The sequence below is a fragment of the Homalodisca vitripennis genome, chromosome 8, assembly GCF_021130785.1.
Source record: "Homalodisca vitripennis isolate AUS2020 chromosome 8, UT_GWSS_2.1, whole genome shotgun sequence".
NCBI classification, from domain to species: Eukaryota; Metazoa; Arthropoda; class Insecta; order Hemiptera; family Cicadellidae; genus Homalodisca; species Homalodisca vitripennis.
In genome coordinates, this window is record NC_060214.1 from 57,088,455 (window position 1) to 57,231,951 (window position 143,497).

The following is a 143,497-nucleotide window of genomic DNA, read 5'->3' on the forward strand; positions in this document are numbered from 1 at the left end:
ATAATAGTCTAATTAGTTTTTAGTATAAATAAATACCTTCACTGCCGGTTGTTCATAAAGTGAAAAATTAAAATTTTCACTATTCTGTTAAGAAAAATGTGATAACATTCCAAATTCCAAGAAGTTAAACTATCAACACAAATTTCTACAACTTTTATTAATAATTCCTCACTGTCATTGTTCCTTATCACGATCAGAAACATTTAGTAGGGTTCTGTTATTAAAGTATCTATGTATACTTTTACCCTGAGATACCAGAGAGAAAGTCAAATGGAACGACGTGGCTCCGAGCAGATTGAATGTTGGACTGTTTGATTGTAACCAAACCACCATTATTAATACACCCACTATTATTAATGTGTTAATTGGTCATCTCATTTGACCTTTGTGATAACTCCTAAGGCCAATGTAAAAGTCCATTTCATTACTATAGGTAAACCGCTAACAAAAAAACCTTGGTTGATTTTAGTTCACGCAGGGTGGGGTAAATACCCCTCCGCCGCCCCTCCAAGTATCCCCACCACTGCTCGGTGCTCACTCTATTTGATCAGCTGACTAATCCGACTCAGTCGGTATCGTTCACTGCTGTGACCCGTTCAGTTGAACCGGTCAGTACAGAGTACTGAGCCTTCCCGCTAGAGCGTATTATACCGGTCATCGTGTTGACTGAACAAAATGAACGACTGGATGTAATGACCGAGTGAACGAAAGGATATGCTAGTAAAAAGGTATTCGAATAGAGGAAGAAGCAGCATATGGTACAGTGAATGGATAGATATATAACAATAATTGTATTATTTAAGGAATCTATTAAATTCAAATATATCTATTAAAACTTATTTAAAAAATGTAATTGTAAGTTACCATATACATTGCTAAATATTTTATAAGTTAATACTTATAATCAATGTACTTGGTTGATTGATATGCCTTTGATTTATCATAAGTAAGGTTATTCCCTACAAATGGGGAGACTCCCTAGTCCCCCTGTACAGTTATACGTTTACGGTTTTATTCTTAATCGGTTAGCAGTGAACGAAAGTAACGACTGAACAATTTTGAGGACCTAGTGTAACCTAACTCTATATTTTTATAGTTATTTCCATATGATGTTAAGCTATTTTTCGTGGATAAGAGTTTTTAAATAAACTTAATAATAATATTACAAATTTTAACGATCATTAAAAATAACAAAAAACAAGTAAGTATTTGATCTGGCTTGAAAACAATATCAAATTTATTTAGTTGGCAGGAAAAAGTGAACGAAACTTTCTAGGTGAACGGGTCTTTTGAAACACTCTGATCTGGATTACTTGTTCACTTGACTGACCCGTTCGAATTGAACGACAAATATGTTACGCTTATACTGCGACACTTGTATACTCGTATACCTGCAAAAAATATATATACAGTTATAGAACAGGTAAACTAGCTGCAGTGGAAACAAAACTGTAAGAGCGAGACGATCTACACAGCTGATAAAAATATACAAGAAGGTGCTGCTCCCACTCCCCACCCCCAACTCCCCGACGGAGGGGGCCCCTCCTGCGCGGTACTGCTCAGAAATTTGCTTCTGCGCAGGTTTCTTTAATAGCGGTTGACCTATAGTCTCAAAATTGACCAATTTCGGGGCGATTTTGCACTTACATGCGTGGCAAAGCCGAGCGTGAAAAATATTATCAAGCTACATAACTTTCGATACCAATATTGAACGATACTTTTTACCACATCGCAAATAGCAGACGAAATATTTTTCAAGATTTTGTGACATTTAAAATGCTATAAATTATTCTTCTAAAAGGAAACATAAACCTATTTTATACTTCATTTTGGTGTTCAAAGCAGCTGTTTCAACTTAGGATTGTATACAAAAATATTTTCAGTAGTTTAAACAGGGAAAGATGTGTTCAAATAATGAAAGTAATGTTTTGGAAATGGAAACGATGACTTCCTCGGATTTCAGTTGTATTGGAAAGTAGACCATTATCATACAGATTAGTCCCATAGAGTGTTACGCACAATAAATGAAATCAGTATTTTATATATGAAACTTACTGCAAAGTAAGTCTATAGGTCAGTTGATTTTTGAGATGTCGTGTGAACAGACAGATATGTATAAAGAAAATTTTAATGTTTCTATCTCATATAGAGTGCTATGTTTCGCTAACGCCTCAGCTAATGATGTTGGGATGCCTTTACTTTAATATCCAGATTATATCATATAAAACAACAACATTTGAACTAAGTTTCTCTTATTACTACTGTATATTAGACCATTCCATCAAGGAAATGCAGACTCTGTTCCCTGATTTAATTTCTTAATTGTTTCCTAGGAAAATTGAAAATATCCTAATTGAAAGGAAGCAATGCTATAAATTCAATCCAATCGCACATATCAAAAGTGGTAGATTCTGATTCACGACCCTTCCGCCCAAAGGGTGTGCAGGGAGGGGGAGGGGGATTAATCAGCAATCACAGGCGGCGTTAGCATATCGGTCACGTGATTGATGCCGAGGTCGTCAGTGATAAGGGTGTCTTCCGACCCATTTGTTTGGAAGGCGAGGGAGTTTATCTGATAATTATGTGACCAGAGACTCGCCAGAAGTACAACGCCTAAGCTGGAGAAAGACTTCTGGAATTTCTTGAAACGTAAAGATCGCACACGTGTATTGTAATTTCAAAATCTGAATAGGCCGAAATGTAATATATAGTATGAATAGTATGAAAAACGGGGAAGTCTTTCTTTCTTGTAAATAAAGAATTAGTTATACGTAATAAAGTTATATATTTAATAACATATGTTAAAATATGTCCTTCTTTCTATATGTCTTTTAAATAAAAAATAAGAAATACTTAAAAAAGTTACATATTTAATAACATATGTTAAAATAACATTTGGATTGCAAATTGTAACTCATTGATTTGATTTAAAATGTATAGTTCATTTTTACACGTTTCTGCATTGTGCACAGTAACTGAGTAAATGAGGTTAAAAATGGCAGAAACGTCTACCACTGTCAATAAAATAATATTTTATTTTGTTAGAAAATCTCTCGATTTGCAATAAAAAGTATCAAAATACGTAAAAGGTACGCAGTCACAATATTATAAAAATATTTGTATTTATTCTTAAAACCAAATATAACATGGAAGATTGAAACAATAAAGATTAGATAATATTGTGAAGTTTTGCGCAAGGAATTTGTTTTATTTCTCATTCTTAATAGAAAGCTTTCCTAATACTCGGAGCCGTGAAAATTACAATGTTTTAAAACAAGGTATGAGTACCTTGTTACAACACAGGCTTCTAGGAGGCAGCGTGCAACATTTCTGTAGTCTATAATAGCTACATGTGCTGCTACATAACATATTAAACTTCCATATGATTATAATCAGTTTTTTTAAGATTTTATTCGTAAATTTATCTTTGGCTTCAAGGTTAACCAATAAACAAATGTAAAATTGTTCGCTGTCGCTAAGCCAACCACATTCCATAGTGACTTGCACCATTATCAAACTCGATGTTGTTTATATAGAAATGAATCTTGTTGTTGAATTTCAAACCTGTTTGGTTCGTTCTCAAGATATACGGACAGCAGACAGACTTAAATGAGATTTTTTATCCTCTCCAGTAATAGGCTTCGCTGACGCTCAGCCAATTTCCTTTTAATTCTTTAAATGTTCTGCAAATTAATAACTCCAACGTCTTACATAGCATGTTTAAAATACCATTCTAATCTTAAAGAACGGTGCAGTATAGTTTTCAAATTCATAGAAATATGTACAGTTTTTGGTATGAAAAAACTACGAAGTTCTTGCTGGTACATGTCTACAAAAAAAAGAACGTCTGAGGTTGGCAAATTAGTAATACGTACTCTTAATTTGTCCATATATTATGAATTGTGAAAGCAATTTGTCAAAACATTCATCAAATAACTCATATAAAATAAATGTATTTATCATATCCTCACATTTACAATGAGTTAATTGTAGAAGCTCATATTCAATTAATTCAGTTCATTTAAGACATATTATGAAAACTCCATAATAAGTATTAAGTTTTTATTTTTGCTTTTTCAGTAGAAGATCAATCTATGAATATAGCTTTTACTTAAGGTAAAGCATTTATGAAAATTTAAACAAAGTGTCTGAGTAATGTACATTTACTGTCAGCTGCTTATTTACAAAACGGTCATTTCTTTTCGGGGTTAAAACAGACTTAGAAATGCATTACGCAGCGGACATAAACAAGGAGTATAAAAGTAACCGCGTACTTTCTCCAAATAAATAATTCATGGTGGTTTTGAATAATGTATACATCACACAAAGAAGTAAGAAAATGATATATCACCTGCTTAAGGACGAATTTCTTTTAAGAAAATTACGAGTGGTTACAATTATTGTCTAGTAGTAGTCATCCGCGGTATACCATGCAATTTTGTAGGCTTTGCATGTTTATGATCATTTCCGGTTCGAAAGAATTATATTTCTGCCAATTTTGAGTTTGCCTTGTTGCCACGATCAAGAAAATTTATAAACATTCCCAAGTCTGTGTAACAGATAACTATAATGGGTTTCATAACAGTATTTACATTTATAGAAAAAGTTAGATAAAACATTGTCTTTTATATCTGCATTACATTAATGGACAAGCACTGCATACTTATTTGCTAAAATGTACATTTATAGGCATATTTTTACTGAAACCTTTAATTTTCTTATCTGGATATTCTCTTACTCTGTGCTCAACAGCAGTTGCAGAAAAGACTTAAAAAAGAAGTTTGGTTTCTATCAAACATGCACTATGATGTTAAAGCTATACATGTAAGCAATTTGAATATAGTGATTAAATTAATTAAACATATTTTTTTGATGACATAAAACAATGTTAAGAGGCTATTTCAGTTAATAATATTCGTTTGATATAATTCAACTTTATAAACTAGTGAGGCGTAGCCCGGAGGGATATTCAAAATAAAATTTGTCCCGTATGTTTTACGTGATTGAGTAAAACACACACACACACTCATGCACATACGCCCACGAAACACACACACACATAGGAGCGCGCACTAACATACACTTAGACATCTTTATATGTTTATAAAATATTACAGGTATCGTAATATTGTTCTATATTGTTTCTTCTTAATTCATATTCAGAAAGTATTTTCAATTTTTCAAATGATAATGCTCACTACGTAAACTCTACACAAATGGATTTGAAAATGCCCAGTTGTTCCCATATTTCAAATATTACTTACCTGTATGCATGAAATATCCCTCTGTTTTGCTGAGCGATATGGGGTTAATCGTTAGTGAAGCGGCTAAAACTCTGATGAAAAATTTGTTTCTGTGGAAATGTGCGTTAGTTCAACATTTTTCGAGAGGACAGTTTCAAAATTTAGTGAGCATATTTACACTATTAGGGAGATCAACAATTTGAAATCCTCTTGCTCGTCAGAAGTGTCTATGATAAACTTAAATTCAGACAAAGTTTACACTTCTTAATAAGGTATTTAAATTGAAATTTTGATTTCTCTACAAAAAGTCCGAACTATTCCAAGTTTCTGTTTTTTTTTATGTCTTTCTTAAGTTACAGGTACTTAGGACATGAATATAGGAAACCCCTCACTTTACTTACTCCTAAAAATACCTTATTGGTTACTCTCGGAGAGACTGGATACAATAGGGATGGTTAGGGGTTGGGATCACATTTGTCGAGATCCCATGCTATTACACCTTGCAAATATAAATGCGTACGATCTTAGTAATGTCGCCTTGGAAGAAGGAAAGCCAGCTCTGTTCTAGCCTCTGGGACATGTGGGCATACCGTAATACTTCATCGTTTTTAGGCTTGCATCATCCTTTAACAATAAAGGGAGCCACACCCACTATAGCAATCATCCTTCGCAGTAAACTACGGCTATTTACAATAATCCTTATATTTACGGGTAGTGACGTGTCCTCGACATTCATTAGAGTGCTCTTATGTCTGAAATAGGTGTTTGCTAGACACTTTTCTACTGCCAAGTACAGTCTGACTCTTTGTAAGTCATAGTTAGTTGTAAGCCTGGTAAACAATATTATCTCTTACATTGTGCGGTAGTATGCCAGTATTGTGTAGGAACGAATTATACTACATTTGTAATCAAAAATAAATTGTGGAATATAAAAATATTATTAAGCCTACAAGGTACTGTAAGATCATTACTATTCGTATAATTCCTGCCATATGGGCGGAGCGATTTCTTGCCCACTTACAACGCCTGCAGCCCTGGGACGCAACCCCTGATTACGGCTCATTCTGCTGCCCAGAGCGCGTTCCAGTAGTATAATTCGTTGTGTAGTGCATGGTGTGTAACGCTCCTTACACTTACAAACCACACCTATGGTTTTTTTTGCTACCAACTTTTTCTGTTGTCAGTTTTTTTTTACTTTGTCCATTTCATAGGCATATATATATATATATATATATATATATATATATATATATATATATATATATATATATATATATATATCAACTCTTTCTATTTTCTTTTTTAAAACTTAATAAAAAAGATATATTCTAATCCTCGAAATACATTGTACTATTATTGTAACACGTGGTAACATGTGAAGCTTTTTGAAAAAGTTTTTCAGTTCGTTCTCGACACTATAAAGACAGGCATACGTAATTTTGTTCCAGCCCCTTCGCTTACACTCAGCCAATATTCGTATACGACGTATATATCAATTGTTGAATGCAACTCCTATAACAAAAGAAATGAAAACTTATTTATGTATGAAAAAGTTAATTCCGATGATGACATAGAATTATAATGATATTGCCCATTTGCACACTAATTGCACTTTCAACCAGAAACGTTAAACGTTATTGAATATTACAAAACACATGTGCCCGCTCATTAACATGCAACGTTTGACACCATAATCAGTACGTGGAAATTGATTATCTTAATGATCTATACATCTGCTGAATTTGATGAGCAGAAATACGAAGTGCATGGTTTTCAAATTATGCAGTGTCAGTTGTAAATGTTTGGTCCGATTTATTTATAAATTTTTACATCGATATTGATTCATTTTTATTTGATTGTCATCTTAATCTGTGTGAGTGATTTAAATTTTTCGGGTAAAAATTTGCAGTTTTCCCACATGATTTGGATTACGTATCACTTTCTTAACATTTCAGTTCGTTATATATAAATATTACTTACTTACTTAAGGCATTCGAACTTGCCAAATCATGTAAAGCAAACTTGACGTTATTCTCAATTATTTTGTGTCTTTCCCCCCATATTTCTGCATTTTCTGTCTGTGAATTCTCCTTCTTTCTTACGTGCACTTAGTCCAGGTCTTTTTATAGTTCATAATCTCTTTCCACTTTAAAATGATTCTTCTATGTAAGTCCTCATTTTCAATTTTCTGCAATAATTATCTTACCTGCACTTTGGCAGATCTGTTCTCACTTGCATTATACAAGTGGTTGCCCTGGCGTTCTGTAAGTGAGTGAAGACGTTTGCCATCACATAAATACAAGGTAGGAGTACACCACATCATGCGTCGCGTAACACGTTAAGGTTGAATAAATCTATAGCTCGTTTTATTCTCAAGATTTCTTGTGGATTGGAATAACGTACTGAAAACATTTTACATCCACACCGACAGGAACATTTATCCACTTTATAAGCCAACATTTCCACCATAGTACTTAATTATTTTACTTGCACTAGTTTGCACCTTGTATAAACTGTTATTGATCAGAGAAATATATGCCTCGACCAGATAAAAAAGACGTATTAAACAATGGCTATAAATCAAGACAGGGAGGATTGTACTCCAGGACGTGACCCGAAGAGGAACATGTGTCCAAGAATTGATTGCCGAAGACAACAAGTCCCCAGATATGAGCAGTTTGGAAGTGTCCGTCACAGCTGGTCAGGACGTGTCGGCTGAGGGGGTGGGGGTGTGGGTGAGTGGTGTTTGGGAGGAGGGGAGGGTTTCTTACACTACTCACTTAAGTCAATTCTGTAAGTCATCTTCATCATAAAATATACCGTTATTTCTTCACTAATCATAGGTGTTGAACCGTCCTACCCACTATTTATGTAATGATCCTCTTTACTAATTACGACACTAGTATGGAAATGTTTTCATTTGATCAATTAAAGGTTAATGTGGCTGGGTAGTGACCAGAGATTTTCAGGAATAATATTCTAGATGCTGAGTCAATTTTTACCGTGTAAGTACCACAACCTTATTTTTCTTGCAATCAATAGCCTATATGACTTTTCCTAAGGAAGAAACTGACAATTAGATGCGCTAATTTGGTGAAGGTCGAAATGGAAAGGTATCGAAAATAAATGTTTTACTAGAATTATATTTCCCTAACTTTATACACTTAAACCCTGAACGGTCAGACCCACATATATAAGTTATATCGCCGTCAGACAACCAGATATGGAGCTGAAAGTTGCCACTTTAAGTATCTGTATATGGTTATCTAGGCTGTTTTATATCATTTACGTGGATGACGGTTATTTGAAGTGCTAAAGTAATACTGTAATTTTATTACAAAATTAAAACCACAAAATAATTCCCCCCCACTCCAGCTACCGTTAAGACTAACGCGGTAAGCGATCGATTTACTTTTAGGAAAAATTTCTATATCGATAACAAGAAAAATGAAGTTTGACTATATAGAATCTTACTATTAAAATATTCAAAATTATTTATAACCTAATGTGTTCACAGAGAAGTTAGTCAAACATTACACTTTTAACTATGTATTGTTCAACACATAAGCTAATACTTACTTGGCTGGTCCAGCTTAAGCCTTTATAATAAATAACTAAGAGATTATCTAAATTTTGGAAGATTCTATAAAAAGAAATGGAAAATAATATACATAAAACTCTAGGTTAAATCGTTAAAATCGCTTGTAAAATTAGAATCTATTTCTAATATACAAGTTAGGAGTACACATCACTTGCCAGGTAGCAGGCTGAATTTGTATGCAAAGTTTCAGTCTTTTGCTCATTTCATTACACTAAATGTGTTACTATGTCACATCATTGTACTCAGCGTCCTTACGAATTTATTTACTCTGTGATTTTCTTGTCCTCATCATCGTTACGCGCCGATTTCAAAATATTCAACATCGTTCAGCGAAATCCCATGGAGTCAAATAGATAATCATCGAACCTGATATTGCTAATATAGAATTGAAGATTTATGTAATATATCAAGTCTACAGATTAGTTCGTTTTCAAGATAACGTGCATACAAACAGATTGAAATTAAGCAGTAAAACCATTTAAACTTTAATAATTAGCTACCACTTTTGATAGAGTAACATCAGAGACCTATAGTGTCTTCCACTCTTCTTCTTTTTATAATACCTTTAAAATTATGTGTCACTTCTAGGTGTTCCTCTTACATAATTTTTACTTATCTCCAAGCTACCAAAATTTGGGGGTAGCGGATCAAAACCTTTCATACATAAAAAACACCTCAGTTGGTCGTATAAACATTCCCAAAACTTAAATCACTTAATCTCTATTCATAAGAAAGTTAAAGTGGGGGAGGGAACTTTTAAGACACCCTGTATATGAAAACATTTTGGGGGTGGGAGATCAAAACCTTTCATACATAAAAAAAACTCTTCAGTTGGTCGTATAAACATGTCCAAAATTATATCATTTTATCTCTATTCATAAGAAAGTTAATGAGGGGGGGGGGACTTAGACAACCGGTATAGCAATATAAAACATTATTATCAGCTCAAACAACATAAGTTTAAGTCCTGAAATTTGGGGCTTAAGCAAATATTACTATTATATAACATATATTACTCATATTAATGATACGTATTGAACACAATATCCTTTATATATAAAATAGCATCTAAATAGTTCAATATTAATTACACAGGTTATAAAAGGCTTTTTTAGTTTTGCTTTTAAAACTCAATCCAGCGCAATCTCGTGACCATAAAAACTACTAAAGAGGGGATGACTGTCAGGGGATGCGAGCAGGAGTTAATCCCCCGGGGGACCAATATACAAGGGTCGTGCGATATGCAAATTGGGCCACTAACCAACCCCCCCTCTCCTCCCACCAAACGGGCCAGAGAGCATTTTCTAAAATAATTGCACAGGAGATCACTAAACTACTTCGCTGCCGGACTGACGTCAATTCCAGCTGACCTGGCACTTCCAGGGGTAAGATGAGCCTAGCAGAATACAAGCATGATGCCGCTCTGCCATATGTTAGTGCTGTATCGTTGTAGTATTGTTGTGGGAGGTTGATTGATAAGGATCAATGAATTTTCAATCTGAATCGTTTAAAACAATCTTCATATTTTAGCACAAGGTCGACCTTATAAACGCCGCGTTTGGCGAAATAGTCTACTCTGAAGTTTCATGCAAAATTCACTGTCCTGAGGACAGATTTATATATGCAGGATTCTATTGGTCTATTAAGTGATAAGCTTCAATGGCGCTCAGACAAATTCCATTGTTTGACATGCACCACCAGAATTAATTTTTGTCTATGTAGAAATATAGTTCCGTTCAAAATTTCCCTGGATGAAATCTTTCTCCATATATCTTGTTACATGATACATTCACATTTTTTTATCAAATTAAGTTTTAGATCGGTCTTTAAATATTGAAAGTGAACTCACCAAGTTGCCATAAAATTACATATATCATATGTTGAAATTCATATGAGCGACTCAATTTGTTAAGAAATTTATTTATTCTGCTAACAAAAAAAATCGTTTACGCTCAGCTAAATCCAATGGAGTAACACACACTGTCATCGAAATCAGTGTTTCTCATAAAATGAAGCTTCATAAACAATTTTAAGTTCGGTAGTCAGGTAATTTTCAAGATACCGTACAGACAGATGAGGACAGATAGGCAGAAAGAACATAGTCAGAAATGGAAACTTACGAACCCCTAGAGTTTCATTATCAATCAAATCAAAAACTATTTGTTTGTTTTTAGTTTATAATGTAATTTATACTATGCACTCAAATTATCTTAATTTGGCAACAAAACTGATACCTCTCTACGGTGACAAGTTTGGCGCTCCCGGGTAGTCGAAGCGTATCTTTAAAGTGGTAGTTCTCATTTATGCGTTGATGGATTTCGTTGGAAAAAGTACTGTTGGAATTGTAACAAAATTGTATACATTGGCAATCTTACCTTGTATGGTGAAATTATATCAAGTAACGCAAAGTCGAGAGATGCTTTTTGCGAGAACCCCTAGCTCTCAGTTACCTAATCTTTTGTACCGGGTTGCAAGCTCTTTTAAGTAATAGGATAGCCTACTTGGATGATTTCCCAAAGCACGTCTCAATCTATATGGGTATTAGGTATATTTGGACAGTGATATAAACTCAAGGACCCCAAAATTAGCAATAAATTCTTTTATCACTACAGAGGAATGTTTTCTCCATACGAGTTGCTAGAGGATAAGTATATAGACATCCTTATATTGAAATAAATCATAGTCGTTAGGGGTATCACTACATCCGGCCTTTTTTCTTTCTCCTTACACCGGATCTTTTACCACAAACGGTCCTAAAATCATTTATGGCCATTCTAATTAGTAATTAAAACATTTACAGTAAAAGAGCGCAGTGTAGTGGTGTACAACGGTTATTGCAAGATACCCGGATAAAGCAACGACGAGTGTGGCTGCTGCTTGGATGGGTGACCGCTGAGCGATCCTGTCCTTGCAAGCAGACTGCCTACCCGGGCGTTGGGGGTAGTTCGCAAGTCACCTTTAACCTGTTGGTCCCCAGGTTGTTTTAGAGATGGCTTCTTAGCCTTTGTCTGGTAAAATAAGATATCTTTACTTTATTTTACAGTCCATTGCCGAACCTTGCTGGAATCTCCTTAGCCTCCTCCAATTGAAACGTTATCTGTATCCCCTTTTGATAACTACTCTTTCCAAGAAGCTCTAGAGTCAGATATGTTACTGGATAAATTAAAAAAGCATTCCCTAAAATACTTTAAACACCGGTATTGGATTTGTTGCCTTAAGGGTTTTAAATTATAGCTTTTTGGTTGTTTACATACACAACACACGTTGACTGTAAACAAAAATTGGTATGTACATCATTGTTTATGGAGTTTTGGATTAAATTGGAATCATAAAATAAACACGTTAAGTCTCATTCATTATTCAAATATAAACACTTTCGCGTTTTTATTATTCATTATTATCTCATTGGGTTGCCAAATAACTGATTGAGCCGATAAAAAATAATAGCTTGTTTGTATGCAATGAGAATTAATTCGTTTAAAATTAATTAAATTTGTTTGACCTGCTTTATAGTACATTAATAAAATATTTTTCCCATCTCTAAGATAAAGTTTCGTCGAAACCAGTAAAAACCATTCATTTTCTATGTATAAATTATTTTAAATTTTAAATAGCCTGCACTTAACCGACTTAAAAGAGAAACCCAACATAAAATATATTTGTTGAATATCTTGTGTAATAGAAGCTTAGGATTGCTTTGACGTTACTCTCACGTTGGTGCCGTGTGGCAGATGTAATCATAAAGCTTGCAAGATTGCATACGCAGATATATGAACCTCTCTCATATCCTTTGTTGTGTAATGACATACTATAGGGAAGTGCCATTAAGGAACCTATCATTAGTCCTATCCTCTCGGCGTGTAACAGCCTATTGTGCCCCGGTAATATCTTCTACAGTTATCAGTGAGTCATAAAGGACCTAGTAACCTGTATTGAAGGGCTCTGAACTCATTATCAGCTATTCTTCACTTGAGTGTTTGTAATAATTAGGTAAATTTTGAATTAATCGTATAAAACGAATTTGTAAGTCAAAATAATATTGTATAGGCAAAATTTTTTATGAATAAAATACAAAGCAAATATTTAAAAAAATGACAACTTCAAAGTTTAAAAACTTTAATTAGTTAAGTAATATATCTAAGATTTCAGATGAACATCCTAAAAATATGAGAAACATTAATTTCTTTCTTTTTATACCAGGTCGAAAATTTGCTTACACGGTTTCATTTATGGAAATATGTTGGCCTCACTGTAGAGAATATTCTTATATATAATATATATACACTTTCCACATTTATTCTGCTTTAGAAACAAACATATCTAACAAAAGCACAAAAAACAAAAAACCAGCTTTACAATTTGTATAATTTAAACTTAAAAATAAATAACATTAAAAGCAATGTAATTTGTTGCTATAATTAGTTAAGTTGTTATATTTGCATCTCCTGTTGCGTAAAATGTAAAATCAATATATATATATATATAAACATGTATACATATAAAGTACAACAAATAAACTTTGTGTAAAATTAACTTTCGATCTTCTGTATTTACATGCATATTTATAAATAGTAAATATGGTAATAGTAGCAAAAAAATAAAATAATTAACAAAAATAATTTGAATGTTTGCAAATTTTGAGACTTTGTTCGACAGGTATATTTTCCACGTAGTAATATAATGTTATGTAAAAAAGAAGAAAAAATAAATAAATAAATAAATAAAATCGAAATAAATTTCATAGAAACTAAAAATTAAATTCATTGACGAGCTCCCACCTATACTTCCAAGCTAATTTCATGTATTTCCCTAAACTTTGCCAATCCATTCCGTTTAAATAGCAGTCATATTCATGTTTTTACATTTTCCGAGATAATATTTTCTAATATGCGATAAAATCGGGCAGACCGCAACGTAGTGAAACACGTTCTTATTTTCATGCATGTTGCACAATGAACAAGAAAAGTTTCCTTCCTGCAACCATGGCTTGTAATTGAGATCAACAAGTTCTGCTCTAGCCTTTATTGCCCAAGATATAATACTGATATCTGTGTTATCAGTGAGGAAAGATCTGTCGCCAAGGTCGATATTGAGGGTCAGGTACTGTGAGTGGTACAGAGAGGTCCTCGCTCTGCCTACACAGTCATCGCGCCACGCGGTTCGCGTGATATAAATCGAGACTCTGTTGACTGAAGATATCTCTCCACAGTGAGGTCGAAGTATTTCAAGAAGAAAATGTTATTGAGTTAGCAATATTTCTCACCCCGTTTTGAACCAGACGAATTTGATATAGTAATGACACCGGCCACGTAAAAGCTATGATTATTGTATAATCTACAGTAAAATTAGCTAATGGTAATCAGTAAGAACAATTAACGTCTTCCTTCCTAGGTAGCATGAGTGAGATAAGTCCCTATTCATACACATGACGTAGCTATGGTAGGAAGGGTTGAATGAATTTGAATTTTGAAATTGGCCTCAGCCTACCTTCCTTTTTATTGCAGCGTTTCTTATCTGACGCTGTTTCAGACTTGACTCCTGAAATCTGGAGTCATGTTCTCTGAAGAAAAAAGATGGCGGTGACAAAGAAGCTTAAAACGAACCTTTACATCGTTTATACATCAGAGACACCAATAAATATGTGAATTAGCAGTTTCATTGTCTCATCAGGTGCTCCAGAGATTCCAGGAGTGATGTCTGGGACAGTGTCAGATAAAAAAGGTGTACTAAACCAAATTCAACACTCCTACTCATGATGGCTGTACTATAGCATTTCTCCAGAAGACGGTTCCAATCCTCACCTTTAACCATGCTAAATATCCTGTCAATCAGATCTTTTTTTAAATCTTGCTTTTGAACATGAAAAAATTGTGAAGTATACAGGATTTGTTTATCAACCGAATACCTTATAATATTAAGTGTATAAGAGGATTTCTCAGTCCCTTACCCTATTGAAATATCTTACTTTAGTCAATATTAAACTCATTGAGCATTTTCCCCATTTCCATTCAGTATGCCATTTCCACGTAGCATGGAAACATTTATTATACTGTATGCGTATTGGTACTTTTTCTTTTTTGTTTACATACAATTTCGTCTGAATAATTAAAAAACTATACTCATACTATACAATTGTGAAACGAGCTTTGAGTATGCTTTGGGAAAATACTTGATGGAAAAGTAGACAAAACCATAAGATATAAAAGAAAATTTTTTTCCCATTTTTAATAAATTCAAACTTTACAATATTTTTTTTGTAATTTATTTACGAATGTTTAGTGACAATTTATATGTTTACCAGAATAGCAGCAGTTTCAGAATAATCGTTTTGTTGTGGGAACTATGTTCAGAGAAGGTGAGAAGTAGTCAATCTGTGGGATTAGCTGATACTGCACTAGGCTATATCAGTATCTGATAAGGGCAATCAAAGGCCGCACATAGGGTCTGTCACCAGCCCTGTTATCACTGCAGTAGGAGTTGAAGGGTGTGATGTCACACTACATCCCTGCAACCACCCCCATCCCCACCCCCCAACATGAGTAGGGGACAATAATTAATTGTAGTTTCGTCCCTGCATCACAATCGTGAATTTGACAGGACTATAGTTCAAATTCTAGACCAGCCTGTGCATAATTTAGCTTGCGTTCCTTATTTCTGGTCTCTTATGTTTATTCATTTGCTTTTAGTTATACTATCCGCACCTCTCGCATACACAAGTACAAAAAGGCAAGATAATCACTATAAACTGAACAATGGCTTAAAGGCGTTTATTTATTTATTTATTTCCAACGGCAGCAGCCAATTTACAAACACAAGCATAGATGGTAGAATACAGCGGAAAATAAAATTAATACAATCAGATGAAAAATCTACATAAAGTAACAAAATAGGTATACAAAAATTTGATAATAAATAATAAGTATCCAAAGATATAACAAGTTATAAATATCCAAAACATAACAAAAAATAAAAATAAAGATTAACAAACAACAATAATTACTCAAGTATGGAAACAACTCAGAAAATTGATTTAAATAAATTGTACTTTACATAAAAAACAATAAAAAACAACTAAAGTATAGGTAGATGTCAACAAATGTAGAATAATAAATAATTACGTAAAGGAAAAAAACATTTATAAAAACATACCAAATTTAAAACCATAAATTTTAAAACAATATAAATGGTATTTATTCTAAATTTATATTTACTCGAGTAAACTTATATTTTCCTTAGTCTTCAACTAACTGATATTGACACTACTGTGCTGACGTGACCAAAACCCATCTAATATCAGTACATTAATGTGAGACATTGATAAAGTTTGAGTTCCTCACATAAGGAATGAGATGCTCTTCTCTGTCCGATTCATCAAATTTATAGTGATAATTATCAATACAATAACCTGTTTTACAGAATTTAGACCTTTTAATTTTATTTAACTTAAAATAATAGCACTTCTGCACATCTGGAATCAATTTCGACCAAACAGTGAGCTAAGTAGGTCGTACCTATCGTATACTACGTATGTCTGTTTCTCTTGCATAATATTATTCATGATCTGTCAACAGTAAAAAATGATTGAGTCCCCGTATTTTGAATAAGTGGCTCGGAATAAAACGGTATGCCTTGAAATCCCCGCCTTAAGTTTTCCCCACTCTTGGATTTATAACTCTGGGATATTGGAAAACATTTGAGTTATACGACGATAAACGATTTTCACATTTGTGTTCCTCGTGGAAGATTTCAACATTTTCTATCAATTTTAACACAAGGACTGTTTGAATTCATTTTCCTCAACTAACTCTATTCGCACCTACGGTCCGTATTTTTACTACAGAAAGCTTTTTATCATAGATATTACATTGGACTTTCCAGATATTCAACTATGGTCGTGAGCTTTTATTCCAGTAAGAACATTTTAAAATGTTTCTCACGATTATTTATAGTAATGGGCTACTCTCAAATACAGCTGAGATCTGCGAAAGTTATAGTTTCTTCCGTAGCTAGGTCAGCTGATTTTTCCCTTCTTTAACATTACTTTTCCTATGTAAACATATATTTCCTTGTTAAACAATTGCTGCTGTTCCGTAATTTGTATTCCTATATAATATATGCTATATATATGCCATGCTCATTGAAGTAAATCGCTACCAGGCGGCACTGCAAAGATAAAGTTTTCAAATCGCCTGCACACTATAAACTGCAATTACGAGACAGTTTCGTGTAACAATAGCCAAACAATATTTGAAGGCGCTAAGTTGTAATGTATATTTGTCTTTAAATACATTTCTGGTTGAACTTAACGCTTAAGTGTTAGACCAACTTTTTATAAAATACAAGTACGTGTACAATGGCCATAAACATACACTTTTTTCTTGATCGTGGCAACAAGGTAAACTCTACATCGGCGTTGGAAATATAATTAAATTGGACCAGAAGTGCTCAGACACGGGCAAAGCTTACAAAGAGCGTATGAAGACGCGGGAAACAGGTAATGAATTATAAAATACTGTTTTGTTTCCTCATGGCAAAACAATTACTATGCTATGAAATGTTAGACAATCTTTCTAAAGATATGGAAATTTATTTGACGGGCTACTGGTAACAGAGGCATAGGCAATTCAAAAAAGTTAGAACATATTACTACAACTGGATCAATCAGAAGATTTCCCTATAACATACCCTATAATTATATTTCACTTACAACCAGCTGTGCAATCTATATTCGTTGTTTCATTCATAAATAATTTTTCATAAAGTCCTACTCGCATTGAAAGTAAAGCCATGCATTGGCTTCGTCGGTGAAAATTTTTAATGAGAATTTCGTATGTTATATTCAATACACAATGGTGAAGGTTTAATAATATCATTATTTACTCCAAAGTAAGTATGAGTTTTTTTACTAAAATGTTAAAATATATTTTTAATATTTTGACGAAGAGTATCTACGTGAATGATAATCATTAGAAAAATAGATAGAAGTTAATAGTATTGTTACATTCTTAAATATTTTATAAATTAATGTTTAAGTCAGCCTTCTATTTTTAAATAATTTTCTCAGTTGGCAAGTACGCATTTTTTAAATAGTTAAACTCCAGTCTATATCTATTTATGCAAATTATCTTTTTATATAAAAAGGAGAGGTCGATCTCCTTTTCAGCTTTATTCTGTCTTTATTTCATCTCTATAATCCACTGGCCTGAGCGACGATCTTAACGAACTGAATAAGGAAGAGAGTCAGTACAGCACAAGGTCAACGGCACTGATATAAAGGTAAAGCTCGCAGACAGGATACAAACCTGTGTTAACTCTAACTCAGACTCAGAATGAGACGTATTGACTGCTGGGACATCGGCTCTTCATCTATACCTGTATATTAAGTTATGCTAAAACCACAATATTGACTTCACATACAAAACACACACACACACAAAACACACACACACACACACACACACACACACTTATTAAATTTACCAATTGAAATGTAATAATTTCGAATTGTAGATGTCAAAATCGTCACAAATTCACTAACAGAGAAAAACACGTTGGATGTTTTAAACTGATTTCGGTTGTTGAAATGTTTGATACTATCTGGGAGATTATGATATGGTTTTAGTTGACAACAACTTATGAAAAGACAAGTTGTGGAAGATAAAGACCTCCTTTGGTTTCATACTACTGAATGTTCCTTCACAAACCAAAGCACATTTTGATCTTCAGTACATGATCACTTCGTCACCTCAAAGCACAAGGATATCTGACAGGACTATTCAGCAAAACCTTTAAATAAACAATAACATATATATATATATATATATATATATATATATATATATATATATATATATGTATGTATGTATATATATATATATATATATATATATATATATATATATATTAACAAGGAAAAATATAATAAACAATGGTTTGCATCTAATAATGATTCAGAGAGTTAAGAATTCTAGGGGCTGGGATTCCAAAACCCAGAGGTGGTAAGTTGTGTGATCACCTTACTGAATTTGTGTAGGTTGTTGTAATTAAAGTCAACTAATCCCGAAAGGGTATTCCAAGACAAATTAGACGAGGAAGTGGGCTGTTTTCTTATAGAATTTGTGGGATAAGCTTTTCTAATAAATATTTCAGTAGATCTTGTTGACCCAGGTATAGAAAAATCGATGATCTGCAGAAGTTCAGGACAGTTGAAAATTCCACGAATCAAATGGGGCATCTGCTACAGCTCACCGATGTTCTATTGATTGAAACTTTAAGTTCATTTCCACTTGATCAACAGACACATTCCAGAATTTCACGCCCTTACTTCCTGTCTGAGGGAAGGTAAAATACAAAAAAGTTAGTTTATCATTTCCTGAGGCGTGGTAGGCATTTGAAGTATAATAATTGTACTTAATAAGGACATCTTATAATCAGAAAAAACTGTTGAAATAAAAAAAAGGCAAGGATAAGAATTTTTACAACAAGAACATAAAACTTATTGTAGTAAATGTCACGTTTTTTTATAAAACAATAATTTTCTTAAGGCATAAATCATTTAAAAGACTCTCTGAAGCAATAACTCATGGACATATTGTAAAAATCACAATTTTATCTTCAACAGTTTTTTTTTTTGTACGGTTTTGAAATTTTATAAATTGCTTATTTTAAACCTCTGTTATTAAAGGCCCATAATTATCCAAAACTTCTTGAAACAGAAGTTCGAATTTCTCATGATATAGAAGATGTACAAATAATATAAATTTTTTAAATACTACCATCACTAAAATCCATCACCGATACCATTTACTGAAACTTACTGTTAATGCGAACATCAGTAACATAGGCACGTTTTAGTTTATCGGACTAGTTATAAAATCAGAAATATAATATACCCAGGATAGATCCCTGGGGGACACCATCATTATTTGGTATTTCGTCGCGTTGATCTTGATCCTTGAAGTAAAAAGTGAGCTGTAATATCTCGTGTCCCATTTTCAGACAATGCTTAATGACTAACTACTGCTCTAACTTTTTATATTACTAGTTCTGTTATTATAAAAACTCCGTTTTGACTCCAAAATGAAGGATTGAAGGATGAATTGTACAGTTCGTTTCTGTTCTATAGAATGCGCTTGAATGTAGCGAAGGAATTTCGAAATTTTATTTTCATGTGACATAGCCAAAACCGAGTTAACCATGCGTTCTAGTGACAAAGAGTGATAGTGGATTTATAGCATTAGATAGCTCACAGTTCACTATGTCTTTGTAGTCACGTAGGTCAGTATTAGATCACAATGGTTTGATCTAGTGGCATACAGGCTCTACTACCTGCGGGATATTCTGTGTACCAGATGTTATGCGCACAATTAATGGTCATCTATTGTTCCGAAAGTCTATTTATACGATGTAGGAATGTAAAATTGAGCTGAAAACTCTGAATTAAAGGAATTAAATGTTATACAACTTTCTCTACCGTTTTAAAGATTTTATTCAAATAGGACACGAAGCTAGTTTTCAAATTATAGGTTTTAAGATAAGCCTACCAAGCAAAATATCGAAATAAATAGAATTTTTAAATTAAAAAATAAAATGCTTATCCTAAATACTACGGCAATTCAACTTAACAACGGGGGAATTTTGTGTTACTGTTCGAGAGAAATCGAATTTCACTTCCTCAACATGTTTCCCAAATTTTTTACACAGCATTAAATCAACAGACGATAGTCACACAATCTCTCAAAATACACGTAATATTTCAGTTATTACTTACGTATAACGTTCGTCAGAATAGTCTGTATAGTTTGTGTAAGATTCCTTAATTTTAACATTTTACAAACTTATAAATCACGCACTTTCTTTCGAACTTGTAGAAACTCTTGGTTGTTTCACATCTTTGTTAGATAGATCTATCAAATCTTCTATATGCATATGGACGACTTTTTGGTTGCAAATAAAAATTTCCAAAACACGTATTCATTAGTAGTGATAATCCCCATATTTCCTCTCCAAAACGTGTTCACATATTCTTGTGCCAATTTTTTAGTTTTAACCGTAATAAGGGAGTTGTAACTCTTTCTTTGGAATGAATACACAATATCCGTATTAATACATATTCAGAATTAAAATTTTGAAGGTGCGTTAACATCAATAGTATAGCTTCGCACAAAGTTTTATAAAAAGAATTTAAATTGCAGAAGTATTATAAAAAGCATAATTGCTTATTTTTAATACCCAACAAAATATTTTACCCCCCCCCCCCCCCACCCCCCCCCCCCCCCACCCCCCCCCCCCCCCACCCCCCCCCCCCCCCACCCCCCCCCCCCCCCACCCCCCCCCCCCCCCACCACCCGGAACTCGTATTTTTGTTTTACTGTTTTTTTTTTTTTATTATTTTTTATTTTTAATTTTAAAATATATAATTTTTATATATAATAATATTTTATTTTTTATTAAATTTGATAAAATATAAAATTTTATATTTTTTTATATTATTTAAATATTTTTATTTTTAATTTTTTTAGTTAATTATACATAAAAAGTTATTTTTTCAAAAGACGCTGATCGATTTCACACCACAATACGAAAATAATAAATTTTACATAATATTCTACTATTCCGAATTCGTACTTTGTTTATGATTTGATAAAAAAAAAAACTTTCCTTTTTTTAAATGGGGTTTTTTATTTGTTTTTTGTTATTTTTGGGGCCTTTTAGCATAATATTGGGAAGCAAAATTATAGGGTTATCTAAAATGAAGAAAAGGAGAAAATTAACTTTACTTCTTTTTTTTCGTATTAAAATAAATTAGGTTTTTCAAACTAGTATAAAAACGAGTTCATTTTTACAAAATGTTTTTTCCCTTTTTTAAAATGTTTCTGAGCGGTTTTTATGTTACAAACCCTCCTTTTTTAAATATAACGATCTCTTAGCTAACGACAAATGCAACTTCAGGGTCACGGGGGAAAGAAGGAATTATCAAAAATATGTCCGCTGTAAGATGTGTAGTTTTAATTTAATTTCTGAGCTTTAGTATTTTTTTTAGCATCAATTCGTCTGAAAATTATAATGACATTTTTATTAACTTATTTTAGTTGTAACGTCAAATAAAAGGAAGTTTAAAGCACAAAATAAGTCACGTGTTAAAAAAAATATACACAGTAGCATCCCCAGCAGTACGTATCACCCAAGAAAGACGTAACCTGGGAAGGAAAATCAAATGTAAATGCTTGCGCCAAAAATGAGTGGGAAATCTGTTGTGTATACTGTGTATTTTATTTGTTGAGTGTACAACTTGTGAAGGCCGACCCGGGTAATTGACCACAATTTTCCCTTTTAAAAAACGCGGAAAAGTATTAAATTCTGTTAATTTTCGTTTTTAAGTACGCCATTTTCCTCAAAGATTTCGTCTCTTCTCCCAAAAGGCCCGTTTTTGGTACAGACCCAGCCGTGTAGAACGGGTGGTTTACGCATGCGCACGAGTTACCTTCCCCTCCAAAATTTTAACGAAAGGAAGTGGTACAGCAAGCCAAAAGTTGTATGTAAAACCCGGGGGGGGTGGCTTTTTATCTATAATGGGGTTGGATTTTTGGGGCGGGCTGTATCGGTCGAGCCGCGAGAGGGGTGGGCTTTTGGGGAGGTGGGGGGCCGTGTCAACTTCCCCCCGCCGCGTTCTTGCCCCAAAGGTTGGTCTGTAGGTTCATCATTTTGGGTGATAGCCAGCAAAAAAAAGTGACGGAAGTCAAGATCGACGGGCATGGATTCCCGCCCTGTGTTTACTGGAATGTGCCTTTGTTTGTGTGGGGAAAGCACCTTTATTTACTTGGGCTGTTTACATTAAAATTGTTTCCCGCGCCGGTTATGCGACGAAACTATGCTGTATATTACTTGTGGTAAACCCCCTAAAAACGAACGTACTTGCCGAAGCGGGGGAATTTTATCTTGTTTGGGTCGTTTTGTCATTGTTGTGTATCAGCAACCCGTCGCAAGCCAGGAGTTTTCTGTATTTGAATAAGTTCCGCATTTACAAGAGACGTACGTGCCCCAAGCGGTGATTTCTCTGTTGGGTTTGTTGTTATTGTTTGCCGTATCGCAACCTCCGAAACCCCGGGGCTATGCGCATTTTAATAAGTTTCCCCACTGACAACGAAAGTTTTGGGGGCCGGAGCGGTGATTTCTCTTGTGGTTTTTGGGGATTGTTTTTTTTTTTTTTTTGGGGGGGGCTTTTTTTCCCCTTTTTCCTTTGGGGGGGTTTTTTTTTTTAAAAATTTTTTTTTTTTTTTTTTTAAAAAAGGCCCCTTTTTTAAAGGGGGGGTTTTTAAAAGGGGGGGGGGGGGTTTTTTTAAAATTTTTTTTTTTCCCCCCAAAAAAGGGGGGGGCCCCCTTTAAAAAAATTTTTTTTTTCCCTTTTTTTTTAAAATTTTTTTGGAGGGGGTTTTTGGGGGGGGGCCCCCCCCCGGGGGGGGATTTTAAGGGAAAAATTTTTTTTTCCCCCCCCCCGGGGCAAAAATTTTTTTTTTTTTTTTTGGGGGAACCCAGTTTTTTGGGGAAACCTTAAATTTTTGGGGTTTTGGGGGGGGGGGGGCCCCCCGGGGGGGGGGGAAAAAAATTTCCCGGGGGGGTTTTTCCCTTTGGTTTTTTTTTTTTTTTTTGGGGGGGGTTTTTTTTTGGGGGGCCCATTTTTTTTTGGGGGGGGGGGGGAAAAAGGAAATTTTTTTTTTTTTTTTTTTTTTTTTTAAAAGCTTTTTTTTTTTTTTAAAACAAAAAAAAGGGTTTGGGGGGGGGGGCCCCCCCCCCCCCCCCCCCCCCCCCCCCGGGGGCCCCCCCCCCCCCCCCCCCCCCCCCCCCCCCCCGGGGGGTTTTTTGGGGGGGTTTTTGGGGGCCCCCGGGGGAAAAGGGAAGGGGGGCCTTTAAAAAAGGGGGCCCCAAAACCCCAAAACCCCCCCGGGGGGGGTTTTTTTTCCACCCCAAAAACCCGGTTTTTGGGGGGTTTTTTAAAAAACCTTTTTTTTTTTTTTTTTTTTTTTTTTTTTTTTTTGGGGGGGTGGGGGGGGGGGGAAAAAAATTTTTTTTTGGGGGGGGGGTTTTTTTTTTTTAAAAATTTTTTTTTTGGGGGGGGGGAAAAAAATTTTTTTTTTTTTTAAAAAGGGGGGGGGGGGGGGGGGGGGGGGGGAAAAAAAAATTTTTAAAAGGGGGGGGGGGGGGGTTTTTTTTTTTTTTTTTTTTTGGGGGGGGGGGGGGGTTTTTTTTTAAAATTTTTTTTTTTTTTTTTTTTTTTTTTTGGGCTTTTTTAAAGAAATTTTAAAAAGGGGGGTTTTTTTTGGGGTTTTTGGGGGGGGGGGGGGGGGTTTTTAAAAAGGGGGGGGTTTTTGGGGGGTTTTTTTGGGGTGTTTTTTTTGGGAAAGGTTTTTTTGGGTTTTTTTTAAAAGGGGGGGGGGTTGGGGCGGGGGGGGGGGGGGTTTTTTCCCCCCCAAAAAAAGGGAGACCCCCCGGGGGGGGTTTTTTAATTAAAATTTTTGGGTTAACTAAAAAAAAGGGAAAGGGGGGGAAAATTTTTTTTTTTAAAAAAAAATTTTTAAAAAAAAGGGGGGTTCGGGGGGGGGGGTTTTTTTTTGGGGGTTTTTTTTTTTTTTGGGGTTTTTTGGGGGGAAATTTTTAAGTTTTTTTTGGGGTTTGGGGGGGGGGGGGGAAAATTTTTTGGGGGGGGGGGTTTTTTGGGGGGGGGGGGGGGTTTTTTTTTTTTGGGGGGGGCAAAAAACCTTTTTGGGGCCCCTTTTTTTTAAAAAAAAGGGGGGGGGGGAACCCCGGGGGGGGGGCCCCCCTTTTAATTTTTTTTTTTTAAAAAAAAAGGGTTTTTTTGGGGGGGGAATAAAAAAAAATTTTTTTTGGGGAAAAATTTTTGGCCCTTTTTGGGGGGGGGGGGGGGGTTTTTTTTTAAAAAGGGTTTTTGGTTTTTTTTTTGGGGGGGGGGGGGGGGGAAAAAAAGGGGGGGGGGTTTTTTTTGGGGGGGGGGGGTTTTGGTTTTTTTTTTTGGTTTTTTGGGGGGTTTTGGGGGGTTTCCCAAAAAAAGGGGGGGGGGGTTTGGGGGGGGGGTTTTTAAAAAAATTTTTTTTTTTTTTTTTTCCCCTTTTTGGGGGGGAAATTGGGGCCCAAAAAAAAAAAATTTTTTTCCCCCGGGGGGGGGGGGGGTTTTTTTTTTTCCCCATACCCCTTTTAAATTTTTAATTATTGTTTTAAGGGTTTTAAAAAGGGGGTTTAAAAAGGGGGGGGAAAATTTTTTGGGGGGGGTTTTTTAAAATTTTTTTTTTAAAAAGGGTTTTTAAAATTTTAAAAAATTTGTAAAACCCCCCCTTTTTTTTAAAAAAAAATTTTTTTTTAAAAATTTTTTTAAAAAATTTTTTTTTTTTTTTTGGGCGGGGGGGGAAATTTTTTTTTTGGGGGGTTTGGGCCCCTTTTTTTGGGGTTTTTTTTAAAATTTTTTTGGGTTTTTTTTTTCCCAAAAATTTGTTTTTTTAAAAATTTTTTTTTTTTTTTTTGGGGGGGGGGGGGGTTTTTTTTTTTTTTTTTTTTTTTTTTTTTTGGGGGTTTTTTTTTTTTTTTTTTTAAAATTTTTTTTTAAAATTTTTTAAAATTTTTTTGGGGGTTTTTTTTGGGGGGGAAAAAAAATTTTAAATTTTTTTTTAAAATTTTAAAAAAAAAAGGATTTTTTTTTGGGGGGGGGGTTTTTCCCGGGGGGGGGGAAATTTAAATTTTTTAAAAAAACCCCTTTTTTTTAATTTTTGGGGGGCCCCCCCCCCTTTTTTTTTTAAAATTCTTTTTTTTTAAAAATTTTTTTTTTAAAAAAAGAAAAAAATTTTTTTTTTTGGGGGGGGTTTTTTAAAAAAACCCCCCAAAAACCTTTTTTTTTTTTTCCTTTGGGTTTTTTTAAAAGGGTTTTTTTTTTTTTTAAATTTAAAATTTTTTTTTTTAAAAAAATTTTTTTTTTTTTTTTTTTAAAAAAAAAAAGGGGTTTTTTTAAAAAAAGGGGAAAGGAAAAAAAATTTTTTAAAATTTTTAAAGTTTTTTTTTTTAAGGTTTTTTTCCCTTTTTGAAAAAAAACCCCTTTTTTTTTAAGGGGGGTTTTTAAAGGGGGGGTTTTTAAAGAAAAAATTTTTTTTTAAAAAATTTTTTTTAAAAAAAACAAAAAAAAAAATTTTTCCCCTTTTTGGGGGGGAAAAATTTTCAAAAAAATTTTCCCTTTCCCCCCGGGGGGGTTTTTTAAAATTAAAATTAAATTTTTTCCCCCCAAATTTTAAATTTTTGGGAAATTTTTTTTTTTTTTTTTTAAAAAAAAAAAAAAAAATTTTTTTTTTTTAAAAAAAAAAAAAAAAATTTTTTTTTTTTGGTCAAAAGGGGGGGGGCCCCTTTTTTCCCCAAACCCCCCCCCCAAAAAAAAAAAAAAAATTTTTTTTTAAAAAAAAGGGGTTTTTTTTTTCCCCCGGGGGGGAAAAAACCCCCCCCCCCCCCCCCCCCTTTTTTTTTTTTTTCCCCAAAACCCCTTTCCCTTTGTTTTTCCCCCCGGGGAAAAAACCCCCCCCCCAAAAAAAACCCCCTTTTTTTTCCCCCCCCCCCAAAAAAAAAAATTTTTCCAAAAACCCCCAAATCCAAAAAAAAAGGAAAATTTTTCCCCCCTTTTTTAAAACCCAAAAATTTTTTTTTTTAAAAAAAATTTAAATTTAAAAAAAAAGGGGGTTTAAAAAAAAAAAAATTTTTTAAAAAAAAAAAAAAATCCCCTTTTTTTTTTTTTTTTTTTCCCCCTTTTAAAAAAAAAAAATTTTTTTTTTAAAAAGGATTTTTTTTTTAAAAAAGGGGATTTTCCCCGGGGGGGGAAAAAATTTTTCCCCTTTTAAAAAAAAAAAATTTTTTTTAAAATTTTTTTGAACAAAATTTCCCTTTGGGGCCCCCCAAATTTCCCCAAACCCCCCCAAAAAAAAAACCCCAAAAAAAATTTTTTTTTTTTTTTTAAACCCTTTTTTTTTAAAAAAAATTAAAAAATTTTTTCCCCCGGGGGGAAAAAATTTTTTTAAAAAATTTTCCCCCAAAAAAGGGGTTTTTCCTTTCCCCCAAATTATTTTTTCCCCTTTTTCAAAAACCCAAAAAAAAAAATTTTTTTTGGGGAAAAAATTTTAATTTTAAAAAAGGGCCCCCAAAAACCAAAAAATTTAAAAAAAAAAAAAAAAAAGGGAATGAAAAAAAATAATTTTGGGGGGGAAAAATTTTTTTTGGGGGGCCCCCGGGGTTTAAAAAAATTTTTATTAACCATGAAAAATTTTTTAAAAATTTTTTTTGGGGGGGGGGGTTTTTTTTCCCCCCCAAATTTTAAAATTTTTTAAAAAAAAAAAAGGGGGAAAAGTAATTTTTTTTCCCCCCCTTTTTTTAAATAAAGGTTTTTTCCCCCCCAGGGTTTTTTTTTTAAAAAAAAAAAAAAAATTTTTTTTTTGGGTTTTTAAAATTCCTTTTTTTTAAGGGCCAAAAAAAAAAAACCCCCCTTTAAAAAATTTTTCCCCAAAAAAATTTTTGTGGGAATGTTTTTGGGGCCCTTCCCCCAACTCCCTTGGGGGGGTTTTTTTAAAAATTTTTCCCAAAGGGGAAAACCCCTTTAAAAAAAAAATTTTTTTTTTTTTTCCCCCCCCCCCCTTTTTTTCCCTTTTTTTTTAAAAAAAAAAAAAATTTTGAAGAAATTCAAATTTTTTTAAAAAAAAAAGGTTTTTTTTCCCCAAAAAAAAAAAAAATTTTTTTTGGTCTTTTTTTTTTTGGGGGAAAAAACCAAAAATTTTGGGGGGGGGGCCCCCCCCCCCAAAATTTTTTAAAAGGGGGGAAAAAAAAAAAATTAAGGGCCCCCCCCCCCAAAAAAAAAAAATTTTTAAAAAAAAAAAGGGGGGGGTTTTTTTTTAAAAATTTTTTTTGGGGGGTTTTAAAAAATTTTTAACCCCTTTTAAAAAATTTTAATTTAAGGGGGTTTTTAAGGGGGGGTTTTTTTTAAATTTGTTTTCCCTTTTTTGGGAATTTTAAAAAAATTTTTTAAAAAAAAAAATTTTTTCGGGGAAAGGTTTTTTTTAAAAATTTCTTTTTTTTTTTTTTTTTTTAAAAAAAAAAAGGTTTTTTTAAAAATTTTTTTTTTTAAAAAAAAATTCGGGGGGGTTTTTTAAATTTTAACCCGGGTTTTTGGGAAAAAAAGGGGGTTTTTTTCCAAAATTTTTCGGGTTTTAAATTGGGGGAAAAGGGGGGGTTTTTTTTTTGGGGGGGAAAATTTAATTTTTTTTAAAAGGGGTTAAACTAAAACAAAAAAGGGGTTTTTTTTTTTAATTAAATTTTTTTTTAAAAGGGGCCCCGGGGGGAAAAAAAAATTTCCCAAAAAAATTTAATTTTTTTAAATTTAAAAAAATTTTTTTAAAAAAAAAAAAAAAAAAACCCTTTAAAAAATTTTTTTTTTTTGGGGGGGGGGTTTTTTAAATTTTTTTGGGGGGGGGGTTTTTGGGGGGGGGGGGGGGGGGGTTTTTTAAATTTTTTTTTTTTAAAAAAATTTTTTCCCCTTTTTTTTTGGAAAAAATTTTTTTTTTTTTGGGGGGGAAAAAACCCAAAAAGGGGGGTTTTTTTTCCCCCCCCCCCCCCTTTTTTCCCCGCCCCCTTTTTTTTTTAAAAATTTTTTTCCCCAAAACCTTTGGTTTTTAAAAATTTTTTCTTTTAAAAAAAAAATTTTTTTTCCCAATTTTTTTTTAATTTTTTTTAAAAACCCCTTTTTTAAAATTTTTTTTTTTTAAAAAAAAAAAAAAAAAAAAAAAAAAATTTTTTAAAAAATTTTTAAAAAAAAAAAGGGGAAAAAATTTTTCCCTTTTTTTTTTTAAAAAAATTTAAAAACCCAAACCTTTTTTTTTTTAAAAAATTTTTTTTTTGGGGGAAAAGGTTTTTTTTTTTTCCCCCCGGCCCCCCCCCCCCCTTTTTTCCCCCCCCTTCCAAAAAGGTTTTTTAAATTTCCAAAAATTTTTTTAAAAAAAATTTAAAAAAAAAATTTTTTTAAAACCCCAAAAAGGGTTTTTAAAAAAAAAAATTTTTTTTCCCCTTTTTTTTTAAAAATTTTTAAAAATTAAAAGTTTTTTTTTTTCCCGGGAAAAAACCTTTTTTTTGGGGCCAGGGGAAAAAAGGGGGGGGGGAAAAATTTGAAATTTGGTTTTTAAAATTTTTTTAAATTGGGAAATTTTTTTTTTTAAAAAAAATTTTTTTTTTTTAAAAACCCCTTTTTCCCCCCCCTTTTTTAAAAAAAAATTTTGGGAAAAGGGGGTTTTTGGGGGAAAAAAAAATTTTTTTTTAAAAAAAGGGGTTTTTTTTGGTTCCCCCCCCGGGGGCCCCCCCCAAATTTTTTAAAAAAAGGTTTTTTTTTTTAAGGTTTTTTTTAAAAGGGAAAAAAAAAAGGGGCCCCCCCCGCCCCCCGGAAAAACCGGGGGGGGGTTTTTTTTTTTTTTTTTTCCCCCCGGGCCAAAAAAAAAAAGGGGGGGGGTTTTTTTTTTAAAACCAAAAAAAATTTTTTTTTTTTTTTCCCCCCAAAAAAAAAAAAAAAGGGGGGGGGGGGGGTTTTTTTCCCCCCCATTTTTAAAAAAAATTTTGGGGGAAAAAAATTTTTTTTTTTTAAAAAAAAAAAAATTTTTTTTTAAAAAACCCCCCCCCTTTTTTTTCCCCCCCAAAAAAAAAAAAAAAAATTTTTGGAAATTTTTTTTTGGGCCAAAAAAATTTTTTTTTTTGGGGGGGGTTCCCCCCCCCCTTTTTTTTTTCCTTTTTTTTCCCAGCCCCTTTTTTTGGGTTTTTAATTGAATATATGACAATTGTAAAATAATGAATTTCCACTATTTTGACTAACTGCCCTAAAAATCCGTTTTTCCAGAGTTGTAATGGACATTTTCATTACCTTAATACTGAAGGCGCCTCTATTTTAGACCCCTGGTGACATGTAAGTGAACCGCCATAAAGTGTTTGTGCGCCAACAAATGTTTGTCGGGAAGATAAGAGTTCATATACCTACTAGAGTGATAAACTGTGGATGTAAACAGCTCTCGTTGTGACCTTGAGTGTGATGATGCAGGGCCTCTCGACAGCCAGAATTTATGCAGATGAACACTTCACAATGAATGAAGATGAATTGTTTGTTAGCGCTGCGTTCTGGTAGTGTCCCTTTAATCCAAGTTGTTGGGAGTAAAACGTTGATATATACTTCGGATGTACTGTTCTTGTCTGGGACAGAAAATGGTGGCAATTATTAAAAGTTTGATCTACTTATTTTAATTTAATAAAGTTCTCTAAAAACAAAGAAAGGTTTTGGTGTTAAACATTTTTTTGTTCTCAGATTTATATTCTTCCAAGGTCACAATGGAGGTTTCATTAAAAAACCCACCTTGTATAGTAAAGTACAGCCCTGGTCTCTTCTCTGACCAATTCGCAACTCGTCTTTATCCTCGTTTCTCCGCCTTTGGCACTACAAAGTACCGGTTGTTACATTCGTAAGTGCTTGTAAGGAACAATTATTTTGAAGTGAACCATTTGGGACAACAACATTAAAGCGCAATACATCAATTTCATACCAAAGTCAGTGACTAAACTAAGAAATTGAAGTTGCTAGAAAACGGTGGTTGTAGTAAATATTTTCTATTTGTATATTAAGTTAGAAATTATTTTTTAAAAACGATTTTTAAAACTAATTACCTCACATTTCGTTGATTAGAATTACAGTGCATACGATTTTAAACAATTCTTTTGATTTAATCGCCATTAAATCAACATTTGTATAAACTGTAGCTTTAACCTTTTTCTTGACAATTGCCATAATTCTTGGTGGAAGTGTGGACAATCGTCAGCCAATTCTAATTGTGTTCTCTAGACAAGGCCTAGTAACCACAAGGGTTCACCAGCTTTCTGTTAAATAATTGTGAACCTTTTTCCATGCAAAGCTCTTCGTATATATTGTCGCATTCCTCTGATCTGATTAAAAAAAAATATATATCTAATTTGGAGTATTCATGAAGTCATAAATGGTTTTATGGCAAATAATTAAAAAAAAAGCATTTTGAGGATTTTTACGGGTGTTTTCACTAGATATGTTTTACTTATTTCCAAAGATATACACTACAAAATGCAGTTTTCTTAAACGGAAATATCAAGTAAATGAGTGAATTTGGTACAGAATTTCATATGAGCCATGTTCTAAAACGCACTAAAAACAATTATTAACAAATCGGTAACAAAATATATAGTAATAACAATATAATCGCACCATAGCAGCACAACAACAAGGATGGTAAATTATTAATAGTAACAGCATAGTGGCAATATGACTAATAGCAAGAACATTACTGATTTTGAGATAAATACTAACAAACGTTTATCCTAATAAAAAATTATAAATGTGAAAGTGCCTTTGTTTGTTTGTTTTGTTTTCACACGCAAACTACTCAACCGATTGTACTAAAATTTTTATATGAACATTCTTACGGTTCATGTGATAAATATAGGCCTATTCTTATTTTGAAAATTCCTCCGGGCTATGCCTCGCTGGTCTTTTAAGAGTAACGACAAATCCCATCTTGGTCTCTAAAGTTGTGTAATATTAATTGAATGAGTCTGTCAAATGTAATCAACACTGTTCTGTGTAAACATTGTTTTTTATTTTCAGTTTGATTACATGTATAGTGAGTAAATTTTCTAATAAGCAGCCAAGTTTTAACACCGATTTAGATTTTAGCAATTAGCTAAGTACTTATCTACCTCAGAAAATTTCCTAAAAACATAAGAAGGTCTGAATTTTACTCCGAAGAATCGAAGAATTTTACTTGAAGCAGACGACGCAAAACTACGCTAGATGAAATTTCGCTGAACTGTTCTTTTGAAACTAATGTACCACCAATTCCAGGTCTAAATGTTCTAAAATATTTAAAACTATTTTTACCATAAATTTAAAGACTGTTATGAAACCTATCTCAAATTTTTTTTGTTTTTTACAAAATTAGGCTTTTCAGAGCTGTGTCTGTCTGTATATATATATATATATATATATATATATATTCTTGATCGGGAGAGGTAAAATCAGTTTTGCATACTGAGAACAGAGTAGATTAAAATGACCTTAAATATACACTTTTTTACATATTTTCTTGATCATGGGAAGAAGCTAAACTCAACATTGGCGTCGGAAATTTAACTCACTCGAACCAGAAGTGCCCATACAGGTGCAGGCGCGGGTAACTGCTAGTTGGGATAATAAATGATTGCAAGTGGCCGACAATGGGAATGTTGTATGTAGCTCCATTTTTTTTCAACTTCCGCTTTGTCAGCAGCGAATATCACCGGATACTATCACAGACCTGATTCCTGGAATCAGTCATAACAAACAATATTAGTGGTTATGAAATAGTTATTATAATAATAAACTCACCATAGTGACAATTTTGGATATGTTATACTCTCAAATTAGAGATATTACTACATTTCAGAGGATCTAAAAATTCCAAGATCCCTTTCTTGAAGAGAATTATGAAAAAAGGTAGTGTCCTCACGTAGGTAGTTTTCATTTCGCAAAATCCACATTACAGTTTTGAACTGAAAAGGGTGGGGATGAAAACGCTTTCCAGAGAGATGTCTTTGGCCAATGTGCTTTGTTGAAATATTTTCACTGTCTCTTTCTGTCGAAACATCTATTCACTTCTAGCTCAGACCTAAAAATTTGCTGTTCTAGTAGTTATTGTTGTTTTTAGTTAAAGAGAACAAATGTCCACTATTAATAATCCAAACTTTTAACATTTTTATCCTTGAAAGTCTTTTCTTTATTGCATTACATAGAAGCTGTTTTATCGGTCTTCGAACTTTGCGACCGTTTTCCTCTGCGTAAAATAGGAAAAATCACCATATCTCATGTTTTTTACATAACTCTTTTATGGCTCAATACTAGTCTATAGTGAATATATTGTGTTATTTTTTGCCAGAATAACAGTTTTGTGTAATTCAGCTGTTTTAATGTACAAAGTCCTTTGCGTTTGAGCATCCCTTTGATAAGCTTTTTATTTGCCATCTCGTTTACTGCTCCTAAACCGATATTACGTTCTTTAACGTATTATCTCTGCGTTATTTATGACAATCAGTATGCTAATGTGTCATTAAAATGGCTTTAGTGAAACGACCTCGAGGTTTATTCCCAGAAGAACAATGTTAAACTGCATACAACTTATACGCCCGCGTGGTAGATGTCTCACTTTGCATATCTTATTTATACGCATCAAAAATGCTTCATAGTTTTTAAATTTTGTAGACTTTTAATGTTTTAAATGATGAAGTGCAACGTAATTGGGATTTCTTATCTGAACAACCAATAAAAAAAATATCAAAAAAGGGGGGGATCGTTTGGATAGGTAGTATATATATTTAAAATTTTGTATCTCTCATAATGCTAAAACTAAAAATAAAGTCGTTAAATTGCACGAAGTTTAAAGTTGTTCTCTTTGGGTTAAAATAAAGATGGTCGCTATTATAGTTGGCTCCTAAGAATCTCGCTCGCCATCCCAGCAGTTATGTGCATCACAAATACAAACACTGTACAAAGAAACCTACTTGAAAGGTGGTAAAACGCAAAGTTAACCTCTAAAACCGTGAGATGTATAAAACCAAGTTTCCGATTGGTTATATTAGGTAGTTTAAGCGAGAAAAAGTGATTCAGAGGTTATAAATTGAGAGAATGAAATTTCCCTCCACCTCTAGTTTCACAATACTGAACAATTTTAAATTTTGGACACACATCGTTAGTTAAAGAAAGGGGGAAAGTGTTACGATGATTTTAAATGCCTTTGATGCTGCAATAAATTAAATAGCATGCTCAAATAAAAGTCTATTAAGTTCCTCGAAAATAGGTTTTTGGGACTCAGTTTTGATTGTGTACATAAGATTCCTTGCGTTATCGCTGGGTTGCACTGAGTAACTGAAATAAGTGTATTTGTGAGCTCAAGGAGGGGAGTGTCGGAACACTCTAATAGCCAGCTAATTGTTTGTTTCCTTGTCACATGTCACCAGTGGTGATAACACACTCTGTGGCTTATTGGGTTCATTTTCTATTTCGATACATATTACCTTCTAGCGTTTCTGGAAGCCATTCAGAAAGAAGTAAAATCAATCTATAGCTGTGATTAGTAAAGTATTCGGACAAAAATAAAACATACCAGATCTGGTCAAACCAGTTAAAAATGTAAAAATTAGTGAAAAAGAACTTGTTAATTTTTTGCGAGCATCACTTAACATCTTCAACACAAAACTCGTAACAGTATGCATAGTTTTAGTGTAGCAGAAATGTTTTAAACGAATAGTAAAATTATAAAACTGTACAAAAATTGAACACTACATTTCGAAGAAATGTAATCTGGTCTCATCGTTAGGTGTCGTTTTCAGTAATTTTCACAATTTATTCATCAGCATTCAAAATGACCAAAAAGTTCGTAATCATTATTATTATTATATATACTCGTGTATTGTGTGTGTGTGTGTGTGTGTGTGTGTGTGTGTGTGTGTGTGAGTGTGTGTGGTGTGTGTGTTTTGTGTGCGTGTGTGTAGTGTGTGTGTGTGTGTGGGGGGGGGGAGTGCGTGCGTGAGTGATTTAGTGTAAAAACAATCTTGTAAATGTGTTTTACTGTTTTTTGCAGAATGCTTTAAACTTAAAAAAAATAAAATAATAATTCCTGCTCCTGTACTTTTTAACAAGTTGATTGAATATATTTTCTAGATTTTCCTAAGTATCACAATACAGACTATATTACAGCTTTCAGAAAAATCTTGTATGAAATGAAAAGAGTAATGCCAAAATTTGGCTCAAACTTTACTTATCAGATGTTGGATTTTCCCATGATTCGTTCGTTATCAGAATATGTGGGTGTCCTACGTCAAGGCACTGGTTGGATCCAGATTGTTTATTATACTTTAGTCCCAAATCAAAATTGGATACTTTTTTATTCATTTTTGACTTGTAACTATGTTTAATGCCGTGGAGCATAAATAGGAACGCATAAATTTAGGATTTTTTAAATATTAGTAAACTCGCGTGGCATATCTGTCACAGTAGCAAAAGTTGTTTATTGAACACTATTGTTCATAATTTCGAACGATAAATTTAGATACTTACAATATATTCGTCAATTTGTAAGCTTATACTGGGCTTTATTTAATAAATATTTTTGCACTGCCTCTTAAGTGAGTTTGTGTACAATTTTAGTTTCAACAATAAAATATAAACGTAATTACATATTTACTGTATAGAAATAACAAATATATAACGTATTTTGGACGTTTAATTTTGCCCAGGTACCATATTTATTCAAAAGGGTTGTAAGTGAGACACTTGTGGTGTGTAGATTTATCACTCATGAATAAGGTACATATTCAAGGAAGCACTGACATCAGACGTGTAGACATGATATACTCGTAACCTGTAGGATTAGTGAGCGATAAGACAGAGAGCACTATGATGCAATCTCCTCAGTCGATTCATATACAAAACAATGACTGTGCAATAACTATGGATACTATCTCGAGTAAGCATAGCAGCATAAATTAGTCAACTGTGACAGCAGAAATGTTTATTGTTACTTTATTGAATTATTGACCGAATTGGCGACGAAACACAGTCATTTCTTAGGTGTTGTCTTATCACGTTTGCAAAGCAGTAGCACCTTTATTAATTTACCACCAATACTGTCATTTTCTACTTTCCACTTTAAACCATTTGTAGTTCACTACAAAGCCATGACACGTTTTTAATTGGCCTAAATTCCCATACAATATATATATATATATATATATATATATATATATATATATATATATTTAACATAATATGTTAAATTACAACTGTGTCATTTAAATTTAACATGTGTTTAAACGGTCCACGTGTGTATATTTAACTGTTTATTATTTTTCTATTTAGAGGTTAATATACACTGATGATAGTTAAAAACCGAAACACGTGTATGTCAATAAAAATATTTTTAAAAGGGTTTTAGTTACTTTTCATTACATTAATATATATATATATATATTATATATATATATATATATATATATATATATATAGATAACCCTATAAGTGGAGTTAATAACATTACAGTATATAATATACATAGACTAAAACTAACTTAAAAAAGTAGAAAATGTATTTAAACATTGTTGTTTGGTGTAATTTTGTGTAAATAGTCATGTTTTAGTAAAATATTGTAGATATAATTGCATACGTTTTGTGTAATAATCGAATATATCAAACATCATTAATGAATTAAAAACAGTACTTTGAATAAAATTAGATTTCTAAATTGTTGACAGAATTTATGAATCTTCATGAAATACAACATTCAATTTAGTCTAAATGTTCACTTAACAGTTTTACAAAATCTCCTAAATTTGTATCATTGAATGCATAGGAGTATGGGTTAAACGTTTAAAAGATGAGGTAGCTTTGACATTTTTTTAAATAAATTGAAAATGTTGTGGAAAATTGCCAAAGTTGGTTTATATTCTGAATAGATGACGAATCTAATTATATTTGCCGTTACTATGATTATATCTAGTATAGCTTCAGCAAATTTATCAAAAACTGCGCTTAGGACAATTATTGAAGAGTAATCTACTACTTTTAACAAAGTTGTAGTTTTTATTTACGATTTAGCGGTTGTTTCTATTGTTTTAAAAGTACAAAACAACCGCACCGTATCATTACCATCACTACCATATTTTAATTGCAATATTAGTCAGAAGAATCGTTTTAGACATTGAGTTATTTTGTAAATTATAAATAAGTGTGAGAAATGCTAGCGTGTATTGTAATAAAAGGCGTATTTTATCACCACTGCCGTGATTAATGCCGACAATATCCTTATGTTCCACGTTCAGACATGGGCGTCGAAGTGTTAAATATACGGACATAAATTACTACTACATCCACTGAATTACTCTTTAATTTCAGTTATTAACGTGTTTTATATAACCTCTTGTCTCAGTTATGTAATTTGCCACAATGCCTGTGTAATCATCACTCAGTGTATTATCATTGTGGAAAAGATAGCAAGTTATTTAGAGACTCATTAGTGAAACCACTTAAAACTAAGTATGAATATGATAGTGTTTTTTGTTGTTGTTGTAGAATGTCATTGTTTGGTTTGGCGGAAATAGGTACAGTAGCAAATGCTTTGTTTTGGCATTCAGAAACATATTGCTAACAGAGTTTGTTTCAAACCTTTTCACCAGCACGGTGTAAAATTAAACCTTTTTTAGCTCATAGAATAAGTCCTGATCACTTCTAAAGGTTCTAAGATTTTAAGAGGTGAGATGACTAGATATGATTGTCACTGTGAAGTAGGTAGCTTCGGAAGTCGGAAAGCTTTATTCTTACAATCATTATCCGTTGTAAATATTACAACTGTTCACTATTATTGAGTTTGTTTTATGAAATATTACAGTTATCGCATGTTCCTATTCAACTTCTTCATTAACCACCCGCCTATCCATCTGTTTCTTGACTAACGGACGTATACAACGAAACAGAGTTAGTTATCGTCTTACATTTTCAATGACAAATTAAATGGTGTCTTGTCCTCTGATCGATGATTATGGTCAAAACATCCGATAAAATCCACTGATTGTCAGATCTGTATTGTTATTAAGTTGCACTATCAATTTTATGACTTCAAATGTTCTCGGCTTCGTAGTGGAATCTTTGGCTCTCTTTTGCGGCCCTCGGTGGATTTGCTTCAGCTGGGCAACCGCTTCCACCGGGTAAACTGTTTCAACAGGCTGGACTGCTTCCCCCGACGGACTGCTCCACCGGACGGACCGCTCCACCGGACGAACCGACGGACGACTTCAACCGGCTGGATTACTTCACCGGATGGACTGCCACACCCGACGGTCTGCTTCAACCAATTTCCGATGGTCCGGTGTAAAGCTAACGCGTGCAGTTCAAAACAAAGAAGAGGATTGAGAGAAATACTCAATAAAGTCACATCACTATACAACTATAACACTATAGCAGCATGAAACAAGATGATGATCGTTACAATGTGAGTGTAGCAACTGTGAGTTCCAGACTTAGAGATGCAGGTATGAAATCATTTTACGCTATCCGCAAACCTTTGTTAAATGACAAGGCCAAAAAGACACGCCAAGTTTGGTGCAAGGCTCGATTAGGGTGGACAAAAGAAGCTTGGCGGCGTGTTTTGTTTTCTGATGAAAAGCCGTTTTGAACTATTTCCAAGGCGCAGAGTTAGGGTACGACGTACCAATACTGAAAAAATTTCTACCAGCATGTGTAGCGCCTGCAGTTCAGGCCGGTGGCGAAGCAGTAATGATATGGGGTTGCATTTCAAGTGAGGGTCCTGGGGAGCTTCAGTTCGTTGAAGGCACAATGAACAGTATTAAATATTGTCAAACTCTAGAAGAATTCATGTTACCATCTGCCAATAAATTGCTTGGTGAAAATTACATCTTTCAACAAGACAATGCACCGTGCCACAAATCAAGACACACACAAGAATGGTTCAGTAATCATGATGTTGAGGTTCTGAAGTGGCCACCACGAAGCCCGGATCTTAATCCGATAGAAAATTTATGGAATACCATGGCCAGTCGTCTAGCGAAGAACAAACCCAAGAACAAAGCTGAACTGAAGTTCATGTTGGCCACAGATATGGCGGAGTATCAAGAAGGAAGACTGTCTGACACTCATTGATTCGATGCCAAAACGGATCAAAAGAATGTTATAAAGCTAATGGAGGACCTATTGATTACTGATTTGTATGTATTCATGTCCATTTTACTATTTTGTATAATTTAAATATTTGTTTCCATTAAAAACAAACTTTTGTCAGAAATTTGTGTTTTTTTTTAAGCCTGTCCCTAAACTTTTTAGCGACACTGTACTATTTAACTAATTGAAATTCATCTCGATGGCTGAATGTTAGCGTAGGGGTTTCAAAAACTTATTTTCTATCTTCTGTCTTCTACACGATATCTCGAGAACAAACTGACCTATAGACATGACATTCTGCGCGAAGTTTCGTTTCAGTGGGATTTCTGTATAGAAAACATCGAGTTTTATGATGGGGTATGCACTCCATGAAATTTTCCTGAGCGTTAGCGAAGACTCTTACATTTGTCTAAACTGAGCCTATGCATATGGCGTTTTAATATGTGACATAGTAACACGTGTATCCTATCAAAATGAAATGATGTGTAAACTTGATATTTTGCAAACCCCCGGGTTGCTTGACAAGTGACCTGGCATACTCCTGTCTCGTACATAGATTGATGGCGAGCTTTTAGTAGTTCGATGTTACCACTTTGAAAGTGACAGTGGACACTAAAAATACTGTGGTGTCATGACAGCTGTCACGGCAGGCTCTTCCGCTGAGGGTTGTTTAGCAATTGCGTGATTACTAGTGGAATATGGATTGGAATCGGGACTGTAAAATAAATTTTGTAGTATTCACTGTTATTTAAATATAAAATCCATAGAAATTGAAGTGGCTCTTTTTCAGACGTGCCACGTACTTTCCGGTGTTTACTGTTCTTGATTCTGTTGTTGTAACTCAGAATTACCTTAAACTTTATCGGCAAACAAAGCTTCCGAAACAGCCGTCGGAATTACCTACTGACTCGACGTTTTCTCGACCTGTCGTAATGATGTAATGAGGAAAAAAAGATCACTGATGATTTATCAGAAGATCGCTTTCATTATCCATATCTTTCCTGGTTCGTGGCTTTAAGATTTCCAGTGGTACCACAAGCGGCCTTCATGGATGACACAATGGAGGAAGTCCATTCAAGACAATTCCTAGGAATAAATATTGATTAAAGGGTTAACCTGGGGTGTCCACATCAATTGTGTGTGGTAAAAATTGTCCTCAGGCATTTTTAGGACATTTATCCTCAGGTACTAGCGAGGTTGTTGAGCGCAGGAACCGAGGTTCTTGGAGCTCCCCGGCTTCAAAATTCGAGCAATTTCTAATTTGGGACACTGAGAGTCGTGCAGACCAACGTTCAAAAAGTTGTAATTGTTAACTTGCCTCTATGTTTTGCAGACAACACTTTTCTGTGTCTCTGAAGGTGGTCCCACAAGGGGCGTGGCCTTTACGAATAAGAAACCAGAGGCAGGGACAACTGTTGTAGTAACAGGACAGTAGTTATGAACACCTGCCTTGATTGCCGTTGGAGAAGGGAATTGTTCTCCAAGAGTTTTTTCGAATTCTATTAAAATGCTCCATCGCCCTAAACGGTCAAAGCTTGACTGAAATGCTTTTTAGCTTCCTAAGAATTTTATAGAGCTAACGAGTTTTTTGTTTTGTTTTACCTGTTAAACCGTGGAACTGGAAACAGAGGGATGCTTGGGATGGGATGGGTTATGTCTTTGTACGTTTCAATGTGATATTGCAAATGAACGTGTAATACCATGCATCACAGTGTAAGCTATTGATATAATAGAATTGGATTGATTGATTGACAATTGAGATGAATGTGTAAGTGATCTTGAGGAAATTACTTTTTAACAATCTTCATATCATCAAAAAAGATTTGTTATATTTTTTCTTATTCTTAAAAACTAATACATTATTTAAGTACATTGAACTTCAAAGCCTTAAGTTTTTTATATTGGTTCATGTAATTGAATATTGTAGTTTTTATATGATTACAAAATAAAGAGTGTATAGAATAAAATATTAATTTAGTATTTTCCAAACCCATCAGTTATGCTTAATAATGTATTGTCCAATACAAAATGCTATATGGGAGCACTAAATGGTACAAGCCGGCTAGAAACGTGAAACGTGAACTGTGTTTGTGGAGTTGGTTAGTAAGATGTGGTTAACCAGGCTTTGGCTAAGTAATAGTAACTCTCTGTTTGCCTTGGCATGATTGATGCAATCGCGCCATTTCTTCCAGGAACGCTTACTCAGTGTATACTTGTACTAGCAAACGTGCCCAGCTCTTGAACTTTTTAAAGGGAAAGTCAGTCTGGGGGATTGTAACCTTTAAATTTGTCATTTTGAAATTGAACAATTCTAAACAATAAAAACTGACTAAGCTTGTGAAGAATTTATCTTTTTTTGGATTTTATTTTGAAAATGATTGGAGGACCATTTTTTAATTAACTGTGTACAACGAAGAACCTTTATTTGAATACCGTTAAAAAGTTTTCCACTGTTTACTATTTTACCATATTAACCATACATCTAGTCTGTTATTCATATTATATTCTTTTTTTAATAAGTTGACAGGACTGAGATTTAATTCAAATATTTCCCCAAAATATTTCAAATACACTGCATTACATACAACAATAACTTGTATTCAGATATTGTTGCAGCAGTGTTGCCAACTCTCGATTTTCAATAAATTAAAAGCATTTGAATTTATGATGTTTTGTACTGTACATGTTTTATAACTATTTACTTGAATAGTAAAAAAATCATCATTCCACGTTCATTTAATAAATATATATATTACATTTTCTATCTTGTTTTTTCGTGTGTTGATTTAATTACATATTAATTTTTTTAAACTTTGTGTTTGTTTATTATTAGCTTATTTTACATTATTCTCTTCGGAATTAAATTCTCTAACATTTTTAGTTAAAAAGTTTGCGTGTTTATTACCCGTTAAATGAATTTAATATACGTTAATATACTTGCTATAAATCTTTTTATAGTTTGTTGTCACTAAAAGAACCAGATTTTATATGGCTGATTATACATTATAACTCATAAAACTCCAAGGGATAATAGTTGTACACGTATATCATGATTCTTATTTTATAATTACTCAATTAGACAATTGTAACATTCAGAGAATTCATTTTTATTTTTCATTTTCTCTTAAATTTAAAATTATTATGATGTGCATGAAAGATTTATATCAATGAAATGTTAATCAAATGCATAACACCAAAACAGCGATAGAAGATATAGACAATTTTTCAAACATATTTCATCAGTTAGTTGTTACTGTTCAGAAAGATGTTTTGTCATGTTTGTAGAAAAAGTAATAATTTTTGAAAACCAAAGTAAAATTGTATGTTTTGATTTGGTTATTCTATTGAGTGTGTACTTTTTGGAACCAAAACGTCCAAAACCACTAAACTGCTCTATATATGGCATTGCCAGTAAATCATCCTTGTCTCCTTATATAAAACCAGATGTGAGTTAAAGGGTTAGTTATTTCGCTGCACCAAGGTTTTGAACAGTTTTATATTGTAAAAATATTTCAAACCCTCTCACATACAATGTAAATGTTACATGTTTCCGAGCATATGAAGTGAAATCTGAGGAATATTATTGCATTTTCTCGGAAACTAATTTCAGTCTGAATGTTATTGAAGTGCAACATTAAGCCTCATTAATTCAACTTTAACATTTAACAATAAACATTACTCCCGTTCTCTGTATTAATCAAGACTTTGATATGTTTCAGACTTCTTGTCACTAAAGCTGATGCAGACCTGTATTGCCAAGCTGGTGGGATGTATGTGCCCGGTACCAGGACAATGCCGAACTCTCCTCCCTCCCCCCGCCTCATCCTCACCCACCCACCTCCTCCTGTGCTGTCAAGAACTCCCGGAGGTCCATGGAAGACAGGCATGTTGTCATCCACGACTTCCATACCCTCTTCAACATCAAGGTCAGTAGAAGTTTTCTCAGGGAGTGGGGTAGTTTGAGGATACCTAAGTACTTGAGAACTTGGAAAAAGTTGGGGATCTTTAAAAATTTGAAGGTGTTAGAAAATAGTAGAATCATTCTAGAAAATTTGTAGAAAATGATATTATTTCGCTCCTTCACTGTGGCAAATTATTATCCAGTAAGAAAATTGCACTACCAAACTAAGGGTAATCTGTACTGCCTGAGATTGAATTAATCAAATTTATTGTAAAAATGTGTTAGATTTTAGAAATTACATTTCTCAAAGTACAGGAACGCAACTACAGAACTTCCGTTTTAATTTTCATTGCAGGGAATTCTCAGCACTTCTCTTGTAATGTTGTTAACTCCTCCCGCATTTTTAATTTTATAAATTGAGTAAAATCATTGCTATTTCAATGATGTGTTCATTTATGGTAAAATCTGGCAAGTTCTATGACTTGGAGTAGTATTTACGTTGTTTTTAAGTTATACCTGTTGTGCATGAGCAAAATGAAAAAAATATATTTAACAAGCTATCCACTTCCCACTTTACAACAACTGTTCTTACAACCTGGCATGTCGGGAGTTTCAAGACATTGTAAATAGTTAATTGTGTTACCTTGTGAATGTATTTGATGAATTTATTTCACAGCGTAATTCAGTTATTTTACACATTATTATACCTGATCTGTGAATAGACAATTAATATTAACCTTTTCAAAGAGTTCAAACAGTAGTCATATACACTACTATAGTTTCAACTTCTAGTAAGACATCTTTTGGTATCAGGTATTAAAAGCAAGGAGGTATTTATATATCTGAGTTATCATACGTTAAAATTTACAAACGCAGCACTGAACCTAACGATTAAATAAACAAAATAATTAAACACATAACACTTGCTAGACCTACACAAATGCTGTCTACAGTGTGCCTCTCCCCCAGGGGCTCATAACTGTTATGAGTACGTGGACGGCGACCACGGGGTTACCCGAGCTGAGTATGTCATTACTTCTACTTACTTGTGGCATTCTCTTATTCTTATTCTCTTATTCTTCTTATTCTTCTTATTTCTTATTCTGGCATACCTTGGCCACCCTCTTCTACTTCTGACACTGGACATCTCCAGTAGTCTGTTTTCCTCTTCTTCATTCCTATATCTTCCCGTCTTGTTCGACCGTTCCAGTACATGGCCCGCTGGGAGTGCTTAAGCCGGCGCTGGTAGCCCAATCTGGCGTCGGTAAGAGCTGATGTGAGCTAGTCTCTGCCGAGGCGTAAGTCATGTACTGGTTCAGAAGCCAGCCACTTCGATGTCCTTGGTCAGGAAGTGTTCAGTAGGCAGGGGTGTCGGAGCCCCTGCTGCCACGTGCGAGTCCAAGTTGTGCGCGTATACCCAGCTTGGTAAACGATAAAAACCGGGCCCCAGGGAACTGGGGTAGGGTTGTCCCACAAGCTACGGTTTGAGAGACGCCCGAGGGCATGCCCGTTCCCGGTCAATCGGCCCGCACTACTCAACACGATGCGCTGGTATACAACTTTATGGCTACATCAAACCCCCCCGCAGGGCAAACTAGAGTTGTAGAAAGAGACCTTTACGATCCGGACAGAAAGCGCGGTCACGCTAGCGATTCTGACGAAACGTCGACAGAAGTTGAAACCAAGCAACGGAAAACAGAAGAACCTCACAGTGAAGAACTTGACAATGCCATCCCCACACCCATTATTCCTAATAATAAGCCACAAGGAAGAAGGCAAGTCTTTGAGCAAGATCAGTCCCCTTCATTATAAATAAGGCCCTTGTCAACACAGCAGGACAACCAAAGTCAATCAGAAAGTTGAGAAACGGAACAATTTTGGTGGAGGCTGCGAATTGCGGTCAAGCCAAGAAGCTCCTGCAAATGCAACGTTTCTTTGACCAGGTCGAGATCAATCTCAAACCACATCCTTCTCTAAACTCCTCTAAGGGAATTGTTTTTTTAGCCGTGATCTCATCGATTGCAGTGAAGATGAGCTCAGAGAAGAGTTGCATTATTCGATGGTAACGGACGTGGTTAGGATATTTAGGACTGAGAACGGTCAAAAAGTTCCCACAGCTGGATTGATATTGACTTTTGCTATGCCTCAGCCCCCGTCTACTATAAAGGCCGGATACCTGTCCTTGGCAGTAAGACCTTATTTTAAAAACCCTCAGAGGTGCTTTAGGTGCCAAAGGTTTGGGCATTCTAGCAAGGTGTGCACCAATTCAGAGACTTGCTCTCGTTGCGCCACAGAGGGCCATAACGAGGAAGGCTGTAAAAACGACATCCAGTGTGTAAACTGCAAAGGGAAACACCTATCATCCTCTAGAGAATGCAAAGTATATTTAGAGGAAAAAGAAATTCTTAAGATAGTGACCCTCGATAAACTTTCCTTCAACGAGGCTCGCAGGGAGTATAGGAGAAGGGTTGCCCCTACTCCCAAAAAGGGAGTATCCTACTCTGAAGCCGCTGCTGCCCCGGTCCATCCTACCCAATGTTCATCCTGCTCAGTTTTGGAGGGTATGCTCCGAACTCTAACCGAGCAGGTTGCCACTCTTGTGCAACAGCTTGCTGCCGTTGGAGGAGGGCATTCTTTATCGTCGCCAACAATATCCACTCAAAAGGCCCTTACAACCGGCTCAAAGCAGAATCAGCCCCAAACATATTCAGCAGTCGCATCACATTCCAAAGACAGATCGCAACAGAACATAAAACCACAGTTATCCTTGGAAGAAAAAAGACAGATTTCGTCCAAGCTCAAAGCGTCGATTCAGAAAAAAGTAGACAATAGGACGAAGGTGCCGGTAAGAAATTCACCCTCATCTAAATCCTCTCTACAGTCAATTCCTGACGAAGATATGATCGATGACCCTTTGCAGTTGCAGTCGGAGTTCCAGACAGTTCAGGGAACCTTCCGCCCAACTGCAAACCATAAAAAGAAAATAATTACTTATAAATAAAAATACGATTGAATATAAAAACAAATCATGTTGCTACAATGGAATATTAACGGTTTGAGAAGTCACCTAGAAGACCTAAAGATCCTTATAAACACGAAAAGGCCCAAAGTAATATGCCTACAAGAAACCAAATTAGCTCCACACATACATTTTAATCAAAAGGACTACAACACTTTTCGTCGCGACTACTACCAAGCCATTGCTTGTGGAGGTGTTGCGATACTAACTGATCCCTCCTTAAATGCCAGAGAGATAAACCTCAATACCAATCTCCAAGCAATTGCAGTAACAGTATCACTCCCTATTACAGTAACTATATGCTCCCTGTATCTACCACCAGCCCCTCTGGTTGTGGCTCGCGATGATCTGAGTGATCTCATTGCTCAGCTTCCAGTTCCCTTTCTGATTGTTGGCGACTTCAACGCTCATCACCTTTCTTGGGGTTCCGGCCATTGCGGTCAGCGAGGTAACATGGTTGCCGGGTTGTGCGACGGATTACAACTTGTGATCCTCAACGATGGGTCGGCCACCTATATGTGCCCCAGAACTGGCGCGTGGTCTGCTATTGACTTGTCGATCTGTAGTCCTGCCTTATCCACCAGAGTCCATTGGTCTGTCCTATCCGACCTGTCGGGAAGCGACCATGCCCCGATTGCTGTGGCTATTGAATCCCTTACCCAGCCGTTGACCAAGACTCCGAGATGGATAATTAACAAAGCCAATTGGGATGAATTCAAAAAGAGCATAAGTTCTCAAACCGAAAACATTCAAAACACTGATATAAACGCAGCAACATCGTTATTCACATCATCACTGGTTTTTAGCGGCCGAAAAGAGCATTCCCAAAACTTCGGGGAAACCAAAGAGGCACAATGTGCCGTGGTGGTCCGATGAATGCTCAAAAGCCCTAAAAGACCGAAGAAAATGTTTAAAAATATTTAATAAATTTCCGACTGAGCCAAATCTTGAGCGGTTCAGGAGATCAAGAGCGAAGGCTCGACAAGTATTCAGACTGAGTCGGCGCCAATCTTGGCTAAACTTTACCGACCACATTACTCGAACTACTCCTGTGTCAGACGTTTGGAGAAAACTGCGCTCTGTGTGCAATAATCACTCCCCACCCCCCATCTTAGGTTTAAAACATGGAAATGATTTTGTTACCGAGCCCAAGGCGATCGCAAATAGGTTTGCCTCCTACTTTGCGGGAATCTCCAAAACATCGTCCTACGACCGCGAGTTTAAAAATCTCAAAGCCATACAAGAATCTCTCCCCCTTAATCTGAATTTACACGACGACTCTCCTCTCAATCATCCTTTCACTCTCCACGAACTAAACTCTTCACTAAAGGCCACCTCCAACTCCGCTCCAGGTCCCGATAGCATACATTATGCAATGCTGCGAAACCTACCAGCTGGTATTAAACATGATTTACTCCTTCTGTACAATAGAATATTTATAGAAAACAAATTCCCTGTGTCTTGGCGTCGATCACATGTTATCGCATTGCACAAAATGGGCCAGGATAGCACTTCTCCTGGGAGCTATCGACCTATCTCACTAACGAGCAGTCTTTGCAAGACCCTCGAACGCATGGTCAATCGGAGACTCGTCTGGTTTTTGGAGAAAAATAATCTCCTATCTGCCCCACAGTGTGGCTTTCGTCAGGGGAGATCGTCTACTGACCATTTGATAACAATGGAAACGGCCATACTGAATGCTTTCATCCAAAGAAGGCAAATGACTGCCGTTTTCTTTGACTTAATGAAAGCATATGACACTGCTTGGAGAAGAGGTATCATAAATACACTGGTATCTTGGGGAATTGGAAACCACATGCTGGCGTTCATTAACGGTTTTATGATGGATAGATCTATTCAAGTGAGGCTAGGAAAAACTCTTTCTGACCCTTTCATTCAAGAGAATGGAATTCCGCAAGGAAGCGTCCTGAGCTGTACTCTGTTCGCTATTGCCATCAATGATATCGCCTCTTGTGTCGCCCCTCCGGTACATTGTTCTCTCTTCGTTGACGACTTCGCCATCTTTGTTACTGCAAAAAGGCTTTCTACAACGGAGCGTGCTCTTCAGCTCACTATTAATCGCCTTGTTAAGTGGTGCGGTAGAACTGGTTTCACCTTTTCTCTGCCAAAAACGAGGTGCATGGTGTTCTCTAGGTTGCGCTCTGTCGATGAACCAACACTTTTTTTAAAGGGTCAGAGAATAACGCCTTGTGAAGAAATTAAATTCTTAGGCCTAACCTTCGATCGCCGCCTTACCTGGATTTCACACCTTAAAAATCTTAAGTCTAAATGCCTTAAGCGGCTAAACCTTATCAGAGCTCTGAGTGGGACGAATTGGGGGGCAGACAGGACCTGCATGCTCAGGTTCTATAAAGCCTTTATACGCTCCTGCTTGGACTATGGATGTCAGGTTTATGGATCAGCGAGACCTAATGCACTCAAGATGCTAGACTCAATCCACAACTCTTCTCTAAGACTGGCCACGGGAGCATTGCGATCTAGCCCTGTGATTAGTATATATGCCGAAACAGGAGAGCCTCCGCTTAGTCATAGAAGAGTTCAACTTTCATTGAATTACGTCCACACACTCATGTCCAAACCTCAAAATCCCGCCTACGACTGGGTCCTAAACAATTCACTACACGATCAGTTCATTACTAAACCGAGGCACCCTGCACCAATTGGTGTAAGAGCTATATCATACAATTCTCAGATAGGTCTAACCGATTACGAGGTCAGGGAGTTGCATCAGTGCGATGTCCCGCCTTGGTCCGTAACTCCACCAGAAATAATCTTGAGCCTCTCCACCTTTAAAAAACATACGACACCGGACACCATATATCATCAAGAATTCCGTCAAATCTTACAACAACTCTCTCCGTGCGATGTGATATACACAGATGGATCAAAGGATGGTCCGAGGACAGGTTGCGCTTTTGTTACTGCGGGTAGACGATACGGTTTCCGACTCCCCAGCGACTCCTCTGTTTACACGGCTGAACTGACAGCTATACAGAAGACCCTGAACATTACGTGGTCTAGAACTGGTAAGTTGGTAATCTGCAGTGACTCTCTTAGTAGTCTGCAAGCAATTGGCGACATGTACTCTAAGAACATCTTGGTTCGAAGTATCTGGTCCTCACTACACAAGCTACAGTCGGAGGGAGTGGTTGTTATTTTTGTCTGGGTTCCCGGACACGTAGGCATCCATGGCAACGAGCTGGCAGACAGAGGAGCAAAAGAAGCTTTGGAGCTCCAACCATTCACCTTACGGATGGTGGCATCAGACATCACTCCTGTGGTGAAAGCCAAGCTAAAAGCTATGTGGAGTTCCGAATGGCAGGCGGTCTACAACAACAAGCTAAGAATCATCAAAGACTGCACAAGACCTTGGGGTACAGCTCATCGCCGGAGTCGGCGTGAGGAGGTGGTGTTGTGTCGCCTTCGTCTTGGCCACACACTGCTCTCTCACGGCTTCCTTATGAATCGAGGGGACCCACCGATTTGCGCCACATGCGACACTGTTATTACAGTGAAGCATGTGCTGGTCGACTGCCCTTGCTACTCAAGGTGCCGTCGAGCTATCAATCTGCCAGCTTCGTTAAGGGATGTGCTAGGTGATGACGAAACTGTTGTGAGGAGGCTCTTCGCCTTTTTAACAGCATCCTCCCTAGTAAGCAAGATTTAATTTTAATTATTTATTCCTCCATACTTTGATACCTACGTTGTTTTGTTCCCAGGTTTATGCTTGTTATTTAGTATTTAATAGATTTATTACTCTTGTTGCCTAGATCCTAAGCTATTAGAATCAGGATGGCCCACCTACAGCCATGCTCCACCATGTTCTTGTTTTGTTATAAAATTATTCAGTATCTATTTCCCTATTATTTCGTTTTTAATTGTTGTCATAGTGGCCCATTTACAGCCACTCTGACAATAACATTGATTGTTGAGTTTGTTGCATTGTTATTTAGTATATAGTATATACTTTGTTATTGCTTAGACTTAAACTAATTTATTTAATGTTCTCACGACCTTATACGTACTACCAACAAATGACAACGCCACAACATGAGCTGTTGTCTTGAATCTAGAGGCCATTGATAACCTCTTGTGTTTTATGGCCCTAATAAAAAAAAAAAAAAAAAAAAAAAAAAAAAACAGTGTGCCTCACCTTCATGAGTACTTGGCCAAGAGACAGCACATGGAATGGTTGTGTACAGGATTATAGGCCTCCCAGCTACTATGGAGTGTTTTTATGGTCACAATGGTATCTATGCTGCTGTCTATAGTGTCTCTCACCTCCACCAGTACTTGGCAGAGAGCCAACACTATCCCAGCCAACCTCTGTTGGCCGTCCGCGAGATGTTTATATCAGGATAGACAAATGTCAATTGTGTTTCAACAATAATTTCATGAAATACTTTTGTACAGGATTATGGGCCAGCCAGTTACTACGGAGTGTTTGATGGTCACAATGGTATCGATGCTGCTGTCTACAGCGTGTCTCACCTCCACCAGTACTTGGCCGAGAGCCAACACTATACCGGCCAACCTTTGTTGGCCGTGCGCGAGGTGTTAGTATCAGGATAGACAAATGTCAATTGGGTTTCAACAATAATTTCATGGAATACTTTTGTACAGGATTATGGGCCAGCCAGCTACTATGGAGTGTTTGATGGTCACAATGGTATCGATGCTGCTGTCTACAGTGTGTCTCACCTCCACCAGTACTTGGCTGAAAGCCAGCACTATCCCAGCCAACCTCTGTTGGCCATGCGGGAGGCCTGCATCAGGACTGACGATCTCTTCACCAGCAAGGCCGATAAAGAGGTGGGTGTCATCAGTAGTTATAGGATCAACTGTTGTAGCAAATTTAGTAATGCAGGAGTTTGTGAAAGTAAATTGTATTTAAAATATTTCCTAAAACATTCATTTTACAGGCATTATTCAATTTTTGCTTAGTTAGTGCACCAACAATATTACGGAAGAATGAGGAGTTCCTGTGATTGTACTATCTCTATGTTAAAGTACATGCACACTGGCGAAGTTGGCAGTAGTTGCCTGCATGCTTACTGTGAGCATTTGTTCTTTTCTTCATACAATCACTCTGTGGTTTGTCACTGGATCACAATTTATAGTTTTAAACCATCCTTCCATTGTCCGTAACTGTTTTAGTCAACAATTCGGAAAGTTGTAACTCAAATAGTTAAAATCATCTTTGAGGTAGCTATCTAAAAGTGTCTTCAAAATAAACACTTATACAGTATATGAGCCAACATTTACAAAATTATATTAAATATTTTTAGTATCAGAACACAATAATGACACATTTATAAAGAATTATACCATGACCAAATATAATTATACCATACTCATATCACATACTGTCTGTTAAGATTTAAAGTAAAACAAAAGTCTGAGAAAAGTACATGGATTACTAGGGAATCTTTTATCAAGACAAAATTTAAAATTGTATCATTCAATTTATAAAAAATCTGTCAGTGGAAATTTCAAAACCTTTTACGGAAATTACAAAGTGTGGCTAGAAAATAACCTGACTGAGGCTGAAAATAATTTGTACTTACAGATACTTACAATTTGATGTTATCACCTTCAATGTATCCCCCTCCTCAATCTCTACACTGCTCCATGCAAATTTTTCACTGTGTATAAGTAATAAAGCTGCAGATAATTTTCCATAACCCTGTCCATGACTTCCGTCGCTTTTTTCTTTTAGTGCTTCAAAGAGTTTCAAATCTCATTTCTTTCAAAGCTGACAACGTTATGGAACAAAAAAGTCAAAGTAGGTCGTCAGATGAGTAGCATAGATAAAGATGTTGTTTTGGCCGAAAATGTTTTCACTGACAATCTTTGTGAGTGAGCATTGTCCTGGCGGAGGATCCATGACTTTTTTCTCCACAGATTGTTCCGTTTTCTCTTTACACACTCATGTAGGGTAGTAAGTACGCTAATGTAGTAACTCTGATTCAATGTCTTCCCTTCTGTTACATTGAATTTTGATTTTGATATTTGTGTTTTTTTGCCGTGGAGAAGCTGGGGATTTCCACTATTTAATTAACTACCTATAACTGGTACTATGATATTCAGCCTTATTGCATTTGTTCTGTGGCTCTGCCAATACTATTCCGGTTATTATCTAGTGTCAATACTAATCCGGTTATTATCTTGCCACACCTCATATAAAAGAATTCACAACAAAGCCATAAAAGTAACCATATTCAGTCCAAGTTAAAAATATTGAAATATTTTTCTAAACTACTTGGGCCATAATTATTAACATTAAAATATCCAAACATATCCAAAACTAGGAGATTTATTGATGAACATTCAATGTAAATGAGACCAATTGAGATGATAGAGGCATTTAACCTATTTTGCTTCTGTTACAACTCTTGCTTTTGCTTTTCAAGGTCCATAGACCTTTTGCATTCTCGTGCAGCCCTGTGACATTCATGGAATTGGCTCCAGTAACTGATCTTGGGCTTTAAACCAAAGATATCAAATATCGTCATGGCCTTTCGATATGGTTCATCAAACATTGCTGCAAATATTTTGAAACCACTAATTCAATTAATCAATTATTCCTTTAAAACAGGGATTTCCTTCCAGATGCAAAGACCTCAAGCATCAGGCCAACCTTGGAAAAAGGAAATCCTTCTTTTGTAAGCAATTAACACCCAATTTCAGTCCTCCATGTTGTTAGTAAAAGTTTCTCTTGACAGGCTCATGCATTTTATTGAATGTTTTGATTTACTGTATTCCGAACAGTTAGGCTTTATAAAAAAGAAATCAACAGTTGATGTCATAAACAAGATAATAGACATGGTGATTGGGGTCTGAGAGAGGTGTGGGTATGCTCTAGGTGTATTTTTAGACCTAGCTAAGTGATTTAATCGCTTCCATTAGGCTATGTTAATGGATTACATAAAGAGGAATAGGATACGTGGACTGCTATTCAAGTGGATCAAGTTGTACATTAGTGTCTGACATCAGTGCATGCAAATCGAGAAGAATTTGTCTACAAAAGTTCAAATTGGTTATATATGTATTGTACAGTATTTGTATGAAACATCTCTCTGTGTTAAAAGGAAAATCGAGAATCGATTTGGATATCCAAACACTCACAAAGCTCAATTTTTATTCTTGCATCAAGTTCTTCCGGGGAAAAGATCTCTCAACAATCAGTCTCAAATCCAACTTCAACAGTTTCTGTTTGACATGCATGACATGCCAATTTCAGTCTGCTGTTATGATGTATGATACCCTATCAGAAGAGGCTGAATCCACAAAATTCAGCTCTGTCAATGTAATTTAACAAAGGTATTATCCTCATCCCTTAATGATCATGTTGATGGGCTTTATCCAAAATTACAGTTCAATATAACTTAAGGGCAGAATTTTGCTCACTTAAGTTTCTGAAAATGGTCTACTTTGGGCTAGTCCATTTACATATTTTCTTGTAACTCGTTTGTGAGGTGGCTGCTTGTACAGCAGTATGTGCTTGCTGTGGAAAGTGGTATGTAACCAACTATTTGTGCAGTAATACTTATAAGGTGATGTGTTCCAGAATCTTCATGGAGGTACAACAGCTGTGTATGCTCTGCTGAGGCCCAAGGAACAGAAGTTGTATGTGGGATGGCTGGGCGACTCCCTGGCAGTGCTGGTGCGACGAGGTGTTCCCTACCAAATTGTCCAAGCGCATAAACCCGACAGATCGGTTAGTCCTATGTAAAGTCCTATCAGATATATATAGACATTATGGATTTGTTAGATCAATATAAAAGCTTCTCAAAATTAAGTGTAAAAAGCTTTTTGCAAATTTATATACATTTACGGTCATAAAGCTTCACCCATATCAAGTTTAGGCACACATGCCTGGTCAGAAGATTAAGGATACTTGTGAATGTACATAAGAGCCTTATCCAGAGAGTAACAAATGTTTGAGTGTAGCTTAGCAGTAAGCAAGATTAGCGCTGCTGTCGGGATAAAAAGATTCCTATATGTTATGTTTGGCAAACTTGTTCATCACGAACGTTTCCCCAGTATTGACACAGCTGGATACAGCCTCTGGACAGCCCTCATATTTTAGGATTCTTGTTTTTAAACAAATATGAAACTATCATACCCAGTTATATCTATAGCACTGTTAAAAATTACCTTTAAGTATTACTATATTTAAAAGCATTGATGGATCAAATTCAGCTACATAAAATAAATAATTGATCATTTCAAGAGCAGTTATTTTGTCAAGGAAACCTGTAATTTGGTATGTAACTTGTCTATGTAGAGAGTGTATATTCAATCGTTATAAGATTAATGAACAAGTTTTAATTTCAAATGCTAGTATGATCGGGATAACCAGGTTATATAATACATGAGACTTAATAAAAATGACAATTCTGATTGGTAATTTGGATGGAATCATCATTTTAAATCTTCTCAGATATGTTGTTGATTTTCGACTTTAAGCATTAAATCAGGACCATTTAGTTATACAATTTCATACTATGATTATACTTTTAATACAATGTATATACTTTGAATTTTGAGTCCAACTCTATTTCACCTTCCGCCTTGTGCAGCATCTGAAATCTAATGCTGTCACTAGCTTGACTCCTGGAAACTGGAGTCCACGTCCATCTGAGGAGATAAAAAAAAGTCGGTGATAAAGAAGCTAAAAACCAACTCTTCTCATCGTGTCGATATCAGAGACACCTAGACTACAAAACAATGTAATCTAAATGAAGTGGTTGTCTCATCAAGTGCACAATTAAGTGCACTACAATGTTTTAGATACTATCCCAAAGCATGCTGGAGTTGCTTAAGCAGAAGTTGTAATGGAGGTCAACTCAAAATTAAAAGTGAATAGACCCTTTCCACCATACCTTTGGTACTCTATATAAATGTATAAAGATGTTTTTGATAAGAATACCTTTTGTTCCGAAGTAAAAAAAATTGTTAAAATACGTAAAATGTAAAAAATTTAAAAAATTAAAATTTTAAAATATATATAAAGAAACTAATTTTTATATAAGCAATCTACGCTGTATTTGCAAATACTGTGTGTCTTTCAAATCATTTAAAACCAAACAAACTTATGTCGGGCGTTTTGCACCGAAATCTTAGAAATGCATAGTAATTATTGAGAATTACTGTACCGTGATTCAGACAATGTGATAATGCAATTCCTCTAGATTTACTTATTATTTATGATTTCTTTTAAAGTATATGTATAATACATTTTTGCAATCTGTTTGGATTTCATTCTGTAATAAATTTAATTCTCTTCCAACATATATGTTTGGTGAGTAACTGAAATTTTTTTGTTCAATAACAATTATTTCAAGTACTACCAATACAATAAATTCACGAAATTAGAAGCTAGGTTTTTGTGATTTTATATTTAGTAATATTTACAAGTTGAATAATCAAAATAAATTCCATCTTAAAGATTAACAAAACTACCAAACCTATCTTAAAATTAACAAAATTAAGATTTTTTATAAATATCTCTGCAAATTTGACTGTTTTTAGTTGGTATTTATTACAAATACTTTAATTTAGCCTTACATTTTTGATAAAGAGCCAAGAAAAGTATGGGTTTCAAAGAGTTATGCGTTAAAATGGCATGTTTTTGTTGACAGGATGAGAGAGATCGGATAGAAAAGCTGGGTGGCACAATTCTCTACTGGGGAGCTTGGCGTGTCAACGGTCAACTGGCAGTCTCGAGAGCTATAGGTAAGCATTGCGCCAACTAGGGACAACTTAGAGAACAGGTAGCAAGAGAAACAGTGAATCTCTCTCACTGCACTAAAATTCTGTCTGACTTGGTTGTACGGTCACCTTAATAGGCAGTTGTAGTAAAATACCTTGTGCTTTTTTCTCATAAGAGCAATGTTAAACCTAGTGCAGTTTTATGGCCTTATTATTGATCATATTGCTATGGGAGATGTCTTGTTAAAGATATAATTAATATGCATCCGTATGATTTTTAGGTTTTTTTGTAAATTATATACTTTTTGAATATTTAAACTGTGAAGTACATCAAATTTTTTAGATTTTTTTTCTGAATAACCCATAAAAACATTTTAAAAAACTAAAAACTGTTTGGATGCGTATACAACTACGCATCCAACAACAATCAACTACGTGCATACTGCACTTGACAATATGTATTTGCTACAATGTATTGTAAAAATAAAGATTTTTGAACTGTGAACTAAAAATAAGGGCTTAAAACAGCATGAGGTATAACATTGTTCTTATTGAGAAAACTTAATATAATTTTACTATAGCTGGCTCTTAATCCTGGGAATGTTATATCATTACGTACATTATAATCAGTCAGTAGCGTAACAAAAGGGGGGATTAGGGGGATAGAACCTCTCCAAGAGCCCTAAAAATGAATGGAAATATTTGTTGTAAATATATAAGTCCAACTTTTCTGAAATGCAGCAGGTAAATGTTTTACCTTGAATTAGGCCTATCTAATTAATACATATGTATTCATATTCTACCCAGTGTGATGTGCTCTTCAATTAGTTTCGTTCCCCAAGAGCCATCATAGATACACCAATGTCTGTGGTATTTCATGTTTTCTCCAAAGCTTACTCCATAATGGATATAGTTGTTAGTTGTTTATGCATTTTCTTTTTCTCTATCCTTTCTAAATAATAATTAATTTTTTCCAAGTGCCACAAGGCTTTAAACTTCACATTACATCAATTACTGGCTGTATAAGATTTTTACTTTTTTTAAACCTAACCTCAGTTGTCGCTCAATTCGGCTGCTTTGAGTTTTAAATTTTAGCAGTGCTGTAATATTCCACCTACCAGGTGAAACTTCCTTAACTGGTAATTTTTTTATGTTTTTTTAAGAATTGGAAAGCGGTGAAGAAAAATATCTTTTGTCAATGGAGAAGCTTCAATAAAAAATGCTCAACTAGAATCACAAGGTATCAAGGATAAAATGCAAAATATTGAAACTCAAACAGAATTTCAACATAAACTGAATATCAACCTCACATTTTTTATCTTTAGAAATGCGGTTTGTAAGGAAAATTTAAGAAAATGAAAGATTTATTGAAGATAGAGGCAAAGTTAACCAACACACAAGTCTGCACTAAAAACAAAGTGGAGATATAACCAGCAGCTACATTCCACATAAAAAACCTCAGAAGAAAACTCTGAGAGCAAACAAAACTATCAAGAAATTAGTGGGTTTTCTTGGAGCTCGGTGCAGTGAATTTTAATGGAAAATTTTGGGAATGAAAAGGGTTGCTACTAAGGTTGTTTTTCGAGTTCTGACTGACAATCAAAAGGAACATCAGGAAAAGGAACGTATTTAGCTAAAAATGGCATGGTTCCGATGCCCCACGTACCTTACTTGCCTGACCTGGCACAGTGCGACTTTTTTTATTTCCACTCATGAAAAGGGGCATGAAAGGACACCGATTCAACAACATTGAAGAGATCAAGAAAAAAACAAGGGAGGAACTAAAAGATTAGTACAAAAAATGTTTCGACCAATGGACCAATGGAAACACCGGTGGAAGAAATGTATTAGTTGTAATGGATAGTATTTTTAAGAAGATGAGGTTTTTTTGGTAAAAAAAATGAAAATATATAGCTTTTAAAAAATTATTTTGGTTTCTTTTGGGTACCCTCTTGTACACTCAAGAAGTTTCAAACAAACGAAACAGACTTCAACACAGTTGAAAAGGTTAAACCAAGTAGGATCTTCCCACCATGGCTATGTTATGTAAAGTTAAACCGAATGTACTATTTCTGATAGAACATTGTCTCAAACAAAACCAATTAAAGAATACAGTTGTAATCACAGATTATTGTCTCATGGCCCATTTCTGTTGGAACACTTGAAGAAGTTGTAGTCAAAATTATATATAAAGGCAGTCTTACACATTCTGGGGATGTATAGGCCACCTGACAATGACATTAACCCTAGAACTGGCAATGGTGTCACTCTGTACTGGCGGCTCTATTTTAACAGCCTCGCAGACGTTTCTTATAATGTATCACATTTCATAACTGTTAGTCTAAATATAAACTATTATATGTCAATGTACTCACAACTATATGGAGAGCATTATAATAACAATATCTTATTGTTTCCATGGAAAAATTTTTTTTTTCTTTTACAAAATGTAAGAAAACATTTTTTTGGACATTATTTTTGTAAATATTCCGTTGTGTAACTGCTTAGCAATAAGCTTTACATCAAAACTGTAAATGTATAACTTATTCAAAATGTTGTCCTGATTCAAAAAATATATAATTATTGTAACTTTTACCTCAAAACGTATGTGTTACAGGGCTTTGTATGAAACATCACGCGTATTTACTTATTTTCAAAAGTGCGTAGATTTCTAAATAAATTATTTTTTGTGGGTAAACATAATCTCATGACTGCATTTTTACTTATATACAGTAAGTATGACAAATAAAACAAAAATAAAATAAAATAATAAATTTTAATCTTACCTTATTTACATAATATGTACAATATATACAAAGTTTCATTTTTCACTCAGCGTCACTAGATTTATCGGTCTCTAAAGTTTTCACCCATACTAAAACTATAACCTAAGAAAGCTAAAAAAGAAAGCTTTCGGGCCTTTGGCGACGAAAATTCGTTTCATACCAGCTCGAGGGTTAATGCTGCATTAGATATTCTATCAGACATAATCACCAGCAAATATTAGAAAACCATCCAATAGTAAAATCACCTTCTTGTGGAACGTTAATTCTGACATTCTAAATCCTGACAGAAAGAGTATTCTGGAAGATGAGACTTTGGCTTCTCATAATATCAAGACTACAACTTCCGGTAAATAGAATCACCTCTCTTAACCAAATCCTCCATAGACTGTATATGCACTAATGTAAATATTGAGAAACTCATTCCAGAAGTTATCTTTGCTGGCCTCTTAGATCATACTGCCCAGAGTTGTAGTGTCAGCTTCTCAGAAATTCTGAGTAATCCACCCAGAATTGGCCACTATCTCAAAAGGAAAAATCTACAAGAGCTCAAATACTCTACTTGGTGAAGAAAATTGGTTAAACATCATACAAATTGAAGATGATGTAGCTTACATAAGATTGAGCTTTATAGTAAGACTCACCTTAGATGTAGCCCACAGAGGAATATTAGAAATCATTGACACTGAGACTGACAGATTAAAAGAGATGACAGTAACTGTAAACAATAAAGAAACTTCAATAAGATGCAAGAATAACTATGATCTACAGGGCAGCGCAAAAAAGAATACATGGATTTGAGTAGTGTAGTATCAGTAGAGGGGAGCTGTCAATGACTGCTCAGTGAAGCTATTTTGTAGGTTAGAGTGTCCAGTTTTAGTAGTATTGGTGCAGTGGATCATGCAACATTGATTTTGATCAACAAAGAATTTTTTGTGAGAAAATGCTTGATAATGTTGCAAATGACATTGCTGTTTTAATTATATGCAATGAAGCGCATTCCATTGAATGGATCTGTAAACAAGTAGAATTGTCGCTGTTGAGCAGCTAACAACCCACAAGAAATGCATAAATAACATCTACAGTCTTAAAGTTACAATGTAGTGAGGAGTATCGAAAATTGGTATCATTGGACTTCATTTCCGAAGACGGAGCAACTGTTAGAGTCAATTCTCAATGTTATATCGAAATGCTGCACATTCTTTCAGACACAACCTGCTACTCTGGCATAAATACGGTTTTAACAGGATGGAGCTACAACCCACACAATTGGGAGTTATTAGCCCATCTATTAACCCATCTATGGAAGTTATTAGAGATATGCTTCCTGATCATGCGATTTCACATTTCAGCGATCTTCAATGGCCTACATGTTCGCCTGATCTATCGCTGTGCGACTTTCAGGTCACTTGAATTTCAAAAGTTATTGTCATAAACCTTATTTACTCGAAGATTTGGAGGCTGCAATACATGAGGAAATTGCTAGTGTATCACAGGACACTTTTGACAAAAGCTATAGAAAACTTTGAGGAGTCTTTAAATGAAAACTAACGAAGAAGGACACCATCTATCTAATGTTATTTACAAAAATAATTAAATCCTTTGGAATTCTTAATGCCCAATTCTCAAATTGGGTTGTTTGCTAATAGTTTTGGTGTTAATTAAGTATGTGTGTGATTGAAACAAACTTACTTATAGCATGTTTAAATACATGCTTTCTTTTTACGGCACCCTGTATGTTTTAAACTCCTGAGAAAAATAGGAGTTTCACACAATATCACCCATGTTGACAGTAAATCCAAAACTATGTGGTATGTTATGAATACAACTTGGTGAAGAAAAGAAACTTTAGTTTAAAAAATAAAGCTTTAAGTCGATGGAAAAATAAATGATAGCTCAACAAAAGATTAAAATTGCTCTACCACCATACACTCAATAGCACAGTAACTAACATACCTCAGAGAAACTGATGAAAGTGAAGTCAAAACCATCGTTAGTAATCTGAAACCAAAAAACTCCTCAATATTGGATGAGGTGTCATTGAAAATCCTACAATATTTGCTCTGAAGAACTTGCATTAACTCTTTTGGTCATATACTTATAAGTCTTTCAAAGATTCGGCTTTGAAATCAACAAAAATGTATCCAAAACACAAAAATATAAGCTTTTAAGCTAGCAATATTACAGACCTATCTCTCTCATATCCACATTTTCTAAAATTTGTGAAAGGATGGTTCTCAGAAGAATACTGGATTACTGCGCATAATATAATGTACTGGCAAATTGTCAACCCTGGTGTTCAGTCTAACTTCAATCCTGTTATCACATTACACATATCTTTCAATATGGTATACCATTACTGTCACAAGAATGACTTAGACATGTACTACAGGTTGTGATATATGACGAAGTAAAGTTTTTAGGCATTACACTTAACAAGAAACTTTCCTGGACACCTCACATGGATAAGCTGTGTAAGAAGCTGAGCTCCAGTCTCTATGCAAGTCAAATCATCAAAGCTATTATCTTATGACAGCATGACAATATGTTTAATTGATTTAACCACTATTTTCACTTTGTTTACATTTATTAAGTGAAACCATAACAAAAGTAACAATACTTCTTATTTCAACATCATGACAACAAGTTAAACCATTTAAATTATTCTGGAGTTTACTTACTGAACAAAATTGAGAATGTTTACATGTAAGGTATTGAATTTAGTTCCCTTAAACATTGTGGGATAGTATATTTACAGAAGCTGAAGGAACAAAAGCAGAGGGACTGGGCATTTCGATGATTCAGCAAACCATTCGCTCCGTGACTACAGTTTGAGGAAACAGGCGTCCGCAGTGAGTCCATGATCGTATCAAGTGGAATCACAAAGAATTACATGAGACACTAAATGAAATTTTTATGACAGAAAATCGTTAAGGGGACATTGTATTCATTTCTCACTGATAAGGTTTAGTTTTATTGCAGTGTCGCTATTCTTTGTACCTTGTACATATTATGAAATAAAGTAGTTTGACTATGACTAAGGTATTATGATTTATTAGGTGTATAAATACTGATAATTCCTAGACTTGAGCAAGGAAATAGTATGATATAGCGAACATGGATTGGAAAGTAAGAATATGATACTTTACTGTATCATGTATCATCTTTACATATAGGTGGCAATTGTTGATTGTTGATTTTAGTTTTTAATTTTCAATAATAATACCAACTGAATATCCATATAATTTAGAAAACTTTACTGTTTAGAATCCAACCTCGTTACAAAGTTATATACAGGACTATATACATTGATTCTCAGGGCTAAATAACAAACTCCAATTTTGTGTGAGAAATATAATTAATTTGAACTAGAAGTAACCTGAAATAAGAATTACTTGCGAATTTTCTTAATCTGTAGTACTCTTAATCATGAACACTGAAAATGGGTGCGTAATGCGTGATATGTGACTAATTCAATTTTTAAAATATAGGACCATATTGTATTACATCACAAGTGCCTTCACTAAGAAAGCTATGAACTTTGAGTTTGGATTTCCTCTAGATTTGTCTAAAATAAATTTTGTTACTTAAATCATGGAAGCTATTCAATGAAATATAGGGTGTCATATAAATAGCAGGCGAAGCCACGGGTATGTGCTAGTATTGTACATGTGACTGGTGCATAGCACGTGAGGGAAGGGGTCTGCAGGATAAATCTATTCATCCTCAGATCCGTATGCAATCGCCACCTTCTCTCATGTTCAGTGTAAACCGACATTGAACATGTCGAGACAACCCCACAGGCCGATACAGTGGTTTAGGCCCCATCATATTAGACACTAAGTCCAAGAAGACCAGGGCATCAGCTCTTTCATTACCAGAGTCATAGTCATAATACTTTATTTACATATTCGTCAAGAACAGTAATTGCGTCAAGTTACACATAGGTTAAAATATTTTAATACAAGATGTAAAATCAAATAATTGAAATTAACACAAGTATATAAAATTGTATTTTATTCAGTTTACGCTTGAGTTCCTCTCCAATTGAAGAATTCTGCCAGTGTGTAGAACGGTCGGTCCTGAAGCCATGTTTTTACTCACTGAGCAAACTATCTCATGTTAATCCTATTCAGGTCTTCTGGCAGGTTGTTCCACATTTTCACCCCCATGAAATGAAAAATGTCTTTATTGAATACAACGTAAAACATACTCAATTGGCGAGGTTAGGACTATTAAGTCCTCTCTTACACCTAACCATAAATTAATAACCTATACTATTACTGTGAAACAAGAGCCACAATACAACTTACATTACTATTTTACATTCAAAAATTATAATATATATTTATATAAAGTAATAAAATGAAATGAAGGTTCTCTATGAAACTAAAAATAAATAAATAGAATAAAACTTACAAGGAAATTAACAGGCATTTGCCTATCACCATTCATACAAAGCCATCGTCCCATACCTTATTCCACGATATCGTCAACCTGATGAGGCCCGAAACAGATGGTACCTAAGCACCCCCCGAAACCATTCCCGACTATGAATACCTCTGATATGATCCGGGAGATTATTCCTGAGTCGACAAGCAGAGACTGTGAATGATTTACTGTAAATAGAGGATCTATGAACAGGAATAGATAACAGAGAGGCTCCACGTCGAGTATTCCAGTTGCTTGTTTCAGAAATGAAAGAAAAGCGTGACAGATAAGAAGGGGAATAATCATTATACAAAATGAATGTAATATGCTAAGAATGTGGAAGTGACCGAGTAGATTCAACTTTAACAGATGTAACTGATTGATGAAGGGTGTTATATGGTCATATCGTCTAAGGTTGAAGATAAAGGGAACACAATAATTTTGAGCACGTTGTAATCTGTCCGAAAGCTCAACCGTCATGTCATTTATAACTTATAAATCCCATGTAGCATGGTCTCTTTTCAGTTGCACTGAGGGTGTGTGCAGGAAGGCAGTAATTGGTTGCATGTTGTGTATTATAGTCTTGTATCTGGGCATTCGTTCAGATTTTTTCTGGAGCCATTGCATAGATGTACTTAATGACTTCGAAAATGTAAAGGTTTTCTATTGTTAGGATATTTAGCTTCCTGAAGGTCTCCCTACAAGATTATCTGTGCTGGAGGTTTCCTTGGTTTCTTATTGCTTTTTTCTGAAGAATAAGGACTCTTTGTATGTTTCCAGCTGTAGTACCTCCCCATACTACAATTCCATAGCGGAGGTGTGACTCAAATAGCGCATAGTAGGGGGTCTTAGATGTTTCCATGTTGCTTATGTTCTTCAGTCTCCATATTACATAAAGTCTACTTTAAATACTACAGAAAATCAAAATAGAACCCCAATTAAATTTCGTATCAAACCAATAAAAGAATTGGAACTGAATAAAATTATTACTTCTTTTAAAAACAAGTATTCAACTGGTTTCATGCCAATCATTAAAAGAGCTAAAACTAATCTAATTAAACCGTTAACTCACCTTATTAACTCCTCATTTATAACTGGTATATTCCCCGATAAATTAAAAATTTCAAGAGTAAAATCTGTTTTTAAGAAAGGAAATACCACTGATCCAAATAATTATAGACCTTTATCTATTTTGCCTATATTTTCAAAAATATATGAAAAAGCTATGTATATAAGACTAATGGAGTTCCTTGAATCTAATAATTTATTTGATAGTGAACAACATGGTTTTAGACAAAATAAATCTGTTATTACTGCTGGTATTGATTTTATTGAAGCAATTGTTGATGCAGTGGACAGAGGAGAATATGTCACAGGTATTTTCATGGATCTGTGCAAGGCGTTTGACAGTGTTTCTCATGATAATCTCATTAGTACCCTTAGTAATTTGGGTATTGTTGGAACTCCGCTAAATTGGATACAGTCTTACCTAAACAATCGAAAACAATTTGTAGAAACAGCTTTTAAAAATGAATTCAATCAATTAATAAGTGTAAACTCAAATCTAAGAACTGTAATTAATGGTGTCCCCCAAGGATCTATTCTTGGGCCTATATTATTCTTATGTTATATTACTGGATTACCGAAGACTGTTGCTGGTAAAATGTGCCTATATGCGGATGACTCGAATCTTATAATTTCAAATAAGTCTCTAAATGAAATAGAAACCCAATCCAAAAGTAATTTAACATCAGTTAAAAACTACTTTTCAAAAAAAAATTTGCTACTTAATCTTGAAAAAACTAATTATATTTTATTTAATACAAGGCAAAACAGATGCTCAAGCGATCTTGATATAGAAATTTCTCAAGTAAAACTGACACAATTAGACAATGTAAAATTTTTAGGAATGACATTAGACAAAAATTTAACTTGGAACGAACATGTAAATAAAATTTTGAATAAAATAGCTTCTGGTTTATATGCGTTGAGGAGTATATCCAAATTCTGTACATTGGACGTTTTGAAAGTAGTGTATTTTGCTCACATACACTCCCATATAAATTTTGGTATTGTACTATATGGTGCAACTAACGATCAAAATTTGCAAAGTATTCTTCTTCTTCAAAAAAAAGCTATACGGATCATTCTCAATTTAGATCTACGTCAGTCAGTAAAACAATATTTTTCTGAATTGGGTATCCTAACGGTGTACAGTATGTATATTTTAGAAACGGCAGTTGCAGTTAAGGAAGCTGGAGACAGATTACCTGTTTTGGGTTCGTCTCATAGCTACTTGACCCGAAATCGAAACCAGTTTGCAATTCCAAAAGTAAACTTAGAATTTAGAAAAAAAAACCCATTAGTAGCAGGTATAAAATTTTTCAATAGTCTTCCACAAAATATTAGAAATATTAATGACATTAAAAGTTTTAAACTCAAACTTAAAAATTATTTATTACATAAAACAATTTATTCTTTTGATGAGTTTTTTTCTGAATGACAATACGATGTAATTTATTAAGTATATTTAAGTGTATATTATGCTTCATACCATTATTATTTAGTGATCATTTAGATACCATTATTTTAATAAGCTTCTCAATTGTAATTTTGACGCCATTTTGTATTTGTATATTGTATAATGTATGATGTACAAATTGTAAATAAAGATTGTTTTGAATTGAATTGAATTGAATTGAGTCCTGAGCTGAGATGACGACACAAGGAATCAATATGGGGTGTCCATGTAAGACCATCATCAACTGTTACACCAAGGTATTTAGCTGAGGCAACCTCCTCCAGACCAGGTATTCTTCCTGTGGTGTCTCTTTGTCGTTATAAAATCAGCTGCTTGGTTTTCTTTTCATTCACAACCAGATCGCTGCCGTGACAATACTGAATTGCCATGTGTGAGATCCCCTCATGACCAGGAACTCAACACACAGTCACTTTGTTGATCCTGTCAAGGAAAGAAACAATTTGATAGCAATCCCAGACAAGTTTGTTTGGAATTGAAGACACAACAGTATAACGCATTCAGTGCTGCCTGGCTATCTGTAAATACTAATCGTCTAACTCCTATACTGCAAACAAAGATTCTCAAACACATTCTTTAATGGCTGTGACTTCTGCCTGATAAAAACTCCTCACCTTGCTGTTACCATCCAATAGATGTAAACCAACGGGAACTGAGTGAGGAACTCGTTTGTCTTGCAGTATTGTCTCTCTATCCATTTGGTGAAGCTGGCTATCGTGTTCTCAGCTACTGATGATTACGAGCCAAATTTAAATCTATAGTGGCATTTGTCACAGCTTACCAAATAATTTTATCTGCATACTCATTCCTTTATCTGTTGCTTAGTTTTCAAAGCTCTTCCTTGCCGTTAAATACAAACTTTTACTCTTGCTCCTACATATCAATGGGCATTGAGGACTCAGTAAACTAGACGTACAGTTCTAGATGTACAGGAAAAAGAACTCTACTGAGGTCGACCAGAAGAAAAAGCTGAAACACAAGCTAGAAAGAAGGACTACGACCTAAAGCTAAAAAGCCTAAGGAATGAGAAAACATCTTACTTCATAAGCAGAGCTGACAATAAGTCAAAAGCACTCTGGCAAGTCATAAACAAAGAGAGAAGATCAAAACATGAAACTGATCACCAATGTTTGGCAGCTTGTGACAAACAATGGAACTATGGAAGATCCTACAAAAATAGCAAATCACTTCAATAACTTCTTTGTTAATATTGCTGAAAAAAAACCCTTCAAGACAACGGCATTAACCCAGACACATGCGACTAGGAAATACTCCTCTCAACTGAAATGCTAAGTTTCACTTTGAACATGCTACACAAGAAGAGATAGAAAAGACAATAGATACGTTGAAACCAAAAACATCATCAGGCTTTGATGAAATATCAGCTAAACTTGTCAAATTCTGTAAAAAAGAACTGAGTAAGCCATTGGAAAATATAATTAACAAATCACTAAGCCAAGGAATTTTACCATCACTGCTCAAGCTTTCTAAAGTCTACCCAAAACATAAAAAAGGCCCAACAACAGACACAAGTAGTTTCAGACTAATTTCTCTAAAAGTTTTTGAACAAATTGTCCTCAACAGACTCCTATCCCACCTACAGCAACATTACCTTCTTACTTCCCACCAGCACAGCTTCTGAAAAGGAAAGTCAACCACAACGGCACTGATCCAACTTACAGAACACGTAATTGACCAACTCAAAAACGGATGCCTAGTCACCAGCTTCTTTCTTGACTTTAGTAGGGCATTTGACTGCCTTAGTCACAGCCGCCTACTTAATAAACTACACGGTCTGGGTATTGGCGGAATGGAGGCGTAATGGTTCCACAGTTACCTCAATGACAGACAACTAATCGTTGAGCTAAGCTATACTAATAATAACGTACTGAACATAATACTCTCAGAGACAGCCAAAATAGCAAGGGGCGTTCCTCGGGATCGGTACTTGGTCCTGTACTCTTCCTCCTGCTGACAAATGATCTACCATTCCTACTAGTTGACCATTGCCAGACTATCATGTATGCTGATGACACAGTCATCACATTGGCAAATAAGTCAGCAGAGGCACTGCTCCTTCAAGCGAACACAACTATAAACAAAGCCAAGGAATATTGTGGAAACAATCAATTGGTCCTTAACAAAACCAAAACAGTCCAATTAAATTTTAGAACAAAAAAACAGAATATAAATATCCCTATTGACAGAATTGACACACTGAGACTAAATACCTTGGCATAACAATGGACTCAAAACTCCCATGGAAGCAGCACACCAACCAGCTCTGCAAGAAGCTCTGCTCTGGCACTTATTTTATAGGAAGAATACTACAAGCAAGCAACCTTGAGACAGCAAAAAACGGCATACTACACATTGTTTGAATCGCACCTCAGGTACGGTATAGCAGTATGGGGAGGATCATCTAACAATAACCTACAAAGAGTCCTCATTCACCAGAAAAGAACGGTGAGATGTTTTGCAAACCTCGGATTCCAAGGCAGCTGTAGGGAACCATTCAGAGAGCTGAAAATCCTTACAATAATATCCCTCTATATCCGAGAAGTAATCACACATGCCGTCCTCAGTCACAAGACCAGACATCAAGACCTGCATGGACACAACACAAGGAACGCTGCCGACTTTGCCCTCCCGATACACCACCTCATCCTGTTGGAAAAAAACCAACAAACAAACAAAGGGGCCCTCTTCTACAACCACCTACCAGACCACCTAAAGAAGGACCTATCAAGACCTTCAGGACAGCTCTCACAAAATGGCTGCTGAATCGCTCGTACTACAAAGAAAGGGAGTTCCTTGAGGATCAACCCATCTAGCAACATGGACTCTCAAATTACGTTTGCACTTGTTTTCTGACGATGTACTACTCCAAGAATATGTAATAAAGAATATTTATTGATTGATTGAGTTCAGAGACTGTTTTGTAAGCTCAGGGCTGGTCTTATGTGAGCAAATTCTATTTACTTCTAACATTTTTGTGTATGAAGAATGTGAGGCCAAACCTCACATTCATAGAGTAGCATGGAGTAAGTAATCATTTTGTAGGTTTTCGTCTTTGTTGGTATTTTTTCTATGAATTCTTCTGAGAATCGAAATAGCTAAATGAGAGATTTGCCATTCAAACATAAAACTGTAGAGTTCTGTTGACAAGTTCAATGAATGTGTAAAGCAATAGCAATGTTAATCAGCTGGTTTTTATTTGTCTAGCTACTTCTTCTTATTTCAACAGTTTTTGATTACATATAGAAATCCTTTTCTAGAAAAACATTTCTTTTTCATGTCCTAAAACGTTGTCCAACACTACTTTAGTTCTCCACATCACATCGAAAATACGTCTGATAAAATCAAAACTATTTGTTCTAACTGGTAAGAACCTCTATGTAGCTAAACCTAAGAGATATTCTATGCTACTTTTAGTGGAACAGAGTGCTCAGAAGCCTTTGGCTCTGGTGGAGAGCCACCCACTATAACCATCGTCCTTCACGTTGATCTTGATTCAAGCATTGCAATATGTGCCACCCATACGGTTTACCTGATTTATTACTCTAAAAACTGATAGCCAATTTACATTGTATTAGTACAAAACCTAGTTTATTCCTGAAGTCAATAGACGAATTTCACTTAAGAAAGAAATCAGTTAAGATAGTTTTGGTTGGGGTTCAAATAAAATGTTATTAAAAGGGTTCAAAACATTAAACAACAAATTTTACCCACATCATTTTTTTTAACTATGACACAATTAATATGAAATGTTAGATTTTCACATGAAACTTAAATCAGCGTAAGCCAACCATATGAAAACAATTTAACCAAAAATTGTGCCTCTTTTTTCGTCTTCATTTGGTCAGTGTTGGTCCGTTTATTTGATCCTGGCTGATGCTTACAAACGGATGCATACCATTGGGCAAAAATTTTGATAAATGACTAATCTTTTTAATCGGAAAGTTTCACAATTAATATCTCATGTGAAGAGTCAGCATCACATCTAGCAGTTGCCTGAAGATTTGCACACAATTTCATGTTGAATAACAGGGATGTGGTAGACACGTGATTTTTATGTGTCATTCCAAACAACCATACATTTTCAGTGATGTTCACCAGAAGACATCCTATATCTATTTTAAAATATATAGTGTAAGTTTGAAGAGCAAAGTTTTGGGGCCCTGAAGGCAGAGAGTGAAACACTTTTTATAAGCACCACTGATAAAAACGCAAATTTTTAAACAACAGTACAGACATTTATCAATTTGTTCATTAAACTGAATTATATAACAAAATTTAACTAAAAAACCAGAAGAACAGCTTTAGATACTAAAAGGACAATTACAAATTAACCATAATTTTGCTGTTACCTTTGGTAGTTTTAATAAATCAGCTGTTTTAAATTAAAGAAAAATATTCTTAAAGATTAACATTGGTAATTTGGAAGTCTGTGGGGCAGTGCCTTATAGTTGGATGTACTTCAAATTCACAGCGCTTTCAATTTATACCAAATATGTTCATAATACAGCTGTGGGAAAAGATCAAGGAATTCTTCAATGATATAGATAACCGTATAATCTGAAAAAAGTAAAAAAATTTCATAAATATTTTTTTCATTTAAAGAAAGTATAAAATAGCAGTGTTTACATGCCCCATTGCCTCCTGGTATTAGGCGGTGAGTTTAATTCAATAATCTGTCTACAAACGACAGTTAGGTACTGGATGGATTTCCCGGATCAGCATACAATGGCACAGAAGTGAGAAGTGGGCAAGTCAGTGAAGACATTACTGGGTAATAAATGACAGAACAATGGTGACAGACGAAATCTGCTGTTACATGGGACTCTAATCTCTCTGTCAATTGGCTATTGTGCTTGCAGACCTGTGACTGTTGATATGATTGTACAATATCCACTCGCTGTAGCCGTCAGTTGGAGCTTTCATACAGATCCACGAAGCCATTCCTAATTTTTTATTTGTTTGCTAAACCCTTTAGATTGCAGGATTGTTTCATCCGTGTTTGCTAGAATCCCAGTCCCTGTCATTGCATAACTGCCTTTCTCAGCCATATTTTTTTAAAGTCGTTGTTGACTAAAAATTGTATTTATTTTTATTTATTAATATGAAATTATAATTGTTTTAAAAGTTATTTTGTGAAGACTACTCTATTAATTAGGTAAATTCAATTAAAACTTTTATCAAGTAAAAATATGTTTCATTACAAAAATGCAGTTTTTTAAATTTTGGACTTTTAGTGGTTGAAAGTAGACAAAAAAATGGTGTGGTCCAAAACCTCATTTTTTCTTTGTATGTTTAAATATGAATTTAGAGACCAGTTTTTTATGAGATATATGTACCAGTTAACCTTCAACTACCCTGTGCTTTTCAGTCCACAGTTTTTAAGATGTTTAAATTCATTAAATAACCGATTGTTTCATTTTAAGCCATGTTTTCTGAATGATCCAACATCATGAAAAATAGTGGTGGGATTTCCAGGAAATAAACAAAAAGTGACTAGGATCAATATTAACTTGAATACATAATTTTAACAAACATCTAAATATAACATGTTATTTTAATGATTTCCAAATTTTAATCATATAATATATAATCTTATTATATTTATTATATTAATCCTTGCTGCAGATCTCAAGATCCCTTAAATCTGTCTCCCATATTTCAGGAGATGAGGAGTAGAAAACAGTAATTGAGCACTGCACCCCCTCATCCTTATTGTAGATCTGAAGATACTGAAAACTCTTCTGCTATGTTACAGTAGATGGATAGTACAAATCCTACTTGAGTGCTCTGCTTGTATTCCTACTTGAGATCTGAAGATCCTGAAAATGCTTTTTCATGTTACAGGAGATGTAGGTTCTAACTGTATGTGAGCACTCTGTCCCTATCCATATTAGATATCTGATGATCTGTAAAATTTTGTACTATGTTACAGTAGATGTAGAGTACAAACTGTAAATAAGCCCCATGCCCCATCCTTACTGGAAATCGGAAGATCCTGTAAATTCTTCTTGTATGTTACAGGAGATGTAGAGTACAAACCGTACGTAAGTGCTAAGCCCGATGTGGAGGAAATAACCTTGGATGGGACTGAAGACTTCCTGATCGTGGGCTGTGATGGTCTCTGGGACTTTGTGACGGAGCAGGAGGCAACAAATCTTGTCTACAATCATCTTCAGGAGAATGCAGGTCAGTGTTAGTATCCTAGTTTTCTGTTTTGGTATTTTTTTTATTTATTTTTTTTTATTTAATATCTTTATTTATATTTTGCACATGAGTACAATAAATAGCGTCACTAAAAATAAGTTACTATAATAGTTATGAGTAAAATCATAATATTGTATAAAATTCTTCAAATGAATAAAATGCCTTTTGAATTAAATACTTTTTCAAACATAAACTGTAGAGTTCTGTTGACAAGTTCAATGAATGTGTAAAGCAATAGCAATGTTAATCAGCTGGTTTTTATTTGTCCAGCTACTTCTTCTTATTTCAACAGTTTTTGATTACATATAGAAATCCTTTCTAGAAAAACATTTCTTTTTCATGTCCTACAACGTTGTCCAACACTACTTTAGTTCTCCACATCACATCGAAAATACGTCTGATAAAATCAAAACTATTTGTTCTAACTGGTAAGAACCTCTATGTAGGTACAATCAGATTTATCGTTGATAGAGTTTTTAGGTGTGATGTCTTATAAATACACTTAAAAATTAATAAATATGTACTCATAACGTATGAAAGTGGGTAGATTGCAGTTATACGTTTTTATAATCTCCAATTTTTTCTTTTAAATCATGGTATCTAAAACAATTCTCGGATCTAGATTAGTCTTTCTTTTTCTACCTCTCAAACTCACCTGTCAGCTCGTTGCTCTATTGTATTGAAATTTTAGCTTGCATTAGGATTTATGTCAGAGCAGTAATCTTCTTTAGCCATGATCAGCCTGCCAAAGCTTAGTATTTTTTTAAGATTTTGGGTAATAATCTCTCCTGCTTATTTGTAAACAGTTTCAGATACAAAAAATAAGCTTGATGGTGTTTCTAGGTCAGTAGTGCCTACTTTTTAATGTGTAAACAATTCTTTTGCCCAAGACACTTTTTTGAGACGAGGGTCAGCAAGAATTTTCGACTCAAAAGAGAAACTTTAAGATCCCCCCTAAAAATCTTCCTGAAGTTTTTGAGAACGTGTTAGTAGAGAATTCACGGTGTGTAACTTTTGACATCTATTTGAGAAAAGTTCTCTCTGGGTGGTTTTAAAAGTTTATCCTGTATATTTTTGTTGTAAAGCAGGGGCTTCACAGCAATATTTTTTTTTAGTATCTAAATGGTATGTATGAATGGCTTTAATTTTAACTTTGATCTAAAATATCTCAAAAACAAAAAGGATATCAATGATTGTTTGTACCATAATTCCCCACAAAAAATTGGGTTTTTTTTGTTTGCTTTTTTTGCCAGGAAGGAATTGTAGGATCTTTCAAGAAGGCAGGTGAACTAGTCAGGATACATCTTGGACAAGGAACAAGACGGATATTGACAAATAATTTTAAATTGAATACAAACGTTTAATAAAATAATACAGATTATTACAATAATCAACACCTGGCACAACAGAAGTGAAATATCAGTGGATTCAGTTTTAATTCCCTTGTGTTACAAAATATTGATAGAAAGAATTCATCGCCTTAAATTCGTCTTCTTAAAATCATGTCATTCTCCACATCTGTGAAATCACGCGTGATAGAAAGGTCTCTTTTTGTTATATAGTTCATTTTAGTTGTTATATTATGATGTAGAGTCAAAAAGTTATTGGAATTAGTTTATATATATTTATTGAACAAAGTTAAAAATTTACAGATCTATTTTCCCTCAAAATACTCTCTCCTGCAACAACACACTTGCTCCAACATTCGTACAGCTGTTCAAAACAGTTTTGGAAATCATCATTTGAAAGTTCTTTTATTGTTTGCTTTACCATTTCCTTGACAACTTTAGCATCTGCAAATCATTTTCCCTTCAACAAAGTTTAATCTGGCTGATACAGCACCTAATAATACATCAATAATTAAGTACAATAATAAAACACAATTTTTGTAATGTCTGAGAAAATTTCATATCTCAATTATTAAAAGAAATTACAATAAACTTACATAAAAATCAATAAGTTATGTAATGCCGTTGTAATGCTAAAATAATATGAGGATATTTTTCCTAGCTAAACACTATAATGATCATCCACTAAATAGTTACTGACTTGTCATTCCTGTTATATTATTGCTGCACAGTAAAAGTGATTTATTACAACACTTTAATAGCAGAAATAATATGCTTTTATCTTCTTTTGTCTTTTGCAATTCCCACACTTGTTTTCATTTATGTCTGCTTCAGCATTTCCGCCATCCTTTAAGTTGATTAATTTGCTAATGTTCCATGTTATGCTAAAACTGTTATGGTTTTTATAGGGAACTTAATCAGCTGGAATGCAAACAATGCTTAGTGTTTAGAGAAATATAGCAATGGAAGATAAGAAGAAGATATCCTCTGTAGTCTAATACTTTTACCATTGAATTCCATTGATGAGTTTTCTAAACCAATATTGAATTTGCATGGGATTTTATGTACAGTGTAGGTCAGCATGTAGTTTAATGAAAATTGCAAGATCTTTATCTCATTTTGGAATTTAGAAAAACAATTTCTTTTATTGTTTGGTGTATGATGTTGAAAGAAAAGATGTTTGTTTGTGCCAGTAGAGGTTTTACGCTTTGTTGGGGTTTTTTTAGTTTTTTCAGTTCCCGTCTTCTAAGATGTTGGGTATTCTTAGATGTATTAGTTACACAAGTAGTTGGAGATAACTCATCCAATAATACAAATAGTATGAGTATAAGCAATATAATCAATGTCAGTTAGAGTACATTTAATAAAAAATGTTGTTTTTTCCCAAAATCATATTTTTTTTACATTAAAGTACAAATCAACTGATCTGGATGTTTTTCAATCTCACTTGCAGGAAAAAATTTTATTGAAATATAAATTTATGTTTGCAAAGCTTAGCACAGCTACACATACAGACTGCAAATAGTCTTGTTTAAATGGGGATTACAAATAAATATTTTTACTAAAAACTAAAATAAAGATTTCTATTATCACAATATTCTTTTTTTTATTTTAATATTTACTAAAGAGAAAGTCAGAAGAAAAGAAAGTATCATCAACAATAGTCAAGGTTCCAGTTCAGGTTCAGTACCAGAGAGAGCAGCTATTATCTCACTTGGATTTGATAGCAATGAGTTTTTTATGACAGTTAACAGCTCTTCTAAAACAGAGACATGAAAATAACCCGTTATCTCCTGATCATTGTCTGGTGAGACAACACAACAACATTACCCAACAACACAGCATTACATCAACAACATCCAACATTACAACAACATGAACATTACATTCAACATTATCCTCAGGCAGTAGTCAAGAAGAGGTTACTTTGGTCAAGGGCTTACTCTAATTATTTTATCGTAACTTATGTATGTCTAAAGTTCTATTTTGGAAATTTCCAAAGGGAACAACTTACAAGGGAAGTTGGAAGACAAAAGGGATTCTAATGTTTCTATTTGTGCAAGAAGAACGCCTTTAGATGAGTACTGCGTAAGTAATTGGATAATAGTGATCTTCACTTGTTTTCTTCTGGTTTCTCCTAAACAGCAATCATAGGGTTTACCCTGAACCTTCACTGCCGGGGTTGTATTAAAAATATACTGTTATAATGAGATTCACCGCTCTCTCTGATATAGATTACTTATAATAACAAACATCATTTCCGCTATTCCCTTCAGCACTTCATTAAAGCGTGAAGAGAGATTATTGCACGTTATTTTTTAACTCTTAGCAGACCATTGCCAATAAAATTTTAAGTTTTTTATAATGCAACACTCAAGTGTCCAGTGCTTCTGTAAGAGTTGCATATTTCAGATATAGAACTAACATCATATAACCCTCTGAAGATTGTTGATGATGTTAATACCTATCCATAACATTCTGTGCTATATGAGCTTGCCGTAATAACAACATATTGTTGTTGGGAAATTGGATTTATAAGCTTAATGCCTGACAACTGCATCAATGAGGTGTAGAGAATTCAACATTCTTTACTACAAGGTTTAAATACTCTAAACCATGTGTTGTATATAGGCCTCTCTGAAGTTGTGTATAAAATTCCAAGTCCATAGCACGTTTCATTTTTGACATGTCCTGCGGAAAGGTATACAATCATAAAGAAGTCCCAAGGGTGGGCTTGCACCAACATACAACTCATTCTTGAATTTGAAGAATCGAACTTTCATTCCAAATATAAATTCTTATATGAAATCTTTCTCAGGGTACATTGCAGTTGGTTAGGCTACATGTGTTACTATGTCACATGTTAAAATGTCATATGATTAAAGAGCTCAAAATGATTTTTTATCTTTTTCAAATTACCAAAAGAATATTCTAAAATAAAACATAAACATTCATCGCTACAAAGATCAACTACAAAATTATTCATTGTTTCTTTAAAATTTAATAATGGCAGAGAATTTTACCAGAAACAAAATAATTTTTATTTGTAAAAACAATGGACAAACATCATATTGCATCACCATCTTACGTAATAGAAGTCAACACTAAAAAAGTAGAAATGTAAATAAATACATTGTTACTTTACCTATTAACTTTATATTTATATTGTTTATTAATGCATTATACCACAAGTTTTTTAAACCCTGTTTGGTGAGGATTGTGGTTCCAATGGAACTGGACTCACAATTCTGTGAATTGGAGGTGTCACAATGCACTTATTCAAGTACACTTTCTCGTAGTTGAAATCCAAGTATCCATGAATCATGCCATATGCCAGGATGTCACCAAAGTGTTCGGCAAGGATTACTTCACTTGGTGATGGAGGATTACCCAGAAGTGGATTGTTGGTGTTAATCATCACTGCTACCCACAGCTGTTTAGGAACACGAAGGCACCACTTGTCCACACTTCCGTAAATCTGTCCTCTCTGGTCGACATAGTAGGAGAAATTCGTAGACGCATCTGCGATGGCTAAGTAAGTGTCGATGAATTTCAAGCAGGAATTAGTATCAAGACAATTCTCGTATTCCACTTGAAGTGGTTGGAAGTAGACAACTTTTATTGTATTTAGTGGAAATTCTAGGCAAATACGAGTCATGAAAGGTATGAAAATATACCAATCCTGAGAAGTGAAGTCCCAGGAAAGCATTTCATTGCTGTGGGCAATGGAATGTGTCGGAGCATCATTCGGTGTTTGGATCGTCACAGTAACCGTACTGCTGCTTTTATTATTCTGGGAGTTTTTTTGGATTTCCTTCTGCAGTGTGAGGTAATTGATCGTCAATGATAAGGTGAGAAACACTACGATAATTTTGGCCCAGAACGAGAAGTTCCAGCACTGCCACCAGAGGTTGTAGATACTCTTGAATTTTGTTTTGAAAGTCCCATCTGGTTTTCCACACAAGGGCTGTTGTATCAGTCCATCGAGCGATGACTTTTTCTGTATTATTTCATCATACAATGGTGGAGTAGGGATCGGCAAACTCTCGTAAAGGTTTTCTTCGCTTCCTTTCTCTTCGCCGTAGATGCAGTACAGGGAAGACGGGTTGAGGAACAGCTCCTCATTCGGTTGGGTCTTCTCGCTTGAATGATCCATGGTAGCAACTGATGGAAACTGTGGAGAAGGTTATCATTAGCTTATCAGTTCTGTGTGCTATCGCCATTAAAACTACATGTGACACGTTGTCAAACTTGAGTGGAAGTCAATGGGAATTTGCTTAGATTAGCTTCACCGGAGAATTTGTGTGGCGATTTAATATTAGTTTGAAGTTCAGCTGATTCTTTAGGCTCATTTAAATAAGTATTAAGAATAGTAATTGTGAACTAGCCTCATGCTTTTGCCATAGTTACACTGGTTCCATATTACCATATAGTACTTAAAAGTTAAAAGTTTTTATTTCATAATCTGGGTCTCCATAGTATCAAATAAGGTTGTAAATGAAGTTGTAAAGCATTTTAAAGCAGAGAGGTTTGCTTAGAACATATTTTTATTTACTAAATACAATTTACAATTTATTTGCACAACAGTTTTTTTTTATTTTTTATTTATTTATTTATTTATTTTATTTATAAACAGTTGTTTTACATAGTCTTGGCCTCACCAAGTTCAACAAAACTTGTCGGTGAGGACCACTTGAAAAAGTATATAGAATACATTGATACAAATATTCAACTTTTAACTTTCTTTTAATTTACTAAACTATAAACTCAAATTCGGCGGTTTAGGGCAGGCACTAGCTTAGATATCTTGGTATGTGTGGTAAATTTGATCGAAACAGTACATTTAAAAAAAATAATACTTAATAGTAATAGTTAAAATCAAACGCACATTTGAGTCCCTAAAAATCCTAATTAATTCTTCCCTCAGCAGCGATGAATGGCAACCCTGTTATCAGGAAATCTGACAACGCCGGCTACCGGAATTCCCAAATCTCCTTATCTCTAAACAAATAAGCAAATAAAACCTGCCCTCAGTCAAATCCCAATATGTTTCTAGAGTGGACAGTGCGGTACTCAATCCGCTACTCGCTTTAACATGACTGAGGAGGTACGGGAACTCCGGCGCGCGATACTGTGTGTGTGCTCCCCTTGTAGTGTTCTCGGTGTCGGTGTTTGTGTGCGTTAGTTATAGTGTGTGTCAATACTAGTGTGTTTAAATTATCCAATTAGGTTAAATACGTGTGTGCGCAACACCGTGCTGTTGTGCTCCCTGTGAGGTTTATAGCCATTCATCACCACTAACAACGGAGAGAGAAACAGAAACCATAAATAACATTCTTAAAAAACTAATAACAATATGAAAACTAAAATGTAATTAATTTATTTTTAAAGCTAGAGTATCAACGGTACAACAAAATCTAACACCAAGCATAAAATACAGATAAACCACTAATTAACGATTTACAATAGATATTTAACATATAAATAACAATGTCAGAATAACTTATTTACTTCCAAAACTGTGCTCTCAAAGCTTTAAATATCAGTGATTAACACTATGATATAATTCAAATAGCCAACAATATAATCTATAAATAGATAACGAGTAACAATAAATTATCAGAGAAAATAACAATGTTAACTACTAATTAACGATTTACAATAAATATTTAACATATAAATAACAATGTCCGAATAACTTATTTACTTCCAAAACTGTGCTCTCAAAGCTGTAAATATCAGTGATTAACATTATGATATAATTCAAATAGCCAACAATATAATCTATAAATAGGTAACGAGTAACAATAAATTATCAGAGAAAATAACAATGTTAACCACTAATTAACGATTTACAATAAATATTTAACATATACAGCAAGTAACAATGTCAGAATAACTTATTTACTTCTTAAACTGTGCCCTCAAAGCTTTAAATAACAGTGATTAACATTATGATACAATTCAAATAGCCAACAATATAATATATAAATAGATAACGAGTAACAATAAATTATCAGCGAAAATAACAATGTTACAATTAATATAACAATCCGTTTAACTGCAGGCCCACGATACGCAGTGTTCAGTGTTTGTGTCACTTGTCACGTCATTCAGTGCACCAGAGTGATGTCCACTGTGTATATATGCATATGGTATATATCCAATGTGTGTCAGTGAACCAGTATTTCACAGTGATCCAAAGCAAGTTGTCGGTGTTTAATCACTATTACGCCATTGTGGTTTTCTTTTTTTCAGGTAAATCTCAGTTTAATTACATTTCTAAGTTTAATAGCCATAGTTCAATACATTTTTTGTAAGTCTTTAAGTGTGATATATTCTCAATTTCATCCGGCAATGCATTAAATAACTTTGGGACTATATAATTCGGCAATCTCTGCCCGTACACGGTGTTGGGAATAGGTGTGACATATTTAATAACATTCCTTATGTTAAATTTCCTTCTATACTTTTTTTTAAATTCCATATTGCCATAATACTTTGTCATGATATTTAACGTGTACAAACCCTTTGGCGTTAGTTGTCCTGCATAACTGTACATATATTCTCTTATACCTAGGTTTTGATCAAAGCCGTTACCAAACAGTGCCCTTAAACATTTTTTTTGAAGACCAGCTATTATATTTAAATGGCTTACTGCTGCTGTTCCCCACACAGATACACCATATCTTATATGTGACTCAATCAATGCTTTGTATACTGCTAGTTTTGCATTCTCACTAAGTTTATTTCTAAGTTTATGCATCATGGCAGTGCCGGGACATAGCTTTCTGTGCAATCTACTCACATGATCACTCCACGTTAATTTATTATCCACAATCAGACCTAGATATGATGTACTCTGAACCATGGCTATATTCTCACATTCGCACAAGCTCTGCTCATGCAGGCACTTACAGCTATGATATTTAATACTTATATTAATATTAATTTTCATGTTCTTAGGACATATATGCATGATGCTAGTCTTTTCTTTGTTAATAATAAGTCCTTTGTCATGACTCCACTTAGTGAACTTCTTAAATTCCTCCTGTAAAATATCTTGTACTCTCTGTAAGTTTTTATGCTGTGTCACCAATACCACATCATCAGCGTATGCAAAAATCTCACACATTGTAATTTTATTCAATATTTCGTTTAGATAAATATTAAACAGAGCTGGTCCGATCTGGCTTCCCTGAGGCACCCCATATTTTGTATTCTTCTCTTCACTCAGCACGCCTACTGCTTTAACGACAAAGGTTCTGTCCTTAAGATAGCTTGTGAACCAACTGAGGTAGGGACCCCTTACACCTATTTTGTACAGAGAAGCTACGATATGACTGCATTCTATAGTTTCGAAGGCCTTAGAAAAATCTATAAATAAGCATAAGCTATGAAGTCTGTTATCCATTCCATAATTCAACACGTTTACAAACTCCTCCAATGCTTGAACAGTACTGCGCTTTTTCCGGAAACCAAATTGCCTATCATTTAGTATATTATTCTCTGATATATATTTATTCAAGCCATCTAGGACATATTTCTCCAGTATCTTCTCTATAGAGGGCAGTATAGCGATAGGTCGATAATTTCTAAACTCATTCTTGGATTTATTCTTATAGATCGGTCGGATTACAGATTTTTTTAGGCAGTTTGGAAAATCACCTTGTGAAATTGAAGTGTTAATAAGCGTTGCTAAGGGTTTAGCTATTTTCCCCATTACTATTTTCAAATCTTTCATTCGTATGTTGTCTATACCTGGGGATTTGTCAGGGTTCATATTTTTAATTAAAGCCATGATCTTTTCAGGTGTAGCTTTTGGTATATAAAAATTATGTCTTAGCTCTTCGTTGGTCTCATTTCTAGTGGAAATATTTTCTACATCTACATACCCACAGGAATGCTTTAGATTATCCACTCCTTCAACATAGTATTGAGCAAAACCATTTACAATCTCAGTTATACTCAAAGTTTTACACATGCCTATTTCAATAGCTTTATCTACATTCCCTTTTTTGTTTCTGCCGAGTAAAAGGTTAATATTTTCCCATACTTTCCTTGTGTTATTTTTGTTTCTTTCAAATATATTTTTATATATTTTTTTTCTTTTTTAATCATATTGTTCAATCTATTTCTTAATCGTTTATATAAATCTCTATGTCTTTGGTTTGAGGGGTCCCCTTTCCATAATCTAAATATTCGATCTCTTTCCTTTAGTAAATTTAGGAGTTCTTGATTCATCCAATGTTTAATAGGCCATTTACTACGAGCTTGACTCCGTTCTCTGTCCCTCCCACTTTTCCTGTCTATTGTAATCGTGCTTTCCTCATAAATCTTTGCAAATTTCTTAATAAGTTTATCAAATCCTTCATTCACAGTATTATACCCGTCCACTGTCCATTGTTCCTCCTCCAGCCTTATCCTTACTTGTCTATCATTTAGCCTTATAATTTTTTCATTCTCTGTGTCTCCCTCTCTTCCTCCAGATAGTTCTATCCTGGCCACTACCGGGTAATGATCAGAGATCTTTACTTTTACTACGCCCGTATATATTCTTTCCACAGGTCTTTCCAGCGAGTAATAAATAGGATCGATGCATGATCTGACTAAACTTCCTACCCTTATTTCTTCCCTTGTATAGTCCCATATGCCTCTGTCTAGGCCTAGGTCTGCTAGTACCGCTTCATATTCTAAGGTATTTAAATCATTGCTAGTCATTGTAGTATTGACATTTACATCTCCTATCAGAATCATATTTTTATGAATTTTAATAGCAGTCAGGGCCATATTAAACTCTTGTGTGGCCAGCTGGAGGGAAAAACCGCTAGATGATGTGGGTGGTCTATAAACTGCGTGTAGTGCTACTTTGTAGTTATCTCTCGACCCTATCAGCTCCAAATCGACTGTGATATGTTCATAAGTGCTAATGTTATCCAGTGTAATGAGTGAAAAGTTAAGAGTGCTTGCATTGATAAACATTGCCAGCCCCCCTCCCCCCTTGTTCTCTCTTAATTTACTCACTCTAGTATAACCTGGGATATTGAATAGGGCTAGCTCGTGTTCGTCGCAAGAAACCTCTGCCAATACTAGCACGTCAAACTTTATTTTACCTGTCACCAAATGCAAAATTAAAGTATCCCAGTGCTTTATTAATGACCTAATGTTTAGGTAGACTATGTCAAGACTGTGAACTTTCCTATTTACTGTGGTATACCACTCATCAAAATTGTTATAACTATTGAATAGTAAACGTTCATCAGTTAAATCCACATCGATGAAAGATTTGAGCAAACAACAATAAAAATAACAGAATAAATATATAACACAGTAGCCCACACAACAATAAACAACAAGACTCAAAATTATAACACCCTAACTGTAATAGACAATGAAAAATCTCAACCAAAACATAACAAAGGCTATATATACCATATGTAGGATTGTCCCCATGACTCTGATCAGCCAAACAATACCCAACAACAAACAATAACAAATTCAAAACTATGAACACAGAAACACAAACAATTAAAGCAATTAATACCTGCAAAAAAACTAATATTTGATGAGAATAAAAGGAACATAAAACAATAAATTAAGACGTACTGTACCATTACCGGCAAAAAAAGTGTAATTTCAAATATTACTATAGGCCTAGCAACACTGATGCTAGGCCTACACAATCTTGCTGAGGTCATTCCAAGATTTTATAACCAATACATCTTTGTCATTTTCCCCTTTTTTTGCCAGTATTCGCCCGCCACTAAACCAGACAAACCTAAAATTATGCGTCTTAGCTCTAAGTTTAGCCTCTCGAAGTAATTGTCTGTACTGGGGGCATAGGTTCTCATTAAAGTACACATCACTTATCTTGGCCCTTCTTCCATTCTTCAGCCAGAATTTATACAGAATACAAATAATTTTAAGATAAAAATACTTTAGAATATTAATCTGCTACATCCATATGTGTGACATTTGGTCAAAACAGCTTTGTTTAGTCACAACTGAAGCTTAAACATCCATGTGTGGTCGATATGTCAAAAACTCTTCCAACCCATCATTTTACTATGCTAGTCCAAAAATAATATTTTCTTATGAAAAATAATGTTATATTATACAACTATCTCCTATGCATCATATCTAAGGGAAATAATTAAGTAATAAAAATAGTGTTAATAGTTGATTAATGCCTGCCAAGTTTACTAAACTTAAAATTTGTTTTCTAGTCTACAATACAATAAGTTGTACAATTAAAATTTCTGTTTGAAGTTTTGTTTTCTATTGTTCTTTTTCAAGCTGAATCTTCAGTAGAACTTTAAAATTTAAAATCCAGCTAAAGAACGTATAGAGAGAAGAGGATTATTGAATTAATATAAAAAACTCTATTGGCTTTTTTGTTAACTACAATCCTAATGTTGTATTTCTAAAATTTAATAGAACAAGCTAAACAATTTAACTTACGTTTAATTTTTACTGTAATATATTGTTTTAATGAAGGGTTTTAAAAATATGTCATTTATTTATTTAGTTTTATACTATTGGATAAGGACAGCTAAACTATTGACACATATATAAATCTTAAAAATATTATGTGATCTAAAACCCTAATTTTACGACAGCAAATTCAAAACCTGCCCCTTAAAATTAAATTTGATGTCATTCTTGCTGGATTTAAATTACTCCAGAATTTTAGTTGATTTTTAATTTATTATTTTATAATCTACGTATTTGATTATGTGGGTCAAAATCGCGACTTAAAAAATGTGAGAAGAGTGCCTGAATATTTGCGATACCTGTCACCCAGTACCTATATAAGACCAATATTGCAGTTACAAAACTGAAGGCGCTGAAATAAATCTTTATACTACATATCGTTTTGAATGCCTTTCATGCAAGGGTTTTTTCAGTTTTAGAAAGTAATTACAAATTTATTTGGATGAAAATAATAACTTTTAAATTTTAAATATACAAGTACTTACACTTGTATTTGCTACATATACTGCTGAGTAACGTAGGTTTTATTTTATCACGTGATTATATAAAGATGCCAAGTGGATCTACATATGAACATTGTATAGCTTCAATATTAAGGAACAGAAAAAATCTTGTAGCTCAGTTTTAGGCTCTTATTAATGTTGTTTATATTATATATCACGAAATTAATTTTTATTAAGACTAATATGTAGAAAAATAAAATTGAAAAAGGCCATTAATTTCGTAAAATATGCGGTGGACAAAAGGCTATTATTTTGTGATTGGGTGTGGATGCATCGTCTAGCAGACCATAGCAGGAAGCTGTAGGAGAGAGAGCCCCAGACAGTTTCTGGGAGGAAGCGATAATTCATGTGGCGACAGTAAGATGCGGTGAGCAGTGGTGTAAGTTATATCCACTGTTGTTACAATGGGTGTACAGCAATTGGTGTCGCCGGCCACGGAGGTGTGTGTCTAGAGGAGGCTATTACTTTGTGATTGGGTGTAGGTGCATCGTCTAGCAGACCATAGCAGGAAGCTGTAGAAGAGAGAGTCCCAGACAGTTTCTGGGAGGAAGCGATAAGTCATGTGGGGACAGTAAGATGCGGTGGGCAGTGGTGTAAGTTATATCCACTGTTGTTATAATGAGTGTACAGCAATTAGTGTCACCAGGCCAGGGAGGTGTGTACCTAGAGGAGGCTATAACTTGTGATTGGGTGTAGGTGCATCATCTAGCAGACCATAGCAGGAAGCTGTAGAAGAGAGAGTCCCAGACCGTTTCTGGGAGGAAGCGATAAGTCATGTGGGGACAGTAAGATGCGGTGAGCAGTGGTGTAAGTTATATCCACTGTTGTTACAATGGGTGTACAGCAATTAGTGTCACCAGGCCAGGGAGGTGTGTACCTAGAGGAGGCTATTACTTTGTGATTGGGTGTGGATGCATCATCTAGCATACCATAGCAGGAAGCTGTAGAAGAGAGAGTCCCAGACAGTTTCTGGGAGGAAGCGATAAGTCATGTGGGGACAGTAAGATGCGGTGGGCAGCTGTGTAAGTTATATCCACTGTTGTTATAATGGGTGTACAGCAATTAGTGTCACCAGGCCAGGGAGGTGTGTACCTAGTGGAGGCTATTACTTTGTGATTGGGTGTGGATGCATCATCTAGCAGACCATATCAGGAAGCTGTAGAAGAGAGAGTCCCAGACAGTTTCTGGGAGGAAGCGATAAGTCATGTGGGGACAGTAAGATGCGGTGGGCAGCTGTGTAAGTTATATCCACTGTTGTTATAATGGGTGTACAGCAATTAGTGTCACCAGGCCAGGGAGGTGTGTACCTAGAGGAGGTTATTAGTTTGTGATTGGGTGTAGGTGCATCGTCTAGCAGACCATAGCAGGAAGCTGTAGAAGAGAGAGTCCCAGACAGTTTCTGGGAGGAAGCGATAAGTCATGTGGGGACAGTAAGATGCGGTGGGCAGCTGTGTAAGTTATATCCACTGTTGTTATAATGGGTGTACAGCAATTAGTGTCGCCGGCCACGGAGGTGTGTGTCTAGAGGAGCCTATTACTTTGTGATTGGGCGTGGGTGAAGACCATAACAGAAAACAATGCTCAGTTTTCTAATACAGGATCTTCTATAACCACCCCCCCCCCCCCCCACCCCCCCCCCCCCCCACCCCCCCCCCCCCCCACCCCCCCCCCCCCCCACCCCCCCCCCCCCCCACCCCCCCCCCCCCCCACATATAACTAGGTATAACATTTGGTATTACAGAAGTAATCAAATATAAAGTAAATTTAACAAAACATGCAATGTGAACTATAAAAACAAATGTGGTATCTTGTAATAAAAAGAAGCCACATTGCTCGTTGATTGCCTACGCTAAAACCAACCACGTTACAGATCCGCCTCTTCAAATCGGACTCTTTGATAAGTGATTATTATATATACCGTGTATTATTTAAATTTAAAAAGCATAAAACAAAATTAAAAAAATTTTAGGCCCTTATTGTATTTAAACGTCTATGAAACTACTTATAATTTGAAAATTACTAAAAAGTCAATAAGTAAATCTGTAAATTAAAAAACACAAGGTTTTTTATGAAAAGGGCTTTAGTAAGAGTTCGGCCTGGCTTAAAAGAAGACGTTATTGAAGGCTGGCTATAAATCACGACGGGAAGGATTGAATCCAAGGACGTGACCTGGGGAGGAACATGTGTCCAAGGATTGATCGCTGAAGACAGGTCCCCAGATATTGTAAGGCGCAGTTTGAAAGTGTCCGGCGCAGCTGGTTTGTACGTGTTGGTCATGGGGAGGGGAGGGTTGAGACGATTTGAAACTCGGAAGTTTCTTCTCAATGTGACATATTTCTTTCAATTAGTAAAGCATTATTTCTTCTATTACAGCTAGCACTGTTGTGACATTCTTGGGTCATCAATAGTTTTAACTATTAATGAGGTCCGAAATGATCACCGTGACTTTGAACGTACCAATAGTATTATACTGATTTATATATAAACTTTTAGGTCTTGTGAGTTCCTAATGTGATGTTGAGATTAGCGTTAGAACAACAACATACATTTTAATCGTTGTATATAGCATTTCGAAGATTGGAATCTATCCTCCTTTTCAGGTATCAAAATTCTCTAATTTATAACCCTGCACAAATAACTTAAAAACTAAAAAGTGAGTACATATTCCTTGAGTATATAAAATTTTTCTGATGAAGTAGGCTGGACCGTACAACATGCCTTGGCAAAAACGATAAGTGGACGGAAAATTTCAATTTCCTACTAAATTACTTTTCTCGTAATATTTGTATAACGATTCCCTTCATATATACGGTTTCTTCAAAAAGCATTTTACCTACTTAAAATATTAATAAAGTGAAAATTTTACTTGCTTTATGACCCTCTAACTCTATAACGTTTCGGGCAAGGACAGAATAAGGGCAAGTGAAAACAGACACAGACTCTGAGTTATGAAAGATTATATTCATTTTCCCTCACACTTCCCATAAACTAAGACAAATGGGCTAATATATAACATTAAAGTAGGTGAGCTGAAATAAATGGGGCTTATTGCGATTTATTGGCTCTTGGCTAGTGGTATTGGCCCCATCGACTATCCAATTATTGAATCCTTCATGTTTCTTCACACATTTTAATAGTATGGCCTTTAAAAATCTACTTTTTGCCAGTTTCATAGCAAGATATGTTTCTTACTCGGCTCACATATTTGATATTGATGAATAAGTTTCAAATGCATGTTTTAAACGATTTTAATGTTGCTAAAACGTTGATTAACACGAGAGCTGAATAAATTTCGTCATCCTAGACAATATACGATATTTGTTTTCGTTCTATACTTAAATAATACCTGATAAATTTGAAATATAAATTTCATAATGTATCATTTCTATCTTTTAAAAACTAAAAAAACTTTAAAAATTGTATCGTGTTTTAAAGAGAAGAACTCCAATTTTTATTTTTAACCTACCGCTAATGCAATTTAAAATTTTTTGGTTATGTACATTAGTATATATCTCATAAATAAACATATAATTTAATTAAATAGTGCAAAATTGGAGTAATCACGTTCCCAAATTCCAATTACGTCGGCAATGAAATATAAAACTTGGTGGATGAAATTGAATCAGTATTGTAATTTCATTTTCTTCAATTTGGCTACATTCCTTTTGATCTATTTCTACACTTTATGCTACTGAAAACAATTAACACCTTGTTGAAATTATATAAACTCTTCTCGCCTTTTTAGTGATAAACCAGACTATTATTTGCCATACATTACTCTTAGAAAAGATTCATCAACTTAAATCTGTTTATAATGTTTTAAAATTATATAAAAATTAAAATAAAGAATAATTTTAATCTGCATAGTAACATATATTACCTTACAAAGAAAATATTTTTTCAAACCCATTCATTCACTCAGTCATCCATTCCGCTCGCTTACGCCCACGCCCACGGCATCGGTCTCGGCAGCCGCGGTCATCCGATCCAAGAAGAGTTCTTTCAAAGCTGAATTGAACCGTGCCCAGCTTTCCAGTTCTTTAATGATATCGGAAGGGAAACTCCAAACTCTGCATACGGCAACAATGAAGGGTTTATTAAATATGTTTAATACGCTGTTCTGCAGCGTAGACGATCCAACACACGATAACCTGTGAGTTCAATAATTAATAATATTAACACACCAACCAGTATACAAGACGTATTGGATTGTTACATGGTTGTTTCATAGATTATCCTAATGCAATGGTTTAATTTTAAGCAACTGACGAACGCAGGCCTTCGTTTGGCAAGTTACGTGATCATAGAGTGTATACCTAGTGTTAGATATTTTAAAACGTATTAATAAATTAAAGAAATTAAAAATTGTATGTAAAAGTTAAAACAGCTTTAAATTTGAGTGAGTTTCCGCGAAGTTTGTTCTGTGGGTGAGGTGCAGCCCCTAGCAGTTCTACATCTTCCCACCAGTAGCAGCACTAAGCAGATGGTTTTTTCACAACCTGGCGCTGCGTTCTGTAACTTATTATCATATTATGAAAAGCCTGGACTAGATTCTAAGTGCTATGACGTCCCATGTGCAATGCATCATTCACTCAGATTTAAATTGCCTACCAGTAATTCCTTTTGCAGATTGTTTGTGTCGATAGAAGTAAGCAAAGTTAAAAATGTACTTAAAATAAAATGCAAAACCGTTTCTCAGGGTTAACCTGCTTACAACGTTCTTTATGACCGATTTATTTAACTACTTCTTTGTTCTGTATGATAAAAATGTCACACTTTCCTCTTAGTTTATTATAAACGAGAATACAGAAAGATGAAACTGGGATAATATGTCTTATTAAATTTAATTTAATATTTTGTGTACTTAAATCGAAATGTACTAAGAAAGAGGGTACAACTCATACTTAAAGGCAAAAAAATTACATTGTGATACTTAAATAACAATTGAAAAAAACAAGTATTTTATACTGGAGGGCGTTATTCGATGTTTTGGATATGTATTGTTTCAGTATAGGCCTTTTTTAAAATATAAGTGCCATTAAAAATAGTGGAAAAAGGTGTACTATAAACAAAGATAAGGATTTCCGCTAAAACGCTTGTCTTTTCAGTTTCAACAATATATAACCTCTCTATAACAGACACCTCACAAAGATTATAATCTGACACAAGTGTCATTGGCTTTAATTATTTTCATGTTGCAAAAAACAAGGTAGGAGTACGCCACCAACCAATCTATGGTTCCGTTACTTTGTTACTATGTCAGGTGCATACACTTGTCTACAAATGTATTCTTTTTATTGATTTTTTTGCCATGGTTACCAGTAAGACTAACGCTCAGCCGAAATCCCATGGAGTGGCTTGCCATCATCGAAATCGGTGTTGCTTTTATAGAAATGAAGCGTCATGTCAAATTTCAAATCCACAAATCGTTTTGAGATATCGTGTAGACTAGTATATAGAAAATTATTTATATTCACTCCAAAAATAGGGTGTAGGGAATCTTCCGCCTGAAATTGTTGAGTTTTAGCTCTTTATAAATGTGCCCTAGCATAAAACAAACTAATGAGTGCAATTTTTATGTTTTTCTTTCAAAATTGGTGGTTGTGGGCTTGAGTCCCCTCCCCCTCCCTTATATTCGCCCTTGGTGTAGACAGGTGGATGGAAATTAAATTTTTCGCTAACTTTCAGCCAATAATAATTCCTAAATTATTGTTCTGTAGGCTCACCCTAACATGTAAAGTACACAAGTCTAACTAAGACGAACAAATAAGTATTTTTGAGCCAAGATATGCCTACAAAAAAGAGCACGATACCAGACGAAGGGCACAGAACGAGCGAGCTCAGCAAGCTGAAGTATTTTTGGACAACGAGACGTCGTAACTCATTTTATTCTCGAGTTGTCCTGCGGGTGAACAGACAGACAATCACACAGAAAGGCATTTCGCATTCCCCGGTAGATAAAATAGAAATTGTGTCATACAGTAGAGTGATAGGCTTCAATAACGCTCAGCTAAATTCCATGTTTGGACATTCACCTTAATAGAACTCATTCTTGTCTATGTATAAATTAAGCTTCATCCAGAATTTAAACTCTGTAGATGAAACATTTCTCGAATCATCTTCGTACATGATAAGTCCATGTCGTCCATTCAGTTGAGTTTCATAGCAGTGTTTGAATAATGTATTTTCTGATGAGTTAGAAAGGGCATGACAACGCCAGTCTGTGCTGAAATCAAGTCAAGTTATCGATTTTAACATTGACTTTCCACTCTATTATCTTTCCTCTTTACTCACTGAATAAATATGTCACATTTTAAGATCACATATTAGTGTACCCTGCTTATTTACAAATTCATTTATTCTGCTATTATCTCATTCCCTTTATCGTTAGTTATGAGAACAGTGTAACAATATTTGATAAGGCTCAGCTAAATCTCTTAGAGTTACATGCACCATCATAGAACTCAGTGTTGCCTGCATAGAAATAAAGTATAGCTACAGAATTATAGTTCGACTGAACAAATATTACAAGAAACTAGTTATAGAAACTGACCGCTTTCGTTGGCCCCAACAAACAATTTAATGTTTTAGGGACAGAAAACTAATTTAATGTTTAGTTAAGTACCGTTAGAATTGTAATACAATTGTTCAAATAGTTCGTGTTTAGTACATTTTTTCATTACTAAACTGGTTTTATTGTTATTTGACTTTAACACCTTTCAACAGAAACAATTTTGTCAATATTGTTTAGCGGCTAACGGCTAAACGAAACATTTTTCGACCTATGTTTATATGACGTTTGTTTAAAATGATGAGTATTATCAGCCACTCTCTCTGTATGTACATATTTGCCAAAAAATAAAAATACAAGTTTTTCATTATTATTTTATGATTAAAGATAGCACATTGTTATAGTGGTATACTTTCAGTGTAAATTACGTTATGAAAGAATAAAAGAAAATTAATTTAGAGTATTCAAAATAGACTACACGGTTTGAATTCGTTAATTCTGCTAATTAACGTAACATTTTTGGTAATTATACCGGTATAACGTCATCATAAGAATATGCCTATCATCAAACATGACGTAGCCTAAGTATAAATAACGTTACATACAATTTGTCCATACATAGCTCAATTCGTCCTTGAGATAACGCAGCGGAATCGATACGTGCAAGCAGTTAGAAATACAGACAGACATAGCTAAGAAAAATAGAAGGGTAAGGAAAGGATAGTTTCAAAGAAGAATACATTATATAACAGGAATCAGTCCTATCGACACCATAGTAGTCCGGTCAATTTAGACATTGACAATTGCAAAAATTCCCAGAAATATGAAAATTTGCATACATGTTAGGTACACCATTTTTATGAAATTTTGAAAAGTCCCCATCGATCCCATGTCTGTAAAAATTTTTATTCAATTTAAATTTCGTAAAAATGGGTTTTTTGAGTTTTTCAGCGAAAGGGTTAGTTTTATGATGAAATATGTTTACAAAAATTGTAGATCATGCAATTATCTACAAAAATTTTCCGAAACACAACAACCAAAACAAACACGTAATAAAACACCTGTGCAATTAGCTGGCCTTCCTCCAAAGGAGTATTTTTGGGCTAAATTGACCGGACTATAGTCCTGACTAGCACTACGCTCTTCCTATCGACACCATAGTCCTGACTAGCACTACGCTCTTTCTATCGACACCATATCTGACTAGCACTACGCTCTTTCTATCGACACCATATCTGACTAACACTACGCTCTTTCTATCGACACCATATCTGACTAAGCACTACGCTCTTCCTATCGACACCATATCTGACTAGCACTACGCTCTTTCTATCGACACCATATCTGACTAGCACTACGCTCTTTCTATCGACACCATATCTGATTAACACTACGCTCTTTCTATCGACACCATATCTGACTAGCACTACGCTCTTCCTATCGACACCATAGTCTGACTAGCACTACGCTCTTTCTATCGACACCATATCTGACTAACACTACGCTCTTTCTATCGACACCATATCTGACTAACACTACGCTCTTTCTATCGACACCATATCTGACTAGCACTACGCTCTCTTCCTATCGACACCATAGTCCTGACTAGCACTACGCTCTTTCTATCGACACCATATCTGACTAACACTACGCTCTTTCTATCGACACCATATCTGACTAACAATACGCTCTTGCTACCGCTGGTCAGCCGCGTCGCCTGATTGTGACTGGTCTTTCCGCATTCTCCCGCAGCAGTTGTTAATAATATCTTCTCGGTTATTACCTACGTCATGTTTGTATTCTCAGTCCGCTAACCAGTTTGAGCAAATGGAAACGGTTTTATTTTACCTGGTTCACCACATCTCTGGGAATCCTTGTGTCAGCATAATTACAAACTCTGATAATTTTTTATTCAGTCTCGCATTTGTGTGAAATTGTTGTTTAATATTGTGCAATCAATTTTCAGTCGAGGTAATTTATTTAATTAAAACAACTTGGTCATGTATTCAATTAAAATTACAAATCCTACACAACTATTCGTGTAAATTGTTTTTACTTCCAAACACATGAAGCTGCCAATTATTTAAACAAAATAATAGAAAAATTGAAATTTGGAGACCACTTTTTTCCTCTATATTATTGTGCTAACAAAATTAAGGTCCTTTTAATACCGTGTCGTTGTAATTGGTCGTTTCGCAAAAACGTTTGATAATGTTTCTGTATTTTCGTTTTTATTTTATTATGTGTTGATATCATATTCCCGTTCTGTTAATGAAATTTAAAATGTAATAGAAAAAAATTCGAGCATGAATCAACTTTAGGAATTTGAAAGTTGAAATCTCCTTTATGAATTTTAGCAATGGGAAGTAAGGTGCCAATCATAACAACTAATTATAACTATATACACACTATGAAAAAAATTACTAATATGTACATTGCTAACAATTCTAAAATTAATATAATAATTAATAACACTATCTTCATTATCTAATTATATTGTTGGATGAGCGTTAGCGAAGTCTATCACTCGTGGAGCTTGAGGAATTTCATTTTTGTCTGTCTGTCTATATATCTGCCTGTCTTCAGGATATCCAAAAAACTAACTAAACTTTACACTAAAAATTTGCTATAAAGCTTCATTATTATGTAGGCAAAACTGAGTTTAATGATGTTCTTTGACTGTTTATGTGATTGGGCTGAGCGTTACTTAATAGTTTTACATTTATCTTACGGGTAACCATAAGGCAAGGAAAAAATGGTTTAAAAAAATAATATTGTATACAAAATTTAGAGTCTGCAGAAGATTCTTCTCAAGATATCTTGCCACATTCAGCCCATTTAAAAACTGAACACATTTTTCCGACTGAACAAAATGACATTTCCTTAAGTGGACTGTAATCACTGTTTGTCATCTACCGTTCATTACAGGTACAGTATACAGTACTCTCCTTTCGTTTTCTTATGATAAAAATTGTGTTTAGAATACAACTATTGAAGGTTGGTATAAACGGGCAGGTAATACAATCTGGGGTTTAGTGCTTATCAGTAGGCAAGACAGAAATCGTCCAATTCAGAATCTATATAAAATGCTTTGTTATCAACATTAGCTAGGAAACAGTTAAATTTATATCGTAATAAAAATACATTTCACTCATAAATTAAAACCGTAAATTAACCTCACCCATAATAATTTATATTCGCCTTACAATATGTACTTGTTTATGTTGGCGTCCCCCTTATTTCATAATTTGATCCATACAACATACGCGAGTATTGGTTTAGCATAGTTATTAAAAATACACCCCACCTAATGTAGTATTTGTCATCCAAGTTCCAGGAGTTAAAGGTGATTCTTTGTTATTTTGAACCTCAGTCGCCTTGAAATCCTAATAATACTCGTATAATACATGTGAACGTGCGTTTGTTTATGTTTTGTTTTCACGCGTAAACTAATCAACTGACTGTACTAAAATCAAACATGAACATTATTGTGGTTCCTTGAATGAATATAGGAGTATTTCGAAAATACCTCCGGGCTACGCCCCACTGGTCATTAAAGTAGCGAAAAATCCCATCTTTGTCTCTAAAGTTGATTAATATTAATATATTTTTAACTTCGCCTGGTAAAATAAGACATTCTTTACTTTACTTTTTTTTAATATTAATAAAATGAGGCATTTAAAAGTAGTCAACTGTTCTGTGTAAACATTGTTTATTATTATCAGTTTTATTTAATGTATAGTGAGTGAATTGTCTGATGAGTAACCATAATATTTAATGCCATTGTAGATTTCACCGATTAGGTAAGTACTGACGTACCTTAGAAAATTCCGAAAAACATAAGATAGTCAGAATTTGACTCAGAAGACTCCCTTTGAAGCAGTCGACAAGAACTATGCTAGATGAAATTACACTGAACTGTTTTTTTTTTTTTTTTAACTAATGTAACAATTCTAACTATAAATGTTATAAAATATTGAACAAATTTTACTATAAATAGAGAATTACTGTATATAAAACCTATCTTAATTTTCGCTTGACTTTTGTCAAGTGTAAATGTATCAAAAGTGTCAAAAAAGGCTCACATAATTTGTGATATATATTTTCCTCATCGGGAAACAAAACAAAATCAACAATGGAAGAAAACTTACTAAGAACGAAGTAAATTACATATTCATAATTATAAACTTTTTACATATTTTATGGATTGGGTCAACAAATCAAACTCAAATTGGCGTCGGAAATATAATTCACTCGAATCAGCAGTGGTTATAAACGTACAATGCCTACCAAACTGATTCTAAAACAGTAGGTAACTTCTAGTAGTGATATAAGAGGCAATGTAATCTAACTTTTACTATACATTTAAAAACTATCTAAGTTATCTTTTGACAAAAGTAGGCTTCTCAGAGCTGTGTATGTATTTATATTTTCATGAGCAAATTAAAATGACTACAAATATACTCTTTTTAACATATTGTCTTGATGGGTGGAAGAAGGCAAACTCAACATTGGCGTCGGAAATATAATTCACTCGAACCAGAAGTGCCCATACAGGTGCAAACCCTACAAAATTGCGTGCGATGCCGCGGGTAACTGCTAGTTAAATATTAATTAAATTTAAAACTTTAACTTAGTTTCAATCGATATTTTGTTTATGAAAAGGTGTTTACGAGGTAATAAGATTGAGATACTACACAGGTTAAATTGTTATCATTTAATTATCAAGTTTAGAAAATGATTGCTTTTTAATAATATAAAAATTATAATAAATAATGAGATCTTACAAACACTGCATCACTCCAGTCTACGTATCTAAAGGAAAGTTAGGCCAGACGGTATTCTCTATCCAGGGAATGTAGTTAGAGACTCTCGTGTAGACGCTAGGCTTGTTCCCGCCACAAGGCCTGCCGCCGAAGGAGGTGACACCTATTAGGCTGTACATGGCATGAGGTGTATCCAGGGCAACCTGAATTGGCCCGCCAGAATCACCCTGTTAACAGATAATTTCCAAATTAAAATGTTTTTATAGTTATTTATAACCCTTTTCAAGATTCAATGTTCACTGAAACACATCCAACATTGACGTAAATTACGATAGCACATACCTAGTTAATTACTGATTTTGTAAGGTTTAATGCGTTATTTCAAACATTTACGAATCACGTTGTGAAAAATGTAATTTTAAGATTTTTATAATCATGCCGTAAGAAGTGTTTTATGTGAAGCATATACCTGGTTGAAATATTAATGTAATTCTGATATCAAGTAATAGGTAAATATCTATAACAGATAGTTCTATAGTAAAGAATCATAAATATCTTAATTGTTTTGTATAGATATTTGTATTGAGATAGGTATTTATAGAAACGTTACCTAAATTTAACAGTGGTCATGGAAACAAGTTTTCACAGAAAATATATAATATACGGCAAATTTAACACTCATTTATAACATTTAGAATAGCATAGTGATCTTTAATATGACACTGCCATATGCGTTCGGAAACAGATACGAGTATAGTAGCTTTATATATCGCGCTGCCATCCTCGTCTGTTCGGCGAATAGATGCCTCCAAGTAACACCTCACGGCCCATGTGTTTTAAAATAAGTAAAATATTATAAATATCTTCATTATACTGTATGGAGATAGTTACGTAACACTGCAAGCTGCATTGTAATGATCCCAACATCGTTTGCAGAAAATCATGTTTAAGTTTAAATTTCTCTAGGTATTCGTAGGAGGTTAACTCGCTGGCTTTAATTTTTGAATACTTTCCAAAACAAAAGATTTTTCATTTTAAAATTTTTAGAAATACTATTTTCTAACCCCCTTCCTCTACGAAGGGAGAGTTCAATTGATTTGTTTATATGCGCCTGAGTTAGTTGGATTAAGTTAGTTAGAATTCAATAATATTTTATGAAACTTGGTTTTAAAATTACTGAACTCCAACAAGAGATAGGATCTTCATTAACGGTAGTGGTGGAGAGTAATTGTTTTTTTTTCGCAGTTTAACTGCTTTAGCAGTATTGTTGGATAAACACATTTAAGGATATTATTGTCTGGAGATATAGCTCTTAAGGCTGAACATTTGAAATTTAGATGGTAAGATAATTCAATATTATATATTTTACCAAGCGATAGGCGTAAATAAAAAATGTCAATACACAGAGCTGTATCAGGTTGGCACTAAAGATCTCAGGGTTTTGTTTTATTATTTGTTTTCGTTTCTTGAGGACTGTGGTGGAAGCTAACCCATCGAAACGATCCATGGGATTGCACAGGAACTAGGCTTCAGACACCATTAAGTCTTAGAGGTTTTAAACGTAACATGAAGGTGAAAAAGCTCGTAAATGGGTGCCCCACTTCTTGAACGATCGACAGAAATTGAAACGTTTCAATTTCTGTTCTTCTTTGTTTCTGCGAAACCAAAAAGACAATTTTTTTTAGAATCTAATCGTGACTTACGATGAAATTTAGATCCTTTAAGATAACCAGAGACGTTCGGGCCAGTGTTTGGACGCCGACGAGCATCTCATGAATGTCCCAATAGTGAAAACCCATCAAATGAAGACTATGGTTACACTGTGGTGGTCCTGAAACCGGCGTGATCTACAAAAATTTTTTTGAACCTGGCAAAACCACTATATCAGAGTCCTACTGTGAGGAAATTGACGAAATGTATCAAAAATAGCGTCAGTAGCTCCACGACAACTTCCATCCGCACGTTGCATAAATCACCGTCTGAAAATTAAATGAATTGAACGTCGAAGGTCTGCCTCACCCACCATACTCCTCAACCAACTCACCAAACTACTACCACCACCTACCACCTTTTCAACCACTTCGATAACTTTCTTACCGGTAGAATCTACGTTAATCGGAACTAGGCAAAAGCGGCTTTCGACGATTTCATCAAATCCCGTGCATCAAATGTTTACGATAACGGAATCGAATGACTTGTAACAAGTTGGAAAACTGTGGTGATTCTGGTGGGGCTTATTTCGATTGAATAGAGTCAGTATTCCTGAATTAATGCCTGAAATTTACCTATTAAAACCCCGAGAAACTTTGTACAAACCTAATATTTCGAAATAATCAGTGTTATGCAATAGCCTATGCACTCCAATTTTCGGTTGTACAATTTCTTTCGGAATGGACAAATCTTACTGTCAACAAAAAAGCGTAACAGAATACTCGATCATTTTTGGTGAAAATGTCTTATCATTGTTGGAAACATTACCACAAAATGAAATTTTATTTGAAAGGAACTTAATATCCCCCAAAACCTTAGGATATACTCTAGAGTCGTTATCATTTCAAAGGTAAGTTACTGTTATACTTCATAAACTATGATAAACAATTAAAATTGTGGTAATCCGTGCAATGGTAAGTATGATATGCCAAAGAAATTACATTTGTTTGTTAGGCACAAAATAAAACAAAAGCATACGTACTATTGGCAAATTCAAGGTATAGAAGTTGCTGTTTCACCAATGCAAATCTTTTTTAACAGTTTGAATAAAAGGCTGTAGTCCTTGATTAATATAGTTAATAGGATACTTACATAACAATAATAGCAGATATTTTTGAATTTTTAGTTTTATGAAAAAACATATATCTAAGCTATTCTTGAATGATATATTAGTTTTTCTCTTATGTCTTATCACACATAATAATCATAAGATTTTAATAGCAAATTGTATAATGGGACGCACTTGCAATATTATCACATATAAAGACTTATGTGTCACTTATTCTACAAGTTAGAGACTATGGTATAAAACTATGGTATATGTTACAACAGAGCTCACCAGACAGGTGTCTGCACCGTTTATCGAGTCTCCAGCACAAAACTGGGAAGATACTTGTATACCGTCGCGTAATCTGGGACCAGCCTTGTAAGATGTCTCGCAGACAGTCTTTGCTTTAAGCTCCAGTTTCACTTTCTGTAGCACCTTACTGCCTTTCAGTACTGGACAAACATGCAATGTACCAATCAACAAAAATAATATGAAATACTATTATAAATAATAAATATCAATAAGTAGTACTGTGTAGCGTTTTTAAAGCTACATTGATTTATTTTTTTAATTAAAACTTAAATTAAATAAAAATTTTGGGATCGAAATATTGAGATTTAATTTTAGATTAGATTGTGAAAATTCAGGGTAAAAACGAACATGAAATCCTTTGGCAAGTTAGTACTGGTAGTTTTAAATTGTTAGGAAGGCAGGTTGACTGCCTTGAATTGATTAGAACTTGTCTTATTGCGAGTATTGTTCTCCTGGTTTGATACAGCTGGACCAATGAGAGAACACCACGGATGTCCTGCAAAGTTGATTGGAAAGGGAAGTATTTAAGCGCCCGCTCATAATTTTCGCCCTTTTTTGGTTATTTTCGTGAGTAAGTTGATTACAGTGCACCGTGTTTCTTAAATGTTTTTTCCGCGAGGGATTTTGAGGTAAGCACCAAATTTATTGTACGATTTATTGAAATAGTCTTCCTGATCTGATATTAAATTAATTTTGTTGTCTTTTTATAGGAAAAATTAAATTCATAGAAACTACAGAGCAATCTGAATAACATTCTCGAGGAACAATAGAGCATAATAGAATCATACAAGTTACATTTGGTTCAAGCTTGCAAGAAAAGTGAATTAAAATTGAACTTTGTTAACAACTTTAATTGAGATTTGGAAAAGTGGTAATTTATTAATATTTATCTGGAACTGTTTTATTTTGAATTATTAATTGCAAATTAATTGAACATTAATAAATGTTTGAGAGAGTTGTAATCTGAATTGCAGAGACTTGAAAGTTAAGATTCAACTAGTGTATAGAGAAGTTTAAATTTTTATGTTTTTGAATTTTGAGTGAACTTAGAAGTTAAATTTTTATTTTAGTTATTTCCAAGTGGTATTTGATTTTTATTTTAAAACTTTATTATTTTATTTTAGAAGAGAGCTCTGATTTTTAGTTGGATATATTTAATTAATATTTTTATTTCTTGCCAAAGGAATTTTTAAATTTACCTAAAGGTTTGTCAATTCTTTGTGGAAAATAGAGTGATAAAAATTCTGAAACGTTGAACTTATTAATTTGCCAGTTTAAAATAAATCCATTGTTTTATTTAGAGCTGTGATTTTTATTTTAGACAAACCAGATAATATTTAATAGTTAACAAATTTTGTAAAAAATTGTACTGAATATTCACTAGGAGCTTACTAATCAAAAAATATTTTATATCGTCTTGGATGTATTATTGATAATTTAAACATTAATACTCTGGAATATTAATACCTACAATCCAAGTCGTTATATACTGCTAATGAGTGTAATGTTCTATTCCTGAAGGAAACAGGATTTTTCTGGACATTTGCTATCGTTCAGTGAAAAATTTAGTAACACTACGTTACGAGATCTGCAATCCTATCTCTTCTTGAGGTAAATAACTAACCTAACACATAATTACAAACTAGGTTAAATAAACAATCATACCAGAGCGTTGTGACACGCGGAAGTCATAAATCACAACCATCATGTTGCGTGTCAACTTCACTAACTCTAAAAAATACACTTAATAAAAAACTAAACATAACACTAATTATTAAAACTAAACTACAGCATACAGGTCACAATAGGTCTGCAATCGTCAACCAACCACCTACGATCGTTCTGGTATGATATGTTTATTTTAACCTAGTTTGAAATTATAGGTTAGGTTAGTTATATACCTGAAGAAGAGATCGGATTGCAGATATCGAAACGTAGCTTTATTAATTTTTTGTATAAACAAAATAAAAAACATTTATAAAAATTATAGAAAAGGTTTATGGCTAAGAAATCAATAAATGAAATTAATACCTTCAGGAATGCGTAATATTTCCTTTTTATCTCTTTTAAGATGCTAATCTGTATCGGAAAAATATCATATTTTTATCTTCAGAACTTTATATTTTAACTAGATTAAATAATCACAAAAACTCCCTCCTTTAAAGCCTTGTGGAGTAACAGATTATTCTCAAATTTTCTGCCTGCAGGGTTAAACATTGAAATTACTAACTAACTCAAATTAAAAAAACTCCAACCAAAAAATTGATTGTAACACCACCATCAATTTTCTACCTTTAATCAAATATATATATATATATGTGATTAAAGACTAAAATAATTGTAGACTAAAATTCTAATTTCTAATTAAAGACTAAAATCTGGAATTAAAGACCAGAAAACATAACACTACCTTTAAGTAGAGGTATGTTTTTTATATAAGATTTATGAAAACAACAAAAGTATTAGAACGGAATTAGAATGAAACTTCATGATTTATACCTTATATAAATCGGCGTGTTTTTTTTCTCGTACTTTACTTAAAGACCGTAGTGCCTTTAAAACGACGCACTATTGGATACAGACTGCACAGGCTATCGCTAGAGATAAGTCTTGTTCAAGTTGCAGACCATGCAGACCAAAGGATAGTACATGCATTATGATAATAATGATTAAATAAGATAATTATGAATTTATGGGAAATTTATGAAATGTTTCTTCTTCACTATTGGACGTTTTGGGGCGAAAGTTCTTCTGTATGCAACTGGTCTCAGAAGTTTTTAACATACATTATATCGTCTGCAGAAGTACAAACATATACATCGTCAACATCAGCCTATGGCATTGTAGATATTAATATGGCTCAATAGCATAAGATATTTACATTAATTTAGGGTCCATACGAACATGGATCGGGTGTTAACCAAGACTTTTTAATGAATGGATCAGATAGCTAGTGGATTCAGAAACTGAAGCAATGTAAAGGCCAGAGAATTCTAGATATCTGTGGCTCCTGACACCAGAGGTTCCTATTAGTCTGGACGATGACATTATAAGGACTGAGAGCTCCAGATATCTGTGGCTCCAGACACCAGAGGTTCCAAGTAGTCTGAGCCATGATATTACAAGGATTGGGAGTTCTAAGAGACACGAGGTTCAATATGCCAAAAGGTTTCATCGACCGTATTATAAAGAATAACCTTGAAGTCGATCTCATAAAGAGTAGATAGTGCCAGAGGGTAGGAGTATTTTTATAGCATTTAAGTGTTGACATTTATTGGTTATATAAAGAGGCAAAGCACCAGAATATATGCTTGTTTGGTTTACAGTGGCAGGAGCTCCTAAAATTCGAAGGCTCCGAAAGGAGATATTCACAACCAGGTTTCTACCAAAAGGCTTAGTAAATCAGTGACCCGCAGCTCATAATACGAGAAAAGAGCTGGAGTAACCTAAAGACTAGCATTACAAGAATGACTATGACAGTGATAGGCAGGGGAGCATACAGGAATCCATATTTTGTACCTACAAGTTTGAACAGTCTTATCCTTGTAATATGAGATACTAAGACAATTCTTTTGTTAACAAGTCTAAGTTGTTTATTGTCATAACCGAGAATAATCTGTACATTTAAAATTTTTTTTAAATATTGAATTAACTCACGCCATCCCATACTACCCCATCCGGTAGCGAGGGCAAAACCGTTACCACCGATCTTGCCTCCTGTGTGAAGACAGATGGGTCTGATGAACTCGTTCAGTTGTACTTCCCGTTCCAGTTTGTACAGAGAGATATCGTTATACGCAAAAGGACTTTGGTAGTCTGGATGGTCGATTCTCTCTATGATCTCGTAGTCTTCAGCCTTGGCTAGGCCGTGGTTTTCATCATTGTTGGTAGATACGTCATAATCTCCTAGTCGCACCCAACTGGCCAGTCCTCTGTGGAATTAAATTATTAATAATATGTTCAAACCTATAATTGTGGAATTTAATTGTGTCAACACTTGTGACTGTAACTTTTAAATTGTAATTGTAACTTGAAACATCTGTTAACATATACAGGGTGAGTTTTAAGTCCCTTCCCCCCTAATTTTATTTTTTTAAACCGTATAAGTTAGCAGGTTAAACTCCGTACATATTCGTTAGACCTAAATATCTGTTTTTCATGGGTTCATTGACTCTCCACCTCCAATGGGGACGGTCCACGAGGAGTAAGCCGAGATTCTTAAATGTAAGCATAGATTGATATGCACATCAAATTAAAGGTCTCTGTAAGTAGAATACAATGCCGCAAACCGGACCTCAAAAGGTTCATCCTAATGAAAATTACAGGGTGTTAAAATGTACAAAAAATAGTAATGTGCTATTATCTGCGTTTTAAATCGCGCAACTTTTTAAAAGTTCATTTCAAAACAATTTTTTCTATTGCTGTTTATTCTTTAAAAGAAACTTTATATTGTTTGTGTTTAATGATTTTAAGGGATCACTGGAAGTCCGAGATCTAGGAGTTAACTAAAGGGTTTAATAAGAAGTCGATCATGTGTTGTGTCGCCTTGTAAGTATTTTATTTAAAGAATTGTTGTATTACAAAGGTGTTAGACCCATTTATTTTTATTTCAACAGCGATTCCGGTTCTAACATTGTACGATTCCGATACTAGTAGGTTGTTACTTACCCTTTTATTGTAGTAGATGCTCAAACTGATTGCCTGTTACTTCCTGACAGTAGTATAGTCTGTTAACAAATTCACTCCTTACACGGGTTAGGATTTCTGGTGTTACCTTCCTCCTGCAGGCCTCAGTAATTCTGTTCCGAAGATCTTCCACACATGCGACTGGTGTACAATAAATCACAGACTTCAAGTGTCCCCCACAAAAAAAATCCAGTGGGTTCAAGTCAGGGAACCGTGCCGGCCATTCTATTGCCCACCGCGTCGTCCTACTCCACTTCTCACGAAAATGTACATTAAAGGTAACTACGAACATTAAGGGGAGCACTTCGTAAAAAATCTCAAAAATTACAATTTTTTTTTTTTTTTTTTTTTTATTAAAGTTTGGAATTTCCCGATAACAATGGTGGTATTAAATTTTTTTTATGATGACTAGAAGTGTCCGAAATATTTTTTTTTTAAATAGGCCTGCAGGCAGTTTCGGGCCTGTAGCAGTCACACTTTGAATGGTGCTGTTATAGTACTACTTCGTTGCAGTCATGTTCATGATTTGGTTGGCAGTGACAGTTGTTATGTCAACAACTTACACTAACCAACAAAACATCTGTTTTATAACCATTGCTTATAACCTAGGTAGCATACATGTTTTGGTTACTGACATTTCTGTTTTAAGGAGAGTGAAAATTACGTAAATGATTATGGTTTTTTGTGAGTTTAGTGGAGAGTTCTGAGTATTTTTTGTTATAAGTGTAGTGAATTTTATAATGCCACGTTCAAAGCCTGCTTTCAAGAAACGCGTTTTCAAAGGAAATCAACATAACCCTCCAACTAGTCCTAGCCTAGTTTTCTCAGGATCAAGTAACAATCGAGGTACCAATACTCCAAATGTGGATATAGGCCAAGACCTCAAAGTGCATCTTCTAAGAAGGTCAGTCCTTTTTTTGAAACAGTACCAATTGAAATGAAAATGATGATCTGAAAACTGTATAGTTAATATAGGATTGTTGAATGAGGCTTCTTAGTAACGTTTCAGTGTGTAAAAATTGCCATGGCCAACTTGTTTACAAAGTAAAACACATTGTAGGCCTAGCATCAAAAATTATAGTCAGCTGTTCTGATTGTGAAAACACTATTACTGTGACAAACTCTGAATTAGTCAGGCCTAACACTAATCAGAATGAAGCAAAGTCTGATAGGCCTAACACATTTTTTATGACCTAAATCTCTTCGTTTGGTTTATGCTATGCGTAACATAGGCAAAGGTAGAGTGGCTGCGGAGAAAATTTGCGCTTTTATGAATCTTACACCTCTCCGCCTTTGAGATATCATGAACATGAGCATTACTTGGGTTCAATTGCTGAGTTAGTGTGTAAGAAGTCAATGCAAAGTGCTGTGCAAGAAGCTGTATCGGATAATGATGGTTGCAGAGACCTCGCTATAGCTGCTGATGGCTCATGGCAGAAGCGGGTCACCTTTCACTAAATGGAGTGGTATCAGTGACCATCTTTATCAAACCGGTAAGGTCCTAGACATCGAGATTTTATCTAAATATTGCAGATGCACTAATAGACTAAACAAACACGCATGGTGATGGCTGTATCGCAAACTTTGAAGGTTCTAGTGGAGCCATGGAAGTTGCTGGAGCAGTCGCAATTTTTCAGCGCTCGCAGGCATTGTATGAGGCTCGTTACCTTGAATACCTTGGTGATGGAGACAGCAAGGCGTACTCCAGTGTATGCGAAGCCAAGCCCTATGGTGATACTGCCATAACAAAGATAGAATGCATAGGCCATGTCCAGAAACGGATGGGATCGAGATTAAAAAAATCTAAAAGCTAAGACTAAAAACACTCCCTGACGGCTCACGACTTGGCGGCAAGAACAAGCTAACAGATTCTGCCATTATCAGCTCCAAAAATACTACGGATTGGCAATTAGACGCAACACAAACTCTGTTGAAGACATGAAAAAAGCCATTTGGGCAGAGTTTTTCCATGTGATGTCTTCTAATGAAAAGGCCTCAACATGGACTATGTCCAGATGATGAAGAAACCTGGTGTAAGTACCGCAAAGCCGTAAAATCCAATGAAAACTATGATCATGGCAGCCATTTTCACTTGCCTGAAAACCTAATGACATTTTATTAAACCTATTTTTCAAGATCTAGCCAATCCAACTCTACTGGGCAAATGTACTAAGGGAAAAACTCAAAATCCCAATGAGTCCCTCAACAATGTCATTTGGACCTACATACCTAAAAGAACATTTGTGGAGATTAAAACTTTGAAATTTGGCATATATGAAGCTGTTACAGCTTTTAATGATGGCTACATTGGCAAATGCAAAGTATTTCAAGAAATAGGAGTGTCACCAGGGCAGCATTTTATTACAGCAATGAAAAAGCTTGACCGGCGGCGAATTTGGAAGGCAGAGAAAGCTCAAGAAGATATAGAGAAAAAAATTAGACAGAAGAAAAACTTACTAAAAAAGAAGTCTGGAGGATGAATATGAGGAGCAGGAAGGAGATCAGCCAGCCTATGCACCTGGAATGTACTGAAAAAGGTAATAAAGCAATTATTTTTTTCCGTTTTTTTGTGTTTTTTCCGAAAGTTGCGGTTTTTCAATACAAAAGTACATTTTTCTCAAAAACTACAAATGGTAGGAATATGGAATTTTTTTTTGTATGTTTGTAGCACTGTTTTACATATGTGGAACCACTAAAAACATCACATTTCACTGAGTTCAATATTTATATACATACATATACACATATTTATATAGGTTTTTGACAAGCGTTAAAACAAAAATATATAACTTTTAGGGTATAATGCCAAAAAAAATTTTTGGTTCCACGTGTTTCCCCTAGAAGCCCTCTTTAAATGAAAAAAAAGAATTATGAAGATACCTCAAGTAGTTCTTGAGATAAGTGTACCTATGTTAACATTACGAAGATAGGGCGAAGTGCTCCCCTTAACATCGTAGTGTGGAGGAGCACCGTCCTGCTGGTACCTTACTTCTTCTCGATTAAACTCCCCACCATTAGTGCAAATTGTATTTTCTATTAATGGATGAATATTATTTTGGAGCATATGTAAATAACGTTCTCCATTTAAATTTCCGTCAATAAACAGTGGTCCAATCACGTGGTTACCAAAGAGACCTGACCAAACATTTACTTTCTGGGGATACTGGGTATGATGTTCTCTGTGAACATGGGATTAGAGTTTATCCCAGTATCGGCAGTTGTGTCTATTCACTAAACCATTTACGTAAAATGTACTCTCATCACTAAAGCAGATATTATTTACGGTTGTTAGATTTGCTATAATTAGTCTATCCATAGTTTCACAGAACTGCAATCTTCTGTCCGGGTCATCTTCATTTAATGCGTGATGTAGCATAATTTTGTAGGGATGAAATTTGTGCTTCTTCAGGGTAGTTTATTTGCTTTGCGTTGTGATACCCCGATATTGTCTGCTATTTGTCTCGAAGAGGTTTGAAGATTTTCCACAACTGTACAAAGAACCATAAAATCAACTTCTTCTGACAAAGGAGGACGGCTTGAACGTTTTGCATCAGTAACGCTACCAGTCTCTCTAAATTATTGTTATTAACTGACTTAAATAGGTTTCTGCTAACAGGTCTTTCTGGATGGTTTTCATTAAATCGTCTCATTTTTTTCGTGGTAATTATTCCCAGAAGCGCCAAACATAAACACCATAGAACCGGAATCGCTGTTGAAATAAAAATAAATGGGTCTAAAACCTTTGTAAGACAACAATTCTTTAAATAAAATACTTTCAAGGCGACACAACACATGATCGACTTCTTATTAAATCCTTTAGTTAACTCCTAGATCTCGGACTTCCAGTGATCCCTTAAAATCATTAAACACAACAAAATAAAGTTTCTTTTAAAGAATAAAGAGCAATAGAAAAATTGTTTTGAAATGAACCTTTAAAAAGTTGCGCGATAAAACGCAGATAATAGCACATTACTATTTTTTGTACATTTTAACACCCTGTAAATTTTTATTAGGATGAACCTTTTGAGGTCCGGTTTGCGGCATTGTATTCTACTTACAGAGAACTTTAATTTGATGTGCATATCAATCTATGCTTACATTTAAGAATCTCGGCTTACTCCTCGTGGACCGTGGAGAGTGGAGAAGGAGAGTCAATGAACCCATGAAAAACAAGATATTTAGGTCTAACGAAATATGTACGGAGTTTAAACCTCCTAAACTTATACGGTTTAAAAAAAAGATAGGGGGGAAGGGACTTAAAACTCACCCTGTAGATGTCCTTAACCATTGGTGATGTTTTAATGTCTTTAATCGGTGTTAATTTTTATCTTATACGTTAAAAGAAAAAAGGTTGCTCCACCAAATTTGAAATCACTGTTTTCTTTTGCATACAAGATGAGTTATTGTTTCAATGTAATCTACTTCCAAATTATATTTTGTAAGCACTTAGACTAATTAAAAAGACAAGAAATGTAAAGCATTTACAAAGTATAAAAATCTCATTAACTCTTCAGTATTATATTAATTGGCGATTAAATCGGCCCAAGTGATGGCGATTGTCTGAAAATCGTTACTTTATTTTCACAAAAATGCTTAATGTGGACTTACACTAGAATGTTTCGAAAAGCAGTTTTAGAGTATTTACTAAATATATTAAAATTAGATATATACGTACGTAACTGAATCTGTAATCTTGCCATTATATATATATATATATATATATATATATATATATATATATATATATATATATATATATATATATATAGTATTTATATTAGTATTTCACTTATTTAAATGAAAAACAAAGATATAAAGCTTCGATATTTCGTGGGATTTGATACCCACATCTTTAGGAAGCAAAATATAAATATCAAGAGAACAAGAAACACAACAAATAAAAAGAAAATAACCAAAAATGTAAATACGCAACTAAAACATTCAAAAACCCAGCTGTTATATCATTAATGGGACAGAAGGAAATTTGGAAAAGTTAATCTTATCTTAAATTTAAACCATTTGGGTATTTCGATTTTAAAAGTAACTGATGGGTTTGTTCGAGATTTGCTTGATTTTAATATATTTAGATTTTCTTCAGGACAAGGGAATACCTTATTAATTCCTTTAAGGTCATAACACTCTTCAATTTTGTCTTTTTTGTGCTCTGCAGCATGTTTCGCTAATGGCTTCTCCTTGTCTTTATGGAAAATATCAAATCTGTGCCCTATTATTCTGACTCTAAGGTGGTTAGATGTTTGTCCAATGTACTGTTTGTTACAACATTTACAATTAATTTGGTAAATTACATTCTTAGAGTCACAGTTTACTTTGCCAATGATGGGATATGTTAAACATGTTACGCTACTTTTGAATTCCCTACAGTTTTTCATAATTTTGCAAGAACTGCTACGTGGTTTGTTGCACAGTTCACATCCATTAGTAACGGTTTGGTGTAATTTAGGTTGTAATTAGGTGTAATAAAGATAAGGATAACTGTGAAAAACAACTTTTTTGGCAGTTGTCTTCACTAATTATTAAGAAGCTCCCATGGGAGGGGTGCATTAGTGTATTAACCTCAACAAAGCCGCATGTAAAATGAATATCAGTATATCTGCAAGCATAAAACGCACCATTTTTATTTAACCACAAAATTTACACAAGAGATCAAAGTTTATGCTAATTTAAGTTTGCACATCAATAAGTACACAATTTGTTTTGAAAGTTTTTAATAACCGTGCATATATTGTTTCTAACAGTTGTTTGGTTTTCAACAACGGTATTATTATTATCTGATGACTTCTATGTGCGGACTACTATTCTTTACTCACTAAAATATTAAATTCAATAAGTTATAACATTGTAGACAATCTTTTTTCATTAAAAGAAATACATATTCTTATGAATCGGATACATATAAGTATTATAATAAACTATTTCACTGCAATTCTTTCATATGGTTAAAGAACGTAAATAGGTAAATTATTATAACTCACAATGATTACAAATTTTCATCAAATAAACGGCTTAATTTTTATATAGTTTTAAATTTCATCCATAAACCTCTTTATTTTTACTAATGCGGGTTTTTCTTAATATTTGGAGAAAGCAACTGTTATTGAGAAAAAAACACTGTTTTTCTCTCAGTTACCCTTGGGTCTATAATAAAACCCGATACAACGTTGGATTTACCGTGACACAAAACATTGATGATTGAAATCAAACTACTACACTGATGCAGCGTACTAAGCCCAGTACATTGCCTAATTTCACTAAACTCAGAAAATAAGGAAAGTTCATCAGCAAAAAACCAAAGGATAACGCACCGGATCTTCCCCATTAAAATTCACTTGACAGTAAATTTGCCTTCTGTAATTTAAACATTACTAAGGATTCCACACAGAAATCCACTTTAGAAAGGCTATTACTGACTATTCCTTAGGGAATTTTACACGAAATGTCATAAGAATATTTGGTAGTCGAATATTTTAGTTGATTTTGGTCTTCACTATCAATATTAAATTAATATAACCATGCAAATAAAGCCGTGGATAATGAAGAATATACAACCTATTATACATTCACCATAATTAATTACTGATTTTTTGTATTTTGTTTCGAAATAATTTCTTGCACTGACATAATTACAATTAGATTTAGATTTTAAAATCACATTTGCACATCGCTTACTGGATTCCACTGTCAGTGCAGTGGGCAGCGCTGATCACGAATTTCCTGCTGATCAAGCTGCCGCCACAGAGCCACTCGATAGAATCTTTCTCTCCGTAACCTATCAAAGCCTGAAACATTTCAATAAAAAGTCATTCATTTAAGCAACGGAAACAACGCGACATATTATGAACGTAACTGCAACTAATCTAACTATACTAATTATAAGCCTCCTGGATCCTCTCTGCGAAATACTTTCATAGGGTTTCTTGATCGTGATTTCTTAGCTTTCCAGGCTTATGCATTAGAATTGTATTCTTTAAATACAAAACTATACTGGGTTAACACAATTAAATTCATGAAACATTAAACCCTTACTGTAGAGAGCCTTCTCCAGTCAACACTTTATGTTAAACAAAAACTCTCCATAATACTCATGGTGTTGTACTTTAATACTGTATATTTGCGTAGTAAAAAAATAATTTAACGAACATGTATAAAAACTTAATAATAATCCATAATATAAAAAGCCATATTGAAAGTTCTGGACCTTCATAGATTACTTAAGCAACACCCTATAAGATGTTTTTCTGTTGACTGAAGTTGAATCTACACTGCGAGGTTTAAATATTAAAAGAATTTAATTGAGCCAGAACATTTTTGGAACAGTGTGAACCAGAAACATATATAATCGATTTTAAATATTGTAGTATAATTTTTTCTAATGTAGAATAATATTCGTGAATATATAAGGTGCTACACCTATGATAGAGAGGTAATAATAGGACTATAATATCTATAAGTGACAAATTATTATTCAGGAGCTACCTTCTTACATTATTTTGTAAGCAGGAAACCGATTACAAATCTGTTATTGCATCAAAAGAAATTGATAGTTGTTCCACAAAAACATGGGTGTAATCAGAAATTCACGTTCAAAATTCCTTCTTCTCACAAATTTGATTTTCTTTAAGACCATCTATCTCCACTATGAATCTATCTCCTATGATAAATTTTGTGGCTAATATTGTCGCTAGGTACATAATTAATTCTTTCCAAACCATCATAAAATCGTGGTATTTCAAGAGTTATTTTGTATTTATTCGGATTGCGTTTACAAAAGACATTAATGTCCGAAGAAAGTTAGAAATTCATTCTGGTTCATCCAACATATTCCAACGTTTCGAAAATAATCTTGATAAGCTTAACTCATGATTCCGTAACCTGCGAAAACTCTTTTAATAATAAATTGAATTGTGGGAGGAATAAAAATATATATTATATTCAAATATGGTGACTTCCATCAAGTCTGCAACGCAGAAAATGAAACATTAACTGATTATGCCTTAAGCGGTGAAAGCGGTTTTAATAATAAATTAAATTGTGGAAGGAATAAAAATTGTTTTTTTTTTATAACCAAACTAGGTGACTTCCATCAAGTATACAACGCTGAAAATGAAAATCTTTAACTCATCTATCTAACTAAAGTTAAACATAAAATTACCTCAAGCAAAGGCAATGTGCTGAACTTGTCACTAAATTTGAAAATTTTCAAAAAATTTTTAAACGGCTCTATACAGGGTGTCAATTAAGTCTGGAACCTCTTTTTTAATTTTTAAACCACACTATAAAAAAATACCAAAGTTCACACGTGCTTACTAGTGATAGTAACGCACATATCTGCCCAATTACCGACCGGATAATCCCTTTGGGGGACGGTGCACAAGGAGTCAGACAAAATTCTTAAATAGCAGCATAGGTCAAGTTTGGTATGAAATAAAGGTCTTACTTAGCAGAGTACAATGCTGCAAACCGGACTTCTAAGGGTGGATTCATTCAGTAGTTATAGCTATTTGAATTTTAAAACAATTGAACAATGTAAATTATTAAGTATTACAAGTAAAACACCAATTTTTAAGTACCTGTGATCAAAGTAAGTGTTCAAAATGTTCCCCTACCATCGTTTGGAAATGTCCTAGGTGGTTTTAAAAGCCATCCACTGCATTTTGAAGGTAGTCACGAGGAATATCTTGAGCTTCTTGGACTATGAGATTTCTTAGGTGCGCCAAATCTCGAGGCTTAGTACGATAAACTTTATCTTTGAGATATCCCCAAAGAAAAAAATCCAGCGGAGATAAATCAGGGGAACGAGCAGGCCACTCTACTGCACCATGTCTTCCAATCCATCTGTGAAGGAATATTGTATCCAAGTATTCTCTAACTAGGAGAGCAAAGTGTGGTGGCGCGCCATCTTGTTGGAAATAAATTCTTTGAAATTGTCGACCAAGAGCAGCTTGTAGTGCAGGAATTATCTCATTTTCCAGCATTGCTAGATACGAGTCACCATTTAAATTACCATTGATAAATAATGGGCCCATAATTTGATTTCCTATAATACCTGCCCAAACGTTAAGTTTCTGTGAATGCTGTGTATGACTCAATCTGCCACTTTCACATTCTAACAGTAGTTGTGTTATTGGTAATAATTATTGATTCCTGGCTTCGATTACTACATTGTCAGATGATGGGAGGGAAACATTTTGAACACTTACTTTGATCACAGGTACTTAAAAATTGGTGTTTACTTGTAATACTTAATAATTTACATTGTTCAGTTGTTTTAAAATTCAAATAGCTATAACTACTGAATGAATCCACCTTTTGAAGTCCGGTTTGCGGCATTGTACTCTGCTAAGTAAGACCTTTAATTTGATACCAAACTTTACCTATGCTGCTATTTAAGAATTTTGTCTGACTCCTTGTGGACCATCCCCCAAAGGGATTATCCGGTCGGTAATTGGGCAGATGTGTGCATTACTATCACCAGTAAGCACGTGTGAACTTTGGTAATTCTTTCTACTATTTTTCAAAAATTAAAAAAGAGGTTCCAGACTTAATTGACACCCTGTATAGAATTAAGAAGTAAGATTCCTGGTTAACCGTATGCTTTACATATAAATATAGACTAACTGAGTGACTGACTTGTACGAACCATGTGTGGATACTCCTGAGGTTGTGCGTCCTTTCCTTTGGTGGCTTTGTAAAAGACCGGAGTTTTGAAGGATACGTACTCTGCGTATTCCACGCATTCTGAAAGATTCATCCATCACTAACATATACATTGTAAACATATAAACATTTAAAAAGTTATTTCAATATCATTTATTCATGTATCTAATTTTTTATTCGTGATTATCTCTAGCATATTCTTCTCTGTGTCAGACACTGGTTCAAAACTATTTACTTCGTTAAGAAATTAATTGACCAGCTAAATTTTATGAGAAAACAAGCAGTGATAGATCTATTTATTTTCTCATCCTGCTACAAAACATCCATAAAATGAATGAAAAATTTACATAATTAAGAATCATAAACAATATAATTACACTTGGAAAAACTGACGTTACGAACTAAACGAAAACTTAACCATTTATATAGATTTTAAAATAACTTAATGTGACTTAAAAAGTAACTTAATACAACTTTTTTCAGTCCCCTTACATATCTAATCATTATAAGACTTGCAAATAGCAGAAGATAAACTTTAGGTCCCCACAACACTTGGCCTATTTGGAGGTTACAATTATTTAACATAAAATTATTAAATACAACGTCCAGATGGTGAAATAATGAACTTTTTATTGAATTTTTACCTGAATATTTTGACTATTTCTGCTTCGTTGCTTACTTGATGAATGAGAAATAGTTGAAATAGAAATAAGTATTAGAAAAAATTGTTGGTTTTATTTCTATGTATGTCTGAGAGCTTACATTTATTCAAGCAAAACAATAATGGAAAATACTTACGGTGAAGAATCGTAACTGTCATTCTAAATTTTAATTAGGAAGTCAAGGTGCTCCAAAGTTAGCAGCCACTCTCTAAGTCTTAAAATTTGGTTATTCTTTAAAATTGTTTGGTAATTTGTTGAAAATTCTTCGAGCAATAAAATTTAAAGTTCTCGTAAAGAAAGTAGAGTTTGTTTTGGAACTGTAAATTGATTCCTCTATCTTAATTTTACTTGTATTGTGTATTTTTTGTGTCATTTTACCACTCTTGCAAAGGAAAGTCTTTAGAACTTTATATACAAAAATGTATTTTAATGACAAAATTTTTATAACGAAAAATGGGGACGTGAATTTACTGTCTTTACATTACTTCATATTAATCTAACTGAATGTTTTTTTACATAAATACAAAAAATATAAACGTTGCTTGAATAAGAATTGTATGTATAATTATTGCTACAGTAAACACTGAAATAAAACATATTTAAGGCTGAAAATAATGGGAGTACGTTCAGAATAATCTCTTTTAATTAGCCAAGATTTCAATCTAAAGTAGTATTCTATACTCTATGTTCGTACACAGTGGTGTATCCTGAGTTTGAATTGAGTAGGGAATAAACTCACTATCTTATATTTCATTGTGGGAGGAAGATCGTGTTTCAATCTCCTCTTTTATCGCATATTAAGTATTTCAAGTATTTATTGTCTGGATCGTGAAAAAGTGTTGAATGGATTACAAAACAGTTTTTTCTACTTAATATTTCTCATCTCGCTTCGTTAATATTTTTGTCGTTATACACAGGAACACATATGACAAATGTTGGTATTAGGGTGAAACAATCTGTTATGGTTTTGATTTAACTTTATCGTGTTATAGCTACAATCTTCACAATAATTTTTATATAAACAGGAAAACATATAATTTTTTCATTCCATGAAGGATTATGAAATTTTGAAACAAAGCTCACAAATAATTGCTAAAGATAAGTATTTATACGAATTATGTTCAAAAGAAATTACCATTTGAAATGAACCCAGATCTTATAAAATATAAAAATTTCAATGAAATTATGCTTAACGAAATTATATTTTACAGATTTATTTGGAAACGCATTGCTTTTTTCAGTTATTGCTTAGATATATATTGTAGAAAATGGATATTATATGTGTTATATAGTTTTATATATATATATATATATATATATATATATATATATATATATATATATATATATATATATATATATATATATATATTTTCAACTTCAGTATTTTCAGCTTTGTTTTAAGATTTCTACCGAGAGTTCCTATAAATTCCTACAGTTTCATGTGGAACTATTTAAAAGGTTCATATTATTTAGGTTTCAATATTAAAAAGTATATGAATTGAAAAAATAAATTTAAGGCAGTTATTTTTATAAAATATTAATTTAACCAATTTTATTTTTTTCCTCTAGCAAGGACTCCTTAAATAACACCTATTGTTGTTAAAAAGAATAATAAATGCCATAGCAGCGTACTCTGTTTACTCTTATATCCTGGACTCGGAGGCGATGAAGAATTTGTCAGTGAGGCAGGGGGTGGAGGTAGCAGCTTAGAGATATCTAAAGGCTCGCAACAAACGATTGGCTCAGTAGTTTTGAAGTGACACTGTACATTTTTTATATTCTCCTGAAGGTTTTGTACAGCCATGGGGCAATTCATCACCGGCTTGCAGGTCCAGTTCTTCCCGTCGGACTGCTTGCAGACATCACCTGTTGAATTTAAAAATGGTAAATACTCTGCAATAAAGGGCACTGCTTAGGTTCTTATTTTTTCAAAGGTCACGGATAGCCTTGAGACAGTTTATCACCGTCTTGCAGGTCCAGTTCTTGGACTGCCTACAGATATCACCTGACATGCACCACAATTGTAATAATAATAATCAACCATAAGAAAGAAATGTATGCAATTAAGCTCTTGCATTACAATAAATATTTATACATGACATTGGTTTAAACTAACCACATTCACTAGCCAAATAAACAACATGGGTACTTGAGTTTTGAAGCATATTCAAAAGTTAACAAATTATGGATAAAATAACGACAATTATGTTTGTTTGGATGTAAGTTCGTATACAATTTTGGAACCATGACCACCACCCCCACGAATGCAATGGTGTGGTAGTGGTGGTGTTGGTAGGTGCAATGGTGGTGGTATTGCACATACCATTTTGTCCACGTTTTTTTTTTTTTAATTGAAAAATATGAGCAGTGCCAATATGTGGCAAAGATTTTCTCATTAACAGAGATGCTACATATTTTTATCTGTTCTTTTGATGTAAAAGAAATGGGACAGTTTTTTCACGATAAAATATTAAAAACATATTTATAACGACTTGGATTTTAGATATTAATATTCAGACATCCAAGACGACATAAAATATTTTTTACTAGTAAGCTCCGAGTGAATACTCAGTAAAATTTATTACTAGATTTTTAACTATTAAATATTATCTGGTTTCTCTTAAATAAAAATCACAGTTCTAAATTAAAATAATGGATTTATTTTACACTGGCAAATTAATAAGTTCAATGTTTAAGAATTCTCATCACTCTATTTTCCACAAAGAATTGACAAACCGTTTAGTAATTTTAAAAGGTCCTTTGGCAAGAAATAAAAATATTAATCAAATATATCAAACTAGAAATCAGAGCTCTCTTCTAATATAGAATAATAAATTTTTCAAATAAAAATCAAATACCACTTAGAAATAACTAAAATAAAAATGTTCACTTCTTAGTTCACTCAAAATTCAAAATCAAAAATCAAACTTCTCTTCCACTAGTTGTACCTTAACTTTCAATTCTTTGCGAATCTGATAAAACTCTCTCAAACAATAATTAATGTTCAATTAATTTCCAATTAATAATTCACAATAAAACAGTTCCAAGTTCTGATCTATTCAAGGCAGTGAACCGCCTTCCTAATAATTTTAAAATTACCAGCAGTAACTTGCCAAAGGATTACATATTCGTTTTTATCCTAACATCTCACAATTTAATTTAAAATTAAATCCCAATATTTCTTTCCAAAAATTTTCATTTAATTTAAGTTTTAATTAAAAGATTAGCCCATGTAGCTTTAAAAACGCTACAATATTCTATGAAAATGGCACTCAAACCCCCTAAAATATTAAAATACCTGATGGAAGAGAGTACTGATCACAACGCCATTGTGCTCAAAAAGAGTCTCAAATTCAATCTAATTGTGGCTTAGTTTATTTTGGTGGAAAACGTAAAGTAAAGCCAGAGTCAAACTCTCCTACAATTTCTTCATTAAAGTTAATATAAATAACAAATTTACATGGTTCTAAAAAATCTTAATTTTTAATACTAAAAAACTAAAGGATGTTTTAGTAATTTAGTCATAAACCATTTTAATTGGAGAGCAAGAGTAATCTGAAATTTTGATTATAAAATATTAGCTTTTATATAAAACAGTATTTTAATATTTATCATATCTTTATTTCATCTTGTAAATACTGAAAACCATATCTTTCAATGTCAGCATAAATGCCGTTATGGAGGATATCGCAGAGCGATTATAATCTTTTTATGATATTAATTATGTTAACAATGATATATCTTATAAATAAAAATGAATGTCGAAATGTGTTGGTAAGCGCTAAACTCGATAACGGGTGGACGGATTCGGTTAATTCTTTTTGTAAAATGTTCATTGAAATCCGAGGAAGGTTTTTATGAAGAAAAAGTTAAGAAAATATATCTGGAATATTTTGGAATTCAGGAAAAATTGTAGTTTGTACGTTTCATAATTAAAATTAAACTGGCACTAAACAGCTGTTGACAGCTATGGCTCAGCAAACTTTCTGAAACACCTGTTTACATTTAAATTTTATCAATAATAGGTAAACAGTGCTTGATCGGTAGTGTAATGCAGACAGTAAATAAAACATTAATATATAAATTTTTACTCCAGGGTGCGCCAGTGACGAATTATCTAATGCATTAAATACTGTTATAAAACTAATCTTAATGAACAAAGTTATGAATGTTTTCACATAAGTTACTTTAAACTGGTGGGTTTCCTTGACATTATGATATTACATTTTAACAATGGCTTATGGAAAAACAGAGAAAAGAATACTAACATGCCTCAACGATTCATTCTTTCCCTGGCTACAGTCCAAAAAACAAGTGTAACACAAAACTTTTATAACGATTATTTTGGAATGTTGCATAACCTTAATAAGGATTTTCCTCTTATACCGAAAGTACATAAGAAGTAGGTAGGACTTCCCCTAGGTCGTAATAGGCTTTTCAATCCTACTTATGAGTGTATTTTCTTCATCAGGACAAGGCAAACTCAACTATGTCAACACGGTTTTGACCAAAATAGATTTCCGAGAACTAGATAATCGAACATAAATATAATATTTTGATCGAGGCAACATGGCAAACTAAACTGTGACATAGTAGGTAAGTGAATTTAAACGGTCCTAAGTAGGCACTTTTTAACCGAAGTAGGCATCTCGGTCCTACATAAGTATATATATTTTTTCTTCGTCAAAACAACAAGGCAAACTCTAATATGGTACTGGAAATATCTTAGACCATGACAAGGACTGGAAATATACGCTTTTTGATCAAAGTAAGTTTCCGAGACCTGTGTGATCCGAGATTTGTGTTTTCTAGATCGGGATGACAAGGCAGATTCAGCTGTGACGTTATGTATATAATTAATTAGAACCAGATATGCTCCAACACATGCCAAACATGAGATATTAATTAAGTTAAACTCTGATACTATTTACCATGAACTTAAATAATATCTACCTGATGTATGCCTACTTACGTTTAAAAATTTTTATAGGACTCCCATCATATTACATCATAATTGCTTTTACTAAGTAATATAAGGACTTCGGTTGTAAAGATTGCGTGCAAAGCCGCGGATAACAGCGGAATGTTTGTGTGTTTGTCCTTTATAGACTCAGAAACTATTTGACCGATCATTATGAAAATTTGTATGTATATGTATTTTTCCACGTAGAAGGTTTATATGCTATGCCCATTGATGTAACTCACCAACAGGAGGCGCTGCAAAATATATAAGTTATCAAAGCGCCTACACATTGTAACCTACTATTACGAGATAGTTGTGTATAATAACCACATACTATGTGAAGGCGCTAAGTTTTTATGGATATTTGTCTTTCAAATGAATTTCTGTTTGGCCTTATAGCTTTAATGTTAGACCACTTTATTATTAAGTACATGTACGTGTACAATGGCTATAAACATACACTTTTGGCAGATTTTCTTGATAGTGTGAACAAGGTAAACTCTACATCGGCGTTGACAATATAATTCACTTGAACCAGAAGTGCTCATACACGAGCAAAGCTTACAAAAAGCGTGCGAAGCCGCGGGGAACAGCTAGTAGTTATTATAATATTAAATATTAAAATCTCATTGTAAGATACTGCGTTTAAGTTTACATATTAAAAAATCATGTCAATACTTTTCAAATAATTTGCAATCCTCGAGGTGAGGAATGGCCTTTTTTACGCCCACATTATTTGTAAAAGTGACAATTAATAAAGATTTTAATCCCTGCAGATTCCTAGATATTCGTTAAAGATTCGCTGACAAAACTTTGATCGGTAAAAAATACTTAAGTAATTATCGTACTTCATAAAATCTCAAACACAATATTTACTTTTACTTATAGCTTCAATAATCTTACTTTGGTGCATTTTAAATGAATTAAGAAACAGACATGCAGTGCACGACGAGCTAAATGAACCTTTTACAAAGTAATTGTGTTTTTGTATTGAATACGTTAATTTATGAATTTTAAACAATGAACGTATTTAATTTACTTTTATGTTTCCTTATGCAGTATATTATTTCAAAACAAGCTATGCTCTTGCTTATATCTACTTAAAATAATTAAAATGTTTATCGTAAGAAGTTTCTTATGGATGTTAATAATTGAAGCCGTGTTCTTGTGTAAAATGTGTTTATACTATATATAGTTTTACAAAGTAATCTACATGTTCTATATTAAGGTTTGTTTTTGCGAAAACACCCATACTTTGATCCATACATGATCATGGTTAGTGATTTAAAGTAATAAAAACTTGTATTATATTAGTATTTACTTAGTATTTACTTTACTTGTAACTTAGTATTTACGTTAGCATGAAATGTAACGCAGAATACATTTATATTTTTGTTTTTGAATTTTTATTAAAAGTAAGAAAGTGGTATTTTAGTCCAGAAATATACTTAAAGGGCATATTTCCATAGCGCTTTCCAATAACACAACAGTTAATTATTATGGGATCGATGTATGGATTACTTGATTTTCAGTTCACTTTTTTCAACATAAGTAACCAACAACATAAATAACACAATTATACACATAATAAATACACGCTTTGAATTTATGTTTATTATTATGCGCGCAATATCAAGAAAACTTTTATTATTTTCATTATAGGTTTATCGTAATAAATATTTCATAATAAGAATTAGTGGAAAATGTTTAATCCAAACAATTGTGTTATTTTAACGCAAATGACTAATTTTATATCATTTTATTTTTTACTGATTCTACAAAACACCAAAATGGTATGCGAAATTTCGGTGAAAGACTGTCACAACTGTGTATATTTCCATAATTTAAAAACTCCTAAAATCAAGGTTATACACATTTAACGTACTACTACAAAGGACAATGTATGAAATTGCAACTTCATAAATCACTTAATCTATTTTAAAAGTAAGAAGTTGGACAAAAACTGCTAACGTAAGAGTTTGTACTGCTAACGCTCCCTAATGAACAGTTTTTATAAACATTTTGATAAAATCAGCCGAACAAAATTTGCAATATCTTTTATAAATCCTGCAATTTTTTTCTTTCAGATCTCTTAAATATCGCACGACAGTTCATCAATAAACTGCAAAAAGAAATGCTTCAACCCTTTAAAGACTAGGACAAACGTACTAACCAAGTTCGGAATCCGGCAGCACCTCAGTCTCGCTGAGACACCAGAAGACGCACAGACACACCAGAACCGGTATTAGTCCTCTCGCCACCATGGCTGATACTGACATAACACAAGGCACATGTGTTGCGGCGCTACGGTCTGACTGTACTTTCCGTGTTCTCCCGCCAAAGTTTCAATTTTCCTCCCAACGGCTACGTCATAACTCGTCCCTCCTGCTAATGACCCGTTCATATTTCATACTGTTAATTACCCGCATGTTATTCGGTTAGAAAGTAACGATTTAAAAAATTAAATTGTAAAATATCTGTAGAAACTGTGTGTGCATGCTATTATTGGGAGTGCCGATGGCCGAGCGGTCTAAGTAGTTGGACTTTGGGTCTGAGTTAGAGATAGCGCAGGTTCAAATCCTGTCTGTGACCGTTGCACTTTTTATCAGTACCATCAACCTCGTACTGTATCGACTCTCACCCTGATTCTGTTTGATAAGATCCTCGCACAGGCCAGTGGCTCATGAGGACGGACAGAATAAGGCTTAAAAAAAAATGTTCAAATTATTTATTCAGCCTATCTACAAATTGTAATAGGGCACGTCTAGTGAAAACAACATTCAACTACAAAACTTAGCTGAGTGCAATAATTAGAGTTCGTGCAATAATTAGAGTCCGTGTACCAATAAATATCCACCAAGTCATGTACTAAATATATAAATAAAACTAAGATTCTTGCAGGTATTAAAATTAAATACTAGTCAACATTAAAAAAATACTACATTTAGGAAAATAAAGATTTAACTAAGAACTACAAACAGTGTGCATTAGTTCATGTCCCTGCAAATTAAGTTAATTTAGTTTATGGGAAAAGTATGGAATATAACTATAATCTTGATTTACAGTTGTGTATATTTTAAAATTTGACGATTGAAAGGCTTTGCTTAACCCATATGTGGAATAAAACAGAACTTTTGAAAAATAAATTATAAAAAACGCATTGTTTGCTTTTAAATGAGAACTGATGACTTTTAAACAAATACATTTACAATATAGAGAGGTTAGTATAATAAAATAAATAACAAGTATATTATCTTCTTTATTAGCAGAGATTATTTTCACGGATTTCAATCTACTGAAAAGAAATGAATCGCTAAATAGGTTGCTAAGCATTAATTAATTGCGGAGCGGCTGGACCAATTCAGCAAAATTTTAGAACAAATCGGAGAGAAAAATTAGAAGAGTTTTTAAGAATATTTAATAGTTCGGGAAAATAATTAAAATATATTCGACACGTAATCCAAAGTGAAATGACAATTAAGAACTGTTGAAACTTACAGCTGAAGTTTGGGAAAGATGTAGACAATTCGTTTACTTTTATTTTTTTAATATTAGAAATACAGTGCTTAATCGGTAATGTATTGTACATTTTAAAAGCATAGTTACTCTGTAATTTTTACTTTATATTGCATCAGTGACGAATGGACCAGCTAATGCATTGGACTGCTTGAAACATTGTTATAAAACCATCTTAATGATCAAAGCTGTGAATATTTTCACATAATCTTTGGTTGGCTCTCTTGTAATATTGTACGTACATTATTTCTACAGAAGTTTAGGAGTATCATAAGGATGGCACAATCTTCCCCTTTGATCGGAAGCAGAACACAAGCAACGGAAGTAGATAATTTTGAATCCAATTAGTCTTTTCATTCTAAGTTGGATCCCAAATCCCTAATGTGAATTTATTTTATTGGTCAATGGGACCACATAAACTCCAATTCCAATTCGTAAATAAGTTAGACCAGAAGTGAAGTTAAACGGCCGAAACTTACAGAATTCACCGTAGTAACTTTTTATTCGCGCGATATATTTACCTCATTGGGACAAAAAGGCAAAATCTAAATAAGGCGCTTAAAATATCTTAGACTGGAGATAGATAACAAGTGCTGGTATTAGACACTTTTTAACCCGGTAGTTCAGTAGATATTGAAACACAACATTCATTTTCTTGAATAGTTCAACATCATCTGTGCGACCGTAAATAAATTAGACCGGAAGTTAAAATTTAAACGGCCGGAAGTTAGTATTTTTTACCGCAGTAATTTTTAGTTGTACATACATTATATATATTTCTTCATTTAGACAAAAGGGCAAACTATATTTATGGCACTTAAAATATCTTAGACAAAAATTTAATTTATACAGACAGCAATTGACTCTTTTCGATCAATTAGGTTTATGGGACTTGCGCTAACACTCAGTTCCAAAGAGCTTTCAGACTTCAAAAAAAGCAATTCGAATCATCGCAAAAATAAAAATCAGAGAGTCGTGCAGGCAAGTTTTCAAGAAATTGCAGCTGTTTGACTCTGCCATGTCTCTTAATATTGGAAACAACTATGTTTTGTATGAATAAATGTACCTTAACCAGAGGCCAAGACATTCACATGTATAAGACACGCGGCAGAGGAAACTACCGAACTGGTAGACACAGAACGGTGGTTTATGAACGTCTGCCTTCACAAGCGGGTGTTCAATTCCCTAACAGACTGCCCGATTCAATCAAAGATGCTCCAACGCCAAAGGCGTTTAAGACTCGCCTAAAAAATTTCTTGGTGTTTCTCAAGCATTTTATAATGCAGGTGATTTTTTGGCTTTCAACTGGGAGGCCGCCCAATTAGAAGACTGACACCGTTGTTAGAAGTGGGTTGCATTGGCGATGAATGAAAGAGGTGTGATTGTAAAGATTGTATTTCTGTATGTGTATTATAGTATAAATGACAGAAATTTTATGATATCATTATTAATTGACGTTTGCCATACGATGTAATTATTGTCTCAGCAATAAAACAGATTTGATTTGATTTTATTTTAGAAGGCTACGTCCTTCGATTTTGAGAGTTAGTAATTTGAGGCCTGCAACATTGTCCAGAATCACTTTAGAATTAATAATAAAATAAAAATATTTATGTTTCACAATGCAACTTAACTGGCAACAGCTGTTAACACCTTTAAATTGTCTTAAATTTAACAGCTGAAGTTCTCAAAATAAACAGAAACATTTGTTGATACTGCTGTTTTATACAAATTGTTTATCACTGAAGAATACACAATACTAACATAGAGAAGAGAAAACTCACATAATAGTAGAAGATGGATTAGTTAAGCAGAATAAAATTTTAAAATATTAATTTTTCTCTATGCTAGTACTTGTTGATATTTTAGTTTTGTAAAATGTTAAGTAAATCGGTAGTGGAATGCAGCAAACAGAGATAAAGTTGCCCTATAATTATTATTCCAGATTGCACTAATAAAATTATAAAAAACATAAAAAGCATTGTAAATACTTTGATTAATGTTTTTTACTAGTATAAAAATATTTTATAAAACCTTCCTTAATGAACGAAGCTTTGAATCCTTGCACAAAAGGTAATCAAAAATGGTGGCTTCTTGACATTGTGATATGGCATTTTACAGTTGCTTAAAGAAAAACCGTGGAATAAACAGTTATTCAACGGAATAAACAGCTCCAACGAGCTATTCTGACCAAAATAGGTTTCTGAGACCTTTATCCTAAAAAACATTATAAATGGCAAAGAGATATTATTATTGTCAGTTGCTTTTATGCGCAAAACACGAAGGGACGTCAACCGCTCAGCGGCAGTAAAAATCACGCAAATAATAACTGAATGTTTCAACATTTGTGTACTTATATATACAAAAAATACACCGTATTTATAATAATATTGTTAATTCGAAACCCCCTTTGTTTGTTACGCTCTCACGCTTAAATCATTCAACCGGTTGTACTGAATTTTTCATTGTGGACATTCTTAATGAAGATCCTTTGCATAAACATTGGCCTATCCTTATTTTGTTTAAATGCCTCCAGGCTACATCCCCACTTGTCTCTAAAGTTTATAAAAATCCCATCTAACCAAAAATTAAATATTGTTTAATTAATTTAACCACTATTTTTATTTTGTTTAAATTTATATTATGTAAAACATAAAGCAAGTTCACTTCTTCTATCACCCTTTTCTGCAACCGCAGAAATAGTAAGAAAAAATTCAGATATGAAAATTAGAAATTTTACTAGAAACATACTTTTAATTGTAAATTTTAGCAATTAATTTTAAGTATGCAGTGCTTCATCAGTACAGTAATGTAGATACAAAATACAACGTTTCTACATAACTTTTGCTGTAAACAAAAAGACTGTTATCAAACCCATCTTAGTTGTTCTCCCTAGCGACTGAACCAATTTGGCTAATTCTCTATTTGATATATTCGTTGAAGTCCGAGGAAGGTGTATATGAAGAGAAAACATTGAAAAATTTTACTGGAACATATTATTATTTGGAAAAATAATCATAATATTTATTGTTTACAATAAATATTTTACTGAAATAAAACTGCTGTGATGCTTTAAATCTTCTTTGGGGTTTCAGTTGAATTTCGTCAATGAGGGTAAAACATTTGTTTACATTTTCATTTTATTAAATATTACTACCGCATACCCGCAGGTTCTCCTGCAATTTCTATACGCCATTACGTGTAATTGATTTAATTACCGCCACGATTTCAGTAACACCTGATATATTTTAGTCCTAATGTGGAGCAACTCAAAGGTTGAAGTTCATACCCTTCTAAGTGAAAACAGTTATGTTGTAATCCATCGTATTATTGTCATATGATAATTTTAGAAAAATAATTAGTCATATATCATTATGCATCAGTTAGAGTTTTTTTCAAAGGTCATAGTAAAGAGGATCAGAGGTTAAGCGATATGGTGAATAGTTCTTATTTCAGAGTATTTTTTAGTTTCAATTTCAAATTAATTACTTTTCCGACTCCAAATCGGAGTTTACTCTTTTATCTCTGTTTACAATGTATATATGTATGTGTGTATTTATAATTTAGTAGTGAATTTGGATTCAACACAGTGCGGGTTTTTCACTGTATGGATATTAATATTGTTGTTGAAAATTAAACATTAAAAATAAACTCATAATCAATAATAATAACAAACAAAATTAACCTAACTTATTAGCAGAGTCGTACTCTTCAATAGGCACGCATTGGTTTCTTCCTTCTGCAAATTAACCTTGAGGAGCCTTATTCTTATTTGGATACGGGCGGGCTTGACCTTGGTCCTTTCTCTCGACCCTCCCTCAACCATAACACCACCTATCATTCATCTTCATTTTCAAGTTGACAATCAATTTAAGTAAATTAAATATATTTTTCATGCCGGATAGTTTAATATAAACTACCGTTCTGTGTCGTCCAGTTTAGTAGTTGCCTCTACCTCAAGTTTCATATATATGTAATACACCCTATGTTCTACGTTTCATACTCTGTATTCTTTAACATATCCATACGTCTCGACCCCTAGTCAGGGCTAGTTCTTGCTCTTCATAAAAAAAAGCTTCCAAAATGTAGAGACATAACAGAGTGAACAGCTGGTCGGTACGACTCTCTGAAGTTTAGTGTAGACCAGGCCATAATACGCCACCACCAGTGGCTGACAGGCGGTATTTGGCTAAATGCCTTAAAAAATCAACGCCAGATGACAATTTTTAACAAACTAATAGAATGTGAACAATCCATGTCAAACCTCGATCAAAACATATATTCCAAGGAATTTTGAGGAGTAAAAATTTTAATTTGGACAATCTGCGTTCTGTGGCTTAGAAATGATAGATCGACGACAGGAACACACCTTGAATGCGACAGGGTTCCAGTTTGTGAAGCAGTGTATTATGGTCAACATTAATAATAACTTAATTCATGGCTTTTCTTGCGTTTTTATCCAAAGCTTCCCGATGGGGAGCGATGAACCTACGTAACCGATACTGCTAGAAGAGTAAGTGGAATGGTAACATAGTATGTAATTATCTGTCTGTCCCAGTTATCTATGAGCTGCAGCAATTTAAGATCTCATTTGAACAATATGGATAAATTCGGGAATTCGGAATTCCCTTAAAGCAACCTGGAGCACAACCTAATATCCTGAAGAAGGAAGAAGTGTAAAAAAGAGAGCTCGAGACGGCCACAGACTAAATTAGACTAGACTCATCTTCTTTGTTTAAAGGTTATTTTTGACGATGGAAGGATTGTGAAGGAAACAGGATTTTTCCGGACATTTGCCATCGTTCAGTGAAACAAGAAAACAGTAACACTACGTTTCGAGATCTGCAATCTGATCTCTTCTTCAGGTAAAGAACTAACCTAATACATAATTACAAACTAAGTTAAAATAAACAAATCTTACTAAAGCGTTGTGGCACGCCTAAGTCAGGAATCACAACCTACATGTTGTTGTCAACTTCACTAACACTAAAGACATGCACTTAATACAAAACTATACAAAACACTAATCATTAAAAACTAAAACTACGGAATACAGGTCACAATGCTTCTTCACTCGTCTACTGACCACCTACGACTGACCAGAGGGACTAGCCAATGGCAATCGTGACGGCTGGCTAAAACAAGATGGCGGAAATACAAGGGAAGGGGAACAGGAATGGGCCCTTTCGTTATTATTGGTTCATGCGAGATGAACTTCTTAAAACCATATTGTGACTCCGCATTGGTTTATTACAAATATCCGATCTGTTTGATACTTTTGGTTTTCTCTTTAGTTCATTTTTTAGAGAACTGGCAACCAAAGCGGCCTAATCTCGACTGATGGTTGACTGATTGGTTGGTCTGCCAATTTAATGTATAAACCAATGCGGAGTCACAATATGGTTTTAAGAAGTTCATCTCGCATGAACCAATAATAACGAAAGGGCCCATTCCATGTTCCCCTTCCCTTGTATTTCCGCCATCTTGTTTTAGCCAGCCGTCACGATTGCCATTGGCTAGTCCCTCTGGTCAGTCGTAGGTGGTCAGTAGACGAGTGAAGAAGCATTGTGACCTGTATTCCGTAGTTTAGTTTTAATGATTAGTGTTTTGTATAGTTTTGTATTAAGTGCATGTCTTTAGTGTTAGTGAAGTTGACAACAACATGTAGGTTGTGATTCCTGACTTAGGCGTGCCACAACGCTTTAGTAAGATTTGTTTATTTTAACTTAGTTTGTAATTATGTATTAGGTTAGTTCTTTACCTGAAGAAGAGATCAGATTGCAGATCTCGAAACGTAGTGTTACTGTTTTCTTGTTTCACTGAACGATGGCAAATGTCCGGAAAAATCCTGTTTCCTAGACTCATCTGTGGTAGTCTGAAGTGATCAGCAAGGTTTGTTCAATTGGTCCTTGTTACGAGTACATTGGTGCTCAAACTCAAGAAATCGAAAGAAAGTAAAGGCGGCATCAGTTCATCAGCCCAATGGATTAATCACCAGTGATGTGGCTATTCTTAATTATTTCAGTTTCCTTCCAGTAATAACTCGCAAAACGGTCCAGACAAAAGAGCGATGACTGGGTAAGTATTTTTTTATTTTGTTAGTGCGTCAGAACAGTACGCATACTTTCTACTGTGGTACTGTAGATATTGATTGTGTGTTAGCATTTTCCTCGTGAAAAAAATTTTCCTATTGTATGAAATTATGTTCTTGCGCATTTGGTGCCTTTGTTCAGAATGGAATATCCATGATGGAAAACAGCGATTGAATTTCCTCATAATGAAAACTCAAGAAAATGGATTTTAATACACATAAGGCTTGTCTCCACTGTATTAAATGTTAATAAAAAAATTCGTGGCAAAAAACCTCAATAACTAAATACATAAAGGGGCATATACAACAAGTTAGTACGATTCATTAGGATTCCTAAATTAAAATTGATAGGGTTTTCGAAATTGTAAATTCCAACACTTTAACAAGCAAAATCTTAATTATTTTATATTTAATTATATACATAATTTATAAAAAATATTAAATAAAATTACACGATTTTCACCATTATTACCTCTCTTTATAATAAATTTGAACCATTCGATGAACTTAATATCATTTAAATTTACTCAGAATATTATTAATATGGTATTCTAAATAACCCACGTCATTTAGTCCCCTTAAACTAATATTAACAAATCAGTACAAAATTATTTTAATTATGCTTCGGCAACAACGTATAAACATATCTCTGAAACGTGATTTCGGAGTATAATAACCTGAAACTAGGACCCTTGAATAAAAATTGTATATTCTGCAACAAAATCTCCGAAGGATTCAATCAATCAGAGTGTTGCCCATTGTTCACCGTTGGATGTGTTCACTTGGTCAACGTGGCTTCTGGTATTTTACAATAAAGTTCTTATAAAACCTAATCAAAAAGTCTAGAACGTCAGAATCCGAGGCAAAACAAAGCACGTGTCCTTGGTGAACGCGGTAAAGCGTGGCGTCGCAGTCACGGAAACCCTGCATGAATGTGGTGGCGGTCTTCTGCGGTCATCTCTCTGGCTACTGATTGTCCATCACGCAGCACGGCTGCTATTAAAATTATCTACACGGATGGAGGAAAGTAGCAATGAAAATCAAACCGGGGTTATCTAATCTACTCCATGCCGGTTTTTGCTATTCTCACTTTAGCCTACGTTACGACACGTTCTATAGAGTTGCCAATTACTATAATATGTCATCAACTCAATTAATTAATTAATAATAAATTAAGTTTCTGACAATAATGTTTTACTGGTCACTTTGTATTACTATTTTATATTGTATTTTCATTTACATTTAATCTGATGTATAATTATATAAATAAAGCTGTTCCAATATTTTATAAATTCATCTAATATTATCTTTTAAATTTATTTGATACTATTTATATTATAATACCTGTTTATTAGAAAGAAATGAATTTTTCACTAATACAGCTACAGAGTGAGCGAGTGCTATTTAGGCATTCAGTAGTTCCAGTACATTACAGTAGGCCTATATATCAGAAAAGGAAAATAAGTTGGTTCTTATAAATTTAGTTAAAGCACGTACTAGTTCTTTCAATTGTTTTTATTGTATACGTATTTTTTATTAGAAATGTTGGATAAAACATTGTTTACAAAGGTTTACGGTTCAAACAAATATTAAAAGTAAAATAGTTGAAGTGTGATGGTGCATGAAAATTAATGATTAAATTACGCAATCATACATTGAAATTGCGGAGCCTACTTGCAAAATAGGCCTTGTCACGACAATGTATCACATTTAATTTTAGACTCAAAAAAAGTTCGGCTTTTTGAAATTCGCCGGATTGGCCGTCCTACTATACTGTATGTGGGATCCAACACTTGGGATTCCGGTAATGAAACCCCTATTCATACCTTCATCGCCTGAGGGTAATATGAAATATCTTTACGCGTCAATCTATATCCAACAGATTGAGAAGATAAAAAACGTAATTCTGAAACACTCTAGTCAGGGGCAAAATTTAAGTCGTGGGCAATGGAATATGGTGATTACGAACGGTCTGAATGTTTCGTATTAAATGTAGTGAAAAGTGTTGACGGAACGGAAAAATGGAATTATTACCCAGATACAGCTTCTTGGTATTATAATGTACATTAAAGTGTATGGAGCGATTTCCTTACCTGTTAGACGGATAATGTGCACCTACGAACGTAATTCCCTACCTCCCATAATATCATGTGAGTGATGGTCATCTCTGAGAAGAGCTCCGAATCGAGTTCTATTTAAATTCGTATCAAGGTTTACTAAATCAGAGAATAATGCTAGATTTAAGTTATTTTTAATTTTATTGTTACAACTGTAACATAAATCTACTGATTTTTGTTCGTTAACCCTAATAACTACGCCCAATGAATAATACAACGGGTAGAAATAATTTGGAATTGGTTCCGTGTTGCAAAGAAAGGCGCCAAATCAAAATAAATATGATATCAATAGTTCAAAAGGATTTAACTTTACAGTTACAGATATAGCGCGGGTTGATACTTTTCCCGCTGAACTAATGGATCCTGCGTAACAAATGGTACTTTACATCAGCGAGACTACCCACTCGACCTAGTTTAAATGAAAAAAAAACATTTTATGAATTTTTATTATTAACAGCTAAAATTACTTATACTAGTTTATAAGGTATATGTATAGTACATGGATAGTAATGCAATACTTACTTCGTTCCAACGATCTAAAACCGAAAAAACTCGATTCTGCCACGGCAAGAATAATTTGTTTGTGATGCTTGAAACCTCATCCTGGAGATTTAAATTGAACTATTTGACTAAAACACAATATCTTTTCGTTATAAAGATGTTTTCTTATGCTATAATAACTTTTAGTAATAAAATTATACATATTTATATATTCATTTATTTTATTTTATTTCAGTTTTATACCGTTTTACACAGTTTTACAAAAAAAGTAAAAAACATAAATGAAGGATTATTTATTGAAATTTACACGGATCTGTCTTTTACCGATATAAGTTTAGAAAAAGTAAATACGTTAGTTAGTTTATATTATCCATCTCTACGTAGAAGTAGAAAGGTACATTTTATTAAGAGGTGATGAGTACATACATTCAACAGTCAAAGAAACTGCATTGTTTTTCTTGTTAATAGCAACGGTATACCTGTTGATAGAAGTTTGGAAGAAATTTTACAGACTTTCACATATTTAATATCGGGAACAAACTCTATAACTTACTCTCTCCTTGTAAAAAATATGATTTTACGGTTTTGACCTTAACTCATATCACGTTTTGTATTTACATACGCTCTAAACTACCTCTTCACTCATCATAAATATTTGTACCGAATCATTCACGATACAGCTTTGGAAAAGTTTCGATTGTGGCCATTAAAGGGCGGATTTTTAAAACAAAAACCTGAAAACGTCCGTAATAACTGCAAGTAATATGAAGGGGGTCATACAATGGAAGGGATAGGTGAAGGGGTGACGCATTTAGGGGCACCAAATTAAGGTATAGCAGGGGTTACGTTTCTGTATTCTATAGCACGGGAATTAGTCTTAATACAACTTTATCCTGGAAATTACATTTCGAAGAAAAATCAAAATCGGCAAAATTTGCAATCAGTTCAATTTGGGGGGGATTATTCAAAAATAACAAAGTTCCATTGAGTGGTAAGTACGCGTGTTACAATACGATAGTACGGTCTATTTTGTGTTATGGCGCTCAGGTGTGGGGATGCTTTGAAAACGAGAAGGTTGAGTCGGTACAAAAATATTTCATTAAAAAATTATTCTCTCTCCCTACTAATACGCCAAATTATGTTTTATATTTAGAAACAAAATTTGAAAAGTTGCTCTTTTATACATTAAACTATAATCTTGATTATATTTCTAAACTTTTTTCATTACCTCAAGATCGGCTACCTGTAATTCTCGCGAAGGAAATAATCAATAAACGCATCTATTGGTACCGGGAATGGATAAAGTTGGGCCGCAAGTGTGGTATCACTGTAGACCTAAGGATAGAGGAGAGGGAGAGAGTGGCGGATCAGCTGAGGAGCGTGGTGGAGGGGTTGAGAACCGCGTGGCGCGCTGACTGTGTAGGCAGAGCGAGGACCTCTCTGTACCACTCGCAGTACCTGACCCTCAATATCGACCTTGGCGACAGGTCGTTCCTCACTGATAATACAGATATCAGTATTATATCTTGGGCAATAAAGGCCAGAGCCGAACTTGTTGACCTCAATTACAAGCCATGGTTGCAGGAAGGAAACTTTTCTTGTTCATTGTGCAACATGCATGAAAATGAAAACGTGTTTCACTACGTTGCGGTCTGCCCGATTTTATCGCATATTAGGAAATATTATCTCGGAAAATGTACATTATCAAAACATGAATATGACTGCTATTTAAACGGAATGGATTGGCAAAGTTTAGGGAAATACATGAAATTAGCTTGGAAGTATAGGTGGGAGCTCGTCAATGAATTTAATTTTTAGTTTCTATGAAATTTATTTCCATTTTATTTATTTGTTTTTTTCTTCTTTATACATAACATTATATAACTACGTTGAAAATATACCTGTCGAAGAAAGTCTCTAAATTTGCAAACATTCAAATTATTTTTGTTAATTATTTTATTTTTTTGCCACTATTACCATATTTGCGATTTATAAATATGCATGTAAATATAGAAGATCGAAAGTTAATTTTACACAAAGTTTATTTGTTGTACTTCATGTGTGTGTGTGTGTGTGTGTGTGTGTGTGTGTGTGTGTGTGTGTGTGTGTGTGTGTGTGTGTGTGTGTGTGTGTGTGTGTGTGTGTGTGTATTGATTTTGCATTTTACGCAACAGGAGATAAAAATATAACAACTGAACTAATTATAGCAACAAATTACATTGATGTTAATGTTATTACTTTTTAAGTTTAGATAATACAAATTTTAAAGCTGATTTTTTTGTTTTTTGAGCTTTTGTTAGATATGTTTGCTTCTAAAGCAGAATAAATGTGGAAAGTGTATATGTATATATTTAAATGTAGCGACCAACCAAACAGACGGTTTAATACCATTGTTTTATAGTGCAAATACTATCAGAGGATTATCATGTTACCTTATTTGTAATCGTTTAAATAAAGCACTTTTTCTTCTTCTTCTTCTTCTTCTTCTTCTTCTTCTTCTTCTATTCTATAGCACGGGCAACACCTGTACCAATGATATCAGTGTATCTGGTACGACGGTTATTGTGAGATCAAGCAATGTCGAGCGTGGCTGCTGCTTGGATAGGTGACCGCTGAGCGATCCTGTCCTTGCAGGCAGTCCGCCTGCCCGACCATTGTTGGTGATTGGGTCACCTTTGAGCCGTTGGTCTCCAGGTTAAATGTTAGAGAAAGCTTCTTAGGCCTAGCTTCGCCTAGTGAAATAAGACGTTAATTTAATTTCTACCCAAGTAATGCAAAGTTATCGCTTTTAAATCAATATGCAATTCGGTTATTAAAATCACAAACAGTTAGTGCATAACTTGCATTAGTGCAAGTTAGTGATTAAGTGCAATGGGAGGTTTCCTTAATTTTCTTTAAGTAAAAAATACTAAATGCGATCCCTAAAAAGAATATTATAATTAAGTCACAATACTCAGTAATAGAGCCTTAGATTTTAATTGATTGATGAATAAAATTTTGTAACTCATAAAAGAACGAAGTTTATTGTAAAGTTTAGAAGAGCACCAAACTTAAATTTTTATCGGAAATCTTAAAAAAGAACCTCGTGAATTTTATGTTCTTTGTGGTTGAGCGCTCTTGTTCTTTTTCGTTATTACTAGGGTCCAGGCGGTATCCACCCATTAAGGAAGTAGTTAACTTGATTCTGCACTGACCTTTACAAGGCAATTAAAATCAGCTCTTTTGCAGGCAGTTGGTAAAAAAATTCATGAAATAATTTCTATTAAAGATAAACTTATAATTTTTGTTTTGTTTTGTAGAAAACATTGTTTTCTTTAAAAACAAAATATAATCACTGTAAATTAAGAACTATGTCGGTAAGTAACGACGCAGTGCAGACATCGAGTGAGGCTTGTGTGTCTGAATTCAGCCCGCTAGGAGAGGCATCGATTCAGACTCGTCTGTCTTCCTCAATGGGTTAAGTGTAAATCAGGATGAACTGTCGAATCCTTGAATGAATGAGTCACCTAATGTCTGGTGGTTCATTAACATATGAAAATGCAAGTCATTTCACTTGTGAGATTGTTATTCTGCACGTATCCTGCAAAAAGGTAGCGTTTTCCTTATAGACTCTCTCTACAGATTACTGTTTCTCGTACACTTTGTTGACTCACTAATTTATTGTCGAGAGTAACACACTCGACGTTGATTTATTATTGCACAATATTTAACTTATGTCTAATTTAACTACTTAACATAATGTCAGTGCTATAAATAACATTTTGTTTTGCCCTATTATCTAATACTAAATCCTTATTTTTTTCTTTTAGGTGGATTTCCTACCTACTTACAGCAAGTGTAAATGTAATTATTTTCTAATAATAAATCATCACAATTACAGCCGTATTTCTTAAAACATTTAAGAAATTTGGTTGAACGTTTTGTTAAAAAATTGAATGGCAAAATTAAGTTCGCCATTGGAACAAATCAGACCAAGGGATCGGAGCCTTAGTCAAAATGTTATTTGATATAACTATCATACACAAATTGTGGTTCAATGTATTTGAATAAAAATTTATATGGGCGTTCTACGCGATACATTTTTTACTCTGCATGAAATTTCGGTACGATACTGAGACAAGTGGGTGGAGTCATTGTATTAAAACCATTTCATAAAAAATACAATGAATACCTTGTCTATAGAATTAAAAAAGGATAGCCCACCGCTGGTTATGGAGGTAAGGAGGCGGAGACCCCAGATCATTATCGGTTTATACACAAATACTATAGACATCTTGCGGCTTGGTATATATTAGCTGAGAGCTCTCTAAGTCTGAGAAAAAAATCATAAACCTTACAGAGGGCACAGACTCTCAGAATACGATCAATAAGTGTTAAAGAGTCGTGTAAATATAATTATATTGGTGTATATTTTACGAAACCAGGTGGCTTAGTGATGTAAGTTTTATGAACTGAAAAATAAATCACATAAATATTATAAACGGTGAACTAAAAGGTCTTGTTTTACATATTTTATATGACATACAGCACTAAACCGTTCACTCATAATTGGTACCAGGCACTAGAAGAATAGAAGCAAATTTAAATAACCTTTGCAAGGAACAATAATATTTGTTTCTAAACAGGAAACTTCAAAGGCTAATCCGATTGGAGAAAAACATGTATTAAATGTAAACAAGCACGCCTGGATATAATATTATATTATAAGTTCAAATCAAAAATACTTGAATATTATCTAACCATCTATACTTTAAAAACGTTTTTATAAATAATAATAACAAAAATAAAATATTCTACTAATTTTTCTTTCGCTGTAAAATAAACTGCTAAACAAGCCTTTGAAAGCGTAATTAAATTGCTATCCTGTAGCATGATTGTGTTTTAATTGAATGCATTATTAATAATCTACAAAATAAGTTTAACAAAAATTCTTGTAATTATAATATTACATGTAAAATTTTCAAAATCTAAAAGAACATTTGGAATACAGAGAATAATAGATTTTAAGAGATAAAAATTATAGTTTTTTTTTATTTTTTATAGCATGAGTTAAATGTACTATTTAGTAACTATTAACTTTCTTTCAGACGTAATTTTTTTTATTTGTCTCGTCATTACGGGATTAATAGATTGAACCCAATAAAGGAAATGATGTCCAGTTAAATAGGCTTACTTTTGCAGTGTTATAGCTCTAATATAGCATTTATTGTGATTTTTGAAGTGAAAACTTCTTTAGGCGCGTTGAGCGTTTTGGTAGAGGGTAAAATCCTCGGTTCGCGTCACCGACATGCTAAAGATACTAACCTGTATGAAAAAGTCAGTCTCGCTGTGTTTTTTAACCGTAGACTTGGCCGCGGACTACTAACCTGCATGAAAAAGTCAGTCTCGCTGTGTTAAAACTGTCCCGGCGGAGTATGAAAACAGACTGCGAAAATCAGTGACCTTTACGGCTTCCTCTCGCGATTTAAAAGTGAAGCCAATGTCGTACAATTCTGTAAGATGCGTCGAATTAAAGCTCTCAATATTGGCAATCTATTGGTTACATTTTTAAATATTAAAAAAATTTCGAAATAATTTTGATTATTGTTTACATTTTACATAGCGTTTACAATGACAAGAAAAAAGTAGTAAGCGAGGATTTTTTTTATTTTTTGGTCAGACAAAATTTGTCAGCGAGAAAGTTGTGTGAAAATAGATGAATTTTTTTTTTTTTAATTTATCATTTTTTTTATTGGAAGTTTAGTTTAGCCTGTAGTAGCGTATGAAGTGATGAGTGAACGTTTCTGCCGGAACTGTAGTTGGCGCATTGGCTCACTGATACCGTATTAACTCAATAAATTAGTTTATTGTGCAATAAAAATACCTTTACGAAAGAACCAAGTTAATTTAACTAATTTATTAGTTTTAAAAATATTGTGGGTTTAATTGTTATTGCAATTATATACTTTATCCGTAGCAATAACTGTATTATTTACAACGGTGTTCAACTCACTGTTGTTCACTCGGTGTTTACTCACTTGTATTCTATGTTTAACTAACTATTAATATTGAGCAATTACAACATATTTTTATACAGATAAATGAATAATGAAAACAACGAATATATTTTTAAACATTTTTAATATTTGTACGAATATTTGTATTTAAAATTTAGTATTATTCATTTTAATTATGTTTTTAATATTTAACCTCTTCATCATGAAATGAGTATTATTACGGTATAAGATTTATCTTACTAGCGTGGTAAAATAGATTTCTAGTTATTTGATAATATTTTTTCGTGGATTTTAAAATTGGAAAATTAAAAACGCGTCACATTTACAATTAATTACAGATGTACTGCTACTATAACGTATTGTTAATTACTCTCAACTTAATAGTTCCGTTTTCACTTCTATCGGCAGTCCCACGACTGCTACTGTTTTTTTTTTTTTTTTTTTTTGTAAAAACGTAGTTCATATTTCACTGCTAAGGGAAAATGCTATATTTAGGCTTTACCTATCCAGGGGGCTTTTTCCCCACATTTAGTATAACATCTATCTTAATGAAGCCTAATATTGAAATATTCAATTAACATGTTTACGATACTAAAAATTTTATTGTACTAAAATATATATATATATATGTCTGTGTGTATATATATATATATATATATATATATATATATATATATGTATATATAGATATTCACATTACACTTTTTCAAGTGCTTTTTGAATTTTCCAAATTATGTCAAACATGTCATAGTTTAGAGTTATCAGTTGTTTGCTGCTTCTTTCTGGCTTCTACAAGAGTATCTTTATAGTGGTAGAGGTCGCTTATGCATTGACGGACCATGTACCGTTGGAATTATAATAACATTGTTCAAATAGTTGGTACCTTTGTTATAACTGATGTAATACAGCTGATGCCTATCAGAAGACAAAATGTTTTTTGCTTCTGGTTTGTGTTAGTGTACTTTTAAAGTGGGTTTTCTCGCTTATGTCTTGACGAATATTCCATGAAAATAGTACCATTAGAATTACAATAAAATTCTCCAAATAGTTGGTTACTAGCACATTTTTTATAACTTTAAAGGTTTTTTTTATTTTACTTTAAAAATATTCAACAGACGTCATTTTGTTAATATTAAACAAAATAGCAATTTTTTTTCCTTTTACCTATTCAAACCTATGTACTAAATTTGGGTTATTTAGCTATACAAGGTTTAAAGAAAATAATTTGTAATAACAAATACAAAATGGCAACTAGCGGCTTAAACGAAGTGGAAATTGGAAAAAAATTATTCTTCATTTTTAGCTTAGAAAAACACATAAAATCTGAAAATGCATCGTAAGCCCAACCTTTTTATTACACCCTGTATATGTTGTTAATATTATTTTCCAATTTTTAATATTATTAATGGTTGGATTTTTACGGTTATTTACAGACTTAATGGTTTGTATTTAATTGTTCTCGTCTTAACGAAATTATCCAATTTTATCTACGTTTATATATTTACTTCGCCCTTAATTTGCCTCTGGGGTCTCCCCGTGTAGATGAGTGCAAATATAGTTGCGTAAATAAGTAAATTTTAGACCCTAAAATGAGTTAAACAATTACATCTTTAATGATATTCCACAAACTGTATTAATTCCGTTTGCTGCTTTTTAACTCCTCATATACATTTGGAACTATCTCATGTTAACGTATGCACTTTATTTGGTCTACTACCTGAGATGGCGCTCTATAACGATTAACATTTGTTTACCAAATTTTTACCAAGCTCAAAAATACACTAATAACCACCATCCACCTAGCCTCCGTCAATCCTCAGCTCACTCCCACACTTATTACATTATCTTGAGCCTCAGTGCTTTAAATGAACGTAGCAACCTTTTTTAGTCCTTTTCTTAACGCGATTCTCCACTAATGTATCCTGGATTGCTTTCCACCATCATCTTTGTTCTACAATGTGCCTACATTTTACAGTACCCTGTGCCATTCTCATCAATAAACCGGATAGGTAATTAACTTTACTCCAGTTTTCTAGTTCTCACATTACATGCTACTTGGGTATTCACTGCAACTAGAGCAACTACATTTAAATTATTTGTTTAGCCCATTCGAATATTAAACTATTCATTTACTTACTGTACTTACTCGTTTACTATTTAATTATTAAATTAAGTACTGTACACAAAGTCACTTCTTTATTTCGTTGTTGGATTTCGTCAATGCAATAGAAACTTTTTAGGAAATGATTTAATTTTAGTTTCACATTACCAAGTGTTTTTTACGGTAGACGCCTTATGGCGTTCTGGATCTTTATACAACTTAAGATCACTCAATAATATAGCCATAGTGAACGTGTACGCGTGAAAACGAAGAATGTATGTACAAGCGAAGAAATGAAAACCTGTAAAAAATGTGACCTAATAAGCCTACATTATTATTCAAGTATTGTAGAAATTTATACTTTTCTTGCTTATCTGTTCATAAATATATTGTGTTAATTTCATTAGAGAGTTTGTACAATGTAAAACTTTATTATTAGTAGTAAAAGAGAAAATGAATTATAAATCAGACTGTCAGTTTCATATAGTATACGTTCTGTAATACAACTAGAATTAATTTCCTTACAAACTAATCAAAAGCCTTGAAAACCTAATTTTATTAATTTAATATGTTTTACATAGTGAGTATCTTTCTATATATTCAAATTTAGACTCATAAACATTCAGTGGTTTGATATAATAATAAAAAAGTACAAAGGTCATATAACTAATAAAAGCCACTGGTGTTAATCAGAGGTTAAGTCACAATCATACTAAAGCACTGACGTCCCAATTACGCACATATATCTGTTCTTCATGTTGATGTAAAAAGAAATCAGTTTTAAAATCCAAAGAGCCTAGGAATAGTCAGTAAGTTTAGGAAATATGTGAGGAGCTACGAAACAGAATTTATACTTATTAAATTCAGCGTTGTTGCGTGTTTTTGTTGTGTTGGTATACTTTTGTTTATTTTATTTATAATTCTATGCTTAAATACATAGTTATTTCTACAGTATTAGACATTATATTTAGAAGATCCATTACAAAATAGTAGTATGACTATTATGACAGCTATTATAATTTTCCGTGTAGTAACTATTGATTATGATAAATCAGCAATGAACGAAATGAAATCAAGAGGAGCAGAAACCTATGAAATATAAAAAAATATGATTAAATCCGTGAGTCCTCATACTGTAGGAGCCATTACACATCTGATAATAAGTCTGACTAAAGCGGTTTTCACTCGAAGGTAGAAATAAAGTATAGCATATCTCGTACTCAAGCTGCCTATCTCTCGTACCGTTAACCAATTTAGACCTATTTCAGTTTTACCAATAGTCACTTGTCATATGATGAAACACAGAATACAGTATTTTTACTTCCCTGACGAATCTTTTTTGTGATCGCATTGATGTTAAAGAAAATGATCTAAGCTAATAGCAGGGTGGTATGGGTCGTATTTATAAAATTTAAATCTCTGCTATACGCTTTATTTTTAATTTGTGGTGATGCGTTCACTTATTTCCCTATCGAGAGGCTATCAAGTTGCTGCTAATAGAATCCGTTTCCTGCTGCTTTCCTGAATGGTCAACAAAGTCCTATCACACAACTAACCGCAGTACCTGGGCGAGACATTGTTGTTCCGGGAGAAGCACCCACTATAGCTATATACTAAAATAAATTTCTAAAATCAGGCTTGTAGTCGGGAGGAACTTTTTATACCTTGGCCTCAAGTTACACAACGTCCTTTCCGCTAGCCTCAAAGAATACAGTTCTAGCTCATTGAAACTAAATCTTAAGGAATGTTTTTTGTTGAAAACGAACATGGATATATGATTTTATGTTTTTTTGCTTAACAGATTTTAAATGTGCAACTAGATTTTTATTTATTTATTTGGCATTTGGTTTAGTTTTAATCAAGAATTAATTTTAGCTGATTGTTTAGCTGAGTTTAGCTGTTACTGTAACTGAGAAACGTTTTGTAATAAAGACATTTTTATTTATGTATGATTTATATTTATTTACAATAATTTAAAATTATCTTTTCCTTAATTATATTATTTTTACTACACCACATAAAACAGCCCCTCTGCCCACAGTATAAAGCTAGTTTCTGTTAGTCACTCGTTTTCCCTCATTTCCGCTGCTCCTGACCCTGGTTAATGGTGTTACTGTCTCCTCAAGGAATAAATTTCAGAAAGTTAAAGATTTTTTATTATGCTTTTCGTTTAAATTATGGTGATATAAACATAACTCAACCATATTATATGCAACTTGCAATGTTAACGTTTGATAACAAGAGAGGCTTCATGAATACTCATTCAATGTTTTTCTATTTTTAGAACTGGGTTCCCAAAATGTTTTCTGTACTATTTTGAATTTATTGCTGACAAATCTGCAAGGTACACCTTAAGAATTACTCAGGATGGTACAAGAGTGTTCATCGAATCATTTCCGTAACATAATTCCGTATACGGAATATGCTTTTGTATCAGTAGTCTTGTAGCAGCGGAAGTTCACAGTTGCTGGGCGCAGGAGTGACTAGCTTTATTAATGACAGGAAGAATGTATAACGCATGTATGATCCCGTTAGTTAGGGTTTTAATACTCATGTATTCGAGTATATTTATGTAGTATCTAGTTTTATCGAGTATAAGTATATCTACTTTAAAGCTTCATTTTTAGTTTTTATTAGTTACAATTTTATGTATTCGTGTTTTCTGGTTTGAATTGTTATTTTATTTAAAAAATAATTTTGTACTATATATATGTCAGTGAAAGAAACGACCTAACGATCCCAACTCTACAAAATAATAACGAACTTATTCATTCAGTTACTAAGAATTTGTAACCATATTAATTATATTCAAAACTATGGGTTCTTAAAAAATAACTACTACATTGTTGGGTTCAAAAAATTCACACCCATAATTATTTTTAAATCAAATATTTATTACATTTTTACGAGTTAAATTGAATACAGAAGTATATAAAGTACATTCACATGTATTACTCCATATACTTAGAAATAACGGGAAATGAATAATATATCGTAAAACCAATAATTCTTTAAAGTAACTGTTAAGTTGTAGCTTGTGGTTATGAAAGAAAGTACATGGATCAATAATATCAGTAATAACAGTGCATATGTGTTACTATATTAGTGAGATAGAAGTTTAGGAAAACTGTCTATACTTTGGATTCTTACAACAGAAATAAAACTGTTTATCCAATTCAAATTCATTTAATTTTTCGTTTTAACAATAACGCATAGTTTTGCAACGTTAGTTTTAATTTGCACTCTCATTCAATTTAGTACACCAGATCCGAAATTTGGCTTATTTTAGGCCAATACCAATTATATATCCCAGCGACTCTCATTGAACTCATCACCCGAATAAAACGCATTCACCATTAGCTGCCGCTTCAATCGAGCTCGAATGTGATTTGGATTTCCAGTTTGTTTGATGCGTTCAGGTAGTTTATTAATCGGCCTAACACCACCTTGAGACGACAAATACGCAAATGCTGCCGTTCCGTGGTTATCTCGCCCTGTATGAAAGTACACTTGGTCCAGCAATACATAACCACCTCTAGCACATAACTTTCCTATTCACCTTGAACTTATTACAGTCCCAAAATCGGCAAACCAAAATGACCAGACGGTAAAAAAACGTTTCGAGGAAAGTTCTTCATTCCAAGTGGTTTGAGAAAATGGGCTTCTCGAGATATGAAGGGAATAACCAAATTAGAAGCGTCTGACCTTGTCGGTAAGTCCAGCTGCTCACCGCTATGACTTGTGAGCGATGAAACATATCTAACAGGTATTACACTGTTTGTACATCTGGTGCAATACGTAGAACTGCAACGCGATTTGTTCAATCAGTGTTGGCTTTGTATCCACTGATTATGAAAATGCATGAAAATTATTTGTTTTGAAATCCAAATTTTTGAGAAATCTTTATTGGTAACCGCGAAAAACCAAAGAAAGCGATATTGCAGAAATATTATTTAATTAAATGATGAAGTACCAGCGAGAATATTCTGGAAACGACCTATCTTCTCCCAGCTATATGTGTTTACTAGTAGTCATCCCTTAAAATTATACATGTCATGCTTTGAAATTAAAATTACTTATACAAGGCATTGAGATTACATCGTTTGTACCGGTCCTTGAAATTATATAGTTTTACAAAGCTATTTGATTACATCATTTATATAGGACCTTGAAAGTTTAACATTGATACAAAGATTTGGGATTTCATCATTTACATAATGGCGCAGGGCCTGACAAAAGATTTAGATATAGAATTTATTCAATGCAGTTCTTAATATGTAGCAAATTGATACACTGTTGTGTACAGAAGGGTAGGCAATAGATGCTCTCACAAAAGGCAAATTTGACACTTTGTGGCTGTGTTGTATGTTTCAGTAATGTTTTTTACATTCTTTATAAAACAATTGTAGGTATAGGTGTGTTACTAAATACAAATAATAAAAATTGTTCTTAAGTTTTCTATGAAAAAAACAAAATACTGCTTAAATAACAACTTCTATAAACGCACGACGAAAAATTTAATTTTATGGTGATTAAACATCTATAGACAACAAGGTCGACCTACGTGGGCTACAATCTAAAATTGATTTTTTATTAAAACGTTCCATGGGTGTTGTAAAAACTCTTTACAGTTTGATTACACAACCGTCTGGTATAACATCATCGATGAATAAATATCTAATTATAAATTAATATTAAATTTCAGTTTGAATGATAGAAAACAACTGACAATGTTTAATATTTTAGTCTAACCAAGTAGTTTAGTATAGGCTGGTACAACTGTACCATTTAAATAAGACACAAAGTTTATTATTCTGTAAATTGTTAGATTATTGTCGCTAACTACACAATTATAACTAAACATTTATTGTACTGTAAGTTAAGTTGCTAACTACTTGTTGCTGTTGAGTTGGGTACCATCCGCTGTTTTTCTAAAAACCAATGATTAAATGGCACTTTATTTTAACGTATTATGCAATATTTTTAGGTTGGCAGTACAGGCAAAGATTCAGACGGTATAAATAAATTTCTCTTATAAATAAGTTCCTGGCTTACACAACACAGTGGTCGCTGCTACTACTTCTTGGGGGAATTGCTGCAGATTGCTGTTAGCTTACATTATCTTTCTCCAGCTGCTATAAACATTTAGTCATGAAAATCTGAGGGTCCCCATTTAAAAACCACCTTGAAACTTATTGCAATAGTTCTCGTATTTAAAATAGATA

At 33.8% G+C, this 143,497-nt stretch overlaps 2 protein-coding genes across 2 annotated transcripts; one reads left to right on the forward strand and one right to left on the reverse strand.

Annotated features, from left to right (window-relative positions):
* Positions 1-38,503: 38,503 nt before the first annotated feature.
* On the forward strand, positions 38,504-71,275 carry LOC124368175 (protein phosphatase 1E-like). Its single transcript, XM_046825450.1, has 6 exons — positions 38,504-38,598; positions 42,393-42,558; positions 50,197-50,385; positions 53,144-53,293; positions 55,221-55,314; positions 71,086-71,275. The coding sequence occupies exons 1-6, from the start codon at positions 38,504-38,506 to the stop codon at positions 71,259-71,261; spliced, it is 870 nt and encodes a 289-aa protein (XP_046681406.1). The 3' UTR covers positions 71,262-71,275.
* Positions 71,276-94,829: 23,554 nt separating this feature from the next.
* On the reverse strand, positions 94,830-120,473 carry LOC124367619 (venom protease-like). Its single transcript, XM_046824582.1, has 7 exons — positions 120,124-120,473; positions 114,620-114,853; positions 112,306-112,403; positions 109,335-109,444; positions 101,619-101,893; positions 97,941-98,101; positions 94,830-95,118 (listed from the first exon to the last, which is right to left on the reverse strand). The coding sequence occupies exons 1-7, from the start codon at positions 120,227-120,229 to the stop codon at positions 94,933-94,935; spliced, it is 1,170 nt and encodes a 389-aa protein (XP_046680538.1). The 5' UTR covers positions 120,230-120,473; the 3' UTR covers positions 94,830-94,932.
* Positions 120,474-143,497: the final 23,024 nt, after the last annotated feature.

Coding starts and splice junctions, on each gene's coding strand:
- LOC124368175 (XM_046825450.1), top strand. CDS start 38,504: ATGGCCAGTCGTCTAGCGAAGAACAAACCCAAGAACAAAGCTGAACTG. Junction 50,386..53,143: donor CCAGCAAGGCCGATAAAGAG/GTGGGTGTCATC, acceptor GATGTGTTCCAG/AATCTTCATGGAGGTACAAC. Junction 55,315..71,085: donor GGCAGTCTCGAGAGCTATAG/GTAAGCATTGCG, acceptor TGTATGTTACAG/GAGATGTAGAGTACAAACCG.
- LOC124367619 (XM_046824582.1), bottom strand. CDS start 120,229: ATGTCAGTATCAGCCATGGTGGCGAGAGGACTAATACCGGTTCTGGTG. Junction 114,854..120,123: donor GCTGCCGGATTCCGAACTTG/GTTAGTACGTTT, acceptor TAAATTCAACAG/GTGATGTCTGCAAGCAGTCC. Junction 98,102..101,618: donor ATGGGGTAGTATGGGATGGC/GTGAGTTAATTC, acceptor ATGTTTGTCCAG/TACTGAAAGGCAGTAAGGTG.